The sequence below is a fragment of the Diadema setosum genome, chromosome 1 (genome assembly GCF_964275005.1).
Source record: "Diadema setosum chromosome 1, eeDiaSeto1, whole genome shotgun sequence".
In the NCBI taxonomy this organism is placed as follows: domain Eukaryota; kingdom Metazoa; phylum Echinodermata; class Echinoidea; order Diadematoida; family Diadematidae; genus Diadema; species Diadema setosum.
Genome location: NC_092685.1, coordinates 26,542,452 through 26,682,652, shown reverse-complemented (window position 1 = coordinate 26,682,652; position 140,201 = coordinate 26,542,452). Strand labels below are relative to the sequence as shown.

Below are 140,201 nucleotides of genomic sequence, written 5' to 3'. Positions count from 1 at the left end.
GCAATAATATTTTTCTTGTGTCAATGAAACTGTTGCATTACCATCCAAACTCCCTTTATTGATCGCATTTGCAATTTCTTCACATTGTGGTGTAGGGTGACCAGTGGAAAATGCGCTACCTCCCACTCAGACCGAAGGACCCAGTGCCCTCAGACATTGAGGTCTCCAGGGCCCAGAAGCCTAAGGAAGTCTCTGAGCTGGCCCAGGAACTGCAGCTCCTGCCCAGCGAAATTGACTTCTATGGCAAGACCAAGGCCAAGATATCTCTGACGGTCCTGGACCGATTGAAGGACAGGGTGCCCGGAAAGTACATTGTGGTTGGGGGGTGAGTAGACAGGATTATGCACAAATAAAAAAAAAAAAAATTCAAACAGCTCTGCTGACACTTTGTTTCGATCGAGTATAATGGAAATGGTCCGTACACCATGGAATGAATGGTATTTGGTAATAAACTTAACTGAATTGAATCATTGGAACATAGGATTTCTGGAGTAATTTTGTTGCAGAAATTATTGTTTCGTGGAATTGGCAACTCTGAATTTTACTGAGTATACTGTACTTGGACGAGATTGAAAGGAGCCATTATAAATCATTAAATCTGCAAAAATCATAAAGTAATTTGCAAAGATTTGTCATTTGGCAGAGAAATCATCTCAAATATGTCCTGAATCAAGTCATTTTTTTTTTAAAAGTCTGTGAAACACTCTGTTTCTGGTGAATTGTGCAGCATTGGTAGCCAATGTGCTTTTGGATCTACAGTCTAAATTCTAAAGAGCAAGGAGCAGCAGAATTAGGCGGTAGTGGCTGATCTGGATCTATGATATTTAATCAGTGTTAATGTTTGATCTTAGGATTACCCCAACCCCGCTGGGAGAAGGCAAGAGTACCACCACCATCGGCCTGACGCAAGCCCTGGGATCCCACCTCAGAAAGAATGTGTTTGCCTGCGTCCGTCAACCCTCGCAGGGACCGACGTTCGGTATCAAGGGCGGGGCAGCTGGGGGCGGATACGCACAAGTTATTCCCATGGAAGAGGTGAAGACGAGGAATCGTTGATTTATTGATCAGTGTGTGTCCATCAGAGATTGGGTTCCTTTTATATGAATTAAAACAAAAAATATGAATACAAAACTGTGGATATGTAAGAAACAAACTTTAAAATCACAAAGTGCTGATTTCAATCCCCTCAAGATAACAGGAAGAACACCAGTGACAAAAGTCAGTAAATGTGCGTTTAGAAAGCAACCTGCATCTTGAGGTACTGTAAAAGCAGTTGTTTGATATCAAATTTTTGTTGCTCCCTTACAGAATGCCAGGAGAGGCCTTTAAACCATAATTTTTGATGTGACTGATGTATTCAGATTAAGGTTGTCATTGATGACATATGAAAATCATGTTTTTTTAATCTTTTTTTTTTTTTTTTTTACCCATATTTCTCGTTTAGTTTAATCTTCATCTGACTGGGGACATTCATGCCATCACCGCAGCCAACAACCTCCTGGCTGCAGCCATTGATGCCAGGATCTTCCACGAATCCACCCAGACGGACTCTGCCCTGTATGGCAGACTTGTGCCAACCAAGAAGGGCCAGCGTGCATTTTCCGACATCCAGCTCGGCAGACTGAAGGTGTGATAATTATCATGAATATTCATGTCAGTAAATTGTAATTTCAATGGCTGGAACCTAACAGACTATTGACAAACTTAAATCCCAATGTATAATGATGATGAATGTGTTTCCCATGTAGCTAGGCAGCAAGTGTTCAACTTTCGGCTCATTGTCTTGAGTGCATTTAAGTTTTGTTTTAGACAAAGAGCATGTGTGTTTGTACACTGGGTTTCTGCAGTAATTGTATCGTCATGAAAAATGCTAAGTGTTTTGTGGGAAGGTGGAAAAAAGTTGTACTTACTGGAGTTCCTCTGAACTAACATACTTTTCTTCCCACCCCCCCCCCCCCCCAGCGTCTTGGCATCGACAAAACAAATCCCGATGACCTGACTGAGGAGGAGATTCACAGATTTGCCCGTCTGGACATCGACATTTCAACCATCACATGGCAGCGAGGTCAGTCCTTTGGTCTCTGTCAAATCGCTAAAGTTATTATATTTAATGTTGATGTATTCTACGTGAGAATTTAAAAGTGTAGCGTAGTTTCAGTTGACTTGGGAATTCAGGTTTAAATTTTTTATGAGATAATTAGAAACTTCTTATATGAAATATTAAAGAGCATACAATTCTGAGAGGAATTTAAAGTTTATTTGAGGAAAAGAAACAAAGAGGTCCTAATAAGAGGTGGGTCCAACCTTTTATTTTTTTCAATTTCTTTGTGCTATATTGTTTTTGCAGAAGCAAGGATAAGTGCATGACTTGATATCATTCTTATTGATAATGCTGCTTCCATGTTGCAGTGGTTGACACTAATGACCGCTACCTGCGCAAGATCACCATCGGACAGTCCCCAACCGAGAAGGGCTTCACTCGTGAGACCCAGTTCGACATCACGGTGGCCAGCGAGATCATGGCCATTCTCGCCCTGACTAACAACCTGGCCGACATGCGCCAGCGCCTGGGCAAGATCGTCGTCGCCAGCAACAAGCAGGGCGAGCCCGTGACGGCGGACGACCTCGGTCTGGGCGGGGCCCTCACAGTGCTCATGAAGGACGCCATCAAACCGAACCTCATGCAGACTCTGGAGGTAATGATGATTGAAAAGGGATGTTTGCAATGACACTGGTATATGACTTTGGGTATAGTAATGTCATTTTGATGTTGATGGTAATGGTGACGGTGATAATGTTGAAAATGATGATGGTGACTGTGGTGGTTTTGATAATGGTGATGATGATTATGATTGCAGTGGTTATGATTAATGTGTTTTTTTTTTTTTTATTTCTTGTAATAATAGAAGCATGATATGCGGAATTACCCACTTTTTGTAGAAAAGCAAAAAAATTGTGTTGTTGAATTAGTCTTTACAAATTTTCAAAATGCGTTGATATAAAATCTTTATTTGTACCCGACACCAATATAATGTACCAGTGCTGCATTTTTTTTTCAAAGCTTGTTTTTTTTGTTTGTTTTTTTTTGTAAATGAAAATGATTTGAAATGAACCTACCATCTGTGTATGAAAGGATTTCATATTTTTGTTCAAACATTTATGAATGAAATGAAAGGATGTCACAGAAGCGTAGACAGCCACGCAATTTTCAGAAAGCATGGGGATCTAAGTTTACATTAAAAAAAAAATGTGCATTAAAGTTACTCTCACTTTCATCAACCTGTACATTCATTGTGTCATATATCAAATATTAGATGTTTCATCAATGCTTACCTATTTCTTTCAGGGTAACCCAGTGTTTGTCCATGCTGGACCGTTTGCCAACATCGCCCATGGAAACTCGTCCATCTTGGCGGACAAAATAGCGCTCAAGTTGGTGGGAGAACATGGATTTGTTGGTGAGTCATCCTTGTAGTCATTATGCAGGAAGGTCACATGAGATTTAGCGGTGCTACCTGGTATTGCGGCACTTCCTCGTAAAATCTTTTGCAGTGTTTTACACACTGAGGCTGACTGTCAATTGTGATATGAAAGATTAAAGACCCATGATTGAAGATTTTCAGAATAACAGTCAAGAAAATTTCAGCAATGCCTAGCCACTTGAAAGTTTTGAAGAAAGTTTTGAAGCTGTCAAAGCATAGATAATACAAGCAAATCATTTGTGATACATTCGTTCAAAGTTCAGCAGTTAAATAATAAAAGAAACATGAAAATAATCTCTGTATATATAGGAGTATCTCACAAATGGGAAGTTAACATCGGTTTCGGTTGACTGTGCTGTGACCACAATATTTAATCTCCTATGTTTTATGCTTCTCTTCCAGTTACTGAAGCAGGCTTTGGATCTGACATTGGCATGGAGAAGTTCTTCGACATCAAGACCCGCTACTCGGGCCTGAAACCCAGCGCATGTGTGATTGTGGCCACAGTCAGAGCCCTGAAGATGCATGGAGGTGGACCTAATGTGAGTGGACACATAATTGTCACCTGTTTTCTGCCTCCCATTTAAATTTCTGAGCTTTCAAAATTCTGAATTTTAAAATTCTTAAATTGCTCAATGTAAATTTCTAAATTTCACGGAATACACTTCTTAATTATATCCCTATTAACAGTACCATTGGAATTCACTTTTCAAGACGATGGAAGCTGTATTTGCCATTTGTACAGTCATGTTTGTTGTCCTTTTTCCATTTTGTATAGACATGTGTTATTGTGGAGAGAAAAGTGTCTAGTAGGCTATTCATACACACAGATGTGACTGATTGAAAAAAAGTATTTAAGGACGTTCCTCAGTTAAAGTGAAGTCCATGTCATTTTAACAAACTTTCCATGGCGTAACTTTGACCCATCCGAAGCCCAAATATGTAGATAAAACCATAGGTTCATGTGCTTGTTTTTCTTCTACGGGACTTTGAAGAATATGACAAATCTGCCGTCCTGTACCAAAATGATAGCATTACAGGATCAAGACTATGATTGGCAACAAAATCTGCAATGACGAACTTGAATCCCCATAATTCTTTCAAAATCCACGTTATTTTCTCCAAATTTGCAAGAATTGCTGAAAAAGGTACCCAAAACGAGGAAAAGGTTTTAAAGTGAAGGTTAACACTCTCATTCTTGAGCAAGCAGCGCCCTCATGCGGTAGAAAACACCGAAATCTCTCAAATCCTTCTCATCAACGTTTTCTGTTAGGGATGAGCTAAAGGACAAGGTTCATAAAACTTATGCTGTACATTCAAAACCCATGTCATTTTCACGAAACTTGACCAAATTGTAGGAAAAGGCTTACTAATTCCAGAAAAACAATAAAAAGTGGGGGTTCATGTGGTAGTTTTTGTGCTAGCAGTGCTCCCATGCGACATATATCATCGTAAGTCCCCAAAATCTGGTCAGGAACCTATGCGGGGATGCCCTGACAGGGTGGGTTCATAAAACTTATGTTGTACATTCAAAACCCATGTCATATTCACGAAACTTGACCAAATTATAGAAGAAGGCTTACTAATTCCAGAAAAACAAAAAGTGGGGGTTCATGTGCTTGTTTTTGTGCTAGCAGCACCCCCATATGATAGAAATCATCCTAGGACCCCAAAATCTGGTCAGGAACCTATCGTGGGTGCCCTGATAAGATGGGGTTCATGAATGTGATGCTGTTCAATCAAAACCCATGTTATTTTTACGAAGCTTTATCAAATTGTAGAAGAAGGGTTACTTAATGCAGAACAATTGTAAAAATGGGGGGGTTCATGTGCTCGTTTTGGTGCTAGCAGAGCCTCCTTGCGACAGAAATCATCGTAAGACCCCCAAATCTGGCCAGGAACAAATGCATGGATATACCCTGCTAGGATGCATAAATCTCATGCGGCTCACTCAAAACCCCATTTTCTTTAAAAAAAAAAAAAAAAGTGTCATAGTTGCAGTCATATGGTGAAAATATATCCAGAAAGGAAGGTCCATGTGCGTTTTTGTTATTATTTCCCGTACTAAGCCATAATGATATTATGTGGACGCAAGCGTGAAAAACTCCACATTGACATGCTTGTTTGTTTGTTTTACCCACTTGCTGTAACCATGTGCAGAAAGTGATAATGGAGGAAGAAGAATAAATATAAGGAAAATGGGAGTTTTGGCATTAGTCTGACGGTCCTCCAAAGGAAAAACAAATCTTGATATAATGACGGTGATTGTAGATTGCATGTGTTGGTTGTTGCAGTGGTTGGTAACTGCGTGTTGTAAACTATGAGGATGTACCTTGAGTATCCCCCCCCCCCCCCCGAAAAAAAAATTCTTTGATTCTCTTTTTGTTACACCAGATTTGGTAATCAAAGATTAATATCTGAATGGTGAAAGTGATAAATACTTGTTTGATAATACTTACGTGCCCTTGTATTTTGTAACCAAAAATTAAAAAAACACACAATATTTTGTATTAGTAATGGCAAGTTTGGATCTAATTTAGATTTTAACAGAGATACTCGGATTGTTTTAGTTGTTAGACCTAAAGATGAATGTGTCATATGTTTGTGTTGTTGTTGTTGTTATTATTTTTAACACCTAGTCTAGTAGACTAGTAGTCCCCGACTAGGGCTTATAGGCCCTATACCTAGGTACCTTAGCGCTCGACTTGACCATGTTGATGAACAGATAATGAACTGAATGTCACAAAACTGATCTCTGGACTGAAAATGGAAATAGCTCAGTTCCACTTCCAAGCTTTCCGATTCCGTCGATCAGTGTTGTGCTACCATGACCATCCTAATGCAGCTCAGACCGCTAAACTTTGCGTAGTACGTACAGATTGTAACGCTACAGTGGGCACGCGAGCCGAGCGAGGCCACCCAGTGCGGCCGCGTTGGGGAGCTGTCGGGTATCCGTACGTACCACACTCTAGCTCGATCTACTAGCAGCTGCTCAGCTCAGCTAGCTCAGCTCATCACACTCGCGTGCGCTGCTACGCTCTTAATTACGTCACTGCCAACCTGCACAGCTAGGATGCGCACAAACTCAATTGAGGAACGTCCTTAAATGAATCCTTTTATTATTTTTTATAGGCATTTGCCCAACATAGTAATCTTTCACAGTTTTAAGTATGAAAAAGAAAACAAAAATGCTTAAAACCCAGCACGTACAGTAGAATGAGATTTATGACAATGTTAATGCATCCCCCTCCTTCCCCACACATGCACACACTTTAGTCTTTGATTAGGAAGCGACAGATGATTAATACTATGTATTCCATTTCTTAAATCCTACAGGTGACTGCTGGAAAGCCGCTTGCTCCAGAATACAGCCAGGAAAACCTGGAGCTGCTGGAGAAAGGTTTCTGCAACCTCCGGAAACAGATTGAAAACACCAAGTATTTTGGAGTCCCATGCGTAGTGGCCATCAACCAGTTTGCGTAAGAAACAACCGTGTGTTTTTAAAAAAACTTTTATTGAGATGTTTAGATGTGGATTAATGTAGTAGATGGTTTTAATGAGTAATGATCGTTAATTTCATGTTTTAATCTGCTTGAGTAAAGAAGGCATCAACAATGTACAAAAGGTGGAGTTTAAATGGATGATATACCATTTTTTAACAAAGTGTGAGTGCGACATTCTCTTGAAATAACATTTCCTACATTATATTAAAGACGTCGACTTTACCTGTCCAGTGAGAGTTAACAGAATGTAGTTTATACTGATCATGAAGTATTCGGTTTAATTGTTGGAATGATTTATGTAGAAAGTTAACTTCTTTGTTATATTATTGAAAAGTGTATCATAGAATGTTTAAAAATCAGTTGTAAATATTTCACAGTCCCAATTTTTTTTTAACTGTATGATCATATGTTTAATTACCATGTGTAAAGAATCAACTCGTTTAGAAAATTTTATTGATATAACACTTTACAATGTGTCAAGAAATGAATTTCCAGTGTGATTTTTTTTTTCCACATCCATTTGATACTTGTGCTTATGACTAAGAGGACTTAAAAGAACACAATACACACTAGGAGTTGACCTTTAGTGTTACAAATGTTTTGTAATCTAATATCTTTGTGTACCTCAGCTCAGACACACCAAATGAGTTGGCCCTTCTTCAGCATCTGTCCAAGGAGTGTGGAGCCTATGATGCTGTGGTGTCCAACCACTGGGCCCTCGGTGGAGCTGGGGCAGTGGAACTGGCCAAGGCTGTGGAGAGAGCGTGCTACCAGCCCAGTGAATTCAACTTCCTTTATGAGCTGGATGTAAGTCCTGTCTGTCTGCACTTTTGTTATATCATTTCATATTTCATTTCAATCTATTTTCATACTTCTCAATGACAAAATACATTAGATATAACAGAATAGAATGATGCATGGTATCCAGCTTGGATGTACAATAAAATATTACCAACATGTAGAACACGACTCTTGACCTGGGGGGGGGGGGGGGGGGGGGGAGGAGAGAAAAGAAAAAGAAAGTTGTATCTATTTGAATAACAGGTCTCTAAAAAACGAGTAGGTGGGGGCCTTTTGTTGCCACTGTTGTTTTTGTTTTGTTTTTGCTATCACTTTGTCAACTACATATTAACTGTTGTCAGCTATTTTGTGCACTGTCTAAACAAATTACACATCATTAATGTTGATGGAACACTGAAGAGCGTTTTGTGGCCAAGTTTACCAGTGTCCCTCACAAATTCACAGCAGAATTAACAACTCAAGAAACTTGTGGCTCCGGTAACAGAAATGCAATCTATGAGTATCATCTCCAGGGTGGGAATTTGCTTGATTCTTTTCTTTGAAAAAGGGATAGAATTAATTTTTCTTTGAAAAAGGGATAAAATTTATTTTATATTCCTTTTCTCTGGTTCTTAAAGAGATCCTTAAGCATGCATGCACACAATTGTCTGGCAAGTTCTGATTTCAAGAATATGCCTGTAAATACAGTTAAACTCGCCTAAGTCGACGTCGCATATGTCGAATAATCGCGTAAGTCGAAGATTTTAAAAAGTCCCGATTTTTCCCCATTGACTTACGTGTATTAATTCACTCACAAGTCGAATTTTTTAAGTCGAATACTCGCCTAAGTCGATGAAATTCCAAGAACACTTTCACGGAAAAACCATTGAATTCACCTTGCCTAAGTCGAATAAGATTTTATTGTGTAATAAATCATTGTCAAAATCATGAGACGCCAGTTTTTGTTTACATACAGTACCAAAAGAGACTTTGCGTTAAAAACATTAACGTTTCATTTACGCAAGCCGTTTCACCTGAATCGTTATTAACGCAAACTAACGATCGGGAAAATTAACGTTTGTAGTAACGATGAGTAACGATCCCAAGTGCAAATTAACGATGTTTCGTTGACATTAACGGTAGTAACGCAAGAACTCACGCGAGATTTTGGTTTCCGTTACCCAGACCTGGTGAAAGGACGACGTATCGCCTCTGCCGAGTGTAGCCGCTGCGATGTATATGCCTTATATACTTAGCGGAGTCTTTTCGCGAATCGTATCACGATTTCGCGAATGGTTAATATGCGACCGTGGTCACCAAAAACGCACGCCGTACCAATAACAACAACAAAAAAGCCCGATGTTTGCCTTCAGTTTTGGAAATGAACAGCGGTAACAATCGGCTCCATAAGATGCTAGAATAAATGTCAGATGTTTGCTCTTAATTTTGGAAATGAATAACGGTAATATTCAATGTGGATAAAGCGTCTTGCTGAAGGGCAAATATCGGGCACACCGCTCCAGCTCTCAGCTCCAAAGTAGACAACATACATGTACATTATACACGTGTATGCGTGGTGTAACTGTAAGTCGATTTTTTTCGACTTACGCACAAGTCGAAACTCGCCTAAGTCGATGTGTTTTGCTCAGTCCCGAGAAGATCGACTTATGCGAGTTTAACTGTATGGCATATATAGTGGTTAGTAAATGTAGTCAGAGAATCTAGTATTTTTGCCTCCTGATGTATGCAGAGAAGTAACTATGGATCAGTGCCGCCATTTTAGCACAGAAACCATATTCCACAAAAACATCTGTTCTTGAATCTCGTATTCCATGAAGTTTGATATCACCCGAATCATTGCAATACTCGTGCACAGAGACCCATCGAGGAGAAAATTGCCACGATCGCTAAGAAGATCTATGGTGCTGATGACATTGAGCTGTCCGAGGAGGCCCAGAAGAAGATTGACCGTTATCGCAGCCAGGGGTTCAACGACCTGCCCATCTGCATGGCCAAGACGCATCTGTCCCTGTCCCACGACCCCAGCCTGAAGGGCACCCCCATCGGCTTCAAGCTTCCGATCAGAGATGTGAGGGCCAGCGTGGGAGCAGGATTCCTCTACCCACTGGTTGGCACTGTAAGTCATTGTGCTTCACATGATATATATATGCTACCTACAGAGTGCTCCTGTTCTAATGCAATTTTGTTACAACAAAGTATAAATTTAGGTCCCCAAATTATTATTCATATATCTTTATATACTTGATTTTTTTGGTTATAACAAACTTTCGACATAACAAAAGAACACTGCTGGTCCTGAGGAGTTTGTTGTAACAGGAGTTACCTGTATAGGGTCATACCTGCAGTATTGGGATATTCAAACTGGGACATTGTATGGGTCCCGACTGAAAAGGGAATGCACAAACACCTCTTCTGATGTGTATATGTGTAAAATGTTCGCAAACATATCCAATGTTCTGTTATGCCCGGATGTGAATGGGATATAGACAAAATTATCTCAGTTTTAGAGTGAGTACACATGATTTTTCTCTTAGCTATCAGTCCATCCTCAACAGGTTAAAAGGCAGCGTAAACCGAGTACAGCTGCACTGCTGAGCACAGCTGTGGTATCTGTGCGCACTCTGTAACACACAGACTCATTGTCAACAGAATTCAAGATGTAGCAATGTACATACATGCTTGACTGATTGACTGATTTGAACTTACTTCCACCTCATGTTCACAAAAACAAAGAAACAAATTTCATGCATTACAATAATTATTACAATACAATGACATCTAGTTTTATGTGACGTAAACAATAGTCAAGATGTATAATTTAGGAACAAATGGTAATACAAAATAGAAATTAGAACAAAAGTGGGGGACCTAAATCAAAAGCATAGCCTGTATATCTTGGGCCCTTGATAATTGGATGCGTGTCAAAGCATGCACAGAAATAGTTTAGATGAAAAACTGAAAGGTAGTTTTGATGTGAGAAAGAGGAAAGAACAAAGAGTAAGAAATGGAGGAGTAGATAAGACATGTTGAGATTGGAGGGGAAAGAACAATTAGAGAGATGGGGGGGGGGGCAGAGGAGGAGGATTGGTAATTTCAAACAGAATATCATTTGTAGTTTGTTTACTGTTTGGAGGTCATGTCAGCATTGGATAGAAAGCATGTATGAGATATGACAGTGAGTGAAACATCTGTACTATATAAGTAGTTGCTATGGTATCACATTATCTGAAAGTGCGATCATGAGAGTTTTTTTAGTGTCTCGTTTGTCCTTGAAATCTTGCTGGCGGTCTCGTTTGTCCTTGAAATCTTGCTGGCAGTCACTTTTACTGTTCAAGCCAGCACAGTGAGTGACCAATTGGTTTAAACCATTGCAATATTGCCACACACTGGCAATGGTCAGTGTTGTTGGACACGACTGGTAAAAAGCTTGACACATTTACACTGTAGTTCTGAAAAGTTTGCACTCCTGCTAATTTGTCGAATTGATTTACAACCTCTTATTTTATGACTGATAGAAAAAAATAAGCAGAACAAAACGATCAATAGAAATGAGAATTCAAATGTAATTTCTGAATTGGGATGTCCATCCTTGTCCACTGACCCTAATACTCTTCTGAAGTCACTGTTACTCTTTGTTTTCCATTGGTATTACTATCAAACTTATTTTATCTTCTTCAATAGATGAGCACCATGCCCGGCCTTCCCACAAGACCATGCTTCTACGACATCGACATCGACTCAGAAACCGAGACAATTTATGGACTCTTCTAAGGATCCTGGAATTGTTGACTGAAATGTTTGGAGGTCACAACCACGGTACTTTTTTTTTTCCTTTCTCCCAGAAACGTGAATACACATTTCTATTCCTGGATGGATATTTTTGTATAAATTTGGGCATAAGTTTCCCATTATAATGTGTGTGCTTAAACCTGCCTATAGACAAAAGAAATGACATGAGGTTAACGTTTTGTGTTGCAAACAAGTACAATAGACTGGCATCAGAAACGTGGCTATATAAATCATCAGGATCGTTTGATCGATGAAAGAAAAAGAATTTGATCAACTCAAACATCAAAGTGTGTGATTAATCTGGGCCCTGCATTAGGGGGTGCCGCTGACATTATGTTTGTTTTGTGTAATGTTAGGCATTCTGTGACACATAAAAGTACATGGCCCACATTTGTACAAGGAATATTGAAAGCAGAGCATCAGAGGATTTTTCTGTCAAATTATTTCGTGCAAGCATCAGTCGCGCAATATGGTTTTAATTTGGCAAAGACACAGAAAGTGGACACTTTGATAGCATTCCATCATTTCTGTTTTTATTCTTCTTTTGTACTACTCAGGCAATGTTCTTGGTTTTACAAAAATCATTGTCCCTATTGAGAGAGTATTAGAGTATGAGTAAGAGAGTAACAGAGTTTCGAAGACATGATTTTGTAATTTGGAATAATGGAAATCCTTTCGGTACTACCAAAGTAGAATCTGGATAATAACTATTGGGCTATATCAAAGGTGTGTGTGTTATTTTTCCCTTTTTTTATTTTTTTTTTTTGACCATGGACAGTGTGTTGGCTAACGAATGCATAGTAATACATTCTCGGTTTTGATATTGCACATCAAAATTTTGTATTCAACATGTTGCTAGGTTATTTAGGTTGTTATAGTACATTCTCTGCAAAAATTGAAGGGAAACGTGAGGTTCATGAAATCATCAAAATACCTCGTCAAAATGCTGAAGAAATCCACGAGGGCTTGTTCAGACAAAGGCTGTTTCAGTCAAATACTGCTTTACTAAGTGGTAGGTCTTCAAAGCTGTGCCAAACAGTGCCAAGATGCTACACAAGCTATTGTTGCAAAGACATATACATTTTGTAGTATATTAGTGGAAGATAAGTCACTCAACATCAAAGTGGACATGTCATCATTAGAAGCATCATTATCAGTGTAAAATAAAGGGAAACCCCTTTATAACAAATTTGCTCACAAGGAGCTGTTTGAAATGCAGTAAAATCAGAGGTCCTGGCGACCATGGTGTTGTTTTGGTTTTTTTTTTTTTGTGTGTGTGTATTTGTATTAGATTATTCGCTTCCAGGGGTGCCTACACAGAATATCTTGGAAACTTGTATGGATCTTAAAGTCGCTTCAGGCCAGATAATAGTCATTGAATATAGTGAAGTCACGATAGATTTTGCCTTCAAGTCTAGCCATGTGACCTCGCCTGCATTTCCTTTTCCAATCTCATGGGCAGTTTACTGCAGCGAGGCCGAGTCTGTGAAATTAAAAACTTCAGGCCAAACACCCAGGGAGGCACGGTATGTTACAAAAAGGAACGCTACCCAAGGATCTGACCTGCTAACATTGTATTATACACACCTGGGAGATGGATTTCCCTTGATTTTACCATGATTTTACACACCAGCATTGCTTAGACTTCTATATTATCTTTGTAATGGCATTATTATGTTTTGTTCTCTGTATGCAGATCATATACCAAGTAAGGGCAAACTTTTAAAGCAGAATAATAAAAAAAAAAATAAACAAACAAGCAATGGTACTTGAAATTTGTAAACCCGGAGGGCAGTATAACTGCAAAGACACAAAGCAAACCCCTGCATGCTTATCTTTTCCACACGATGTCTTGATCCACTATGATGCATGGTGTCTACCTATAAATGTAGGAAAGCTGTTTGCTGACTGTGCCTGTCCATCGGATTTTCTGCCACAAGAGAGGCAGGAGTGTGACTGATTGGCTTAGCGAAGAATGAGAGGAACTGAAATTAAATTTACAGGGTGTACTGATTATTGAGAAAACACTTCCTGTGGGGGGAAAAAAAGGTGATTGATTGAAATTAAATGACATGATTATTTATCAGTAGTTGTATTATATTCTATTCACATGGAACATTGTTTAATTTGAAATAATTGCTTCTGTAAAATAATTGTCTATTCTACTTATCAGCACTTATGTATGGGAGGATTAACATTAAAAAAAGAATAATAATGTTGGTAATTTTCTTGTCATGGAAGTCAATGTGAACATTTCATGTGGTCAAATACAATTTGCACAAAGTAATGTGTAATGTTTTCTTTTTTGTGTGTTACGAATATCTACATGTACAATGTATTTGAAAATTATGTCAATGTATAGTTTATTATGTTTTGTGAATGAATACACTGCAGATGCATTGCATCAAGAAAGCTTATTTTGTTCATTGAAAATGCATTGCATCAAGAAAGCTATTTTGTTCATTGAAAATAAAGTCTATGAAGAAAATGTTGAAAGAAGAAAACTTACTGGAGCAAGTGTGTATTTGTTGTGTCTGCATTCATTACCTCCGCCAAGGGAGGAGGTTATGTTTTCGTTACCGTTGGTTTGTTCGTTCGTTCGTTTGTTTGTCCGTGTGCAAAATAACTCAAGTTGTGCACGGATTTAGATGAAACTTGCAGGAAAGGTTGAGAATGACACAAGAAACAATTAACTTTTGGTAGTGATCCGAGAATTTTTTTTGGAATTTATAAAGGAATTTTGATATTTTGGCAGGTAGGGTCAATGAACTTGGGAGTTCAGGCTGCGCGTATATTTGAGCTTTGCATGCGTGCACTAAAAGCGTGCTCCAGTTTCTGCTAGGGCGAGGCGCGCCGTGCAGCTGAGGGTTTATGACGTAACAAAGGCTTCTATATTGGGAAATCAGGCGACTTTCAGCACACAATGCTATCAAGTACGTATGGGCATTACATTTTCGAGTTATACAGTATGTGTGTCCCTCCTAGTTCTTGCAATTTTTAAAATGTACTGCGAGGTGATTACTTTGTTTATAGATAGATACACATACTGTATAGCACTCGTAAACATATGCATGTCGTGTCACAACAAATGTTTTTCATCCTGAATATTCCTACTGACTCTACAAGAGGACAACGTACTAGGTGTTACAAAAAACATTTCCAACTTTTGAGCCTTAATAGCTCAAAAACTATATATCAGATAACACTAACATTGATGTGCGCAATAGCTGAATAGTGTACAATTTTGTTGGAGGTAATTTGAAAATGAACACATAAATGAGTTTCATTAAATTCTAAGATTTATTTTCAAGTTAGGTTTCCGATTTTGCTCTATTTTGAACCCTTTGTACAAAACTTTAATTTTGCACAGGGATCAATTGGTGTGTATGGGAGTGTGTGGTTAACACCCAGACAATGGTCCTGAACAATGGCCAGGGTGTGAATTAATGCTCTTATTACATATTCATGAGAAATTCCACTATCACAGCTAGTCTTTATTCATCCTGATATTGTAGTGTATGCAAGCACATGAAAACATGTGCTTATCTTTTTCATGTGCATGCATTTTACTATATACCATGAATTCAGACTAGCAGTACCCAGGGCAATACATCATGAATTCTTAATAAAGCATTAATGTGCGTTGGAGCAAGAGTCCAGAAGCCTAATCAGCAGAGCTCTGAAAAGGTGGCACACTGTATTTTTGGTATTCATGACCCAGTTTACAGTGCGAGGCGGCTGAGCCCTCCTTCATTTCAGTGTAAACGCGCAAAAGGCCAAATGCGAGGCCAAAATTGGCCGCGCATTTGGCTACGCTCTGTAGGTGGTCTCGGCCGCGGCTCCTTCTTGGTGTAAACGCAAACTGGGCCAAATGCGCGGCCAATGTTAGTCTGGCTTCCAGACCCTCTGCCCGTACTATTTCGCTATACACGATATTAACCCCCTCAACGTCGAAAACTAGTATAGTTTAAGGTGGTTTTGTCCTGCAAAGGATTTTCCCTTCGGCAAAGGACTTTGCCCGAACGGCGACTTCGTCCAGTTGGCAAAGGGTCTGAAAACCAGACTATACCAAATTGCGTTTGTTTACAAGCAGAGCCCAGCAGTGTAAACGGACAAAATTGCGAGGCTCGGCCCGCACTGTAAACGGGGTCCATGTCTATTGTTCAAGGTCATTGTAAGCACACACTCACATACACATCATTGGTTCTTATGTTAAGTGCAATTTTGTACTGAGGGTTCAAAGTGGACCAAAATCTGGAAGGGGATGGCTAGTAACTGATGATCAGTGGGAATGCTGGGGGATGATTGTTCCAATCCTTGTGTGACTCATTTAAGAGTACATTATATATCTATTGTTGTGTGAAAATTGTTTGCTTCAGAATGGTCTCATATTCAAAATAATGTGCAGTTCAACGTTTCCAGGTTAGCATGCCTGTACAGTGACGGGGCATTTAACTACATGTACACATTAAACTATAAACTTTAAACTTTAAAATACATCATGGATTTAATGAAACTGATTCATACTCTCACATTCAAATCACCTCCAACCAAATTGTACACTATTCAGCTATTACATCAACGACAGTGTTATCTGGATGTATAGTTTTCGAACTATTTAGGATCAAAAGTGGGAAATATTTTTTGTGACACCTAAACTGTGCAGTCTTTAATGGGTTGCCATTTTGCATAGGAAACATCACTCAAAACAATTGATATATTTAATACATAGAACAATGTACGTATTGCCGGCCTCTTCACAAGCACCCAGTCACAATCACCACATATACATGCATGATAATGGTTAGATAGTCTATGCATAATGTATAATCTGTGCAATGGACAGATGCTTTACTATTCAGTAGTATCATTGATGCAATGGACCATATAGAATAGAAGCAGTAGGCCTATATGTATAGGCACTGATACATTCAACACAAAAAACGAAAAAAAGTTGCCCACAGAATCTTATGTTCGATAAATCCCATTAACACAATTTTTTTCCCCCCTTGGTTTTCACTTCACAGAAATCATAGCCATGACATGTGCTTCATTTGTGTTTAGAGAAAAAAGACAGACAAACAAAAAGTTTTTCTTATCCTGTACAATATTCTGTGGATTTTTTAGTACAAGTACTTCGCCTTGGTATGCCATTTTAGGTGCAGATGTGCTGGTAAGATTTTTTTGCATAATCCGTCAAAGATTGCTGAACAGTGGCTTTGAATGCCATATGTTTCAGCGTTAACTTTATCTGGATTGTCTCGTAGAAATATCTGATCCTAAGGGCATAATACAATATCTGGTTGAGGTGAGGATTTAGCTTTTAACATTTTGTGAGATATTCAGAAACCACTCTATGAGATGTCAAAGAGCATGCAATTCTATGGGGCATCAAAAGTTTATTTTATGAAAATCCGTTTTGAAATGGCTGAGATATCCAAAAACAAGGTAAAACAAAGAAATTCTAATAAAAGGCGTAGCCTGTAGTCTTTTATTATTATCACTTTAAGAGATCCTTATAAAAAGGGTGGCCTGTAGTCTTTTATCATCATTTTTTTTTTTGATATCTCAGCCATTTGAAAACCAAATTTCATCAAATAAACATTGAATCCTTCTTAAAATTACATGCTAATTGGACAATCCATTCAAAAATTTTGAATTTTCTTAGTTCCTGTTCTCGTTTGATGATGAGATTACTACACTTCATGACGCCATGGACAACAATACAAAGAAGATAAAAGAATTTATTTCAGATCGCCTAGTTACTCCATATGTGAAGGGTAATATCATTCCCCCTGTTTTCTGAAAGAGGCAAGTCAAGCACTCTTTCACTAAGCTAGAAAAGCGAAAATATGTTGGTTAGTTGGAATGCACACAGTGGCTAAAGCCAGTGAGGTCTCTGTAAAACTCCTTGCTACACTGAAAACTTTTTCTTAGTCACTTGAAGCTGGACTAATAAAATTTTAGTCAGAAAGCTAGTTAAACAGCAACCACTAACCTTTGTAAGTAATTACTAACTTTGTTACTTATGACTAACTGGTCTTGATTTACACAAATTAGTCATTAATTCATATTTCACTAAATGATAGTCTTGACTACCACTTTTTTAGGTTCCTGACTATAAGTCAAGGTGTAGTGGCCTCTGGAATGACCTTATGTTGTACGACTAACTTTTGGTTAGTCATGGGCCATGACTAACGACCTGGCTGATTAAAAAATTAGCCATAGGCCGGCCTTTTAGCTGGGATGTTCTACTTGGTTGTTGTTTCCCCACCGCCGATATCTGTTCTGTGATTGGCCAATTACAGGGGCGGATCCAGGAATTCTGGTACCACTTCCGAGTTTCATTTCATTTTTTTTTAATTTCTTTTGTTTTTAACAAAAAATAAAGGGTGGGCGTGCACCAGTTGCGCCCCCTCTGGATCCGCCACTGCAATTAGTTACTCTGCGCACAGAATGGTCAACACGTTTTGCGCACAGAGTAACTATAATTGGCCAATCGCAGACCAGATACCGCGTAAATGTCGTGTCGTGCTGTCCTACGTCTAGCTGCACGCACGGCAATGCAGTGTAGGCCTACGTGTGAATGATTCAGTGTACGATCTTTGGTATCGTACATGTACAACATGGGATGTGCAGTGGACATGTGACCGGCCGCGCGGATCGAGCTAGTTGGATCATGGAGCCTGCATGCACTGCAACTAACGTTAGACTAGACGGTCTAACTTCTGTATCATCATTCAACATTTTTCTACTCTGCTTTTGAAATGAAACTTGGAATATGGAATTTTCAGAAGAACCCAAAAGTTCCCATCGGTAAGCTAAGAACGTCTAACAGGTATGCTACACTACTTAGTAATTAACTTAATGACTATAAAACACTAACGTTACAGTATGGTTGAGGGGTCTAGATATCGTGCATGAAAGTTTGTAATGCTCTTATAATAGAATTATTCCACAATCGTACGTGAATTTCTCAATAAATATCACAAAAATGCAGAAAAATCACCTCCCAGAAGCTCCTGATGATACGATGACGGAATTTCTGCGTTCAATTTCTCGGGGTATATAAAGGTCGCGCAGCTGCCCTCTGTAGTTTCATGCGTGAAAGTGTTTGCCCCTCTGCGGCTGTAACGTGCTTCGGCTTTCGTAATATTTTTTCACTTGATATCAAATTTGTCCCTGTTAAGCAACAGCAGTTTTACCTAACTTGTGTATATTATTATTATTACTATCATTATTACTGTTATTATTATTATTATTATTATTATTATTACTATTATTATCATTATCATTATCACCACCATCAGCAATCATCATCATCATTATCATTATCATTATTATTATCACTTCCACCACCATCATCATTTTATCATTCCTATTATCATTATTTTTATCATTGATATTTTCATAATCGTTAATGATTTTCATTTATAAAGTTCTCTTGCAATATTTTTAATCACTTTAACCAATAATATAATATGAAATGGAAAAAAGTAAAATATAGAAATATATTTTGTGTGTGTGTGTGTGTGTGTGTTTGTGTGTGTTTACCTAAGAAAACTAAACCGAAATTAGAAACAATCAACAGAGGCATTAAACCTGAGTGTGTCAACTGGTTTTTTTTTTTCCTCCCGTTCACGTTCAATTCATTTAAAAAAAAAGCGTTTTCCCAACAATATTCATTTATTTCTCTCGTTACTATTTTCAGAACTCATTAACTATCAGACATAGAAAAGTGAAAGTGAAACATCATTTGAATATTCAAGTATACTTCAATTTTCTTTTATTATTTGTATTTTATAGATAATATAAAGTTTTGGTATTACCTCAAAAGTTTCCCTGAATTTCCTTGTCTTAGTTTGTGTTTCAGGTTAAAGTACCTTTCATATAACTAACACTGTGAGACTTACTCACCCCAAAGTGCTCTCATGTCTTAGTAATCATTCAATAATGGTTTCGTACCAGAGCCGCCGACGTACGGCGGCGGCGAGGTAGTACACGTATTGTGCGAGATAACTGCGACCAGCAGCGTGCAGCCCCATACGCATACTGTGTAGCTAACTGCGACCAGCAGCCCCATACGCATAGCTAAATGGGGCTTCGCATTGTAGCTTACAGGATCATGACAGATTTAGTATCGCGGGTAAATATCAACTTAAAATCCACAAATTTCTTCAATTGAAGACTTACCAGTTAAGTTGAAGTATTGAAAACAGGCTTTGGGCAACGTTTGGTTTTGCCAATAGTCCCTTTCTGTTCGAATTGATGACTGAATGTGACTCGGTCGAGAGGACCTTGGGAGAGCTACACTGAATTGACGGCCAGCACATGCGCACACAAACATCTTATCCGTTCATGGATTTGAAATTTGTTCGCAGGTGATGTGTGCGTATGCGCTGGTCGTAGTAATCAGTGTATGTAGCTCTCCCAAGGTCCTCTCGACAGAGTCACATTCAGTCATCAATTTGAACAGAAAGGGACTATTGGCAGAACCAAACGTTGCCCGAAGCCTGTTTTCAAGACTTCAACTTAATTGGTAAGTCTTCAAATTGAAGAATTTTGTGGATTTTAAGTTGATATTTACGCGCGATACCAAATCTGTCATGATCCTGAATGCTACAATGCGAAGCCCCATTACGCTATGCGTATGGGGCTGCTGGTCGCAGTTAATTGCATGATTACTAAGAAATGAGAGCACTTTGGGGCGAGTAAGTCTCACAGTGTTAGTTATATGATAGATACTTTAACCTGAAACACAGAGTTCAGGGAAACTTTTGAGGTACCAAAACTTTTTATTATCTTTAAGTCATCATCGTTCTCATAGATAAACACAGTCGTGGTTCAGGTGCAGTTAAAAATCATTTAATGACATGGGTAGTGGTAGACATCGTCAGTGCCGTACATCTTTGATGTCCCTGTACAATAACGTTGGTGCACCCAATGGCCACAACCAGCCCAGTCGCACTTGACCCACGGAAATATTTCCCGATTGTTTCGAGGATGGTGCGGCGGTGTGTTCCTGTGGCAGACACAGCAGGGGTTGTCGTCATTGTTATCATCCGAGTCAGGTTCATGAAAAAGTCTCCGACATTTGTTGGACTTTGTCCCTGATGATCCTGGCTTGCTGCTTTGACTTGGCGTCTTCCTTTTGTTAGACTTCTTTTCTGATGGTGTCTTCTTCTTGGTGGATGTTTTTTCTTTCCTTTCCTCCTCTGTCCGGATGATCTTCATAAAGATGCGGTTCTCTGTGATGCAAACACCGGACGCTCGATAGCTGTATTTGACGTTTCTCTTCTTTTCACGTGGTTGACGGGAAGGGGTTGGAGTTCTGGAGGCAGGAAGTGATCTGCTTCCTTCCGGGAGTCTTGCTGTTGCCCATCTCCCATTGGTCCTACTTAATGGCGGCTGTCTTTTGGCGGCGAAGCTTCAGGTGTTACAAGCGTGCTTGTGCTCGACACCTCGTCAATATGCAGCACCTGGGTCAAGCGGGAAAATCCCTGCCTTCCGGAATGCAGATTTGAGGTTCTTCTCTCTCAGTGCACGAAGGTAGGCTGTTGAGGAGAGTCGGGCTATGTCGTAGCGAGTGATCACCTCTCCGGGATTTTCCTGCATGTACCGTGCACACTCTGCGTGGTATGACACCTTCAGCGAGGAGAAACAGCTGACGTCCGCGGACTGAGTAACGTGGGATGTGTGAGCCGGCAGCACAAACAGTACAATCTTATGTTCATGGGCAAACTCGATCACTGGCTTGCAGATGTGTGATGTGTGACCGTCGTACATGAGCATGACAAACTCATTCTCGGCTCTAGGGGGCAGTGCTGGGATGAAGTGATTCTCCAGATAGTCACGGAAGACTGTGGAGTTGCTCCAACCACTGGAAGTCATGAACATTTTGGAACCCGGTAGAGCACCACTGAGGAGCTCCGGGATACGTTGCTTTCCCTTGAAGACATAGTAGGGGGGCAAAGATCTTCCGGCAGCATTGCCACAGGCAAGAAGGGATGTGGTGCCGATCCTGTGTGAAGTGATGGACTTGATCCTGATGTCTGCTCCAGTGGTTACCTTGGGAGGCTTGTGCTCAGCGTTCAGGTTGGTCTCATCCACGTTGTATATCCGATCGGGTTTGTCCTTGAGGTTGTACTCTTCCATGGTCCTTTCCAGCTCCTGAAAGTAGCTTGACAGAGCTTCTTTAGTTGTCCCTTTCGCTCGGTTCATTTCTAGCTTGCTTGGAGACTTGATACGCAGCTTGGGCCATCTCTTGAGGAAAAGACGGAACCACGTTTTCGTGAACAGCCTTCCTTTGACCTTTGCTGATCGTCTGCCTAGTTCATCTGCCATGTCTGTAGCCAGGTGAAGTACCTGCAGGTGAAAAGAAATAAAACAAGGCAAGTGCCAAATTGTGTCTTGCCCATTCGCGTACAAGAAATTAATATTTTTCTAACTCCCAGAAGTTCATTGACCTGCCTATGACCTTTGACCTTGTGGTGACCTTCAACTCCCCAAGGGACATTTACCATCCAAGTTTGGTCACAAAAAGACAAATGGATCAAAAGTTATGAGCCATAATCGAAACGTGCCAGAAAAACTTAATGGGCAATTCCGCGGTTAGTAACGTTACATTTGAACAAATTAAAATATTTGTTTTTACCACTAAATTACCATTTGTTCATTTCAAGTCAAAATTATGTCAAAAACATGTTCATCCTTCCCATGTTTATGATACAGAAAAGAATGAACACAATCCAAGAAATATTAGAAAAGCTATAGCAACTTAAAGGGCTGGTTAGTAACGTTACGAAAAAAGGACATGACAAAAAAATCAATGTCTTGTAACAAAAAGTGTGCAAAAATTCAAGTTACTTCAAACAAAGTGTTGCATTAATTTCAATTATTGCATCATGACGAATGTTCATGCAAATTTTTTTAGCAGTTCGACCGATAATTTTTTAGCTAGACCCCCAAAAGCATGGTTAGTAACGTTACGGTTAGTAACGTTACATTTGTCCGGAGTAATTCCGCAGGTCATTTCACCCTTTTGTAATTGACAAAATGTCACATGACTTCTGGAGTATTTAAATGTATTCATCTTTTACCCTTTAGCAAAACTTTGAGGAAAAAATTTCAAAGGAACCCACTGTAATTTGCATTTAAGTGAATTTCAGCGTCCCCAGTCCCACATGTACATTTTAAATGATGGTTTTAGATCTCGCAAAATCAATAAATACGAAAAATAAAATCTACTGAATTTGAAAGACCCTAATGATTGGTGAACATCCATGGCATTAGTTGATACCTAGATCAAAGGGTAAGATAAAGAGGCACATTTCTTTTATCCATGTCATGTCCACCTAACTGCGGAATTGCCCTAATGGGCCTTAAGAATTTGTTGACCCCTTTCTAAGACCTTTGACCTTGTGATGACCTTTAATTCCCCAAGGGACATCTACCATCCAAGTTTGGTCACAAACGGACATAGGGATCAAAAGTTATGAGCCATAATCAAAACACGCCATAAAAACTTAACATTGGGCCCTAAAAGTTTGTTGACACCTATATGTGACCTTTGACCTTGTGATGACCTTCACCTCCCCAAGGGACATCTACCATCCAAATTTGGTCACAAACAGACAAAGGGATCAAAAGTTATGAGCCATAATCAAAATGTGCCATAAAAACTTAAAGGGATGGTACAGTATTGGTGGAGATGAGAATTGGGCTTCTAATTTTTTGCAAGATACCAAGAAAACACTTATGATATAGTACAGAGCATACCATTTTAAGAGGAATTCAAAGTTTAGTTGATGAAAATCGGGTTTGGAATGACTGAAACATCCAAAAACAAAGTAAAACAAAGTGATCGTAATAAAGTGTGGGTCCCGCTCTTTTTTGGATATCACAGCCATTTCAAAACCAATTTTCATCAAATAAACGTTGAATTCCTCAAAGATTTACATGTTCTGTCAAATTTCATAAGAGGTTTCTCGTTATCTCACCAAAAAATGTTAGATACATGAAATTAATCTCAACCAAAACTGTACGATCCCTTTAACATTGGGCCCTAGAAGTTTGTTGACTCCTGTCTGTGACAGTCTTGCAAGTAAACTTAAACATATGACCTCAAATGACCTTTGACCTTATCATGTGACCTCTTACGGCACCACAACATGAAGGTACCCCCAGTGCATCCATAACCCAAGTTTGATTGCCATTGTCGCAACATGTGTCGAGTTACGTGTGATGAGAGTCTTGCAAGTAAACTTTAACGTATGACCTCAAATGACCTTTGACCTTATCCTGTGACCTCCAACGGCACCATAACATGAAGGTACCCCCAGTGCTTCTATGACCCAAGTTAGGTTGTAATCCAAGCAACTTATGTGAAGCTCTTTGTCAAAAGAGTGTCTTGCAGGTAAACTTTAACATAGAAAAGAGAGCCTTGCACATACTCTTTAATATATGACCTCAAATGACCTTTGACATCATCACATGACCTCCGACAACACCATAACATGAAGACACCCCTAGTGCTTCTATCACCCAAGTGTGGCTGCCATTGCTGTAACAGTTGCCAAGTTATGCATCTTAAGAGAGTCTTGCAGGTAAACTTTAACATTTGTGACGGACGACGGACGGACGCCATTTGGATCCCTTAGTCTTGCCTTCACCTCCGGTGGGCGAGACCAAAAAAGAAAGAAAGTAAAAGTAATTAGATTTTCAGTCATGTAATTTATATTTTGTAAACATTCAAAATTCACAGAATGATATATTTCATTCCAAAGCCAAACAAAATTAATGCAAATTTAGAAATCACCTGAGTTTTGGTCAGGCCGTAACCGTAAGATGCAAGCTTCTCGAGATGTTCGACCAGTGCCCTTTCATCATCAGGAGTTAACATTGTTCCCCTCCCGGGAACCATGCTGGATTTTGTCCGCCCATGATACCGATCCCGCAAAGTTGACTCGGGAATATCACATTTCAGGGCAGCTCTCCTCAATGACAGGCCTTGTGTCACAAGAGCAAGGGCTCGTTGGAAGTTGGCATGTCGTTTATTTCTTCGACACACACGTCGAGGCTGTGCCTAAAAGCAAGGTAAACGAAGCACACTGAAAGTGAATCTTAAATAACCTGTTCATGTAAATTATATGTAAATTATTTGGTAATATATTTCAGAGTAATTTCTAGAAGTCATATTGACATATAACAGTAGCTATCCCCCACATCATTACTTCTTTTTCAAAACACATCTATGTTTTACTTTATTATTATTATTCCCATCAAGCTAGAAGCATTCTAAATTCTAAACACTAAATTTTGTGGATCATTCGTCACCCTCTCATTTGTTTGTTATCCATTCCTCATCCTCTCATCTTTTGTCGTCCTTTCATCACCCTCTCATTCAATTTGTCTCATTTTATCACCCATTCATCAGCCTCTCATTTTTGTCTACATCGACACCCTGTTTTTGTCTCCCTTTTGTCACCCTCTCATTTTCGTCACCCATTCGTCACTCTCTCATTTTCGTCACCCTCTCATCTAATTTGTTTTCTTCAGTATAATTACGGCCCTCCCCTGTCACAAATATATCACAAGTTAGCATAAGAAATCACAAGCAAATTCAAATTGAAATCACACTTCAACTTTGATAGAGTGAATCATTTATTCTTTTCTAATATCATTTTGACATCAGGGTGACCTTTGACCCTGTAAATGGTGGAACAGTGAGGGCAGCATTATCAATAGGTGTAGGTGTATAGATTTGACTATGATACATTTACATACCAAATTTGAAAAAAAAAAGTAGGGGTTGAAATGCGTTAATTTATTTTTCATCCAAAAATCTCTTCGCATAATAGTTGCATATTATGCTCTTGAAAAGAAAGCCTACTCGGCAGGATCAGATTCGTGATTCTTTCTACACCTAGGCCCTATCTCTTCCTCTTGTAATGAACCGATCTGAAAGAATTATTTTTTTTCGTTTGTGAAATACAGTGTAAAATGACAATAAACAAAATCAGATTGTATAAAATGCGTTTGTTAAGTTTTTCCAAACACCAGCGCAAATAGAGTAACATACATGCGTTGTTTACCGTAACTTGCGAAGTATTTTACACTGTTGGTTCCCAGCGGGAATGCGATGATTTCATGAATCATTTCGGCTGTAATCCTATACAATGTATGATCGTTGCACCCCAAAGGGATTAAAAATGCGTTCTTTCTTTTCTTTCGGAAATCTCTCCGCATTTTGTACATCTGTTCTTTAAAAAAAAAAAAAAAAATGTGACAGGGTTCAATTTGGAAGGTTGTGATCCTTTTTACGCAAATTTGTACCTCATACACCATTTTGAAAGACAGAAAAATCTTCGCTGTGAAATCCAGTGTTAAATGATAATGAACAAACCCAGATCTATTCAAACTGTTAAATGCGTTTGTTTCTTTTTCTGAACACCGACTCAATTCAGTAGATTAACATGCGTTATTCAACTATACTTAAGCTACTCTCACCCGGCGGGGTCGCGATGATTTCATTAATTATATCGGCTTTAATCATGTATACTAATATTTACATTATCATTTATTAAAATGAACAAACCCAGATCTATTTAAACTGTTAAATGCGGGGGGGTTCTGAACACCGACTAAATTACGTAGATAAACATGCGTTATTCAACTATTTTACGCTACTTTCACCTGGCGGAACTGCGATGATTTCGTTAATTATTTCAGCTTTAATCATATACACTCATATTTACTAGCCAGCAAAACAACTGGAAGTTGGAACTAAAAATTGAAAGGATATAATAATGAGTTTCACATGCATTCCAATTTTCCATTTTTGGCCATGAGTGTCGCTACATGAAAAGTTTTGAATGCGTTTTTTTTTTTTTTGCAGTGTGGTCTGACCTACTACAATGTATCACCCACGCGTATCTTTCGATAAAGAAAAATTGAATGATTTCATTAAATAACTTAGTAGGAACATCGGAAGATATTTCTGTGTCTTATTGCATGGTTAAGAAGAAAACATGGAAGAAACGGTACCTTCCAAAATGAGAACGAGACATGGATAGCGTGAATTTAGTTTTCAATGTTTCGTTTGTTGCATGTTTGAAAGCGGCAAGTCAAGAAATGTTTTTCATTGCGATGTGGTCTGACCTACTATCACGCACGCGTATCTTTCGATAGAGAAAATCGAATGATTTTATTAAATAACTTAGTAGGAACATCGGATGATATTTCTGTGTCTTGTCGCATGGTTTAGAAGAACACATGGAAGGAACGGTACTTTCCAAAATGGGAAAGAGACATGGATAGCGTGAATTCGGTTTTCATTGTTTGGTTTGTCGCGAGTTTGAAAGCGGCAAGTCAAGAAATGGAACCTCGTTATATCCGATCAAATTGCTTATGTTTTTCTTTATCATGATTCACCGAAATTGTCCTCGTTATAACCGGAATCTCGTTATAACCGATTCGTTCTGCCATAGGTTTACACGCAAAGGAAAACGGGACCGACGCAATCACCTCGTTATAAGCGGTTCCTCGTTATAACCGAACTCGTTATACCGGGGTTTCACTGTATAGGCATCTTCATTTCACTATAATGCACCTTTTTTCCAAATTTGAAGAAAATCTGATAAGAAATGTGGCTGATAGAACACACACAAAAAACTAACCCTAGCATCCAAGTCGAACACTAAGGGCGCCATCACCACAAACTGTTGTGTCCTTCATGTAGAATGACAACCCATACATCTCCGTAGCAAGTCATTGAATAAAATTCATTGCGTAACAATCAAGTTATTGCATAAATATGCACTTCTGCAAATTTTGACATGATCAGGGTGACCTTTGACCCTGCAAAAGGTGGAACAGTGAGGGCAGCATTATCAATAGGTATAGGTGTATAGATTTGACTATGATACATTTACATACCAAATTTGGAAAAAATCGGTCGAGAAACAAGGCAAGCGTCGCATATACAAGCAGACCCTGTTGAATTTACCTTTTCATGTATAAAGACAGAACAAGCGAGGACGCCATCACCAAAAACAATAGGCTTCTTCCTCTTACCATAATACACCTTCATACCAAATTGGAAGATGATCGAAGAAGAACTGCAGCCAGTAGAGCGCTCACAAGAAAATCACTGCTATTTCAACAAAAATTCCTGTTGCCATGGCAACTATGTCTCCGCCCAAACCAAAATCAATAGGCGGCTTCGCTTTACCGTAAGGGACCTTCACGCCAAATTTGAAAATGATCGGAGAAGAAACGCATCTAGTAGAATGCTCACAAGGAAATCTCTGCGGCGGTGGCGGACACGGCGCGACAAGGCCAAATCCATAGTATCCTCCGAACTCTGTTCGGGGGATACAATGACTGCTTTTTCTGTGCGGAAATGCAAGTTGCTTTCTAAACACACATTTACTGACTTCTGCCACTGGTGTTCTTCCTGTAATCTTGAGGGGATTGAAATCAGCACTTTGTGATTTTAAAGCTCTTTTCTTGCATATCCACAGTTTCATACATCTTTTTTTAATTCATGTGAAAAGACCCCCATCTGTGATGGACACAAACTAATCAATAAATCGACAATTCCTCTCATCTTCACCTCTTCCATGGGAATGACTTGTGCGCATCCGCCCCCGGCTGCCCCGCCCTTGATACCGAAGGTCGGCCCCTGCGAGGGTTGATGGACGCAGGCAAACACATTCTTCCTGAGGTTTCACAGATTAAGAAAAAAAGACTTTTGTGGCTTTTGATTCAGAACATAGCCAAGAAGTCTTATTTCTCTCCTATTAAAAAACTGACAATTTTTCGTAAATTATTTCACAATTTTGCACAGATTTAATGATTTAAAACAGTTTCTTCTAATCTCCTGTAAATAAAGTATACTCAGTAATATCCAGAGCTGCCAATTGGAAAAAAAAAAAAACACAATAATTTCTTCAGCAAAATTTATCCAAGGAAATTACTCCAGAAACCCAATAACCAAATTCATTCCAGTTCAGTTTTATTTCTGTATCCCATATTTTATACAATGATGCAAAAATTAATGAAGTGTTGGGATAACTATTTGAATTACTTATGTGCATAATCCTGTCTACTCACCCCCCAACCACAATGTACTTTCCAGGGGCACTGTCCTTCAATGGGTCCAGGACCGTCAGGGATATCTTGGCCTTGGTCTTGCCGTAGGAGTCAATTTCGCTGGGCAGGAGCTGCAGTTCCTGGGCCAGCTCGGAGACTTCCTTGGGCTTCTGGGCCCCGGAGACCTCGATGTCTGAGGGCACGGGGTCCTTCGGTCTGAGTGGGAGGTAGCGCATTTTCCACTGGTCACCCTACATCACAATGTGAAAAAATTGTCAATGACACAGAAAATATTATTGCAAATCAATGAGTAGCAGGTCAAAGTGGAACATGATGTTCAGAGTACCAGCAAATACGGCAATTCCGCTGATGGCCAGACATTCTTTAGTCTCATACACTGAGTATCGTAGATTCAATACGTAAAACTTCATAGCAAATTACAACTTTCATATGCTTACATCATTGCAGTTTGTTGGTGAGGAAAGTTTGAAACACCACAAAAACTATGTGTAATGAATCATCTGCACATCTATTTTGGAACTCTGTGAGACAAGAAAAAACATTTTGCCAATTTATTCCGACAGGCAGTCAGGCAAAGAGCCAGAGTTGTATTGTGAATGAGCTAAGCGCCATTTTTAAGCATTTCAAAGTAAGTCCATCATCAGATAGAGCAAAATTAAACCTTTCCAGTAATACCTCACTTGTGACATAAAAAGGAGTATTCTGGAAGTTATGAATAAAAATATCCTGTATTTTCTTATTATTTTCTTTGTTTTTTAGCAGCTTTAATTACAAATATCTCAACTTAAAGGGATCGTATAGTTTTTGGTTGAGACCTAATTTCAGGGGTGGTATTCTGAGGTCGTAATTAAGTCTGTAATTAACTTCGTGATTAAGTCGTGAAGTTAATAGGCCCTTAATCATGGGCAAAATCGGTATTCTGAGGACGTAATTAAGGTATGATTAAGTCCCCTGTAATTATCTTAGGTCCCTCCCATCTAATTGTTATTCCATCCAATCAGACGCGTTGTTAGAAGCCAAAATGATGATTACACGCGCAAATATGCCCTCAATGCGCGCTCCTGCATGCCCCCTGTAATTACAACCCAAGAGCTCCGTGCGCACACTACGGTATTTGATTACAACCCCTCACCTACACACGCAAAGATCTCAACCTCTTTGCTCACATAAAATGACAAAATTCCTCGAAGATTGGCTATATTTCTTTTTTTCTCTGAATTCTACGGATACCATGATAACAAGATTCAACCGCTCCTCGGTTACCGAAGACGGTAAGCATCGTTGTGGCAGAGAAAATATGATGTAATGCGTGATATCGGAGTAGTTAATGACACTCTTTGGTATCATTAAGTTTCCATTAACTTTCATACTTAATTACACCCTCAGAATACCGATTCGTAATTAACTCTGTGATTAAGTCCTCTCAGAAGTGCACGCACGCAGAGGTCCTTCCCGCCAAAACGCTTGTTGCTATGGTAGTTAATATACCCCCTACTTAATCATGCTCTCAGAATACCAATTCGGTAATTAAGTGCTAATCAGACACTTAATTAGCTCTCAGAATACGGCCCCTGGTTTCTAACATTTTTTGGTGAGATAATGAGAAACCTCTTATGAAATATGAAAGAACAGGTAATTCCATGAGGAATTCAATGTTTATTTGATGAAAATTGGTTTTGAAATGGCTGAGATATCCAAAACAGAGCAATTCTCATAAAGTGTGGGATCCACCATTTATTACGGTCGCTTTGTTTTACTTTGTTTTTTGATGTTTCAGTCATTCCAAACCCGATTTTCATCAAATAAACTTTGAATTCCTCTTAAAATGGTATACTCTGTACTATCTCATAAGTGTTTTCTTGGCATCTCGCAAAAAGTTAAAAGCCCAATTCTCATCTCCACCAATACTGTACCATCCCTTTAACAAGAATGGAGTTGCCTCATTCTGTGAGAAAAATTTTTATATCTAAAACAGGACAGCCTCCATTCATTTTACTTGCCCAACTGTACACGGGCACGTGGGTTTTTGCAGCACCCCGATAACTCACCAGCGTCCCTTCCACCGTCCTCTTAGCACTCTCCACAGTGTTGCCCATCAGCATGGCCACGGTCATGGGCCCTACTCCTCCCGGAACCGGGGTGATGGCGCCCGCCACTTCCCTCACTCCATTGTAGTCCACGTCCCCCACCATCTTCCTGCCAGTCTTGGAGAATGGATCTATAGTAACACAGAGAGGGGTGCGGTTAAATGATGAGAGTCACAGGTAATGTCTCATGAAACTAGGACAATGGGAGCACTTTAACATTTGTGGTTTAATGAGAACATTAACAAATAAAAGATGAGAATACTAATGAAGGAAAAGTATATAATCTGTGGCTAAATAGTGAGAATATATTTGTATCTAATATATGACACGTAACATCTCATATCTGCTGTCTACACATGAACTGAGCTACACACAACAGGGTGAAAGGACAAGACGATGTAAAGACATGGCTTGTTTGTTTTTTTTTATTCGAGGGTCAAGAATTTGCTTTCTTAGTAGACCTGAAATCACGAAAAGGAGTGATTCTGTTATCCCTTGCTAAACACAGACAGTGCTATAACACTTAAGCATGTGGAGCTTCAGTTTTATCAATCATTTTCATTCATTGAGATGCAGAATCATTTTATTCAAAGCCCTTTGCTAATATCCACTTTCTTATAGAAGGCAGGTTTAGGATTTCTCCAGATGTTATGACTGCATGGTATATAATGTAGGCTTGAAAAAGACTGTTTTATGTATTGTTTCCAAAACAGAACCACATGCAACTGCTCTGATGACAGAGTTCTAATGATTTTTCATTTCAATCCTTTGCACTGACAATTTCAGCAATAACGTAGGAAGAACAGCAAAATTGACTGATATTTCTCTTCCTTTTACATTTGGCAAATCTCATATGACTCTGCGGTTTGTGGTTACATTTAGTAAATACAATATAACTTACAAAACCAGTTCTTTTCATAGGATACTTATAAGACAGAGACACTGTTGACTAGTAGGAATGAAGGCCTAATTTCTACCTGGGCAGGTATGTTAACATGGCATGAGAAAATGGCAAGTTGGAGCAAGCTGATCTGGAAAATGAAAACAATGGTTAACTTGCATAATGTGGTAGCACATTCATGCACACATGAACAAATACAGAAAAGTACTAGAAAGGAGTGAACATTATATATATTTTCAATGGCATACTACAAATGCCACCTTCATGTTTTAGCAGAATTTTTTAGCCACTAGTTTGCAATTGCTTATTATTTTTTTTTTTTTTTTGGGGGGGGGGGTTGTATAGTGCAGTCATTTTGTTTTTTGCACAACTTGCAGTCACAGAGAGAGAGAGAAAAAAAAACGCATAGGCTCTATGTGAGTTTAATATTTATTTAAACACTGATGTAAGCAATACAGCAAAGGTTTGAAATATATGTCTAATTGAAACTGTTGATTGATGCTTATTTTAATGGTTGTTGAAAGCAGTCAGCCATAAATATATGTACTGTATATCTACTCCCACTCATCACAGAAATTACGCAAAAGTTGTCAAGTCGCACATGATTCACATGATACAAACTGTACTTCTACTGAGCAGTGCCAACCCTGCACAATACACTGAATGCTTCCACATTTGTACATCTTTTACAAGTACACAAATTTCCACAGAACGGACTGCTGAATTGGAATGTGCAGGGGGGGGGGGGGGGCAGTACGAAATGTATCTTCATTTCAAGGTCAAAATTTTAGAATTCATTTATTGTGTTAAAGTTCCCTTTTCTAATTGCTGTTGCAACAAATGTTTCATAAGTCAAAGAAAAAGGAATTAAACCAAATCAAACCATAAAACTAATTTTGATTTTGCTGCTCAGGCATGACAAAGCACATGCAGACCAAGAGCATGCGTACATGTATGCTGTAATTTGCACAGAACACTTTATTGTACTATATGTCACACAGTCATGTAGGTACATACAGTAGTACATAATCTTATGGTGGAATGACAAGACACCTATAGTATAGCAAAGGTGAATGCATTTCAGATGTGGACAAAGAGTGTGGTGTCAATACTGTACGAGCTGAAATTTTCGCGGTGGTTTTATTTTCGCGAATTTCGCGAATCGCCTTTGAACCGCGAAAATAACAACACGCGAAAATAAAAACGCGCAAAATGAGGCAAAAATGTGGGTAAAGGAATAGACTTTGGTCTATTTCATAAACAGCATGAGAGTGAAGTTTTCATGATAATGAATTGACCCACAAGGAGGTCATACTCGACAAAGTAGAAACAAGCAACTATTTGATCATTGTACACAGCTACTTTTTCTGTCTTTTGCAATGCTCTTGAAAACAAAAGACATATATAAAATCCTCTCAAAATGTAGCCATTGACAGGATTTTAAGTCTGCCTTGGCACTTCAATTATACAGTACAGTTGACAACTAGAACTCTTCGAAGAATATAGTTATGGTTCTCACATATGAAGAAAAAGAAGATAAACTTTTCCCACCGGTCAGGTAGTACTACAAAACATTTTTTTTTTTTTCACTGTGACATTGTGCACATAGTATCTTGTGTATAAATCTACAGAAGAAATCACAATAAGTGATCGGACAACATTCAAGTCTTTATGCTGATATACCAATGAAAATTTACAAAATATTGGTTTGCTGCATACATGACAACACATTTGAAACAGCAGAACATGTGACCCTTCTATGATGCACAATTTCATAAAGCATTTCTTCTTTACCTTTCAACTCACATTTGCATGGGTCTTTGACAAAAATCAGCAAAATCATGTGACGATGGAACATGCGATTGGTAGTAAACAAACCATGCTTAATGTGGTGAATGTAATGAAAATGATATCAGGTAAACATGTATATAATCTGACAAATTTTGACGATATGATGAGCTCAGAGTCATTCTCACTGAGAATGCCTGTAAGACTACCTAACAGAACCTTTATAAGTGTGTGATATTGGATAAATATTCAGATAAGGCGTCGAAACGTTGACTCTCAGTCCTGCTGTGTGGACTTGCCGTCAAAGTTTGTATTAGTCATCCACTATTGACACCTGTTTCTTGCTGTATAGTACAGTATATTTGTGCATGGCCAATGAATGACCAACCATACACTTCGGGACAAACACAATACACACATTTCTGACAACTGATTAATGAGTGTGTATACCATGTGTTTTACTGCATGCAACACTTATGACTCAGTACACATACAACAGCACACCTGTAAGTAAAATTGTACTTTTTTTTTTCACATTCAAGTCCCCAAAGTACACAGGATAAGGGGTCCATGTGACGAATATTACAGGAAAAAAAAAGGGGGGGGGGGAAGACAGATTACTTTAGTTGAAGGGACAAGAAACCATTCTTACCATCTTCTTCTAACTCAGACCCTGTTGTGGCATCTGGATTTATGAATGTAATGATAAACAAACAATTTCCACATTATTGGAAGATTTTATCAAAACCGGTTCAATATTACTCATTTTTCAAAATTACTCAAGCGCTGCTACACACAAAGAAAGAAAGAAAAAAAAAAAAGGAACCCACTCCACGCTCCAGCATACGGTGTACCTTGTGTACAATTGACATTACACAAAATTCAGTGTGAATTTCTTATGAACCAAAAGTCTTTGAACACTGAAGTGCTTCGTTGGGGAAAATGCACAACCGACAAACAAACTTCAAAAATGATTTATACAGGCTCAAACTTTGTGCTGCAGTAACAATGGGGTTCCCGGCACCGACTTAATCAACAGCAAAGAAATTTCAATAGGTAGTTTTTCAAGCAAAATCTGCATAGCATGTGATGCATCGGAAAACAAAGGTCAAAAATTATTGTGGGACTTGTTTTAAATTAAATTCTTTCCTATCTTACTTTAAACTATTTCAAATGAAGCGGAGTGATGATAAAGTGTACAATTGACCGCACTTTTGTAAATGCCCCAAAATGGGACAAAATACTAATTGTTTCATGATCATTTAAGTCATGGTCAATCAAAATGACAACGGCAATATTAAGACGGGTATGGTATCAATGTGCATTAATGCAAGTGAGAGAAGATACACCAGCAGGAGTGAGTAGCTGAATGCAAACATTTAAATAAATGTGCCGAGTATACTGTGTGTAAGTTGCCATTACTATACTGCATGTATTTCATGTAAGCAAGGCATATAGTTGTTATCATCCCACATACGTTACGAGTACATATCATACCTCAAATTTTAAGTACACTGTAACTGACAATTAGCCATTATCAAGGAATATTCTGAAATAGCTCATGTACAAGCAGGACAACTGCTTAAAATCGAAGAAGTTGTTTTCCAACCATTAGTACTTTGCCTTTCCTACACAGAAGGTTCTGATTACAGCATTTGATACAGATTCCAGATATTTACTTTCTCAGGCAAAAAGCTGGACATTTTGTTTGTATAGTTTGCTGATTATGTAATAAAACATCATCTGATCAAAGACTGGCCATGGTTACTGATTAAATGGATATCATTCTGATTGATAAAATACTTTGTATCATTCCTATAATCAGTCATTGAGAGTTCATTTCTCACATTGTTTAATATTCATTACCACTTTTTGAGCAAACACCTTCATGTGCTACAAGTTCACTGAAAGTCTCACTGTTCATGTCTGTTCTCCCTGATCTTCAGACAACTTTGTCAAAACGTTCTGCCCATCAATTCATCACATATCACAATTGCCGGTATGCAAAATACATCAGTCTCACACCATTGCGTGATCACTTGTAACACAAAACAAGATTTCATACATTGCAAGTACACTCTTGTGAATGTTACTCTTTCTCTGATAATACTTTTTTTTCTCTCTCTCTCAATCTCTCTCTTCTATTTCAGTGTTCTTCCATACTGAATTCAGACAAATGAATAGGATACATACCATCAACGAAGTTAATCCCACAGTCGATCACCACAGCACCAGGCTTGATCCATTCCTTCTGTACGAAGCACGGCTGTTGGATACCAGCTACAATCACGTCAGACTCGCGGATCTGAGGTAAAATAGACAGTAGGTACTGAGCGGATGAGTAGGCAGTTCATTTACAGCTAACATTAAAACATTAGTCCATGTTTTATTTTTATTTTGTGAGTGTGTGTGTGTGTGTAGATGTGTGTATGTTAAACAGCCACAAAGAAGGTCGATAAGTAGGTCTCTGTACAAACTGAAGCAAAGCGATGAAGCAAGAACAACAGACCACAGAAGATTTTAAAAAAAGAATAAAATCACATAACTTTACTTAAAATTGCCACTGGCATTCAATGCATATAGTGTAGACAAGAACTTTCGTGTGGATCTTAATTTTGCGAATTTTGGCTCTCGCAAAATTAAAATGCACGCGAACATTCCTCGTTTTACAGTATCCCAACACATCTACAATACCTTCTACTAATATTCATATATTGTGGTTTTATCAATATTTTTGTAACTCTTCAAGAAACTGCTCTAGGAATGTCAACCATCTGTACAACTGCTAATTTCAAGAATATGATTGGAAGAAATGCTGCTCTTTTCATGTACTCTATCTTGTGACACTGTGTTGAATTGGAAATATAACACCCAGTCAGCATGCCTTGAAATACATAACTCTACCCTAAAATATCTACATAAAAAAGAGCACAGTATAATTTGCAACTATGTATAGAATATGTTTACTTTACAGATCTTTCAATTATTTTTTTATTTGCTCATATCACGTGTTTGCCTTCCCTCTTGGTACATCACTGTTTACCACTGAAGCATGTAAATAGATTTCTTTGCACTTTGGCAAAGTGGGACATCTCTTTCTTATCATTTCTACAATATGTTCAACTACTTGTGACTTGACATGAACCTTCCTCATTCATGACACCTAAATAAGATTATAAACTGCACCAAACATTATGAACATATCACAAAAGTTTTAGCATTACTATCCCATAGAAAAAAAAAAGAAACCTTTGCAACATATAACTGAACATCCAGTCAAGCAATTCCTTTTGACAAATTAAGCTTGATATTATTGAGTGGGCAAAACATCTTGATGTAGTCAAATCATATTGCTAAAGAGAAAAACTTTGTTAATTTAGCAATTTACAATACTACCTCTTCTTGAACTTATTTTCTAAATTTTTGGTGTAAAAGACGGGACAGAAATATGTTACCCTCTCATCTTACCATCGACTTGGTCTGCATTACTACACAAGGCCAGATATTATATTTGCCAAATTCAGGTAGATACCTACTGATTAATTGCACAAAAAGATTCAATGATATTCAACCTAATCTTGACTCCAAATTTTAACTAAGTCTTTTCCAAAGACTACACAGATAACTTACATCCAAGTGCATATTTTGAGTTTTGGTGTTGTTACGTGGGGTACAACTTTTTTGTACATTTAATGCTTTTATTTGATCCTTGACCCTTATCAGATTGTAGTGGGTATCAACAAGACATTAAAGGAGCCAATTATTGTCGCCTATATCACATGCCAACAATGTGTTCTTACCAATGCAGCATTGCAATTTGTAATCACATTGTTAATGCACCAAAGCAAGACAAACTCAAGCATGGTAGCAGGCTCAAACTTGTTTGGCAGTCATTGAGTGTCAAGAAAATAACCATCCTTGATGTTATTTGGGTTACAGCCACTCACGATTTCATCGATGTTCTTGGTGCGAGAATGGCACATGGTGACCGTGGCGTTGTGGGCCCGCAGGAGGTCCGACATTGGGGCACCGACAATCTTGCTCCGCCCCAACACCGCCACCCTTTTCCCCTCCACGTCCACACCTGCATCGATGAGAATGGTGGAAATGTGTGATACATTAATTACAGGCAAATTGTAATCAGAAGAAACCCCTTTACAGACGGTGAGGATTTTCATCACATTTCTTATCAGCACTCCCATACTCACGTTTCTTCTGATACTCAAGGCACTGGATGTCACAAGTTTCGTTTAGATCTTAACACAGGGTATTATTTGATGATTAAAATGCTAAGGTTCAAAGTTCTTACAATAGTAGCTCTAGTTGTCTGTCTCTTCATCTCTCTTTTTTTTCTCTCCATGTCTGTGTTCAAAAACATTTATCACAAGATACAAAGCCCATATAAACCAGCACGCTGACGGCTCAAATGGAATGCAGAAAGCAGCCAGCTGACAGACTATCAGTGAATCTTGAAGACTAGTAATTGAACTCTGTATTTTATCACTGTCTGCTAGACTGCCAAAACAAGAATGAAGATCCTACGTAATACTGTACATGCTGTATACTCTGCGAATCTATTTTTTTTTTTTTTTTTTCGTTGAATCAGGACTTCCGAACAATTTCATGAGGGTAGATTCACGATTGTGGAGTACAGTTATTAAAGGGATGGTACAGTATTGGTGGAGATGAGAATTGGGCTTTTAACTTTTTGCGAGATAACAAGAAAACGCTTATGATATAGTACAGATCATATCATTTTAGGAGGAATTCAAAGTTTATTTGATGAAAATCGGGTTTGGAATGACTGAAACATCCAAAAACAAAGTAAAACAAAGCGATCATAATAAAGTGTGGGTCCCACATTTTATTAGAATCGCTCTTTTTTGGATATCTCAGCCATTTCACACCAATTTTCATCAAATAAACATTGAATTCCTCATAGAATTACAAGCTCTTTCATGTTTCTTAAGAGGTTTCTCGTTATCTCACCAGAAAATGTTAGAAACCTGAAATTAGGTCTCAACCAATAATATACGACCCCTTTAATGGCAAAATGTTGCGCACATGTCACATTCAAGTTGAGATCAGAATAACTATTTTTGTGTGCTTTTAAATTTGCAAATGGCACCAGATTCACAAAATAAGCAAAAAAAAAAAAAAAAAAAAAAAAAAAAAATGAAACGGTAGCTTCTAACTTACCCGATCTCTTCAAGAGCTCCATACATCCACGTGGAGTACACGGCAAGAAACACTGTCCCAGTTCACCGCGGGCCAACTTCCCTGCATTATGGTCGGTCAGTCTGGCGAGAGTCATGCACAAAGTGGCACTTACAGCATACATTTAAACCAAAATTTCACTGTGTTCATATCTGCTCAGCTCAGGTGATAAATGCTAGTGCATCATAGTAACTATACATTCTTGCATAATGGTCACAGATGCAAGATCTCTAAATCTACCACTGTGCCATTACTATCACATTACTAAAGGCCGTGTCACACCTTTCCGGGCAAGCCTTGCGTGCGACTTACAAAGAACAATTTTTACTACCCGGAGGTCCCCGCAGATGAGCCACACATGACAGTACCTAGCACGTATCTCACACGTAGTCACCCGGAGGTGCACACGCAAATCTTTTTACCCGCAACTATGTTTAGGTCCTGTCACACCATTCCGGGCAAGCTACGTGGGCTTGTTGCGTGTAGGAATTTTCCAGCGCATACGCGACAATTTCTGAGGGTGGACAAGGAATTGCTGGACGCGTTCTACTTAAATTCTACTTGTGGGTATACTGTGTGACCTGTGTACCAGTCGCGTGGCGGCTGACAACTAAGTGAAGGAATTCCTCTGAAGGAATGGCAAATGTCTCACGGAATTTCATTATCTTGGCTGCATACCGGGACTGCGAAGTACCTGCGTGGGAGTTGACTGTAAAGTGCTGCCGCTAAGGGCCTCCTACTGGCGTTCTGCGTGGACCTCTCCGGGCATCCCCGCGACTCATCCAGAAAAAGATTTGGTCATGCTCAAAACTTGGTTGTGGTTAGATTGGACTTGCGTGCGCACCTGGCAACTACAGGCGAGATACGCGCTAGGTACTGTCAGGTGCGGACCAACTGCGGAGAGCTCCGGGTAGCAAATTTGTTTCCCTGCAAGTCAAGCTGCAAAACTTCCACAGATATGGTATGACAAGGCCTTGAGCATGCTCAAAATTTGTTACGAGTGAGTTGTTGGGGTTTGGTAACAGAGGTACACCGCAGAACACCAGTAGGAGACCCTTACCGGCAGCACATCGCAGGCAACTCCGAAGCAGGTACTTCTCAGTACCTTTAAGTCGCTCGTAACGGAAAACGGATCGGTTTCAAAGCTCTGACGCAGGTCACACGAAATACACGCAAGTAGAAGGTAAGTAGCACGCGTCTAGCAGGTAAGACACAAGTGCGAAACTCACAAACATTCTTGTCCCCCCAGAAAATTCTCCTTCGTGGTGGAAAATTTGCACTCGCAATAAGCCCGCAGAGCTTCCCCGCAAAGGTGTGACACGGTCTTTACAGATTCAAAAGAATGCCATTTTATTTAAATGCATTCAAATTTTATATGACAATAGCTAGTAAAGCAATAAAGAGAGGGCACACAATGTTCTACATTAATTCCGGATAAAACACTTTCGTTCCTTTTTTTTTTCTCTCTCAATTAGCAACATAAACATTCTATGTATGCTTTCGGGGCTGCAGATAATATGTAAGGGAAAGACAGATATTAAAGGTAACCACATGCTTCTGTTAAGCAGGAGTTACAGATAACCATCCCTTCCCAAGCAAGCAATGGCAGCTCACCCATCAACATCCTTTTCGGGAGACACAGCATTGAGCAGGGCATCCTGGTCCATTGGCTCGTCCGACTCGGTAGGCATCTGGACCAAGATGCCGTGGATTCGGGGGTCCTCGTTGAGGTCATTGATCTTGTGGACCACCTGTATCAAAGGATAATTCCAAGGTATGAAGGGACCTGCTTTTATTTCGTGGACAGGAGCATTTTGGACATGATGGCACAGAACACTTCAGCACTGCTGTCTAGCACAACACACACAAAAACATGAAACAAATTCATCTGAATTTCTTACTTGTCACAACTATGTGCAATTGCTCTTACAGGCAAAAAACGAATAACATTTCAGCAGATGATGATCATGAATGAAGTTTTTGGATGTGAGTGTAACCATTTCTGGCTGAAAGCTATATATAGTGAAGCATTTCATTGGAAGACATGTTTCACAGAGAAATCATTTGCTATGCAGGAGTAGCTTACCTCAGCCAGAGAGCTGGAGCTGGGAAGTTTGTAGTGCACGGCAACTATCCCAATCTGTGCAAGAGCAAAAACATAAAGCCAGTCAAATCTAGTTTCTCTATAATTTGTTCAGCAGAAAATAGCCAACAGTGATTGATTGCTTTCTTTGAAGTAAATTGGCTCAAGCTGAAACAACAGAACAACACTGTTTCCTTTTTATCTTCTTCTTCTTCTTTTTAGTTTTGCATGGGTATCAAAAAGATATTGCTTCTGATCATAAGGATGCGTATTTCTTGCCAATGCAATATTTTCCTGGATTATATGCATTTCTAATTAGCATCCTGGCAAGTGCTTCAAATCCTACAGTATGTGAATACAGGTGCAAAGTTTCATTTCTCCCGACCAACACATCAAAACTCCCCCAGACTGTGAAATCCATAATAGGAAACTGCTGCATTATGACAATCACAATGGAAACTCCCAAAGATCATGAAATTTGTAATCAGATTGATTTTTAAAGGGTAAAAAAATCTCGACCCTCTTACCTCTGCTGCTGCTGCCAGCTGGAACTTGATGTAGCGATTCGAATCGCATCTGTCACCAATCTAAATCATAGAATTAGTGATACAGTTGGTAATGAAGCATACATACAGTATACACACAAAATTAAAGAAGCTTCCCTTCTACTGAATGTCTTTTGGGGACGGAACATCACAGGTGGTTGTCAAAGACGATATCAAGTACCTGAAGACTAAAATCCTGAAAACGTCATAAGACTCAAGTTATGGCCATGACGAAACATTCAACCAGATATTCAACAGATGTGGTAACTGGTCAAACATAAACCATAAGCTCAATTCAACAAATTTGAATGAGAAATGAATCAACAAAGGTACTGAAGAGAAGTACATGCATGATAAACACTGCCAGTTTTCTAATTAATCATACAGGTGTGGGGGCATTGTCATCCAGATTTGGACAATATGCTGTACCAACAGAAGATGCCATCTGCACAACATAAATCTTAAAACTGAACACTTGAAGAGCAACACTATTCCTACCATCACTAGGTATTTTATGCACATTTGACTTTATTTGGTTTGTTTGCTTGTTAGTTGTTTTACGTACCTGGACAATGGCAAGTCCTGGCATGAAACCTGGATGTCTCTCCTTCAGCATAGCAACCTCCTCCTGGAGCTCCTGACGGATCTCCCTAAAGTGGAATGAAAAGAGAGCATGGAATGAGAGGGAAAGGATAGTTTGCATCTCACAAACACGCAAGATCATTTTGTAATAAATACATACGTACACATACTGATGTGATATCACAAAGGCAAATTATGCGCAGAATTCAAACACCTTAGTTCTCCTGGCACCACCCTCAAAACTTTTGAAGTTTCCTTTGGGCAGAAAGTGACACCTCATACATAAATGACATGTTTGCAAAACAATTACAGGTAGACATATCACACTTATTTTTTACTGTGTGCATGTGTGTAGGACTGCCTCTCTGTCTGTTTTGTGTATTCTAAAAACACACGCACACACACACACACACACACACTCTCTCTCTCTCCTTTTGCTGCGTATTTATTTCATTGATACGTTTTATGTTCTAAGGGAGTGGTTATACAAACTCCCCTAACAATTTGGAGCAAACACATAGAAGGCTACTGGCCACTGTTATGTAATGTTGTGCAGCACATGTCTTTACTTTTCTCCTCTTCATTACAGCAAATGATTTAAATGAAATGAAATGATATCAGTAATCATCATCATACATTTCTTCATAATAACAAAATATGATTCTAAAATCATGTTTTGCTAATCATCGCCCTCCCCCTTCAAAGTAGAGTAGATCTACAGTACTTTTCCCAGATGACCAACGTATCTGTTTTATGGTGCATTTTCTGGATTTTATTAACCTTACCAAGGACCTCCTTGACCTTACCCCCCCCCCCCCCCTCCCCAATCTGAAAAATGCTCTGCTGCCCCTGTATCATATTTCAAGTCAGGTGATCACTAATTACTGTAAAACATGATATATTCGCAGGGCTGCCAACTCTCACGCATTGAGCGTGAGACTTGCGCATTTTTGTCCTTTCTCACGCTAAAACTTGATTTCATTTGCGTGCATTTCTATTGATCTCACTCATTTTGACTCCTAAATTATAGCATTGGCCTATGGGAGTCTCACTCTCAACTAGTTTCCAGTGTTGGCAGCCCTGTATTCGCCGCATGAATTTTTCGCGAATTGGAGCGAACAGCCTTTTTTGCGGCATTAAATTTTCGCGAACTGCCACTGGCATTCAATGCATACAGTGTAAACAAGAACTTTCGCGCACATTTTCAATTTGCGAACATTCCTCGTTTTACAGTAACCTACATGCAGAGGGCATGTCCACTGTCCTTGGCGACATTTATTCTTTGACATAATGAAAAAAAAAAAATGGATCCACAAAAATCTTATAGATACTCCCTGATCCATCTGTTGCATAGAGTCACCATCCAGGGGCAAGGTACATACATTGTACATGTAGGCCCTGTACCAATATGTAGGCAGCCACCACATGTATATACACACACACACACACACGTACACGCCTTGCCTGCATAGGGTTGTTTGCGCCAGTAGCGGATGAATGAAGCAGAAAGATGTTAATATGAGCTGAGATTGATGTGGCGAGCTTCACATGCCATCATCGTATTTACAAAATAATTTTCACACTGTGCGATTTTTTTGTGATAATATCAGTTATCACATTTACGGCATGGACTGGAAGATTGCCAGATGGCATACGGTATGGCGCACATGGGACCCACTTTTTATTACGAGCAATCTGTTTTTACTTCGTTTTTGGATGTGTCAGCCATTTCAAATAAAGCCAATTTTCACCTAAATTTGAATAAACTTTGAATTCCTCTTTAAAAGAATGGTATATGGTAAGGCCTGTAGGGTAAGGGTACCAGTATTCGATCACTTATCACTTGTCACCAGCCAGTAAGTTCAACTGTCACAACACACGCAAATCACATCAATTCACATACTTGCACACTCATTCACAACAGGAAACTCCCTTAACCCCCTCCAAAAATCCATCCAAAATCCCAAATTTCACCGTCAAAAGTGCAGAATTGGCGCGACTTTTGCAAAGCGTGTGCGCGAATTAAGTCCAGTTTTAAGAATACGGGTCGCCGAAAAAGCGCTAAAAATCGAGAAATAGCCGTTCGCTAGCGGGATTTTTTGCTTATCGCAAGCTCGGAGTGTGATGGTATCCTCAAAAATGCAAAAGTAAAACAAAATTTCCGTACGTGCCGATGCAGTGACTCAATGTACAAGGGTTGAATGCAAGTGCCGATTCCCCAGTATTCGGTCACCTACGGGTGCCGCCACATCCCCGATGCAATATTGCGCCAACAAGGTAGTGCACGGCGCATTTTTCAGCTGCTGTGATCCCAGCGTGAACGTGCATTGACTTTGAACGCGCACATCGCGTGACCGAATACTGGTTGCGGTGACCGTATTCTGGGGGATTTTCAAGGTGAAATATTTTGGGATTTTGTGCAATTCTGTGAGATATTTAACAAAATAAAAGTTGAGATTAAAGAAATTTGATATATTTCACATAGGCCTACATATTGCTGTAGATATGATGTATGTATGTATTATTTTAGCCGTTGAGGACGAGTCCCGAGTATACTCGGGCAGATGTCTATGGGAAATGTGTGTTGTAGCAAAATCAAACCGTCCTCAACGGGTTAGTTTGAAAAATATTGCAAAAAAACTGAAGTGACAGAATACTGGGGATGTTAGTTACCCTACTATAATCATTTGTGGTTTCGTGATATCTCACAAAAAGTAAAAAGCCCAATTCTCATCTCCACCAATACCATACCATCCCTCTAACACTAAACAGTCACGTTAGCTCACAATTGTTTTGTACAGGACTAACCTGTCATTACATTGTGCTGTCATTACGATTCGGTGAAAATATTCATTCGAAATTTTTTCCTTGATTAAAACCATTAATGAACAGTGAATTATCGCGTTTTCCCACACCATCCTAATCTACATTCAAAGCCAATCCATTTTTATGTGCTTTGCGCGCAGAAAAGTGCGTACTAAGTGGTCAGTGCGCGAATTATACGCGGTCGGTTTCAATAAGGGTGGTCGATATGTAGTAAGGCTACTATTGACCGATTCGGGTTCGTTGAGGGCAGCAGACATTTTACGGCACAGGGCGCAGCCATAGTGGGTGTATCAGCCGACCCCCCCCCTGCTCTCCCCCACCCCCGGGCAACATGTTTACACGCACTTGTAACAAAGGTTCGCGCACTAAGCAAGCATTCGTGCACTCAGTACGAGACGCCAATTGGCTAAAGCAGTTTTTCATTCTGCGCGCGTGCTAGTGTAGGGAGAGGGGTGGGGGAGTGCGGAGGGGGGGTCGGCTGATACACCCACTATGGCTGCGCCCATGCCAAAAATACACATAGCGCGTCACAGAATCGGTCAATACAGTAACAGGAGGAACACAGTAACAGCGTCTGGTCGGGCTAGTCACGATACATACAGTCAGTGCCGGGATGCCCAGTGGGCTCCCGTTATAACGAAGTCCTCTTTTCCCAGTTTTCTTTCGTTATATCGGAATTTCGTTATAACCGAACAAATAAACAATAGAAATACATAGAGTGGATGACATTTCAGTCAGCAGTAGGAACCTAAACTAATATATTTAAAAGCAAATTTAGCAACTTACTTGGCGATTCGTTTCCCGTCAATAATTCTAGCCATATCTAGACGCGGTCAAAGTGGGTACGGCAAAACTTTCAGCCTCTGACTTTGTTAGCACTCAAGGCACATTTGGATACCTCTCTCCAGGGAGGTGATCACCTCCCTGCTCTCTAGGAGGTATTTGACACCCAGACCCAGCGCTTCACGTGTTCAAAGTGCAAATTTGTCGATGGCAAAGAGTATAGAAGCTGTTTAGTGGTGACTGTTAATGTTAGGCCTACTCTTTGGTCGATGGCTTCACGATCACGATAAGGTTCCGTACGTATCCGAAACTAGGCCGACAGCGGGCGCTGCTCCACTCGCTCGAATAGTACCGCACCGCTCATATTTTCAATGACATATCCCACAGAGTTCTGTGACATATCCTCACGGTATGGCTGTGCTCGCAGTGGCAGAAAGACAGATCAAAATTGCATAATGTGATAGTTAATACGTATGTCTTGGTATCGGTTTTGTCTTGCACCTCCCTGGTTGTACACTGTACTAGTATCGCGAGCGTAGGTGGTGAGGGAAAATATATATTTTATAAATGACACAGGAAAGGTATATGGATGAAAAGAGTCGGGTCGGGATGCAGTATTGATGCTCAGAAATGCTCCTGATCAATGTCTTGTTTGCAAATAGATATTCTCAACAAGGAAGATACCAATTCAGGTCACGCTTCATTATATGTTTGTCTCAGTGACACACATAATTTAATTATATGAAGGTCTTGACTGGTCTTGATATTGTTTGTAAATGAAAACAGAACTGAAACTGACACTGGATCAATAAAAAAAATATACACACACAAACATATTTATACAAAACAAATTAAGAAATCGCGCCTTGGATATGAATTATTCGCTCAATGGTCTTGGAATTTTTTTGGCTCAATTTTTTTTTTTTTTTTTTTTTTTTTTTTTTTTTTAACAGCCTATGATGTAATCTTTTCCTGTCAGGGATCTCCAGGTCTGATTTAGGCTTTATGTAGTGGTTTGAATTATGATGCTAAAGCTGTCTCGAGATGAGTTAAGAATGTGTAGTTTTGAGGGATGTTTAGATGAGTAAATTTTGATTGTGTAGGATAAGGTGTGACTTTTGTCGTTGAGTAAGAGGGTATGGTCCTCTTTCAGACCTGGGGACCCAACTGGGGGGGGGGGGGGGCCACTCTCCCTGGGTGTGCTATGAGACGGGGGTCTTTGAGGAAGCTTTGCCTTACTACTTATTGATGAATCATGGTGGTTCTCTTTTTGTATTACCTCTGAATTGCTCTTGTCACTTTTTTTTTTTTCTTCAGGCTTTTTTTCTTTTTCTCGTGTTTGCCGATTGATGATTATATGTTTGTAAATATTGTGATTTCATGTGATTTCGAAATAAAACATATAAATAAAAAAAAAGAACGATCGATTGAAATCTCGTAGGAAATACCAAAGATATTTTTTTTTCAGTGAATAACAATCCCTGACATTTAACTGCCTTCATATTTTTCAAAACGTGTTTGTTTTACAAACACTCTTCATCTTATCTTTAAACATCGCATCCATAAACTAGTCCTGTATTTTAAAAATGGCAATTTCAATACTATTCACCTAATTGCCTCCCTCTCTCCTCTCTCTCTCTCTCTTTCTATCATTATACTCCAATGCGATTTTCGTATAATTTCATCGGATCACACACACACACACACACACACACACGCATCATAAATGCAGTCATGTTGTTTACAAAAGGATAAGGTATTAAGGAATATAGGCCTATCGGTGATTCACCTATTCTATCCATCGAAGACCAATGCCGGAGACTTATTGCCTAGCTGTCAAAATTATCTCAGTATCAGTATACAGGAATGTGTGCATTTTTATTTTAATTGAAATTTCCTTTATATGATTGTATCTTCTTATACAATCATTCAAATTTCGTATGAGGTCAGGATGTAACTAGGGTGGTAGGGCGGATACATCTACACAACAACAACAACAGACATAAAGCTTAAAATTGTTTAAATCAAGAACATATCATTTTGGTCTCCATATCCAAACTTTGTATAATGTAAGAGCAGCTTGGAGCATGGAACATTGAAGCCAGAGAATAATATAGTAAAATACCAATATTCAATTGTCATTCCTTAGAACCTACGCATAATTTGCACAAATTGCGAAGAGATTCCACTCCTTCTCTGACACCTCCTTGATGAAACACTCTGTTTCTGGTGTATTTTAAAAAAGAAAATCAATCCAACAAAATGAATGAACTTCAAAAAAAATGAGAGAAAAATATTCACTTACAGAATGATACAAAAATGACAAAAATCGGATAAGAAAAAAAAGGAATTTATGATATTTTGAATTTTCACATTTTTTCGAAACATTTCTCAACCAGTCTTTTAATATTCAAATGAGCGAGTTGATTATGTCATACTCACACAATTTTTCATGTATGTTATGAAAATGCGGGATTTTTAAAACTTTTTTTTAGCTAATAAAAGTAAAATCATGTTCTCATACCAAATAAATCAGAGTTAACATTTGTTCTCTCTTATTCTGAGTGGTCTTAAGGCAAGTTTTATACTTCTACAGCTGAAATATGTGATTTTTGTCATTTGTAATTATGAAATGAATAAGAACTTGTGAGAGCAAGACATCGTCAACTGGTCAAGAAATGTTTTCGGAAAATAATGTGAAATTTCGAAATGTCATATTTTCCTTATTTCTTATCCAATGGGCCTACTTGTCATTTTCGTATTGGTCTGTATGGAATATTTTTCTCTTTCTTCTGACATTTATTTATTTGTGTGTGTGTGTGTGTGTGGATTTCCTCTTTAAGTATACTACTAGTTGGTTTATAATCCATCCTTCCACCCCATATGTCACTTATATCCCAACACTTTCTTCTTCTTCTTTTTGACGGTTAGGTGAGCTCACTGTATATATAAGCTAGCTGGCATGGCTATGTTCGACATTCCTGTTTAAAAATAAAAATCCATACAGTTTCTTAAAAGAAAATGACATCTGACATTGTTATCATAAGAAACAGCCCCGAATGCGTGTTGTGAGTGAGAGAAAACACTGTAAAAAGAAGCATGAAATATGATAAACTGCGCTGTAGATATGACTTGGGTCCAGCATAAGGGGGTCAAACCATGGATGATAAACATTTACGAAACATTTACCTGAAAAAAAGAATGTTTCACAGACCCCCAAATGATCGACTTCGATTCACACAATTCCAAACACGCACACACATACATTAAGTGTGGTGAATGTGTTATATTACATATCTTGTTACTTAGTATGTTATGATTGTTTTTCAGGAAACCACCTCAGCTTCTCCGTGTCATTGCCACATTGCACGCTTCCTGCAGAAGTTTTTCCCCCTTTGAATTTCTTACATCACAATTCTATCCGTGCAAAATACCACAATGCTCACTTTCCGCGCTTCATTCGCGGCTTGTTATGGTCGAATGGTTATGTAATCTTCGTTGTTGTGTACACGTGCGCTCCCACTTGGTACGTCTGGTGCTGAGACAGATACCCGATTTAGAGGGGAAATAACTTTACGCCGGGCGTGACTCGGAGAACACAAAGCTATACCAGTCTCCCTCAGTGCTTTCGTAACTCATCAAATTTCATAACACTAAAAAGCTCACCAGCGCTTCACAACTAGCAGCAAGTAGTGCACTTGCAAGTTCGATCGGCTCGACTAGGGACGTGAGAAGGACCAACGGGTGTAAGCTGACCACTGACCAGCGAAGAACGAGGGTGGTCGTGGCGCGTCCAACCGGAGAAATTACTAATAGGCTTATATGACATCTCTGCAGGTTACAAGACTAGGTAATGTTGAGAATATTTTTATTTTACTTCTTTCTGTTGTGTGACTGCTCGCTCAGCAGTGACTGAAGTATGAAAACTAGATGATAGCGAGTCTTTATAGGATCTGATTGTCTGTTTCTCTTTTTCTTAATTCTGTGATGTTTTACAGTTCGCTAGGATCGGGCAGTGTTGTACACTACCATATGTTCAGATTTAACAAAGAAAAACGTTGATGAAAATGTCCAAAAATGTCGTCAGGTCTGAAGGAAATATGTTGAAAAATAATTTCCACAAACATATTTGAAGTTCGTGAGGTGGAATTATGGGCGATATGTCTGTCTTACCACTAACCCGACCAGACGCCGCGCCGAATTGCTACATACCGTATTTATACAGGACTGGGCTGTGTATAGTTGGTCTTGGGGTTTGTATGGGAAAGTGTTTGGTGAAAAGGTGAAGGTAGTGTACATAAAGAAGCCAAGGTCATATTGTTTGTATACACTGGTACATACGCAGGCCCGACCAGACGCTACAACAAGGCTGTGTATTGATTATTCGACTTGAAGAATGGATCTGTAACCCAGGGCTGTTTCTTTACTTTCTTCCAACGGATCAAATTGCCTATATTTAAATGACTTTGTCATGTCTACTCTGACAGTAACTATGCAAGATATTGTTACTATTGTTATACAGTAATTGTAGTAATACTGTTGATTTGATATACAATTACTGTATAAGCTGTTATTTTCGCAAGGGTTTAATTTTCGCAAATTTAGCGAATCATAGTTGGATCGCGAATTTAACAACAGGCGAAAATGTCTCCATGCGCCCTGTTAGTAATGCATTAACGCAAGCGTCGGCGTCAATTCGCGAAAACAACATCTCGCGAAATGTCTATGGCCTTGTCATTGGCAAAAATATCTGTACGCGAAAATAACAGCGTACACGTACATGTATACAGTATAAGATTTCAGATGCAGACTCAAATATTATAGTACACTTAGGGTCCTAAACTCTTTAAATGCAGGCGGGGAGAGGGTAGGTCCTACCTAAATTCTCTCAATATTGACACAGCCTACAAAGTTAGCTAAGTAAGTTGAATTGAGTGCTTCCTTTACCAATTTGATATATTTATATTATAATGCAATTCAAAAAAAAAAAATAAACCCACACATTTGATTAATGGTACAGTGTAAAATTCTGACATGTTACAAATAGCAAAGCCTAATCAACAGGACTTCCCTTTTTAACTTTTGGGTCTCCCTTTTCCTCACCGTTTGCGTTCTTTTTATAGACACATAACGACAACCAAACAGACAATAGACATGTAGTATACTATAAAATGATCTCCTGATTATGTCTTAGGGGTGCTGTCGTATCCTTCCACACAAATTAACCCTTTTGAAGACGGGGAGAACAGTGTTTCCTTAACTTGTGTATGCAAGAAGTTGGGAAATGTGAACTTTTCAACAACAGAAAAGTTTAAATTGCATTTTCTGTACACACTTGGTGATTGTATCCTACAATGAAGAGTGCTCAATATGGGCAATTAGGCAAAAAATATTACCTTTCCTAAAAATCATAAATCTGCAATAATTTCAAAAAATATATGAGCTACAGGGACAAAGTTAGTATCAAATGCTAAAATTTGTTTAGTTCTTTCATTTAAGTGGTATTTTGGTACAATTTAAGTGCTTGTAGGCATTCTTTTCTTAGAAAAAATATCCATTTTTGGGCAAAATTTTTGATAATTTCTGAAAAAACACACAATCTTTGACTCTCATTATTCCATATATTCAGAAACACTTCAGCATTTTTTTCAAAGTAGTTTATGGTTAAGAATGAACCCCAAAACACTAATATTAGCCTTGTCTGAGATATGGACTGTCTTAAAGTATGAATATTTGGACTCAAAAAAGTGGACAAAGTTGTAATGTCCGTAACGCTAGAAATGTAATGTCCGTAATGCTACATTTGTGACCCTGTAGAGTTGAATGTGTTGCACACCATTACCAATCTACAACTTAAAAAGGACCAGAGCACTCATTTCAGAAGGAAATTCCTTTTACTTAATGCTCTGATTCAAAAATTTCTCAACATATCCACATGAAGATAAAGAATTGTGTCCAAAAAATGTAATGTCCGTAACGGCAAACGTTTTGTGTAATATCTACCAAATGATTTATAGCAACTGATCAAAACAAGGACTGTTGACATTTCAGGATGACTGGGTTATGATAAACCATGAATGGATTAAGAATGATTATGCTGAGTTGTTGAAATAAGCTCACAAAATCACCAAAATTTCTCTAAATGTAATGTCCGTAACGTTGGAATTGCCCATATCCTCAAAGGAAGAGCTTTACACAGAAGTAATGAAACAAGTTCACCGGTTGACCGCAGGTTCATCCGTATATTGCAACTCTGAGTTTCATGCGACCTCCATATAAGGTGCAATTATCGAGCAATTATTACTTCCCAGAAATAATACCATTGAACAATGCATAAATATGTATGTATGTGTACATATGTGTATATAATATATAATATATATATACACATAATATATATATATATATATATACATGTATCATATACACATATATACATGTATATATATATACATATGTGTGTGTGTGTGTATATATATGTATATATATATATATATATATATATATATATATATGTATGCATACAGTTCTGTGACATCAAGATTTTGTGTATCCTTCCAAACCGATGATGATAGTGTTATGCATCTATTTGACAAACTTTATCTATCATTCCTTTTGAACAGTTTGTCTGAAGTTCCTTAAATTTCATTCAAATACATCTTATTATTTCCCTGCTAAATAACTGAATCCATCTAGGCATATAAAATTCTGGGAAATTTCCCCTTACCCCTAAACTTCATTTTGTAAGCCAAGATTAGAGTGGATTCTGTGGGCACTTGTAACTGTGAAATGCCTATATCTCTTTCTGTATTCACAGTTTACTCAGCTCAAGAGATTGAGATAATCCAACATGTTGGCTAAAACTCTTCACACAACCCTTCACTGTGTGGCAGGCCTTGTGTCTGTGGCCCTCCTGAGGAATGCCTTCCAGTCATCATCGTCTGGCGTCGCCATGGCAGCACAGCCGATAAGATACCGGCACAACGATCACTACCATTACATTTATCCGGAGGAGAGGCCGGGATCTCGACAAGGTCCGTCGGAAGACACGCCCACATCATGGTTTGTCAGCATGAGCGAACAAGTCCTCACAGCCCAGTCGAATCCGACCCAGCTCAATTATGGCATCGCTGTGACTGATGTTGATAATGATGGTGAACTGGAGATTGTTGTTGCTGGGTAAGTAGTCATCTTCAATCCACATCTGTCCATAGCATATAGATAAATACTTCCAAACTTTCCATCATGCCCTGTCGCCCTTAAGAGCTCTTTTATCATTTAATTCATTCACTACCTGGCATAGCAGTGTCTTGGGATGATTTCATTACTATCCTAGAATGAAACTGAAGAATATTGAGAGGAATAAAGGAAAAACAAATGTGTTTTCAGTAATTTTAATTTTTTCTCAATGTCACTGTTCTGCAGGTTCAATGGACCGAACCTTGTGCTGAAGTACAACCATACCACCAGCCAGCTGGAGAATTTGGCCATTGATGATGCAGCATCTCCCTTCTATGGGCTACGAGATGAGGGGGGTCAGGCCATAGGAGTGTGCGCCTGTGACGTCGATGGCGATGGCAGGGAGGAGATCTACTTCCTAAACACGAACCAGGCCTACTGGGGGACCAAGTCCTACCCAGACAAGCTCTTCAAGTGGAGAAATGGCCATTATGAAGATATTCTCTCGGACTCTGCAAATTCTGATGTGACCAATGATTTTGCAGGTAAGAGTACTGAGTATATTTTGAGTGCATGTTGTTGTTTTATAGAAAGAAAGAAGAGTGCATCTTTATATCTTGAGTGCATCTTTATATCTACACTTTTTGGTTTTCTGGAATACCATGTGACAATATGTGACTGCCCAACTCAAAACCCACAAAAAGTCGCAGATAAGGATTTTTCTGTAATGAACCAAAATAGGTCATTTTAGTCGAGGGACTCAGTTTTCTCACATTTGTCGTATCTGGGAGAGTAATCTTGTATCTACCTACTGTTAAAATCTTGTGGCTTAATACAAAACCGGATCAATATATTTGCAGTTTTTCTTTCCCATATTTTTTGTTTTTTTTTTGTGTGTTTTTGGACAGGTGCTGCTTTCACTGTGAAATAGAACATAATTACATTAATACCCCTGCACAGCACACTTATGTGACCCTAATCTTAAGATCTCCACTTCTCCCTTTCTATGAATCTGCATCTCCTAACAATCTCTTTTTCAATCATTTTTTCAGTGGATTGTTGTGTTTTAACAAGTTATTTAGATAATCTTTTTTGATAATTCAAATATAAGTTTATCCTCCTTTTTGGTGTTTTAAGCTGGGTGGTCACATACTAATATGTGTCAGTATTACTTCAAATATTTTGTGTCTTTTTTTACATCTGATTTCCACTGTCTGAGTGCAAGACAATAAAAATTCCTGCTTAAAAAGGAAAAAAAAGTGATAGTTACTGGAGAAAGTTCAAACAACCTGGTAGTGTTATTGTCAGTCTTTGAAATCATCAGGAAGACTACAAGCTTTGATAGTGCAAGAGAGCAAAATGTTTCAGTGATACCACTTTTTCATGTATTTACTTGAGTAGCAATCTCATTGATATTCCAGGGCGCTCAGTGGCATGCATTGATCGCAAGGGAACTGGCCGCTACTCCATCTACTTGGCCAATTATGCAAATTACCAGCTGTCTCCCCCCGTTGGAGCCTGTGCCATGATCGAGATGAATGAAGCTGAGAGCAATGTGTCAGAAGGAACCATCAAGATTGAGAATGTGGCGAGTCAAGTTGGAGTCCGAAAATTTATAGGTAAGTCGACCAAATTTTTGTGTTTGTGTGCTGACTGCCTAGTCTTACAGGTCTTGTAAAAGCTAGGGGCATTGAGCTAGTTATTGGAAGTATTATGAATTATCAGTCAAAAAAAAAACAAAAACCAAACAACAACAACAACCCAACAACAACCTGAGACTGTGTTTATTGTCTTGCTTTGCATTATTTGTTTTCTTCTTTAAAGTGGCCCTCACTATGTGATGCATGGGAGATGTCCAATTTAGCACCAGGGGCTCATTGCCAGGAATTCTGCACTGAAATGCAATTTGTAAATCAGTAATGTCCATTTGAATCTTGAACGAATAGAAACTGTTGTAAGATTTTACGAGAGGAAAAATAGATTTGGATATACCCTGCTAGTGCGGGGCATCCCACTTTGAAGTATATCAGGGCTTGAAGGTGAAACATGGTCAGCTTTACGTTCATACATGTATTTATTTTTCTTAACTCGATAACTTTCAAGACAATACCACTACTGAAATATTCCCATGCTCTATTATGAAACACATATTGCACAATTCATGAAGAAAAACATATGATAAAGTCACACATTTGTATGACTGACATTGAGAGGTGTTTGTAATTTTTCTTTTTTCCAAACAGGAGGGAGAGGGGTTACAGTCGGACCCATTCTGAACGATGAGGGCAGGTCTGATATCTTTTGTGACAACGAGAGGGGCCCAAACTTCCTGTACAAGAACAATGGACAGGGAGTGTTCACTGAAGTAGCTCAAGAACATGGTGAGTGTACATAAGCTTGAAATTTGCATTGGTTAATTGACTTTCTTGTTCTTGGAAGCATCCATCTTTCAACAGTCAAACTTGAACAGTTACATTGTTTATGTGATAAGACATGAGAAATAAAAGAATGGATCCACACTGTCTTCTGTATGACATACATGTATGTACATAACGAGAGACCAGAAGAACCACATTTCATAAATTTGGGACAGACTTAACAGCATGTTCAAGAAAGGAATGCAAGCTGATCATGGAGTATAACAAATAACAGAAGTAGAATGGATTACTGTAATGTTGTATTTACTCAGTTCTTCATGTCACAGGTTGTGGAAAATGCTTGAGACAACAACAGTCAACTTTGTAATTTTTCAACTCTAAATTATTCAGGCCTATAAATGTTCCAGAGGATTGTGCATGATGATATCAAAGATAGTACAGTTTGTATTGTCTTATTTCTTCCACATTGTGCTCTACAGGTGTGGAAGACCCATACAACAATGGCCGAGGTGTTGCACTGGCTGACTTCAATGGAGACGGCAAGCTGGACATCGTTTATGGAAACTGGAATGGAGAGCATCGCCTCTATCTGCAGCAAGAGAGGCAAGGCAGGAGACGCTTCAAGGTTTGTTTCAATTCCAAGATGAAATGCAGATCAGCATATATCTTGGGCCCTAATCACATTAGCAGAAAAAAAAACCCTGTATGGCTGATGTAGAAAAGTAGTACAGCTGCAATCTCTGTATAACCCCACCACATCGAATATGTATTAACGTTAATGCCTGATTAAGTGCATTTCTATGTGGAGAGTCATGCTCTTAGTTTCCTTCAGTGCAAAAGGTATACATGTAAAGAACACCAAGGCAATAGTACATACATTCTATGATGTGATTGACAATGTTTTGGGTTTATCGTATATCCTATGGGTAGAGACAAATACTTTACTTTTGTTTGGTTTTTATAGTGTACATAATATCACCTGTCATAACATGAAGTGTGTATTTCAGTATGAAGTCCTGGAGGCATATGCTGACTTCAGCTATAAATGTATCTTGAAGACAATCATAACTGGATTTGATGTATTTATTTCTAAAGTAAATCTTTCTGTTGAAAATCTTCCCACCTGTAGGATGCAGCTACCCCAGAATTTGCCAGACCATCTCCTATCAGGACCGTCATCGCTGCCGACATGGACAACGATGGTGTGATGGAAGTCTTCTTTAACAACATCGCCTACCGTGGCTGGGCCCCGAATAGGCTCTTCAAGGTCAGCCCCTCCGAGAATGGGCAGGTGCAGATTGAGCAGCAGACTGAGCTTGGCAAAGCTGTGGAGGAGACTGGCCATGGCACAGGTATGTGTGGCTAGTGTGCTGTACTTGTAGGGGTTTTCTTAGTGGGCATTTTAAATAGAGTATCAATTTCTTCAAGAATGACTCTGTCATGTTCAGGGTAGGTCCATTGATCCCTCTATCATGTAACATACATGAAAGCTATTCAAACTCTTAGTGTTGTGACGTGTGATCTTCACAGAGTACTGTCGTAAGTGCCTGTTTTCTGAAGTTCACTGGTACATGAGAACTATCCATCACCGTTAACTATCAGTCACCAATGAAATGCATTTTGAAAGACTTCCCAATTTTAGAACTGATTTTGTAATCAGTTTATGTTCCAAACACACCACAACGAAACACTCTTACACATAGTATTGACTTCAATGTGTATGTATGTATCTACAATTCCTGTTGTGTGACCTAGCTGCATCTTCCCCTCAAATTATCTTCTCACCAGGTGGAGCAGTGACAGACTTTGATGGAGATGGACAGCTGGAACTCATCCTGGCTCACGGAGAGAGTGCCGAGGAGCCACTCACTGTCTACCGCCCTCGCCAGGGAGCAAACAACAACTGGCTGAGGGTCATGCCCCTGACCCAACAAGGCGCACCTGCCCGCGGGGCCCTGGTCAAGGTCACTTCAGGAGATGGCGTGTCCCAGCTCCGAGTGATCGATGGCGGGTCTGGCTATCTGTGCCAAATGGAACCTGTGGCCCACTTCGGCTTCGGAGTCCAAGAGCCGACATTGACCCTGGAGGTGAAGTGGCCAGACACGGCAACCTTCACCCGTCCACTGAGGGTGGAAGAGAGGAATACCATGATCAGAATCCCACATCCTGGTCAGACAGCAGAGGCCAGCCAACAGGATTCATCAAATGGAGATCAGCAGAGTCCATGACTAGTCATGGTCATGCTTCAGAGTGGACTCCTACTAATTTGGTCTCTGATTTAGTCATATCAAATCAGATACCTCTACGTCTAAATGCTATTTTCATTTCATTATGTTTATTCAAATCTTTGCATGTGAAAAGTGTGTGGTAGGATTTGTAGTATGGTGATTACGGCGATACAATGCAGGAAGTTTTGTTTCTCCTGGTGAATATTACTTGCTCAACAAAGCTGAGAATTCTTCCTATGACCTAGTAATGTTGTATGATCTGTCCAATTCTATCCACTAGACTGTGCTGAACAGTTACAATGTGACTGGAGCTGACAATTGTTATCCATTGATAATCAGGTTACACTTTTATTTTAATATGACAATTGAAACATCACACATACAGGACCCAAATATCACTATTTTGCATTTGGAATTGATCAAGCACTTGTTCACATGAGTATACATGCAGTTGCCAGGTAGTGTAGCTTTACTCATAATGAATGAATGAGATAAGATTGAGATGGAACAAACTTGGGTTCTTAAAATTGAAGAGTTCCAAGAGAGCGTGTTCAATAATTACTCTGAGACTAAGATATTGAGTTCAGTATTTATTCTTTGAACCAGAAGAGGTAATTGACGACACAGACAGCAAGTCCAAATGGCCAAACATTGTCAGTGTATTATTTAAGGGAATTGGTAACATTTTATATCAAAATAGACATTTCATATCAAAACAACAAAATATATGAGTGTGGTCTTTGAAACCCTGGTATAGTCCATCTATCAAAGTGCAGGACAATTCTGCTGTAAGGTGTGTGCTACCAACAATTCTTGCCCAGGTAATGTGAACGATTGAGCCTTTCATCTAGACATATGTATTTGTACTTTCACTGGAAGCACAGAGTAAACGGCTTAATCTGATGATATGACACAAAGACTTTTCAACCACATATATGCAGTAGAAAAGTGAATATTATGTACCATACAATCTCACTGCTGTAACTATTGCAGGGTAAAAATTGAGAAAGTTCAATGCTCTAACACGTATAAAATGCATGATTCATCATCTTTATGTTGTAGACCTGTTTGCAAGTGAATGGTCTCCACTGTGTCTGTATGTGGTAGGACATGTTTTCTTAGGCTCATGTAAGTGAGACTATTTTCTTGTGGTTCAAAGTGCAACTACAGTACACTCACATTGTAATGAAGTCCTCGGGACTTGCAGTTTTCTTACATTATACTGTATCAAAATGCCATGACAGCTGAACAGTAAAGTGTATAAAGATTGTACACTGTAGACAAGAATTTTGGGATCTGCATTTCAATTTCGTTGTACAATGTACATGTGTATTGAATATTTGTTACATCCATGTTTGTTATAACAGGAATGCACTGTAATATCACAGGTCTCACTCATGCACTCTCTAGATTAGCTACAGAACCTGTGTATTTAACTTGCTGCATTAGCATTTGTGCTACGTGGCAGCTACAAAAGCAAGCAACTTCAGGCCAGATGGCTCCTCTGAAGGACACAAGCACTGAGGATGAAGTGCCTGGCCTATCATAGACACAGCTGCAGCAGCCAGGGATGACCAGGGACCTCATGATTGACCATCCATGGTCTTATCCATCGAGTCATATGACACCAGCTGTTACATCTTCTTTTGTATTAAAGACAAAAAAAAAAAAATCTGACCAATCACCTTGGTTGTCCTGCAAAGTGACCTGAAGGGGCTAGTGTTGTATCAGAAGGATACAACAAATGCTGGTATGAATGACCTTTTTTTTTTTTTTAAATGAACATCCTGGGCTTGGACACATGGTGACCCAATGTGAATTCTTATATCTGCTGTATTTCCCTTTTCCTCACTCTTATCCTACAATACAGACAAGAATTGGTCTTATCCCGTTAGACTGCACAATATCCTGACAGGCAGACAAGCTTGAGATTTGATTGATTGGGGGGGGGGGGGGGATGGGGAGCCAGGTGTAATAGGATGTGAAGTTCTTAGTGTTTGTGTGTATTATACCAGCATATGCTTCAGTTCATGCATAAATTAAAAGCCAGCACTAAGTCTGATTTTGATATCAGTATAATAGAATGCGAAGTTGTTAGAGTTGTGTATTTTACCAGTGTGTGTTTCTGTGCATGCATAAAATTTAGACATCAGCACAAAGTCTGGTTTTGATATCGTTATAATAGAGTGCGAAGTTGTTAGTGTTATGTATTTATCAGTGTGTGTTTCTGTGCATGCATAAACATAGTTAGAAACCAGCATAAAGTCTGGTTTTGATATCTGAAATCTTCCACATTGATAAGTATCCAAGTTGTCATATGATGAAATCATAGCCGTATATTTATAAGTATTAAGTAAAGCAGGGTGACAATGAATTTGTACTTTTCTACTTTCTCTGTTCAAACTGTGCTATATTTGTACATTGTACGAGTTTTTAACTTCCATCTCTTAACATGTTACTTTTTCGTGAGTAATAAAGAATCTGTTTCTCTCTGAATATCTATGAGTGAGGATACTGGACTCTAATAATACCTGCTGCATTATGTGATCAAGAGTGACTGTGAACATACAAGCTTGTAAGCATGGACTGTTTTAACAGCTGTATTCAAGTGTATACATGAGCACTACATACCTCACCACATCCAGTTCATTGCACATTATTTCTCCCTGTACTTCACTCTCTCTCTCCTCATATACACTTGTAGTTTTCTCCCCTTTCTATCCATGATTTCATTCTCTCGTCATTATGCACGTACATACATTGCTTTTATGATTCTGACTTTCACTTTAAGGGGAATGATACCCAATTACATCAGTGGATTGAGTGCATGTAGTTTGAAGGAAACATCAGTGAAGTTTTAGGTAAACCGGACGATCTGTCAAAAAATTATGAATTTTCAAAGTTTCAGTGGTGCCATTACTAGATGGGAAGACTACAACAGTTCAGGACTGAATTCTTATTTTTCTGGCACAGTGGTAGAGCATTAATTTTCACCTCTTTAAGAAAGTAGGGGGTGCAGTAACACCCTTATCCTATATCAGCAACAAGTCCAAGGGAATGTGTAATTTCGATTTTAGAAAAATGAAATTTTGTGGAATTCTCTTTCTTTTTTTAATTAAATTGTCTTGCAGGGGGTCACAAACTTTTGCAGTCTTCCAATTTTTTTTTGTAAAATTGCCTTGCAGTGGAGTCACAAACTTTTGCCGTCTTCTTTCAGTTTTTAATATAAATGTTTTGCAGTGGAGTCAAAAACTTTTGCAGTCTTCTCATCTATCAATCATGGAACAAACGTGTTATGGATTGTCCAATGTTCTTCAAATTTTACTACTGTGTTCCATGCATCAGTATAGTGCTGCATTCACCCATTTCACAAATGTATTTGGGGCTCATTCCCCTTTTAATACCTTTGTCTTTGAGGGAGAATTCGGTTGAGGTGAAAAGTTCTACTAACCACACACATGTGTAAAGAGGCGAATATGACACTAGTTTGTACTGTCTCTCAATATATTTGCAAGTATTCATACAGGCAGACACACCTGGCAACAATTGACAGACCAAAATCTCCATCAAGAACATGACTTACAGCTAATCTTGACAGAAGTAGATTTGAGAACTATGTTTCATGAACACAATACCAGAATGGAAAAAAAACACCCCAAAACTCAATGTAGACAATAATACATTTCAAAATGCATTTTCCCAGCCTCAGATATGCCATGTGGACAATGGCTTCAATAATCCCTCAAAAAAAAAATCAAATATAAGTTACAGGTGAAGAAAACAAGGGCTAGTTGATTAACAATCTCCCTGTTAATATTCATCCTATCAAAAAGTCAGGCACATGTATGTGTACATGTATAGCTAACACCAAGTGCAAATTGGGTTACTATTCATTCACATATTGAGGTTTCTTCATTCTGATATTTCGCTCCTCAAACAGTTCTCAAATTACAAGACAGGCAAGAGCTCCATTGCAAACATTACATTAATTTACCTGTTTGTTTGTTTTTTGTTTTGTTTTTTTCTGTCTCTCCAGTTAAGTGGTGAACGTGCAATCCCAGTTTCAGCTGTTACTTTTCTTCATAAATACTTCATTGAAATCTACCAAATTAATGCCTTCCACAGATCAAATTCTGATGGCTTTTGCTGATGGGTTTCATTTATGCCTGATATTTTTTAATAAAAAATACAGCACAAGGTAGCCTTTTAGTGGTCTGCAAGATGGTTTCATTAAAAGTGAGTGGCTCACAAGGGCCCTATTTCATGAAAGGTTAGCCAGATAACTACTCTTGGTGGAATGGCAATTGTCATGGTAATGACAAGAATCCAGCTTCTGGATTGGCTGTTGCTATTGGAAGTTGCCATTCCAGCAAGAGTTGTCATCCTAACATCTATGGAATGGGGCCCAGATCCACTCCTTCCTCCTTGTCCATGTGTATGAATCATATCTTTGAAATGAATTGAATGGGGTTTACTCGTTATCAGATGTGGCAGCCCAATGGCTGAATTGCATCTGGTTTACAAGCAATGAAAAGTCTTATGGAAGAAGCAATATGGGTGGGGTAAAAATGCCTTTGTCATGACTTCCCCTCCTCCTTGATGGTAGTCGTGGGGGTATCCTTGGTTTCTTCCTTTGCCTGAAGACCAGTCACTTTGGCACTGATGTCCCATAACTTGGCCGCCATTTCGTCATTTTTGCCGACATCTGCGCACTCTATCTGCTTGCAGTCTCTAAAAGATGAATACAACACATGGATATATGAAATGATACTGCAGTCAAAGTGAAGCCAACACATGCAAAGTTCCACTCTCCATGACTAGTAGACAAGGACAAAAATAATACACTCTCTACACTGTTTCACCATCACATTGATCACTGGTGTTTCTACCCATTCGTCCACATACATAAGTAAGTTATTTCAGACATAAATTTCACCTTACCATAAAGTAAACTGTCATACAGCTTGGAGGAACACCTCTTCTGTCATGGACAGAGGGGAAATATGCATTGATGACTGACTCATGACTGCGCAAGCTGAACATTGGGACCACCGTATTCACCTCTTTAAAAATAGTACACTGTACCTCGTTGTAAGCAAGCAAGTTGTAATAGGGTTTCCCTGTACTTGAATTCAATTGCTCTTGAGCTAGGCCAATTTGGCTTTACTTTGCTTTTTAATTCAAAGTCATTTAAGTCCATGACATGTTGAATCAATAATAGGGACAATATCATTGATGCATCAACACTGATATCATCCACTATCCACTATGAACCGTTTTGACTCGCCAAATTGATTTATTGAAAGTTCCAAGTTATTTTGTGCTACCTTAAAAGGATCGTATAGTTTTGGTTGAGATCAAACTTCAGGTTTCTAGAATTTTTTTTTTTTTTTTGTGAGATGTGAGAAACCTCTTATAAAATATGAAAGAGTATGTGATTCCGAGAGAACTTAAACACTTATTTGATGGAAATTGGTTTTGAAATGGCCGAGATATCTAAAATGAAGTAATCATAATAAAAGGTGTCACCCACCTTTTATTACGATCCCTTTGTTTTACTATTTTTTTTTTTTATGTCTCAGCCAATCCAAAACCGATTTTCATCAAATAAACTTTGAATTCCTCTGAGAATGGTAGGCTCTGTACTAGTTTATAAGTGTTTTCTTGGTATCTTGCAAAAAGTCAAAAGCCCAATCCTCGTCTCCTCCAATACTACAACATCCCTTTAAAGCTTCATCCTTTGCTCTTGACATTTCATGATTACATTCATCTCAATATAGTGTGCTGTTTTAGTTTGTTTCATACTTTGTTTTCATAGTTTATTCCTGTTTCATACTGAGTGAAGAATCAAATTTTAGCCTATAACTTCAAACTCTCCAGAGCTGTATCTAAATATGAACCACTGGACAGACTCATCGTTATCTGTCATTGCCAGAAACTTTGGTCCAACAACTTGTACTATGTAGGTAAAAAAAAACAAACAAACAAACAAACAAACAAACTTGCTGATTCATTCTAAAACCACCCCCTTTTTCCTCTGTTTTTTTTTTTTTTTTTCTCAAAACGTTTGGCTTTTTCCTGTATTTTTTTTTTTTAATCATGACTCACTGGAAATACTGTCCTGAGACTGTCTCCAGTTCCTCCTCGATGGCACAGTAGATGGAGGTCTGGGCTCCCTGCTTTGGGGTCTTGACAAACAGCCAGAAGATGGGACCGAGAACCATCATGGAGAACCCGGACTGATGCATCCCAGTGTGACGGCCGATGTTGGTCTTCACCACCCCAGGATGCAACACATTGGCAGTGACACCAGTCCCTGCAGGAATTAAGGACAGATAAAGCATTCAGTGAAGATGTGTTTTCATTTCCTTTCTTCATCTGGTTTGCTCTTCCCTGCTGATTATTATTATTTTTTTACTTAGTCAGTGGTTAAGATAAGTGAAGGTCATCACAGTGTTAAAATGATGGCCCATGTACTTGTGACAAATTACTGAGATTGAAAGAAAGGGGAAGGCATCCCAATGCATTGCACATTGTACAATGTACTTGAATGCCCCGGCCTTCATGTGACTTTAAGTACTAAAACTGCTTCTGAGGTTTCAGTATACAAAGATGGACATGGAACTTACGACAAAGCATAATTATTGTATAGTACAGAAACTAATGACATCAATGAGACAGTTGCATTCACCTTGAAGCCTTTTACTGAGCTCCTTTGTAAACAGAACATTGGCTAGCTTGCTGTTGGCATACGCTTCTGCTGAATTGTACCTCTCCTCACTGTTCAGGTCTTCAAGGTGTATTTGTCCCACCTTGTGAGCTATGGATGATACATTGATGATTCTACTGGGAGCTGAAGCCTTCAGCTTGTCTAGCAGAAGGTTTGTCAAAAGGAAGTGACCTATAACATGGAAAAGAATGACGAAAAACACTCTTTGCTGAAAAAACAAAATCCACACGCAAAGATCACACCTTACTTGTAATGTCACCAACAACTGATTTTGGAACACAAATCATCTATAGATCTAATAGCCATCTTGACAAAGCAATATACTCATGCAAAGTAAATCACAATCATGCTTCAAATATCTTTCAATTGACCAATCTGATTGAGAACATCATTTAAAAGTATGTACAGAAGGAAGAAGCATTTGTCTTTGTTTTTAAGTTGAAGAAACCACACAAATAATATCTTTACAATCATCAATGAAATCAAATCATGTTTCAACTAAATGTTCGTAATTGTTCTACAAGTTTGTTTGTTTGTGTGGGTTTTTTTTTTTTTGGTGGTTTAACATCAATGTATAATCAATTCCTGGAAAATACACAGTGGCCTGAATTCACGAACATTTTGTCGACAAAATGACCGATTTCGTAACTAAATGGGCCATGCGACACTTGGCGTCCCATATAACAAATACAGTCTTTGTCCACGGTTTAAACCATGGTTTTAATTGTACCACCTTCCGTGAATTCGGGCCTATATGTCTCATTTCCATAAAAATTCAAACACATACAACATGCAGAAAAAAGCTCTTTCAACAGCAATATCTTTCATATATCTCAGCAGTGTTAGATCTATATCAGCCACTGCAAAAACTTAACTATGTCTATATTCATTAATATACATTATGTAGAAAATTTCATGATGTTTACAGTATTGAAAGCAAGAGGGGTAAAGGCTGAGGTGTGAATTTTCTACAATTTGTTTCAATCTTACAAATTTCATTTGTAAAGGGAGACACATTGAAGAAAATTCACACCTCAATGTTAAGTCTTGTTGGCAACAAATACTGAGTCACCAGCATGAAAGCTCTGATTAAACAAGAGAGAGAGCAAGAGAGACTCTCACCAATGTGATTGACACCCATCTGCATTTCAAGGCCATCCTCTGTCTTCCACTTTGGGCATCTCATCAAACCAGCATTGTTGATGAGAACATGAAGATTACTTTCATCTGCAGTATGTGTAAAAAAAAAGGCCATGCCCAACAAAACACTCTCTTGACTACAGTACTGCCTGATTATGAGAGATTTCTTTTTTCCCCCACAAACGTAATTTTCATGTATTGTAATACAGTAACTGTATACATCTAAAGTGAAGCGTACAGAATTGCTACAGATGGAATTATGATGAAAGGACAGAAAATATCCCAACAAAATCTTTTCTTACTTGGTTAATCCCACCTCCTCCTCATGCAATAAGATGCGGGCTGGTAATCAATGCGAAAATCAGCACATAGTTAAGTTTATCTCCATTATCTAGCATGAAGACATTTTGAGCAATTCTATTTATATGTATCTGCCACATTCATGTACAATAGCTGTAGCTGTGCTTAGTTGTTTCCCAATTAAATGTGTATCGCATTCAGTATCCTTTTGTATGAACTTCACTCTCTGTGTATTCAACAACAAAAAAAAATGTATTTAGGAACTTCAAATTTAGTTCCCTAAAATCAGACCAAAATGGAATCATAATCATGCCTAAACATAAAAATCAATATAACTTCCATTTTTATAGTGCAAATGAACAAAATAATAATAAAAAAAAATCACCTGATTTCACCTTCTCTGCAAACCTCCTTATGGAGCCAAAAGATGCCAAGTCCAACTCCATGGCCTTCACGTTGACATTGCCGCTACCCAGGATGATTTCTTTTCTTGCCTTTTCTGCCTTCTTCATATCTCTGCAGGCCAGAATGACTGTGCCTCCTAATTATAAAATGAGAAAATCAAACAAAAGATTAAACACATAAATACTAAATGACCCACAAACTTGCAATTAGTTGGAATAATCATATATCTCAAATAAGTATGCATTTCAAGTGAAGGCAGTGTTTATGTCATCAAATGTTCATTTTAACACAGCTCAAACATAGAATTGATGGAAAAACTTGAACAACATTGTTTTACAAGAAGGAAGTCAAATTAAAACCTAAAATCAAAATAAAAACTGTTATTGATCTTACCTCTCTTAGCCAGTTCCATAGCTGTTTCTTTGCCGATCCCCGAGTTAGCCCCTGTGATTATGAAAACTTTACCGTCTACCATAGCTTTGCTTTTACATTTTCCTCCTGCAAAGTAGTCCCTGGTGAAAAGATTTTGATGAAATGTTGAATCAAGATCAATACATCAAGACGAAATGCCAATACCCCATATTTTAAAAAATTTTCTTTTACTTTTATAGGGTAAACAAAACAGCTGACCATCTTCCTACTCTCTGGACAGTGGCGTATCCAGGCGGGCGAGCACAGGGCACACACCCTCCTTTTATTTTTATTAAAACAAAAGAAATACCCCTGGTAAAAAGAAGAAAAAGGGGGGTGGCGTGTGCATCCCCTTTAATTTTGTAAAGGCGCCCCCTTTTACGGAATTCCTGGATCCGCCCCTGCTGGATGTAGCTTCTCATAATAGACATCACATGGTGAACCCTCAAAAAACTAGAGTGATTTGGTCTATCAAGGTTACAAAAATACAAGTGTCACCAAGAGGAAAAGATATGCCTTGTTTTCTAAACCTCTTCCAGTCTTATGAGTAAGACCTGAGATCTCCTTGGTAGATTCTATTCCCAATTCTTTGTTGCAAAAAGGCAATTATGGCAAAATGTGAGATAGAAAACCCTTATCTGGGCTTCTTGGGTACGAGAAGTTGAGAATTTCAGCCAAGAAACTTGACCGAAAGATAAGTTTATATCTCGTTGTTGGGGATATGTTCCTCGGAGACTACCAGTAGGCCTATGTCTGTCTTCACGGAATCCCCTCAAAAAATGATAAAAACTCCTCCAGACAGATTTTTCTGTCTACCAAGAAATAGGCTCTCTCAACTTTTCTCAAAAAGTTGAAAACGTGAGAGGGCACATTCTCTGCTCTTGCCTTCTCACACAACTTCTAGTGGACCCAAGAAGTTGAGAAGATGTGATCTCAGATGACAACTTTTGATCTTGCCCTTGCCTTTTCGACCCCAATTGGTGTCGATCGGAATATGCAATGGCAATGGTAAATAAAGTTACGCCTTTTTTTTTTTTTTTTTTTTTTTTAGTTTACTGTAGTTTAGTGAATTTTATTGACTCTTTCGACCCCCTCTTGGGGTATGAGAGTAGGTACAGGAAGGAAAACAGAGCCAGAACCAGAAACAAATCAGTGAATACAATTCTTGTAGATTATCATTTTGGATCTGTGCAACTGCTGATGGATAAACCCATGTACATTGCCATTAAAAGAAGGAAACACACACGCAATCCTGAAGTCTAAACATTAAACAAGAAGCGTGAAAGAGTAGACATCTTATCTATAAACATAAACTCTATAAACAATGATAAACCAGCTTGCAGTTGACGTTTAGTGCCACCATGCATGCAGTATAAAGCAGGGAGCTTCCACCTCCCTGCAGCAGTAAGCAGTATAACATGTAGATCCTATGCTATAAGAAAAACAGTTTAACCTGATACAGTGATATTATAACCTATTAACCGTGCTTACTTGGCCAGTACAGTGCATCCGACTAGCGTTCCAAACGTAGAAAATGGAATCACTAGTCGTGGATGAAATATTCTATTCACAAACTCCATGACTTCAGAATGTTGGCTTGTCACTGCTCTCAAAGGAATTGCAAATTGTCAACGTTGTATTTGTTGATAGATCTCGCACTTCACTTGACCTCTCGCTTGCTTGTACATGCTGCGAGCTGCTCCCGCAGTGCATATAATGCAGTAGATCTAAGTAGTATAGTGAGGTGCCCGCACCTCGTCAGGGGCCCGAATACCGTCACCCCGCTTAAAATTGTTTTGAGCGCACTAAACAAAAATTTATGCCCGGGACTGTCTTCAGTACGCTTGAAACTTGGCAGGGCTACCACAACCAAGCAAATTGTGGTGAAAACCGAACAGTTTTTCGCGAAAATCTGAAATTTTAATTGGGCTATAGGAATACGTGTTATAAGTCACCCGCACGCATCCTTTACGTGTATGTCTATGGGAACATCACGGTCACCCGCACACGTCTTTCACGTGCTAAGTCTATGGGAGAGCGGGTGACGAGTTGCGGGCCCCTTCCTTAGCGCGCAACTTTTTTTGCATCGTTCGCGTTTGACGACGATAGCTGCAAATTTTCAATATCGATCAGTGAACTTGTGATTCCATTGGAATTTTCAGCATTTTTCCTGTATATGAGTTGGATTTCAAAGAATTTCAGTGGCGAAATGTGATTCAAATACGGGCAAACATTAACTATGACGAGGTGCGGGTCACCCAAGTATACTCGTAGTGGAAGGACATGAGAAATATTATGCAACAACCTCAGTTACAAAACAGATCGCGCGTAGCATGACCAATTAGATGAATATTCATATATTGATGTTGCCTATGCCGTTTCTAGTGTTGTGCGTAACTGCTCATCCTGCATATACAATGTACGTCACTCTACTTCTCTGCTCTCCACAAATATTATTTTGCACCGTACAGTAGAAGCATTATAGTCCAAAATGTCCGAGCTAAATGTTAACGTTGTTGTTGGAAACATCACTATGGTTGATCCGGAGGTGTATAGATACTGGTTAGATGGTTACTCAGGTAAGTGGTGTTGTGAGATATGATAAGAATTGTGGCAGAGACTCGAGTATGAACCTGAACATCAAGTGAGCGAGGATTTAATATCAGTTCGGGAAACCCACTCACAAGGGGGGCCCCTCCTTATAAGTAACCCGTCCCCCTTATAAGTAACCCCGTCCCCCTTATAAGTAACCCCCGGGGCACCCCTTATAAGGAGTCTCCGCGCTTTTTTGCAATGCAACGCGAAAATGAAAGGACTGCGGCAATTCGCTTGATTATGTCCATAAAGCTTCACAAGTTTCCTAGTTACTCACGAAATTTGAGCAAAATCGGTTTGAGGCATCATATCTAAAATCATGGATTTAAATGCGATGTCAAACGACCCATGCGAATGCTGAAATGCGAGCGATTGCTGGCGTGAGTGTCGCCAGGCGCGGCGGCGCGGCAATGCTCGAGTGCAGACGTGGCGACTGAGTACGGAGAATCAGTCGCCACGTCTGCACTCAAGCAGTGCCGCGCCGCCGCTCCTGGCGACACTCACGCCAGTAATCGCTCGCATTTCAGCATTCGCATGGGTCGTTTGACATCGCATTTAAATCCACGATTTTAGATATGATGCCTCAAACCGATTTTGCTCAAATTTCGTGAGTAACTAGAAAACTTGTGAAGCTTTATGGACATAATCAAGCGAATTGCCGCAGTCCTTTCATTTTCGCGTTACATTGCAAAAAAGCGTGGAGACTCCTTATAAGGAGTGCCCCGGGGGTTACTTATAAGGGGGACGGGGTTACTTATAAGGGGGACGGGTTACTTATAAGGAGGGGCCCCCCTTGTGAGTGGGTTTCCCGAACTGATATTAGTTCAGTCCCACATAATATCATTCCATGTAAGTTTGAGTTACAAACGTGAACAATGTCCGCCGTGCCGTGCGTGCATCATCATGCGTCATCATGCATCATGCATCTTCATATAAAGTAGTCTACGCTCAGGCGCTAGCCTACTACGCCTGATCTAGCAATCCAGGGATTTAGGGGCTGAAGGCGCCTAACGTTAGTCATGAGCACATCATCATGACATATTATTAGTGATGTAGCACCCTGCACATTTATCATGTTTATCTTCCCGTCTAAACCGAAAGATCGGTCTGTAAAATTTGAATTAAGTTTACTATCTGGTCGATGGTTGTCGGGGATATGTTCCGTGGACACTGTGTCTGGCTTCACGGATCCCCTTATACGGAGGAGAGCGATAATGTCCAAAAAAAAAAATAATAAATAAATAATAGTAATAATAATAAATGAATAAATAAAAGTCTCCTCCAGACAGATGGATCTTTCAGCTCAGTCTACTTCCCGTCTAACTTTACACAGCCCAGTCGCTGTACATGGTACGTCGCGACAGGGCTGTACGCGCGCGACCACCAACCACTAGGAGAGCGACGTAATCGTATCACGATAGCTTTGAATTTTGATACTTAACATCATTTTTGTCACTTCAAACTCATCGAGTATACTCTTCAATATTTACTCTACATCTGATGCTATCAGTATTCAAATGTACGCAATGAAACTTACCGAAATTGATCATCATATCCAGCATGTCCACACGGTACACAATCTTTCACGCCAGGCCTAACTATACACAGCCCAGTCGCTGTACATGTAACGTCGCGACGTAGTACAGCGACTGGGCTGTGTATAGTTAGGCCTGGCGTGAAAGATTGTGTACCGTGTGGACATGCTGGATATGATGATCAATTTCGGTAAGTTTCATTGCGTACATTTGAATACTGATAGCATCAGATGTAGAGTAAATATTGAAGAGTATACTCGATGAGTTTGAGGTGACAAAAATGATGTTAAGTATCAAAATTCAAAGCTATCGTGATACGATTACGTCGCTCTCCTAGTAATTGGTGGTCGCGCGCGTACAGCCCTGTCGCGACGTACCATGTACAGCGACTGGGCTGTGTATAGTTACTTCCCGTCATGGTCATGACAAACTGTGTATCACGAGTAGAGGTAAAGTACACTAGACTGTAATAGAATAGAATCATTAATTCTAGGCCTAAATTACTGAAATTCTAGAATCTACTTGTTTATTTACAGGTAGACCACCGGACAGCATGGTAATTTCGGACGTGCACATTCCTGCGTACTAACGACATTCAATACGCACGAGACTTCGTAGATTAGCCTCACACTCACAGAGCGTTGTTTGGACCGAAATTGCAAAAAACGCGAAGAAATTCACATTTTACCTCAGATTCAGAAGAAGTTGTCGAAATAATGGGTATGAATAGTGATTCTAGACTGGTGCAAAAGATGTCAATTACTCCTTTACGAAAATTGTGTCTGGAATTATAATGCTATTTGACACTTTTTGGAGAGGGGTATATTTAATCAAAGTGAATAATTTTCGTAATTTTGCTGGATTCATAATATTCAGGACTTTGTGAATATACTAGTGCTATTGTTGGCTGAAATTTCATCATCTGAGTATGGAATTTAAAGCCATGAAAAAAGTGTCGGGTGATACAATCCACTAGAACTTGTCTCAATTTATAATAAAGGTAAATTAAAAAGACATATAAAGTTATGCATGTGATGGTATCACTAGCCATATTACGATATGCCTATCCATATTGAATGCCTACCACAGAATCTCTTTCATTTGTCAGTGAGTCAAAATTGTTTTCCTATGTTATTGTCGTTGGATATCTGGTATTTACCATGAATGGTATTTACCATGAATATTCAACGATAGTGATGATGCCATGTTGATGAAATTATGATTATGAAAGGAAACTATAGTTACAGTTGTAACATCAATGTCATTTTTAAATGTTATTGTGTTGTATTGCAAATATAGTGGTAGTATTAGTATTAGTAACTGTAACATAAGTACAGCAATCGAATGGTACATGTTTAAAATTAATTGTGTCACTGCAGTCATTGTCATTATACCCTATTACCAATTGCCTCTATCTTGTTTGCCTTTATCTCTACTTCTATTACCTCAACTACTGCAACTACAAGAACTTCTATCGTGTGTGTCTGTTTTAATTTTGTGTGCATTTTTTTTTTTCTCCAGCATATGAAGCTACAAGGAGGAGACATCAAAAGGTCAACAGACATAAGCCCGGATACTCTTTTGATATCATCAAGAATGATACAGATGATAACTACCGTGCATTCATTGCCATGGAGAAGCACCTGCACAATCCACCAAGTCTTGCCAACCAGCCCCTGTTTCAAATTCCTAATGACATGAAGAGATTTCTTATTGAAAAGTAAGTCATGGTGATTATATATATCTTAAGGTTTCAGGAATAGCGATCTCATTGAAAATGCACTGTTAAATATCAAACAAAATGTTGTCAACGTAACTCTCAACTCTTGTGCAAAAGACGTCTTATGTTGAAGCAAAATACCCTGTGTAGCATGGTGCTGTGTGGTTAAACTCTTTCCCACCAGATTTTCACAGGCATCTATATGCAGGTAATGAAATGTGAGAAAAACTGTCACATTTCAGTAACTTGTGTAGAGCAGGGCGGTAGAAACCCATTTGCTTACTCGCACGGGACGACTAGAATTCACTGTCAGGCAGGTGATATGAATGGGCACATGCCTGTTAAAACTATGGGGTAATTTTCCCAATTTTCTGAATCTTACAGTGGGCAGAAATGTGTTTTGTAACAACCTGTGGTGTTTGGTAACCAACTGAATTTACCGCAATGGTATGCTACCTTGTCCTAGATAATCATGACATATATGCATAGGTGTAGATAAAATCAATTAGAATTAGATCCCAGCCCCCTCCTCTCCCCCTCCCGCAACCCGAAAAAGGAAAAGAAAAGAAAGAACGATATAAAGCAAAATGAATGGAATTCAGATTCTCTAAGGAAAACTCTACCTAGGACAAGATTGCAAACATGCTGATGGCTACTTCATTTCAGACATAATAACTGGCATATTTTACTAAACAGGTTGTCACATCATTTCAAATAGACATCCTGCCTCTGTTCTTGAAGTGCAGTAGACGTTATTTTAGCAACAGAATCATCCATACAGTGAACATGTTTCTTGTTATAGCACAAGTCTGGCCATCAGTCCTCATCAATGAAAATTAGCACATCTAAGATACAAGTTCCTTTTCATTTTCATTTCTTGACTAATAAACAATGCATATATTTCTCCTACAAACTTTTGAAGGTATTATGAACTGGACTCTTCAGTTGCCAGAGAAATTCTTGGAAAGAAGCTGTCCAGCAGACACAGAAAGGACCTCGATGAAATAGGAGAAAAGACGAATGTTGCACTTCGAAGCTGTAGGAGACAGGTTAGGAGTTCATACTCCATATTTCGTCGGGTTAGAATGATAAGGGCGTTAAGTTGCCACTAAACCCATAGTGTTTGAGGCAACTTAACGCCCTTCTCATTCTCAACCGATGATTTCTTGTTAAAATTGTTTGGTCTTGACATACTCTGTATATTCCTCTATCATGTAGTGGTGTCACAGACATAATGCTTTAAAATTTTCCTTTTGTTCTTCATTGTATTTGTCTGTCTGTCAGAGTGTCCTTCTACTTGTAGTTGCCAGGCTACCACTATACCAAGAACACAACATGTGGTACTGTAATGAATTTGAATTGGATAGTGACAGAGTAATTACATGATTTGAGTTTTAGCCATAAGGTCAGAAATCATAGGGCCATATCAAAGCAAAATTTGTCTCAATTTTAGCGATGATTCAATAACTGCTTTCATGATGTTGTTATTAGAGGAGTGGTTTACTTTACTTCATTACCTTACTTCAATCCAAAGATGATACAGATATACATGAATGTCAGACAATACTTGTTCATCAATCAGAGCTCATTGGTCTCTATGTTTTTTACATGTACATTTCCTTTGACTTTCAAGCTTAATGCATTTGTATCTGAAGATACATCATGTCTACTGGCCTGGACAGGAAGATGCCAAAAGCTATGTGACTGGGATATTTGTGTTTATGCTGTGATCTCTGAATTTTCTGATGTACAGCAAAGGCCATTATTGCTTATGTGTGTATGCATGTGTGAAATTAAGATACTATTGTTCACGTGTACCTTAGAAAGTTCTTCTGTGTTCCTTGTTTGTGTGTTGTTGTTTTGTTTTTTTGCATTGCAGTATGACAATTTCAAGAGAGTATTCAAAACAGTTGAGGACATGGAAGGCCCGATGGTGAAAAACATCCAGAAACATTTTCTGCTATCTGAAGAACTTGCAAAGTAAGAGTCTCAGATAATTGTCAGTTAAAATTACTCACTATGATATAGCATATACACAAATAACCTAGGAGAGACAACATACCTAGTTTGAACTATACTATATCATATTTCCAAACAATAGCAATTCTCCCCATAGTAAGAAACACAAAAAGTAAAACGATACTTATTCATTTATTTATTTGTCTATTCTTAATTAATGTTTGCTTGTCAATTCGATAAGTTTCTTTCATTTTATTTACCTATTTATTTAATTTACCTTGTTTATCTTTCTATTTATTGTCTTTGTTTATTTGTCCATTGAGGGACGTTCTATTGATAAATCTACCTGTCTGTCTTTACTAAGAACCACATAGTTCTTTTTCCTGAAAGGAAGCCAACCCAGAAATCTTATTCAGTGACTTTGATCCATGAAGAGCTGTTTTGGGTGTAATTGCTTCTTAGACCAAAGTCTTAATGAACTAGCATGAAGCATCACTATTAGTCATTCACTTCTATGCCAAAAGGAAATATGCAGCCATAGTGTTCTTCGCCAACAATCGGTTTGAGACGGGAAAGAAGCGGGTGCAGTACCTGACGTTCAACGACTTGGCGTACTGTGCAGACCAGATGATCATCAGCTGGACAGCAGGGTCCATTGGTATGTCCAGTAAACAAGGCTCCAAACAGACAGGGGTGTGAAGGGAAATGGAAGCATGAAGGAGAATGAATATCTGTGTATTATTTTGATAGTTCTGGTTGAAATTCAGTCTTTGTACACTGCATTCTATAAGGTAACACTGTTTTTAGCTGTTAGTTCTATTACGTGGTTTAATTTTTTTTTTTTTTTTTGAAGTGCAGCTCCACACCGCGTTCACATTTACTTGAATGAGTTGAGTAAAATCAAACAACAGAATGATAAAAGTTTCATGATAGTCATACATAAAACAAGAGAGTTTAAGAATTCTAAAGTCTAAAGTTTTCACAGAAAAGCAATAATCAATAATAAACAACAATCATATCTTATACAAATCAGAAGTTGGGATGATGTCATCACCTCATAAGTCTCCTATTGACCTATACGTGAAAGAAAAAATGAAGTAGGTTGTATTCTTTTCATGTACAGTATTTATATTGTAAATAGCTTAGCAATGCTAAGCTATTTTTCTTCAACAACAACAACAACAACAACAACAACAACAACAACAACAACAGCAACAGCAACATGAACAACAACAATAATTTTGCATATGAACTACTAGGAGAATTGTAAGGTGATGATATCATCAACCCTTGTGGTTGCAAAACAGAATCACTAACCGTATTCAATGAAAACAATTGACACTTTGAAATTTTTTATCTTTCTTATCTTCAGTCTGATTTAAACTATACTTCTGCTGCTCTGTTTGTCTGTTGATTATAGTCAGTTTGAACATGGTGTTAAACTGTTCTTTGAATCAAGCATCAGCTGCATGATTATTCCCTTGTCATGTATGTTAGGGAAAATTGCATCTCTTTCAGCAATCAGCAAACCGCTAGTACAGGTTACTAGCTTGAACTTGACTGTAGTTTGAGTGCATATCAACAGACAGTTGTTTTCTCATTTGCCGCTCAGACTCCAGGAAGGAAGATCTGGATGCAGACTTTGACCGAGAGTTTCTGCAGATGCTGCGAGAACTCAAATTTCTTGCCTATGACAAAGACGCCAGCGATCAGCACAGAATGTGAGCATTGCATGTTGTCATATGAATGGACAGTGCTGTGTTTGTTTGTATTTTCAGTAGGAAGTGATGTGTGAAGTTATGAATAATCACGAGAGTTAATATTTGCTTTGAAAATAATAAAAAATCCCAAGGAATAGTAATAGTCTGACTACTTGAGGGGAAATGATTTTCATTTATTTACGTTCAACTTCATTTCATTTTTGTCAAGCCCACCGGAGGTGCGGGGAGACTAAGGGATCGCCTGCTGCCTCTGTTCGTCCGTCGTCCGTCCGTCCGTCTGTCCGTCGTCTGTCCGTAACGCTACAAAAACTTGAATAACTCTCTACTGAGGACTTCAATTTCAATCAAACTTGGAGGGAAGAGTAGTTATGTAAAGTTACACATTTTACCAACCATAAAGTACACCTCAAGGTCAAAGGTCACAGGCAGGGTTCAATGAACTTTAGGGCCCAATGTTAAGTTTTTACGGCGCGTTTCGATTATGGCTCATAACTTTTGATGTATATGTCTGTTTGTGACCAAACTTGGATGGTAGATGTCCCTTGGGTAGTTGAAGGTCACCATAAGGTCAAAGGTCACTGGCAGGGGTCAAACTTTTAGGGCCCAATGTTTAGTTTTTACGGCGCGTTTCGATTATGGCTCATAACTTTTGATCCCTTTGTCTGTTTGTGAACTTTGCTGGTAACTGTCCCTAGGGGAGTTGAAGGTCACCACAAGGTCAAAGGTCATGGGCGGGGTCAATGAACTTCAGAGAGTTAGAAAATATTAATTTCTTCTACGCGAATGGGTGAGACACATTTTGGCACTTGCCTTGTTGAGTTGTTTTATTATCAGAATATTGGTATAAAGAAAGGGTTCAGAGATACATTAATGTGTTAGGAGAACAATGCAAAGAGTGAAAAACAAAGTCTTTACAAATCTTTGTTTCATTCTGTCAGAGTTGTCATATTCAGCCAAGATGCCAATATCCAGTAAAAAGCAGTGCTTGCAACACATAGATACCTTAAAGGAAAAGAAGATAGAAAGTTAAAGTTATTGCACTACTGCATGATTTGCAGCAGCACATGAAGTGGTGTTATACAAATGATGCACAGGATAGAGTGCGTTAGTGTAGGCGTAGCGCACTCGAGAGTATTTACAATTGTGAAACATGCACGAGGCGAAGCCGAGTGCATGTTGCACTACATTGTAAATACCCGAGAGTGAGCTGCGTCTCCACTAACGCCACGAAATAATCCTGTGCATCATTTGTTTTATGAAATGGGTCGAAAACTAAAAACATTTTTCACGTACCTTTGTGGATCAAGATGTCCGAAGATGTTCGTTCCAAACACGTCGCACTCGGAAATCCCGCACATATAAGTACTGTACATATAAGAGTATACGTACGCCACACATGTTATGCGCACAAGAAAGGCCGGCCGGCAGCGCGAACTAGAAGTTGTTTACAGGATTGACAGCCGCGCGTATAGTAGCGCGCGACGCACTTGTAACAACTGATTGAGTGCGCACTGCTAGTGCAAACATTGTGACGTCGGCCATGGATCCGGATGTTAGTGAGAAATTAATACAAGCACACGTGACTCATTTCAGCGCTTCCAATTGGCTACATTCTTGAACCCATTTTATAAAAATCATTATTGAACATACAACATGCTTTAATGTCATATAGTAGAACTGAGTGGTTTATGGAAGATATTGACCACATTACTCCAGTTCTCCAATCCCTCCACTGGCTTCCGACCCTTACACCAACATATCACCTTTAAAGTCCTTCTCATTGTTTATAAGATATGTAATAATCTTGCCTTATCTTATCTCAAAGACTTGATTTCTCTGGGCTCCTCCACTTCAACAAGTTCTCTCCATTCTCCCTCCACTCTGCAACTTTCACATGGTCCATGCACCTGTACCCATTATGGTGACAGGGCTTTTTTTTTGTTATTTCTCCATCTCTTTGGAACAAACTCCCTCTTTATATCTGAACTGCTGAAAGTATTGATAAGTTTAAATTGAAAACTTATCTATTTACTCAATCCTAATTTTTGTTTTTGTTGTTACATTTACATAATGCTGTATTTTGATTTAATATTTTTTTCTGTGTTAATGCGTTTAGAAACATCAGTATTAAGCTTTATACAAGCGGTATTTTATTATTTTCATTGTTATTGACATTGTTTCATGTGTTGTTTTTGTGATGCAGGTTCCTGGGCAATGCAGTAAAAGGGAAGGTCACAGAGCGAGTCCAATCTGACATAGAAAGTGACTTCAAGGTAACATCAGCATATTACTATGTGATATCATTGATTGCTTTTGTTCCTTTTCCCTTTATTGGGAATTCCAGTGCAGTTAAAGATTAGTCTGAAAAGAAGGAGTAGAATTTTCTAAGCACAACAATGACAATTTGATCAAAATCGGATGAAAACTAAGGAAGTTATGACATTTTGAAGTTTCCCAAATTTTTCATGAAATGGTTGTTGAACAGTCAATATGAATATGCAAATAGTGAAGTGGTGATGTCATCTGCTCACAACTTGCCATATAGTTTGTGCATATAATCTAATACATTTCCAGTTTTTCATTCAAATGCAATTATGCCCCAGTATTAAATCCTTGCGTGTATATATCTAACTGATATTATTCTGAAGTTAGTCAGTCAGGAATAGCATAATGTTTTAACAGAAACAGTGAATTTTTGTCATTTTTTTCACGATCGATGGAAAATATCATAAGGTGATAACATCATCAGCTCACTCATTTGCATATTCATATCAGCTGCATGAGAACTGTTCTGCAGAAATCAGAGAAACTTCACAATTTCATAACTTCCCTAATTTTTATCAGCTTTTGATAAAACTTTCACTGGTGTACTTAAAAGATTTTGCTTTATCTTATCAGATTAACTTATAACTGAACTGGAATTCCTCTTTAGTACTGTAATCAGAGATTGAGCCCCTAGTGATTTAACAACACAATTTTTAACTGATTCTTTTTCTGTCATGTGCAGAAGATGCTTCTCTGTGAATTTCTCATTCCGTATTTTGATGCAAGTAGATCTTGGTCTGGTTTACATGAATACACAATGTTCATTCCAAAATAGCAATATCATATCAAACACACCCCTCTCCTAATGTAGATATGTTTAGGGAATAGAGATAGGAGTATTTGTCGATAGATTCATACTGTGAAATTCTGTCTCTGAAAGATACCCCAAATATATTTGGCTGCCAACCTTTCTCAAGCTCTATTTTGCTATAAATTTCAGAGTTTGTCTCGCGCAATCATCAGCATCGCCTGCGGCATGGTACATTCCAAGGAGCTCAGAGACTTCTTTTGTGACGTGGTTGAGAAGGTACATGGAATACATTATAGAGTTGACCTTTACAGTGTATTTTCAGCTCAGATTTAATCTCTTTGATTATCAATATCGCCTTGGGCATGATTCATTGTTGGTAGCTGTGAGACAGCAGTAACATAGAAATCCTGTGCATGAACATACGTGATAAACTTAGCATGTTTTAGTTTCTTTTCATTTTATCATGAAATATAAGCCCACAATCAGCCAAGAAGTCTATTTTCCTTTCTTTTTCTTTCTTTTTTTTTTTCAAAGAGAGGTTGTAGATGTAATAAAAGAATTACAATTGCATTAATCAAAATGCTTTTGAATAGATATGGGGCTTCTACAGATGACAGGTTTGACAGGAGGCCAAGGCAAATGTTGGTTATGATTGACATCCTACATGGACAGATTAACCCTATTTCTGATACTAGAGCTTGTCATTAAGCACATCAAAATTTTTATGTGAGATCAGAAAGTGAAGACTTACTGAAGTATGTGCAGTATGTACAGTGCATTTCTGACCATAAAGTCAAATTTGAACACTTTTTTGTTGTTACGCAGATGAAGATAGCATCTTTTGATTCTTGTAGAACTACCCGCACATTGTACCAGGTAATGACAAACAGGAAGAGAAGTTCAATTTCAATCCCACACTAAATAAAACATCAAATTCATAGAGTTCAGTCATCAGTATACCCTAATTTTGAGATGAATAATACTTTAGTATTAGATCGATGCACCAGGAATTTTTCGAAATGTGGAAAATTTCAAGCTGCGAATAATCTTCGTCATTCTGACTATCGTGCAGTAAAACAACATTTTGTCCAAGTTACACAGACATTTTGTCATGTATGGCAATTCTCACAGAATGCCCTTTGGGAATCAGAGGGGGTACATATGCAATATCTAAACATGAAACATTACGCAGCGACCGTGGGTAATAACTATGAGGCCTAGGGTGATGATTATAAAGCATTATCAGTGGCGGATCCAGAGGGGGCGCGGCCGGCGCACGCCCCCCCCTTTATTTTTCGTTAAAAACAAAAGAAATAAAAAGAAAAAAAAAGAAATGAAACCCGAATGTGGCACCAGAAATATCAGTTGCGCCCCCCCTTTACAGAATTCCTGGATCCGCCCCTGATTATGCATATCATACGATGAGGCAGTGTGACATTGCTCCATCCAAAAGCGTGTAATGTTTATGAGCATTGTGGTTTTCATCTTGCTCAGATCATTGAGCCATGCAAGCAGTCTGGATGGACAGCGGATGACGTGGGCAAGTTTCTGACCATCTACACCAGCAGTAGTCTCCAGGTCGAGGCCATGGGAAGGTCAGTATATTGTTCTGGAATCATAAATCACATGAAGTGCTGTAAAAGTGGAGATTTTCTCAGATCAGGGGTGTATCCAGGATTTTTTCTGGGGGGGTCGTAATCAAAATTTTTGGACCTTTACCTTTGCGAGGGAGCGGAGCAACGGAGCGGGGGGAGGGTGTGGGAGGGGAGTGTCCCCCCTCCCACAGTAGGGAGTTTTTGAATTTTATATCTTAAAATGGGGCCATTTGGTGCATACAAAAGTGACTATTTCAGCATACTTAACCCGTTGAGGACGAGTCCCGAGTATACTCGGGCAGGTGTCTATGGGAATTGCGTGTTGTAGCAAAATCAAACCGTCCTCAACGGGTTAAAAAAAACCCATTTATCATGTTAAAATTGGTGATAAAACCTGTGTTGGTCACTTGTAAGTTCGATAATCGGTAAGTTGAAAACTGCATAAGTGCATTTAAAAAAAGTTGCTAACTAGCTAACCATACACCTTCCTAAAGTACATAGACCCCAGGGTAAAAAGCCCTCGAAAAACAGAAATTGTCTTTTACAAAAAGTGGACCTTTTGAAAATTTGGGGGGGGTCGTATGACCCTCCCGACCCCCCCCCCCCCCCCCCCCCCCCTTGCATACACCCATGCAGATGTTGTGTCAATGGAAATTGACACAAAAATAGAAGTGCACAAATGTTTTGCTTGGTATATGTAATATTTTGTTATATGTTTCATGTTAATGGACTTGTATTGTAGGGGTATAATTGCTGTTATTTGTAGTTTCTTCATCTTTGCTAGTCCTGTAGTGTGAATGAATTTGCTGTTACACTGTGGATCAGATGTCTCGTACTGTAGTATGTCCTGCGAAACCCATCAGCCGCTTGTGGCAGCTGTTAGCTGTTCAAAGTGCTGGCTCATTTGTGATTGTGCGCAAAATTAGAAAGATTTGAAGTGCACCTTACCTGGCCGAGTGCAAAAAAATCATTCCTGCAAAATCTCCTCTTTTACAGTAGAACATGTTTTTGCGAAATATTGTGAGAGAGGTTTTCTTTGTTGTTGCTGTTTTGTGTGGTTGAGTTATTGATCAAGGAGACTTTAATTTGCACAATAATTAGTAAGGTCCAGTGAATACATGAAGAAATCACTCATTATTGCTTATTCTATGCATTGACTTCTATGTTTATATATTTAGCGAAATGATTAATGTTGGGTAAATACTGACTTTTTTTGAAATCCATACACACATCATGAACATGAAATATGAAATAATCATGTTGTATTTGATCATTGATTGGCATGACTGTTGAAAATCAATAACACTGCTCTGCTGTTTTAGATTGTACAATTGTGTTAATTTGAGACTTTTGCTTTTTGTCACTTATCGCTCATTTTCTTTTGAAATGTGAAAAAAAAAATCATTAGTTGAATGTATTTGATTAATTGTAAATTTGAGTCTGTCCTTTGACTTTTTTTTTTCTCTTTAGGAATCCCAGACTCCACTCAGTCCTTGAGCGCTACATGTCAACTCTGCGGAAGTGCATCCTCACCATGTATCACAGCTGATAGTGACCATTAGGAGATGGACAAGTTTCCCCCATCAAAGAATTAGAGACCAAACAAACTTCAACAGTGACAATGGAGTCAATAGCTGACACGTGTTGGTGACCATGTCATCGCACCCAGCGACGATGGATCTGTTGCGAAATAAAAACGTATCGTCTCACTTAGATACTTCAAGATATAAGTGCAATGGTAGAAATGTTGAACTCTTCTGGAGAAATGCGAATTCATCACCCCTGGAGTAATTACTCATAAGAGATGCCTTCCATTGTGCAGATGGGAAGATAACACACAGAGGCGTAGTGTGTTGCAGCTGATGTCCTCCTTGGTGTTGAATATTCATAGCATCGGGAATGAGAGAGAAAACTTCCCCTGCCTGAAATATGTGTTTATCAAGAGTGTTCTGAATGGCTGTGAATGCACATCAAGGCATGGTGCTGATTTTTTTTTTTCTTTTGAAGACACAACAACAACAAAAAAAGAGTTGAGTGTGTCAAGTTAAAAGCCAAATTGAGACATTCTAAACTTGTCTTAAATGATTGAATATGAAAGAGTCAACATATCTAGGTACATATGAACAATCTACTTTTCAACTGAAAATAAAAAAAATCTTGTCTCATTAAAGGGTAAATATATGGCAAACACATGTGCATGGCGCAAGATCCCAACACTTGGGATCAAGATTGCTCTTGATCGTATATAAAAAAAAAGAATACTTGTATTCAAGAGAGGATTGCCAAAACTTTGTCTTGACATAGATGTAGTATAAACCCTTCCTGCATGCATGTTATTCTACGTTTCCTTTCACATGATTGTGAAATATGAGAGATTTCGATTTATCATTTTAGGGATGGTCTGTCGAAAACATGACATCCAGGCCTATCTATGAAGGACTGGTCATAGACTTGATATTTCCTGACTTACCAATGGGGCCATGAATTCATACTGTTGATGAAAAATTATGGCATTTCAGGGAAAGTCGTGAGACAACTGCATCCAAATCCATCCAAACATCACTAGAAAAAATCACATGGCATAATTCAAATTTGCTTGAAGTCTTCTGGGACAATTAGCAATGAGAACCCCCACTGTGGCAGTATCCGTAATGTGACTTCCACTTGTACACTGCGCAACCACACTCCACATGAAGCTTGTCAGGCTTCCATCATTGTCAAAGTTGCATGCAGCAAACTTTCAAACCAATTAGACTTGTGTAGTTTGTGGCAAAAACGTGAAATATTTTCCAAGTGCGGCCATTTTCTAAGTATCAATGCCATTAAAAAAAAAAAAAGTGTGTAACTTCGAAAGCCACAATTTTGCCATTTTTTAAGCTTCATTTTAATGAAAGTTCTACCATTTTTTTTCTCCTCCTGTGAGTAGAATCAACTTTAAAAATCCATAATTTTCCTAGTTTCAGCTCCATTTTGATGAGTGTTCTGCTGTTGTGTTCATCTGTCCCCCCTCCCCCCCCCCCCCATTCAATAGGGCCAACTTCCACATAGACTCGCAATTTTAACCTGTTGAGGACAGGCTGATTTTGCTATAACAAAAAAGGCACACCTTAAACACGAGTCTTTACGGTACTTTAAATAAATGCATCTCCTACCCAACCTATTCTCCTGATTGCCCTTCTGTGAAACATCAGCTGATCTGTCTATGTCATAGACACGGCATTATGCTTGTTTCAGGTACACTGTGCTTGTGCCATTTATGCATTACGTTTGATACCAGACCCAACTAGGAAAGATACTGATACAGGAAAATCAGATAGAATGACACACGATTACTGTATACGCCATACATTTAGCGAGTCTGAATTTTCGCAAAATGGGACTTTCCGACAATTTCATGAGTGGTTAAATTCATAATTCTGGAGTACTGAACGGAGAAATGTATACATGTATGTCACATTTATATCGGGATCAGTATCAATATTTTCATGCGATAATTTTGCGAATAGCACCCGACTTGCAAAATTCACGAAAATAAAAATCTCGCTAAATATTTGGCATATACAGTATGTCCCAAAAAAAATTACAACGGGGTCCTCCACAATGATATCTTTAAAAATAGTGAATCAATCTAAATACAAATTCAGGGTATGAAACTATAACTCATTGCCCACATCTTACAGAAAACCCCATTCGACTTGCTTCAGTGGTCAAAGAGAAATGAATAATTTTGTAGAGGATGTCAGGAATCTCTTTTGTCCAAATTCTGTCTATTATTTACACACAAGAGCATTGAATAGCTAAAATTGGAAGAATCAGACTCATGACATGCTTTACAACAATCCACATTTCTCTGTGACCGCTTAACCAAATTGAATGGGGTTTTCTGCAAAATAGAGCTAAGATGTTATATTTTAAGACCCTGAAGTAGCACTTAGACAGGTTGATCTTATTTGGTATTATCAATTCGAAAAAAATCTGATTGTAATTTTGGGGTGACTTACTGCAGAGGTCCCAAAAAAAATTACAATCAGATTTTCGCATTGATAACGCCCAATATGATTATTTTTTAAAATGCTACTTCAGGGTCTTAAAGTATAACATTTTAGCTCTATTTTGCAGAAATCCCCATTCGAATTGGTTAAGCGGTCACAGAGAAATGTGGATTGTTGTAAAGCATGTCATGAATCGGAGTTTAGCATTTTGATGATCTTGTGTGTGAGTAATAGACAGAACTTGGACAGAAGAGATTCCCCGACATCCTCTACAAAATCCCTCATTTCTCTTTGACCACTGAAGCAAATCGAATGGGGTTTTCTGTAAGATGTGGGCAATGAGTTATAGTTTCATACCCTGAATTTCTATGTAGATTGATTCACTATTTTTAAAGATATCATTGCGGAAAGCCCCGTTGTAATTTTTTTTGGGACATACTGTACAGTACACAGAACTTGAGGAAAATATATGATCTCTGTTTAACAGCCTGAAACGTATGGAAGGTATATAAATTTTGATATGGCTGTATTAATTTGTAGATATCAAAGAAGTAATGCAGCATCTGTAAATGGTATGTTTTGTGTATCAGAATACCCAAATATATGTACGAGATAAAGGGATTTTGCTGAATATGCAATGTTGCCAAACTACAATATTATTCAAGTCTGTGGACGAAATCATCCGTTTTGACTTGTGTGATCTTTCTTTCACGTGTACAAACACGTTGCCTTTGTTTTCCATTATTTGTTGCCATGACAAACACATAAAGGAATAGTTATGCACACTTTTCACATGGCAGACAGTGTCCTTTTGCCGCTGATACAGTGGACCCTTGTTCAGAACAAATTCCTCAGTTCCAGTGAATCACTGTACTGTGTTGAAATTTTATATCAGGGCCTAGAAAATACAAAGAGAGTGTAAACTTTGAAGAAGAAAAAATTGCCATGAGAGGAGTTTGCTAAATCAGAATCTACTACATACTGTAAAACATGATATATTCGCGGCACGAAATTTTCGCGAATTGGAGCCGTCGGCCTTTTTCGTGGCATGAAACTTTCGCGAATTGCCACTGGCGTTCAATTCATATAGTGTAGACAAGAAATTTTGCGTGCATTTTAATTTCGTGAATCTTGGTGCTCGCGAAATTCGAAAAATTAAAATGCACGCGAACATTCCTCGTTTTAAAGTAATTTTTCATCAAAAGTTTAAAGACAAGCACATAATTCTTACAGATTGACAATCATTAAGGAAAAGCCGACTTGAACTTGTAAAGAAAATTTAGAACATTTTAATCAACATTGAATAATGTTAACTTTTGCTGCAAATCATTACAAAGGCAGTAGTCCTTTATTGACAAGACAAATACACCACTGTAACGCACATCCACAGACACAATCCAATGCACTGCCAGTTGAATGAATCATTTGTTTATTTCATTCTTTGGCATGCGTCCACTGAATTACATACTGATTACAGGAAAGAGGCATCAACTGCTTTTAGCACAAATATGTAAATGTCACCCCCTGCTGGAAGTTTACAGGAAGATGAGGAATTCCTTACAGCCTACACAACAGCAAAAATCCAGTGTACTTCTCTTGTTTTAGCCTACACAATAGCAAAACTCCAGTCTACTTCTCCTCTTTTTATTTTTGGGAGTACAGCTGTATGTTTCTTTACCCTGTCTATGGTATGAGAGGAAGTTACACACATCTTGATTCATGCCTGCACCTGTCATGACCACTTGGCTCTATACGAAGACAATGTACTTTCCTCCTACAGACAGAAAAAACATAACAAAACAAACAAACAAACAAACAACAACACAAAAAATTAGCATGTTGAACCAGCTGTGTATCATAATTACCAGTACTATTCACATTTCTCAGTTTACGTATGTATGTGTCCTGCACAGAAATCGACTCCAACAGAATTGAACATTGTTCTTTATCTAATCATTATACATCAATTTCCACAGTTGATTTCTGTTACTGTTCATTTTTCTCTGTATTTATTCATTTATTCATTTACTTACATTTTCCTTTTTTCTGATGTTGTGTGCTGATCAATCACCATCAGGGTCAATGCCATCTTCTCATAAATTAGCATCCAACAGCTTGTGTATTCTTCTTATTGCAAATATCAATTAAAAGATACATTCCCTTCCTCAAATAAATTAAAAATGAAATATGCAAAGATCAGAAGTCTCTCATGCAGACATAAACATGTATAAAACATCTGCACAATTCATCAATAAGCCATGACTTTTGATATCAAACTTGTTAACTTTTACAGGAAAACATGTACATTCTGTATCTTACTCGCGTACCTGCGCTGGCAAATTTGACAAAGCAATTTTTCCCACTTCTAACAAAGTCTTATCTACTTTGATAGGTCATTTGGCATTTGCCATAGTCCAAATCAGTCATACAATGTTTATAAGTTTATGAGAGGTGTGTAGCAAAACCCCTACCTCAAGATTACAGTCTTCACTTCTGATTCACTCTTCAGAGAGCACTGCAATTAATAGTGCATATGATATCTGAACATTTGGTACAAAGGCATGCTTCTCCTTGAGCTTGAACACATGCACCTGGATGCTAAGTAAACCTTGATATAACAAATACTAATATATCAGGAATGACATGTCATAAAATTTGAAGAAATTTCGGCAGTCTTGATATTTCTTCTATACAAATCAACCTATTACACTACTCTTTAATATGACTGGCTGTAAACTAAATGCTCAAACCAGCTAAATCTCATTAGCCTCCAAACAAAGACAAACAGATAATTGAGACCATTGTGAGAAAAAAAATCCCATTGCCTACATGACCATTACAAAGTCAAAGCGCCTACATGCTAAGCACATTCCCCTTGCCAACATTGCCTGTTGTGCTGTGTACAACACAATGCTCATGCTTAATACCTATGAATGATGTATATTGAAAGAAAAAACAAACAGTGATTCGAGTCTCTACCACATAAGGCAAATCTCTCGTTTGAAGAAGCTACACCCCTGTAGACAATGCCAGTGTATATCTTGGCAATCAAGGACTAAAACCAAAGATATGAAACACCCGTTTCTTGACCCTGGCCTAATCTAAGCATCAGTCACCGCCACAAGGGGGGGGGGGGGGGGGGGAGAACCCGCGAGAGGAGGAGATTGTTTTGGTTTTGGCATGGGCTATGTAGCTCCATGGTATACATGCAGGTGGTCGATCTGTGTACGCATGCATTGTCAGCATCGGCAAACTTCTACAATGCTCTCCTTCTTATTCCTGTATTTTCGTTATTTATGGGTCAAAATTTTTTTGTTCGAAATTTAAAACGGATGACCACAGAATTTCTCATTAGAATACAAAATTAAAAACTTTAGAAAGAATAGAGAAAATTGAGTTCACTTTGAATGGTCTGCCACAGGCAGATATCCTTATCATGCTCTTACGTAATATGACAGCTGTTGTAGTCATTAAACCCTGGCTTGGCCTCCAGGTTTGCCACGCCCGAGTAGAAAGTTATTTTGCAAAGGGCAAATACATATCCTCCCACTTCTCAAACGAGGACTCGTTAAGGGGGTATAGCACCCCATCAGCTTCGTTTGCCAATGGGGTCTCGTCTCAAACGGGGGTTTGACGGCATGCACAAACACACACACACGCACACACACATCTGCAGGATTATGCTCTCGTAGGTGTGTTAGTCATTACTAACATACCACATGCAAGCGCATACATCCGTATGCAAGCATTACCTAGTAATGTACACACTGAACTTTCGAAATGACAATAGGTTTCCTACAATTGCCTCCATGAGGAACATGGCACTTTTTGAAAAGTCCTACATGCAGGAAAAAACAAGACAGACTTGGGAGAAACACAACTTCATTGGTGAAAAAAATAAATCTGAAAGGCGACCAATGCTCTAAAACAATTGTGCAGTTTCAGCACCGGTACACATTATATACGATACCACAAATACATGTTAGCATAATATGTTTTAATATGCACAGTGCAAGCCGTTTTCGGATGTACCAGTGACACGACATTTCCTCCTGCAACAATTGCTCTGTTCTTATTTTCTCCAATGACTTAGGGTGAGGGTTAGGGTTTTGCTAGAGTTTTAGGTTTAGTTTGATGCGAGGATTATGATTTGGGTTAGGATAATGTTTGAGGATAGAATTTATGTTTGGCTTAGCTTGCAGATACTCCATGGGGGCAATTGTCACAGGAGCAAATGTCATGGATAGGTATGTACCAAAGATAGTAGAGATAATAAGATACGAAGGCGCGCGATAACAATGGACACAAAATGGCTACCCTACATGACGATACAAAAGAGAGCTAAGTACAAACTCAGTACACCTAGGAACATCATTCATTTCCAAAGGTAGTGGTATCTTTATTATCTTAAAAAGATTTAAAAATTATAGTCGTAGCTTTTTTTTGATTAAGGGGATTATTTTGAAGAACGAGATTTTAGAGTAATAAGGATTATTTCGTGGAGGTAAAAATTTGGCAACAACATGATCTCACAATCAAAACGCTTGATAAACAACAACAACATCTTCAAAGACAGCGCGTCTCAGGCAAAGACACACATCACCTGAGACGCGCTGTCCCTGAAGCCGTTGCTGTTGTTTATCAAGCGTCAAGGCAGCGCGTCTCAGGTGATATGCGTATACGCTTGAAGACCGCGCGCTGTCCATTTGTTTTGTACAGGATTAGCGCGCACTTTCGTGTCTTATTAGTTAAGCGTCTTTGGTATGTACCATACACTGACATATTGGTTATAACAGACAAACAGCTGGTTTTCAACCTCCCCTTTAAATCGCGTTTCCACTCCATGACTCACATGTATCTCTTTTTCTGGATTGTCAAAACAATGAAATCTTCAAGAAATCGTCATCTTAACACCCACATGACTTTAATGAAACCGGTATATTTATATTTTTTCCTTGTTGTGATACTAAACACTCCACATACTGTAAAACACAATATTTTTGCGGAAGGAATTTTCGCAAATTGGAGCCAACAGCCTTTTTCGCGGCATGAAATTTTCACGAGTTGCCTCTAACATTCAATGCATGAAGTGTAGACAAGAACTTTCATGTGCATTTTAATTTCAGGAATCTTGGTGAAATTTGCGAAATCAAAATGCACATGAACATTCCTCCTTTTACAGTACACTAAATGACACATTCGTATGAACTACTGGCCTGTCTCATTTCTCCTCTGGACCACATCAGATCTAGAGCAGCAAAATCTGATTCCATCTAAATGCCTACAAGCATGCCAGCAGCTGGCAAACAACTTTTAGAGTTTACATAAAATTTCTGCGTCATCGGGGCGATCCCAGACAATTTACAGTATATAATTTAGAAGCTTGGCAGGTTGACAGATATCATTGTGGTCTGGTGACTGTTAACACCGCCGAGGGAACAAGACCTGTGAATAGCAAACAGAGAAAGAACGAGAGAGATATGGGATAATTATGGGAGTTAATTCAAAGACTACAATTTTTTTTTTCAGGGTGAATCTTGCTTAATGCACTATTAAACAGCAATGCTAAAAGAAAGGAAGTTTAGTACTAATACCACATATTCCCACATGGCCTGACACTGAAAAGACTCTGCAGGTTTTAGTTGTGTTTCAGGGTTAGCTATCACACACACATATGCACACACACCTCACCCTGACCACCAGACACACACGGAAAAGCTATCCTTCAATTTCTATTCTACTTCTCTAGATATTAACGACGCTCTCTTGCTATGTATGAAGCACGATGTATGATGTAGCAGTCAATTCACTTGCCATGACTGCAAATTTACATACACACTATCAGCCATTTTGTACACCCTTTCCGTTAGGCACAGAGCACCTACCTTGTAAGTAATATAATGACTACAATGTAGTTCACACACATAATTCCATTGCAAAACAATGTAAAAGTGGTATACCACCATTATTGTGTAAGAAATGATACAAACTCACCTTAACCCATTGAGGACAGGCTGATTTTGCTACAACACACATTTCCCATAGGCACTTGCCCGAGTATATTCGGGACTCGTCCTCAATGGGTTGAAAGGAGAAAAACTTGATTTTTACCTAATTCTTTGAGGGGCTTTTCCATGTCCTCTGAGGTGAAGATCTTCCTGGGGAAGGGGGTCATGAGGGAGAATGGCCCTGACTGGCCGTCTGTCCTGTTAAGCTCCACATAGACCCGAACAGCGGCTAGGGGCTCCATGGCCCCAAAGGACTGGGTCAGCGCGCTTCCATTACTCAGTCGGATCTGGCAGCAAAATAGGGGGACAAAAAATGCAATGACATAATCTATACAATGTTATCTTTTGGTTAGTTTGTTTGTTGTTGTTTAATGACAAATCATCTTAAAGTATTCATCTCTAACCTGTGATCCTGACCTAAGATCTTAATTCATTACTAGTTAGGGCTTACAACCTGATCAACTTTGAATATATTTCAAGAACTACCATTCCAGGTTTGACTGAACTGCATCAAAACACGTTTTTGTAACAGCGCTATGATACTTGAGTAATAAATGAAAGATACACAATGTATTCACTTTGACCTCCATCATAACTTGCCCTAATTTAAACCAGGGAATTGCTTTGACAGAATTCACAACTGCACTCTTTGGGATAATATTCTTTTCAAATATTTCCCTGATAATAGCAAAATGGGAAACTTTCAGAATTTGATCTTGTACTGTGAAATTAAGTTCATCTTAAAATGCATTAGTGAAATGCCTTACAAGAATTTATTTTTGTACCTATTAAAACTTGGAAGTGAAATGCATAAAAGGGTTATTCCTTCACTTTGACTTAATGAGGACATTTTTTTTGTCCCCTCTGGCTTTGACCTTTGCCCACTTTGAACCAAAATGTAACCAAGTTGTATTTTTGGTCTAAAATACTGAAAAACTTGTCCCTGTATACATTTATATATGGTAAATGCATTTGATAGTGGTAGAAATTGAAAACATAACTTCACAACCCCTTTCAAATCTCTAAGTAAGAGAAAATTCAGCTGACAACTGCAATATCCATTGATATCCAAAGCATGCCAAAAAGAAAAGTGCATACATCTCCCTCCAGCAAAAGAGAGAGAAAAAGAATACACATACCTGTAACCTGGAGGTGTCATATTCCTTCTTTGGGGCAGAGCTTGCTGTGGGTGTGGCAGTGGGCGTGGCAGTAGCAGCTGCAGCTGCAGCTGGCACTGATCCTTGCAGTTGTCCCTCTCCGCTTTTCCTTTTGGCCTCCTTGGCTGCCCTCTCTGCTCTGTCGCGGGCTATCTGCTCCTTGACTCTTTGCCTGTAGGATTGTGGGAGATCCACAAATATAATTCAGTGCACTCTCACTATAATGAACACGGCTATAACGAAATTCTTGATACAATGCGAGTAAAAACCTAGGTCCCAAAATTATCCTCTATATATCTTTATATACTTTACTCAGGGCTTGACACTAACACTTTTTAATCTGGTGGCATGAGAAAGATATGTAGTGGTCTGAAATAGAAGCAAAAATAACAGTCTATTTCAACCTTAACTGCCTCAAAATATAAATTTGGTGGCCCAACAATAATTGTTAATGACCCTGGGCTGCCAGGCTGCCGGGCCACCGCTTATGTAGGCCCCTACATTACTGTTTGGCTATAACAAAATTTCGATATAACGAAAGAAAACTACTGGTACCCGAGGTCTTCATTATAAAAGGAGTCACCTCTTTAGATTCTTTTGAATATTGCTCACTGATACTTTTCATTTCTTGAAAGTCTCAACATCTGTCAGCAATCAGAAAGATTCAGTTTCTTTTATAGGAGAGAAAACAAAATTGAAATTTGCCCATGATATTTCAAAGAGTGATGGGGAACCTACCTGGCCAATTTGTCCTCCATCTTCTCCCTTTTCTTTAGGTCAGCCAAACGCTTTGCCTCCTCCAGTTCCATCCTTAATAGGCAGGGGAAAGAAATTTACATATCATATCATAAAAAGATAGCGAATATACATGCCTTCTCAGCAATCCAAGAATTCAGAACCCTTATCGTATGTACATTTCTCATGAAAAAAATGAACTACTGGGTACGGATATCTTTAATAGCTTCTGAAAGCTTTCATATTCAAATAGACTTAGGCATCTGCATTGATCCTCTTAAATACTTTCTCACAATGAGGTTGATTTGAATGTGTCCATTCACATATTTATGTATGTCAAAAACAATCTGTTTGTTGTTGTTGTTGTTCTTGTAAATGCATTCACATGTTCCAGGGACAAGATGTCACTTGTGCATACATCATGAATACAAAAGTATCAAAATGGAAGGTATGGGTAGTCCATATTACATCTACAGACACTCACTGTTGCTTGGCCTGCCCAATCTCCTTGCCCTGTTTTCTCCTCATCTTCTCTCTCTCCAGGGCTTCCTTCTTCTCCTGCTCCTTCTTTTCCTCCTTCCTCTGTTTCAGTCTCTCTTGCAACCTGGTCACAAAGGATAGAGTGATAGACAAATATCCATTTAAGTCCATACAATCGCTTCTTCTTCTCCTTTTTTTTTGTTTTTGGAGGGGACTTCAGAAAGTCCAATGAATTGACACTTTCCCGACACTTGGCTATTCACAGGAAATTACAAGATGTCTTTGTTTTTCTCAAATTCCTCCACATCATTTAAAAAAATCATTACTGGACATTGCACTTGGCGAAGTCAGACAGCTAACATCTCTGAGATCAATCTACACTCAGCAAAAAAAGAAAGTAAACACTTTTTCCAGCACATATTTTTCATACATATGACACATATATACAATGACACAATAGTTTTGATCAAATTCTTCTATGAAATATATGTGCTGTAAAAAGTGTTTACTTTTTTTTTTTTTTTTTTTGCTGAGTGTATAATCAAATTTGGCAATAACTACCAACATTTACCAAATCACATTCCTAATTGAGATTTTATTTCTAAACCTTGTAGGTTAGGTCATCTTCACAGGATTGACTCATCCTTTTCAAACAGCGTACGGAAAAAACAACAACAAATAACACGACACTCTCAAGCCATTACACACATGCAAAAATTTTTTAGTAGCTTAGATTGCTGGCTTATGATCCCTTTCCACAGAGATTTTGTCTCATCGTTCACTCGTTGGAAGCAAAGTTTTTTGCTTCCGGCCACCCACTGAACAGTATCAGATCACAGTCTGATGAATCTGACTATGTTGGTCGACCATCAGGTCCTCATCAGATCACGGCCGACATATCTGACACTGACCCGACAGTCGACCAACACAGTCAGATTTATCAGACTGTGGTCCGATACCCCATCAGTGGGTGGCTGGAAGCAAACACTTTTGCTTCCAATGAGTGACCAATGAGAAAAATCTCTGTGGAATGAGGGTATTACACAACTGGCAGGGAAGTAGACTCACATTACCTTGGCACAGATGGATGGAGGCAAATGTTACAAAATTCTAAGGACACATCTAATAAAGACATAGAATTTCACCCATTCCCCTCAAAAATTCTTCAATCCACTGTAGACTTTGTACAGGTAATGGGTTAATCATATTTTGAAATTTTGAGTGCCTCAATTCTAGGATCTTACCAGGTGGAGATCCGTATGTGTCATGAAAGTTAATTGTAACATCACTATCACTTTTACCAGTTTGAGGAGCCAATATGCACTTAAACTACACGCACATACATATCAAATTTATTACTTTGCCATTTGTTCTCTCTTTTCATCCTCCGTGAGTGGTTTGATCTCCTCTGTGGATTCTGAGAAGCTCTGGTGCCCAGTCCTGGCTGCATGGAGCTTTGGTTGAAATATGGATTGAAAGAGAAATAAGATGAACTGGAAAAACAAGAAATTTCTTTAAAAAAAAAAAATGTCTGAGAATCATGCAAGATAACATACAGAAATAACAGTCATCAAAAAAGAAGAATAATCTAATACATGAAGCATAATGTTGCCTCATTTCTCAACGACATATTATCATTATTAATGCTTTTCTGAAAGACACATGTTTGTTTAACCCTAACTAGGCCGGGGGGGGGCCTCCGAGGCCCCCCCCCTCGACGTTCCGCGCGACGTTCCGCGCGATGTATCGCTAACGTGAAAAGCTATCACCGCGACGTTTCATGACTTTTTTCTGTCGAGTCTCCCGCATCTTTTGACACCAAATTTGCGATGCCCGGGCGCGCGGTTCCGAAGTTTCGCATAAATATGTACATGCATGTCAGACCAAAAATTGCTCAAAAACGTGAATTCGTGTACAATTTCAATGGAAACTGTGCTTACAGTCAAATTTCATAAAAGCATGATTATTTTGGGGTTTTATTGATTAAAATCAACTAATAACACATTTTCTCGTTCGGAACAATGTCGCGGACAAGTTTCATCGAAAAAACAATGAAAAACATAAAGTCGAAAAAACAAAGAAATACATAAGAAATTCAAAAAACAATAAAATACTTAAGAAATTTTTTTGGATGGCTCAATTTTTTTCTCTTATATTTGCTTAGGACACTAAAAAGAATATTTACACCAAAAAATGTGCCCATTTCAGGCTTTATTTAGTGATTTATACCAAATTGTCTGATTTCATGCATCATTATGCATAAATTAGCATAATTTAGCATAAATGACAATTTTTCAAAAATCTAACTTCGTAGTACTTTAGATTACATCATAGGCAATGTGCGTGCCAATTTTCGTCGTGATTGCGCGGTCGACGGCCGAGATCTGGAGGGGGGGCCTGGGAGGCCCCCCCCCCGGCTCTATGATCTACCTAAATAGCCCGGCCTAGTTAGGGTTAATCATACCTCCCCTTGAATTTATGTGAACAACAGCATGATTTTATTGGTACAGAGTACCAATGTAAAGATAAACATTGCAATCATGCTTGCGAGGGTGTGGGATTCAATGCAGCAACATGTTTGTGATGTCAAGTTCAGCAACCTAAATATATTCAGACTAGAATTCTGATGTCATTATCAATATTCACTCCAATGTGTTACTGGAAGTGTTTTTTAAGGCATTCTCTTACCTGAACGTCATCTTCTGTTCGAAGTTTCTTCCCACAACTGAAATACAAAACATAAGAGTATAAAGCATTTGTACTGTGCAATCAAAGGAATAAATCAGGTAATTTTTGCATGTGTTTCAAGACTTAGTTTAACTTCGGAGGGAAAGAAAACCTTTTTTAATGGCACTTCAACGACCATACTGATTATGAGTCATCTCATCTGACCATACATCATTTTGCATAATTGGTTAATTCTTGTATCTATGCGAAGAAAACAAAAAACATATCTAATATCCGGTGGTTTTGACATTGACAATATTTCATGCATGATCTTTTTCCTAACATGACACACAATTATCCAATTTGACAGGCTTCTAAAGGTGTCACAACTCTTCTCCAACTCTGACAATTTCAACCATTCAAAGGTATATGATAATTACACTGTCATCATTAAGAGCAAGGGTCAAACTTAATCCTATCACTGCTGGAAAGATGTCTACTGATAGGAAATAAATTAATTCTAATTTTCATTTCTGTTTGAAAGTATACTTTTCTTCCTATTGCCTTGACAATGAAAAATGCATCTAGCATATTATATGGCATAATACATTTGAACTAACTAGAAAAGCACTCAGAGCGCACAGACCTCCGCCAAGCAGCTCATTTCCACCTGTACACGCATGCTGAAAATTGCCCAATATCCCAATGATAAAGAAGCCTTGTGTTCACCTCATCAGCTTCCTGCTGCGCGGCACCTCGGGCAGAGCACGCGCATTAGTGTGCGTGTATGCAAACCTCAAATTCGCGCAGCTTGAACTCCCAAGTTCATTGACCCTATTTGCCAAGAGATGAAAAATCCTTCATAAAAATTCCAGGATCAGTACCACAATCTAATCACCTGTTACTTGTGTCATTGTCAACTTTTCCTGTAAGTTTAATCCAAATCTGTTAGCAAGTTTTTGAGTTAATTTGCAAACAGACAAGCTAACAGCAAAAAAACATAACCTCCTTGGGGAACATAACAAACTACATATAAACCTAAAGAGTTATTACCAACTGAAGCTTAAATATGAATACAGTAGTTCCATTTGTAGAAAAAAATCTTCCTTCTCCCCTCCCTACTCATCCCTCCTTTAAATTTCTACTAAAGCTGGTATCTCACTGAGCGCCGAACGTCTGCGAACGTAGTGACTTTGAGCTTCGCCAACTTTTCTGACGAATGTTTGCGAAAAATCAAGGTTCGCTTCTGCCATTAGCGACAGTTAGCGACTTTTAGCGATGTTTAGCGACAATTAGCAACACTTCAGCGAATGTTTGCGAAGTGTTTGCGAAACACAGGTGGCGACTACTCGCGACTGTTAACAAATGTTAGCGACAGTTTTGCAAATATTAGCAACTGTTTGCAAATCCCTTGCGACAATTTGCGAATGTTTTGGGACCTGGAAAAGTACCATGCGATTGCGTATAATCAGACCCCAAAAACGAACGTACAACCTTCCACTGCATGCATTCAGATCTCTTGTGACCACCGTTCAAGATGGATTTCCAGAATATGGAAATGATTTTCTGCCAAGAAGAGGCTTAACGTGCTGCTATCCTTGAAGAGCAGCTTTGCCTGGCTGCTGCTACAGCTATCGTGCAGCGAAGAAAAACAAGAAAGGAAGAAGAAAAGAAAGACTGCTTGGATCAGAGAGTGGTTGTTGCAGAGGACAGACTTTGGTCAATATAAAAAGCTTTTGCAGCAATTACATGATGGAGATGTCAAGAGCTTCAAGAACTTCTTAGAGTGGAACCTTACCTGTTTCAGGAGCTTTTGTATAGGAACCATATGGTTACTTCTTCGCTAGAAGTGGCGAATCAAATAAAAATGTTAGTGACACCGTATCACGACCGTTTGCAAATTCTTACGAGTGTTCTGCAAATGTTTGCAACTGTCAGCGAAAATACAAATTCACAAAGAAATTTTGAACATGTTCAAAATTTCTGTGCGACAAGAAATACTGCTTGCGACAAGAAAAACCGTTTGCAAACTTTCTTGCAACTGTTAACGAACCTTTTGCAACCCTTTACAAACCCTGGCGAAATCCAAAATTCGCTACGTTCGCAAATGTTCGCCGCTCAGTGAGATACCCCCTTTAACACTTTTCACTGATATACATGACTCATTTAATTCTGTAAACCTTCTAAACCTAAAAAAACTGCTGAATCTTAACACCATTAAAGACTGATATCCATGCCACACCTATATGTCTCAAATAACAATGATAATGTGATATTATAGGTACATCTGCATTTGAAAAGAGAATATGCCAGTGACTTTGGCTGGTCAATGTCAACTAATTCACCATAGGTGTTATGTTTTGTTTGTTTGTTTGAAATCATGTCAGTAGTATGAACTGAACAGTCTTTCATTTCTCATTTCTATCAATGTACACAGTTTTGTTTCTCTCCAAGAAAAAAAAAAAGAGAAAAAAAAAGAAAAAGAATGTTTGGATTTTTCTGCAACCATAAACAAACATGAGACAACAAACACTGCTCTGACCCCTCACTAATACACATAAATTGCAAAGCTTCCTTGAAAAGGACTAAGCAGCACTCACTCGTCACACTTGAGTGACTTGACTTGCGCTGGTTCAGAACTTGTCTCCTTTGTCGTCTGCTCTGTTGTCTGCTCTGTCGTCTGCTCCCCACTGGTAGTGCCTGAAAATGCAAGTCCAACGACTGACTGTCATCACACTTTGAGTGGTGATGCACACAAATGGTATGCAAATGTCATCAAAACCTGACAGATTTTTTTTTTTTCTTCTCCATGAATCAAAGATTTATTTCATGTAAATATATCATTGCACAGAGAATAGCCCAAATTTGGTATGACTATGTTAGAATATTCTCACCTCATCATAACACTTCTACAGACATGCTTCCAAGTATGTACTTGTAATTGTCCAACGATTCAGTGAGAAAACGCAAATCAGAATTGGAGGAAACCGTTACCAGGTAAAAAGATAGCAGATCTGCCATCAAGACAAACTTGGACAAAATCTGTGAAGAATTAAATCTTACATCTCTGAATAATCCATTCATATTGCAGAATGAGTAAGTTTTTAATGAGCTGCAGCTGCAGCTACAGAATACAGAAATTCTTTTCATCATGGATCTCATGATATGCATTTTGGAAAGGGGCAGCACTTGCCTTCTGTGTTGGAATCTCCTGTTGCAGCGGATTCTCCACCGAGGGTTACCCCTTTTGGCACCTCAAACGGTTCGTCAATGTCTGGATCGTCACCGTGGGCAAACAGCCTGTATACAAAAAATTTGCCAAATTTGTCTTGTCAATCACAATGGTTACCTTTCAACCATATCAATCATTATCATCATCATCATTCATTATCATCATCATCATTCATTATCATCATCATTCATCATCATCATCATTATCGTCATCATCACCATCACTATCATCATCATCATTATTCATCATCATCATTCATCATCATCATTTACCATCATCATTCATCATCAGCATCATTATCATCATCATTATTCATCATCATCATTCATTATCATCATCATCATTATAAATAAATTCTGTCAAACTCACCAGTCCATTGCAAGCTGGACTCCCTTATAGCCTGTCTTGGCAAGAGCCTTTTGCCTGTGAAATAGAAAATTCATTCAGAGAATACTGTTACGATAAAATGGAGATCATACGATAAAGGAAATGTCAGAAAACATTATACTGAAACAAATATCACCTCATAAATTTTATTTCTGAAAAAAAATTTCATGGTAGATGCCGTCCAAAAATTTACAATTTAAAGATTCGAAATGACAATCTAACATGGATATTTCAGTTGCAAACTCCATTTCGATTATGACTTCCTAATGCCCATCTATTGTATTCTGAATATCATGAGGTACTGGTACTGAGTTTTGTTAATTGAAAGTGTTTTAACATTACAGATAAAGAGGGGAGAATACTGCATCTAACAGTTCTCCCTTCTCTCTCTCTTTTTTTTTCTTCAAAGACATAATACTGTATAAGCTGTTATTTTCACGAGGGTTTCATTTTTGCGAATTTCGCGAATCACAGTTGGACCGTGAATTTAACAACACGCGAAAATGTCACCATATGCTTATGTAGTAGTGCGCTTATGAAGGCCTCTGTGTCAATTCACGAAAACAACATTTCACGAAAATGTCTGTGATGTCCTCATTTGCGAAAATATCTGTACACGAAAATAACAGCGTATACAGTACACTAAAATCAACACCAGCCAAAGGGTGAGTAAAGAGTACCATATTATGCAAATATTGAAAAAAAAAATGTGCAATGCTTCACAATGACTTAACTGAAATGGACTTTTGAATCGCAAACAAGAATCGACAATTCTTATAATACATTGAAAACCTCCTTATAACGAGGTCAGATAAAGCGCACTACACGATATATAACAAGGCAATTTTGCAGGTCCCATTCCTTTTATAATTCTTCAATTTCTATCCTAGTATCCCTGATATAACATGAAGGAAATTCAGTGTTCCCAAGCAGCTCATTATAGCACAGTTCCTCTGTACAAAAACTTTGAACAACACACAGTTTAACATCAGGCAGTGGTGATCATTCACTTAAACTTTTGATCACTATCCTCTTTTGGGAAATTCTTCACGGAATATCACCTCCTTGAGTCCATTTCATGAAAGTCTTATGATCCTTTTTGCTCATTAGACAACTTTGTACTATGATAGACTTCATGAAATTGATTTTACTTCTCTTTGAAAGTCTCTAATAGGTATATATGAGCAACTATGATCATTCTGAGATTTTAGACTTTTATGTGATGACTTCATGAAATGGACCCCTGTACCTCCCATCACATGGATATGGCCCCACTTACTATCATGAACAAAACTTATAAATCATCGATATTGTAAGGCTTGGATCTTGGTTTCATGGGTGATGCTAACAGCACTGTCCAAGAGCCTGTCATTATGTTAACATGCTCCTTCCAGGAACTGGGTACAAAGAGGGTCCCATAGGATCAACTCATAGACAGGAACTAGGTATACCTGGTTTCCAAAATGTATACAAGAATGTCCACATTCGTGGCCTAAATTCATGTTTATTTTCATTATACTGAGTAGAAACTTGACTTAGAGCAGAAGAATACAGTTTCTGCTATCAATATGGTCTTTTATCAATCACAGAATTGCATGTATTTTTGCATAATTTACCTTTTCCAACATAGTAGTGTGCTTGTCTTGCTGCATAAGTTGTATGAAAACAGACACAGCAATCAAAGCTGAGCTCACTCAATTTTCACTGTCGCTGACCCTATTCAGGTGCCCTTATAGCGTAAAACAGAAGAATTTTCCACCCTGCTCTATTCACATCTCACGTCCAATCGATATTTTGCATTGTTCAGTGGCACATGCAGATTACCATGGAAGGGAAATAGATGTATTGATTGACTGCTTTCGTACAGGCATTCGCACAGGTAGATTGCCAACCTGTCCATTCTTTGTCGATGGGAAAAAAAAAAAAATCTCATTTGGGAGCACTGAAGGTTCCTGAAGAATTGCAAAAGGAACAGGTTGATAATAGCATTATTTATGTAGCTCCTTACAGTAGAGTGGTTTCTTTATTGGCAAATTGGATTTTTCAAGGTCTAATAATGCTTTTGTGCTTCAAGATGGACATGACATAAACTACATGATTGGGTACACCACATGTCGCCACCCTAACATTCAACCAGTGATTGTGATATCAAAACTGACTGGAAAATTGGCTAGAAATGTGCTCATATTGTGGAGAAAACTCTACAGATTCCCACACTGTCTTCAAAATTAAAATTTGAGGTCGCCTTACAAGAATATAGCCATGAATCACAGGCGGTGTCAATTTTCTCTTGCTCATTTTGGTACGCCGCGCCAGATATTGCCAACCCTAAACTTTTACCGGGATTTTGATGTGAAAAAACAATCAAATTTACCTGATTTTCGCCTCACAAACGTTGAAAATACCGTAGGTTCAGACCCTGATCTTGCACACTCATTTTGGATTCCACCTACGGAGATATCGTTGTCTAATTGCAGTGACGCATTCCATGGCATAGAAATTAGAATAGGTGAAAATTTAAGAAAACTGGCTAAATGCCAAATTGAAAACTTCAGAAAATCACAATTCTGAGCAATTTGATGCCTGTTTCCACCTTGTTTCTCAATGACAAATCAAACCAATGCATGTTCTCTGCTTATTGCACCCACCTTACCGCGCACTTTTGCCTTGCTTTGAACGCAAGCAGTGAATTTATATGCGCTATGGCGATATGGTAACAATGGTCACCATGGTAACGAGTAGCCCGACCAGACGCTGTTAATACGCTGTGCGAATACAGCGTCTGACCAGCAAGCGGGCACCTTCAAAGTGGGGAACCACAACACAACTACAAAACTTATGAAAATTTATACGTTCTTTATAAACAATGTACACGTTACCAAACGTTACTCACCTTAAGTGCATGCTTGTATTACAGAAGGTTCGTAAGTCCATTGAGAGCCTTTGTGATAAGTCCATGGAACAAAAAAATGACACTTTCTGGCGGATTCCCTGACACCGTCGGGGTTCATCGTTGCAGAATTCAAAATGGCGCCTTGATCTCTCTCTGCGGAGATATCTTTTGCGTGCGTGCGACGCGCTGCTCGAGTGTTGGTGTAGCAGCACGGTCGACAGCGCGGGGCACGACCTTTTGAAAGGGCATTCAGATCATGTTACCTACCTCCCAATATATTCGGAATGGCCTGGCGTGAAAGACGACGTACCGTTCGCTAACCATTCACACATGCTGCATATAACCATCATTTTAGGTAAGTTTTTAAATTCAAATTTCAATATTGATAGCATAGATATGAAGTCTCATTATTATTTTGTTTGTCAGATGAGTTTGAGGTGACAAAAAATGATCTAAAGTATCAAAATTCAAAGCGATCGCATGCGATCGTTAAACTCTCTTTGTGTTTGGAGGTCCACTGGTACAGCCCTGTCGCGCTACGTACGTACAGCGACTGGGCTGTGTATAGTTAGGTGGCGAGATGTGGCTTACCTACCATACTCACCTGAGAAATAACAGTACTGGTATTTTAAATGTTTCTTATATCATTTCAATATCCACAAACATAAAAAAAAGAGAGAAAAAGACACACAAACAAAAGCATCATTATTTGAGTTTAACTATACACTATTGAATCAATGTCATGAGTGATTCTAAATTTGACTGCATCAAGCATGGCATCCACATGCAGCACGAACACAAGGCATCATGTTCTAATGGAGAAACGTCTGCTATTCAGGCTTTAGATAAAGTGATGGATTCAGACAAACTTTTAAACATACAACATGATTATTCAGTTGAGCTTGCACTGTGCACTGCTAGTTGGGTGTGACTGTAATCGTGACCTGTGACGTAAAGCCCATTTAACTTACAGAGTTTTAGTAACACACAAATATATTTGTCATTCTGCCCTAACACACCAAACGAAGACTACTGGAAATACTGCATAACTGTGTTAGAATCATGTATCGAGTACATTAGAACCTGGACATTACAAAACAAAATGATGTTAAATGATAAGAAAACAGAATTGTTAGTTATTGGCACTCCACGGCAAGTCTCTAAATTCGAATCAAATGGTATGTCACTCACTGATACTGTTATAAAACCATCCAATAATGTGAGAAACTTGGGGGTGCTTTTTGATACCCATTTGAATATGGAATCTCAGGTTACTAGTGTATAATCTCCCAAGATTTGCTCATGTTACACCACTTTTAAAGGAATTGCACTGGCTGCCCATTCGCCAAAGAATTGATTTCAAGATATTGATGCTGGTTTATAAAGCTCTGAACGGTCAGGCCCCTAGTCATATCAGTGAATTATTGAACTTTAAATCTCAGACTCATAGCCATAATCTCCGCAGTACAAATCATGATAGATTGATATTGCAGATACCCCAAATCAAAACAAAAGTTACCTTAGGTGACCGATCATTTTCTTGTGCAGCCCCTAGGTTGTGGAATAGATTACCATTGGCATTAGACATTCGGAAATGTCAGACTTTAGACAGTTTTAAATCAAAAGTGAAAACTTTTTTGTTTTAGCATGGGCCTATTTCTTTTTGTACTTCCCATGCAGCATTGTGCAACATAGGAATTTAAGAGCTCTTGAAGCGCACTAGAATATATAGACATAGTTTCTGCGCTTAATAAATGATTCATTATTATTATTATTATTATTATTATTATAATAACCGAGAATTCGAGAATTCAGAGCAGATAGGGAAACGATGACCAAGATAAGACAGAATATTTTTAAATGTGTAGTTAAAGTTCACTGTGAACGTACGTTTTATGAGAAAATGTTACATAATAAGAATGAAATGGTCTTCAAAATTGCAGATCCAAGAACAGTAACAGCATAAGATGTTGACAAAAACAGGATCGGGAAAGTGAGAGCTGTGAACAAACACGACATAATTACGTGGTCCCACATGCGTCAGATCGTGTAGGTTTTGAATTCTGCGTTCTCATTGTGAATGTGGCCGGCCTGTGCTGTGCTACGTGCTGTGCCTGTGTGTGGCCATGTGCATGCATGATCAGTGCTACTGTTAGTAGCTACTCACGCTCTATTTTGCGGAAATCCCATTTCCATCAGTGTTTCTACGTCGGTAGGCATCTTGGATGTCACTATCACTCACGCCAATTGTATGTATATGATACAGGAGAGGAATGCGTTGTGTTCTATTGAGTCCTGATAAATAACACTCATGCGGTCGATCCGCCCCTGTTGGACGCGAGTGCGGGATCCTTGCTTGGCACTCACGGGAAATTCCCGTCGATGCCTGGTGGCGTCCTCGCACGTTTTCGCACTGAGTATGAGGATGGCTGCTATCGATGGGCTGCTGCTACTACTGTACCACCTTCTGCCTTCTTGCTTGAAGTATCATCATTCATTGTACCACAGGGCCGGCGGAACTTGGGGGGGGGGGGGGGGGGGGGGGGGCTCGGCTCCCACTTCTTTTTTTTTTTTTTGCACCATACAAAGGAATACGTAAGGTGTCAATTTGTTCTGTGATATCATTTCACAATAGCATACTATTTGAAAAACGTTGTCATAAAAATGACGTTCTTTTCCAAATTATATATCAAGTGTCAAACAACAATACCAACATTCTAAAATAGTTTAGATTATATTTCGGATTAAAAGTTAATCCTCTAATGCAGTGATTGGTTGAAAGGGCTTCACGTGATAAAATATTTTCAATTATTTCAAAATGCTGGCCTGTTTGAATTTCCGTGGTAGGCCTATACCGTAGTACCACTTGAAAAATGACATCAGTGTTTATGACAACATTTTTCTAAATGCACTTTTGTTAAATTATGTCACAAAGTAATTGTGACATCACAAAGCAATTCCGATATTGCGCACTTCTTCGTAAAGCCATCATGCCACTTTGTGAAAGATATGTTGCAACAAAGCAATTGTGACATCACAAAGCAAATCTGACATATCGCGCTCTGCTTCGTACGGTGGGCCCCGTTTCATTAAAAAAAAAAGATGTTAGGGAATGGCAACTTCCAATAGCAACAGCCAATACAGATCACTGTATAATAAATAATAATAATAATAATAATACAGGGTACTTATAATGCGCCAGTTCCACATAGTTATTGTGCTCAAGGCGCAGTAGAAGTAAGTCATGAAATACAAAAATCCTTACACAAACATGCACATGAAAATGAATGACACAATAGTGATAATGAAAAAATATACATCATAATATACAATTCTACTGGAAAATGGTCATGAACAAATGAGTCTTGAGGGCAACTTTAAAGGAGTCAACATTCGAAATGTGACGGATAACTTGAGGCAACTGATTCCACAGGAGCCCCACAGGTAAGGTCCAGCATGTGCAAACGACCGATCCCCCCATGATTTCTTCGTTTTTGGAACAACAAGCAATCTACAATCAGATGACCTTAAACATCTGGAAGGATTATAAAATGTCAGTAAATTAACATTGTACTCTGGGGCAGATCCATGTATGCAATGAAAAACAAATAGTAATAGTTTAAATACAATGCGAGATTCAACAGGTAACCAATGCAATGAGGACAAAACAGGGGTAATGTAAGTATTTCTCCTGGTAAGGGTAACAATGCGGGCTGCTGAATTTTGCAATTTTTGTAACCGTGAAAGTTGAGATTGTGGTAGCTGAAATAGGAGTGCATTACCAAAGTCAAGTCGGGATGATATAAGAGCATGAACTATTTTTTCTGTGGCTGAAAGAGTTAAATACTTGCGAATAATGCCCAAATTGCGTAACTGATATCTCACGGATTTACAGACAGCAGAGATCTGAACAGACATGGACATTGTAGAATCAAATAATACTCCAAGATTTCTACATGATTTAGATGGAGCAATAACCACATCATTGTCAACCGTTAAAGAAGGAAGACTAACCTTGTCAAGTAGTACCTTGGAACCAATAAATAACAACTCTGACTTTTCCTGATTTAACTTCAATGAATGCGAGCTCATCCACTTTTTGATATCATGGATGCAAGCCTCAAGTTTCTGAATGATGTCAACGACATTGGTTTGGGTAGGTAGAAATGATGTATGTATCTGGATATCATCAGCATAACAATGATAGTATATATGATCCTGTGACCGCCACAACATAACATCTAACACACGACTCCTCCCGCCATATCTCCTTCTTTTGTTGAAATTTGTAATCTCATCTATAAAACAAATACACTTGCCTAAAGTCGAGTTTGTGGTGAAAACTACGGGTCTTGGTGCCTCCAAAAGCACTTTATCTTCGGGCTTCGAGCCTCAGTGATGGAGTCACCTCTGTCCATAGTTTTAACCAGAAACTCACAAGGCAAAGTATGCGTTTTATTTTGTGTAAAACATAGGGGTAGCCCACTGATCACGTGAAGCCTTTCAACCAATCAACCTTTCAACCACGCTTTCACCAACCTTTCAACCAATCGCTCTGTCGTTTCGCTTCCTCGGCATGCTCGGGCGCCGCTGACGCGCCGCAAAATCTCACGATGATCGTTCACAATACCATGGTCTACTCCCACTTCGTCCAGTAGCCATTTAGTCTCAATCTCGTTTAATTTCGTCAACAATAAGTTCGTCTAATAACCATTTAGTACAATTGCACCTCGTCTCATTACCAGATGGCCTACTGCTTCCAGATGGGCTATGCCCATTTCGTCTAATACCCACAGTTCATTATAAACCAAAATGGGAAAAAAATCCTAGGGAGACAAAATTGCGATTAGACCATCTGGTTAAATTATTAGACGAAACGACAATTAGCCAAACTAAGCATTAGACCAAGTGAGGATTAGACCAAACAGGCATTAGACGACATTGACAGTAGACCAAATGAGTTTAGCTGTAGCCCCCCCCCCCCCCGTGAGCCTCTCCACACACTCTCCGACGTTCCGCGTCAACTACCCGAAGAGTAGTCGAGGTGTAGGATCATCGAACAATTTTCTTTTCATAATAAACAATTAATTATTCCTTTCTGTTCACAATGAATTATTCATTTCCGTACGTCCCTGGACGTCAATCAGCTCGAGATCATGGACATCCCTGCATGATAGTCTGTTTGTCATGGCAATACATCTGAGAACGTTTAATATGTTAGACGTTAATGTTAATATTTAGTGTGTGTGTATTGTGGCTATGTGTGTGTATTTGTCTGCGTGATTAGGCGAATGTCTACATGCAAGGGCGCCGGAAGCGGGGGGGGGGGGGGGGGGGGGGGGGGCAGGGGTGGCACTTGCCCCCCCCCCCAAACAAAATGTTGGGGGGGGGAGTTTTTGCCCCCCCCCCCCCAAAGTGCCCCCTGTAGCAAATAATTAATCACTGATTTAAAAACCAAAATGAACAATAAAGGCATATTTCTTGTCTAAATGTTGTAATTTCATAACTGAAAATGCAAAAATGTTCGCCCCTAACGGGGCGAAAATCATAATACGCTAACAACATACATTATTGTATCTATACACTAATAGTAACTTATGAGTAAATTAAGTGTATAGATGGTAGCCTCGTGTCCTCGAGTGTGCCCGCTGAAACATACCTTTAGTAAACCTTACACATTTCATTTTCTTCTTTGCTTTCTAGGAGTAAAAGAATATTTTTTATTGTTCGAACGATGCGATCACGTTTAAGTTTTTAATGAGTACATTTCAGATAAATTGCAAAGTAAGAGTGGCTCGCTCGTTCTGCCCGTACTTATAGTAAAATAAAAAGTTTTCATAAGTTATTATCATAGTCCTTCGCAGTGATTTCTTGTACTATGTTTAATTCCTCAGAAATTTAATCTAAAATGCTCTATAAAAGCGACTTTTATACTCTGTTTTTACAAAAAGTCCCTACCGTGGGAGGGGGTATCCCCTTCTCACACCCTCCCCCGCTCGGTTGCTTCGCTCCCTCGACGAGGATCTCACACCATCACATAATATACCCCCGTATGTTATGATCATAGCGCTTCCAACTGATTTTTTTCAATATGTTAATTCCCTAGAAATTTGCTTTTAAATGTTCTATAAACGCGACTTTTATACTCTGTTTTTACAAAAAGTCCCTACCGTGGGAGGGGGTATCCCCCCTTCCACACCCTCCCCCCGCTCGGTCGCTTCGCTCCCTCGCCAAAGATCTCGCACCATCACATTATTAATGCACTCCCGTATGTTATAATCGTAGTCCTTCCAACTGATTTTTTCAATATGTTAATTCCTTAGAAATTTGCTTTAAATTCTCTATAAACGCGACTTTTATACTCTGTTTTACAAAAAGTCCCTACCGTGGGAGGGGGGGGGGACTTTTTGTAAAACAGAGTATAAAAGTCGCGTTTATAGAGAATTTAAAGCAAATTTCTAAGGAATTAACATATTGAAAAAATCAGTTGGAAGGACTACGATTATAACATACGGGAGTGCATTAATAATGTGATGTGTAAAAACCAGGGGGTATCCCCCCTCCCACACCCTCCCCCCGCTCGGTCGCTTCGTTCCCTCGCCGAGGATCTCACACAATCACATTATTATGTACTCCCGTATGTAATAATCATAGTCATTCGCACTGATTATTATTCACTATGTTTAATTCCTTAGAAATTTGCTTTTAAATGGGTTATAAACGCAACTTTTGTACCCTGTTTTACAAAAGCTCCCTACAGTGGAGGGGGGGGGGTATCCCCCTTTCCATCCCCCCCCCCCCCCGCTCACTCGCTTCGCTCCCGCGCCGAGGATCTCACATCGTCACATTGAATGTGCCCCCGTTGAGATTTTGCCCCCCAAAAACCAGAAGTGTTCCGGCGCGCTTGTACAGACCGAGAGTGTAAGACTATACGTGTGTGCATTTCTGTCCGTCTGTCGATCAGTACATTTATGCATTACAATGGACGGTCAAACCTGTCTATAGCGGCCACCCAAGGGAGACGAAAAAGTGGCCGTTATAGACAGGTGGCCGCTATAGACAGGTTATCCAACTTTGTGTGCATAGCCTACATGTACATGTACATTGCACATGTATGTGTGTATGCACACGTGTGTTTCATGCATTGAACAATGCCGGTGATTATGAAATTGTTGCACAGTAGCATGTGTACAATTCTGAAGAAAGCTCAACACTAGTGCATTGAAACTGACTGATAGTGGCGATCACTGAGGAATAACTGGCACGGCTACAAAGCAGGAAAACACGCTGAATTATCTGCTCGGCTACGGCTCCATCTGGTCTTTGGCCGCTATAGACAGGTTAAAATCTACCACGGGAAACAAAATTTATGGCCGCTGGCCGCTATAGACAAGTGGCCGCTATACACGGGGTCTTTAAGAGGGCTTTTTCTCTCGGGGGGGGGGATTTTTCAGTGGCCGCTATAGACAGGTGGCCGCTAAGGCAGGTTTGACTGTATTATCATGCTCTTGCGTGTGTTCGTATGTATATGTTCTTCTGATTGTGTGTTTGGTTGTGTAATATATTTGGGTGCGTGGCTTAAATAAATGCATATATACTTTTTTGTTTGTTTCAATTTCAGATAAAAGTAAAATGCCTTCAAGTCGATTAGTTGAGGAGAATCAGATTTATTGCTCATTTCCATTACTGTTATCATCAGTTACTATCATTATCATCACCATCATCGTTACTCGTAATTATCAAGATGCATCTGTTTTAGTATCTGTTTTTAGAATCTGTTTTAGTTGTCTCGTTGGCATGGAGACTATCATGCAAGGTGGCGGGCTGGTGGCGACTCGAGTCTCGCTGGTTGACGTCTCTGCGACGTCCCCTGGACAGGATGTTGGAGACAGCCGGGTCTCCGGGGAGTCGCAGGAGAATCGAACGTGTGCGATTTTTTCTTTTCGGAGACTTTTTCCATTCTCCAGCTACAGTCTTGGAGAAGTCTACACGACGTCTTTGCGACGTCTTCTGAGCTGCGGCCGCGTCGCGGAGACTAGTTTTTCCGAAACGATATTCCGTTACCCACTGAAACCTACCGACGAAGATATGGTGATGTCGCGGAGACGTCTGTGCAACTGAGAAGACATCTCGATGAAGTCCCCACGAATGACGGAAACGTTGTGGCGACGTCTCCGCGACTTAAATTAATAGATTGTAACCTTGTTTGGAGACGTCTCGGACGTCGCCCTAGAGTTGCCGTCTTGGTGAGAGCGCAAGCAATCATTTTAGTCTTTCGTGTCGCACGAATCGCGGCAGTCGCGGCAACATCTCTTCCAGTGAGATACAGGCCCTAAGTTCCGGCCATTAAGATTCTCCTTTTCATTTCGTCACGCCATCAACACAGTCATAATGGCATGCACCTTGTCATGACCGAGTGCTCCAGCTCGCAGTGGCTATTAGGCAGATTTTATTTTCATATAGTACAATATCATATCTTTTCTTGCCATACTTTCAGTCCATGCAGGTACATTTTCCACAATGCGATGATAATAATCAAAATATCATTACATGCATATCCAAGAGATGACACCTCAGAAGCGTAAATCTGTGAGACCAGTGAGACCAATCTTACTGTTGTGTTTGAGCTTGATTATAATAATCAAGTTGAAGCGCAAACATTAGGTATTCTGATGCTTATTTCAGCTGACTTTACTGCTGATAATATCACGAGAAGCAATGACGCTGTATTTCATACTGGCAGAACTTAGTGGGTACAGAATAAATATGAATAAAATGACGAGTAATGAATGGCACATCTCATTTTGATCAAGCAGTTCCAGATTTTGTAACTTGTGTAAGATCTGTTCACAACAGCCAGAAGTCAACATGATTGTAAGGACGGGTCAATAACCGACACTGAAATGTGATCCCTAACATCTGCATCCTCGGGACTCGTGTAGAATATGATTGTACACTTCCCAGGGGATATCGTGATAGTGGAACCTTATAGGAGAACAACCCTTCAGAAATTTTGAAAAAAAAACACACAACTTGATCGTAAGAAGAAGAGGAAAAGGAGGAGGAAGAAGAAGAAGAAGGAGAAGAAGAAAAAGAAGAAGAAGAAAAAGAAGAAGAAGAAGGAGAAGAAGAAGTCACACGGAGTGACAGACAATCTCCACAGATTCTTGTGCAATTAGTCACGAGCCTTGCCCTTTCATTTTCGTGTGGCTTGCTCATCACCGATTTGCCGCGTTTCCCTACTGGCGCCCCAAACACGTAAGTGAAAATTGTGAGCGCTGTTGATGGCGGGCCTAGAAAAATTCACGCCCTGCTTTCCAGCGGTGTTCGATGTCCGCTCAAGGGGCTCTGACATGATCATTTTCCTCTTACGAATGCAGGGCTGAAGAAGACAAGAAAGAGAGAAGAAAGACCGACAAAACAACAAACAAAAGAGTCATTAATTTTTCATGAGGTGCACGTGTCGAAAAGTGTTTTTGAATTTTCATGGCGCTATTTGCATGCAGTGACAGCAGGTGAAAGATGCTATGCGCATCTGTTCTTAATTCCTGCTGATTCCACGCTTTGTAATCCCATTTAATGATCATGTCAACGTATATCAGCTGTGGTCCAAACTCATGAATCTTTGTCATCAACAGTGACAATCAAGACGAATGTATAATCATTTTCGGCCAGGGCTGTCAAAAATACCATTTGGAGCAATTGTATTATTTTCCTCACTTTACAAGACCTATATGTACATCAAACTGTTGCGTCATAATCATCTTCCTTTATTGTAGTTATTGTTCTCATTTCAATAACACACATATCTGTAGGATATTTGCCATTATTTTTTTTTTATTCAACAGACTAGTTTGATTACAAAACATGTTATATAGCACATTTTTATTTGTATTTCCTATCTTGGCTCAGCCAGAAATAATATCTTTTACATCCAAGCTCTTTCAGCTTTCCAGCAAATCTATAACGTGCTTTGTTTAAAACATACACACCTACACTTTCTCTTTGTTTGCGCTGCTTCACTTATATGGATTTCCGTATGTAATATTGTGCTCTATAATCATATATATATATATATATATTAATTTGTTTACATAATATTGACGAATGAAAATGAAATCGATCAGCCAATCAATCAATCTAAACAAATTAACAGTCTAGATATGTTTCATAATCTGTTTAAGACTATGTTTACCTATCTATATTTGTATCTGTGTGTGTACGTGTGTGTGTGTGTGTGTGGTACTTTATATAATGTAGGCCTATGTCCATGGTGAGAGCAGGGAGATGTTAGAGGAAAAGAAGCAAGTATCTATCTTTTGTACCCATGTTCCGTGCCGCCAAGAACTTATGCGCTCTATCGCAGGTGTTAAATAATAATTACGTCGACAAAATAATTGTGCATTTCTATTGAATTATATGCATCATTCCTCTTTACAGCAGACCGAGCGATTCGCAGTTCGCTGTCCCGTTCAATATTTTTGGCAGAAGTTATTACTATGTAGAGAGCAGGACACAAGAACAAATACTCAAGTATCAGTTATAAAAAAACAACAACAACAAACTGGCAAACAAAATTATGCACAAAATTTTGATGTAATCAATATGGTTAAATGCTAACTTTTCATGCGTTACTGATGTTTCCTTTTTCAGTCCTGGTGTATTGGTAACAAGAAGATTTGAAAAAAAAAAAAAAAACTCAAAGGATTTGTCCCGTAACATATATGTATGACCAAAAAGTTCCACATAGGGTTTCAACATTTCCTCTGAAATACAGCTCAAAATGGTTAAAATCAAGAACCTCTTATTGGTCTCCGTATCAGAATTCCATGCAAGAGCGGTTTGGAGAATGGAACGCCAAAGCCAGTGGAATGCTAAGCATTCAACTGTCATGCTATAGACAGATAGAACCTACGCATAATTTTGCTCAAATTAGACAGAGATTCCACTCCTCCTCTAACACCTCCCTGTTGAGAGTTACCTCAAAATGCGTGTGGGCCTACATTTTCAATGATGGATACACTCAGCGAACGATGTTGTGCTTTTTGGTTCGATTGCGCCATTGATTTCGTCAGGTAACGTTATCCGTGGCGTCTCTCAAATGAGATTCTTGGTCTCGTGCTCAGATGGCGGAATTAAAATGTGATTGATGATCCACTCAGGTGTCTTGGTCCCGAAGAAGTGATCGCACCACGAAGGACTTTGTAGTTAGAACGTAAAAGGGTCAGTATTCCCCATCAAGATTCTTTGAGGCATCGTACCAGGTTGTGAAATGGTTCCAGAGAGCGTTCATCTTTTTGTTTTCAAACAGTCAGTCGATACCAATCAGCCGTTTACCGATTTGCCTTTTTTCGTGTGAATTTAACTCTCCCATCAAGCTACTTTGAGTAGGATTCTAAATGACGACTCACTCACAAGCCCTGCATCCACGCAGGAGATGGATGGAGCAAGGAGGTTCAAGAGAATGGAGTCACAACTGTCGTATTTCCTTTGAAGTCACGTTCGATGCCGCCACTCGAAAGTATTTGAAGCATGTGGCAAACTGGACCTGCCGCGCAGATAGGAAGACAATTGACTCATGCCTCATTGCATAATCATCAGCCACTTTCTAACGAAAATATGTCTTTGTGATGGTAATTACTTTTCGCCATCCCTACTTATAAAAGATAGGTGGTATATAATGGTAAAGACACGGGGATGCGCGAATAGAAATTGCGCAAAAAAATGATGAAATGAAAATGAAAATTACTCGACTGGCCGTGCCCGGCCACTAATCTGATATATCTATTAATATAGAATTATACTCGAAGATTATTCCATATCAGTTTCATTTGGAGGAATTAAGTGGAAAAGTGATAAAACCGGCTTTCCGGGAGGGTACAGTTTTAAACACTTTCACATGATACAGCTCTGATTTACACTTTTGCACATATTTCTTGAAGGGATTGACCTTTGTTTAATGAGCTTTATCATTAAGTGAGATTTCGTTTCATTTAATAGATAAACAAGCAAAATATAGCCAACATTAAGTTAACGTTCAAAATGAATCTTCAGATTGCTCAGCAAGACGGCGGCATCAAACCCCGCCATCAAAGGCACAGATGCACCTGTGGAATTTTTTGTACATCAATAGAAAAGTGACAACTGTTTGAATAATTTCAGCCAGTTGGAACTCCATCTCTTAAACCTCCTTGGATGGAGCGAGGACAAAGAGAGCAAGGGGGGGGGGGAGATGGGGGTAGGGGTTGAGGGAGGAGAAGGCGGGGGGGGGGGGGGGAGAGAAAAGGGAGGGGGACGGAGGGGAGCTCGTAGTTTGACTGTTGTCATACAACAAACTATCTGTTACATCCTGTCTGCAATTAAAATCAAAATCTATGTTATTGAGCTGACGATCGTTTTCAAGAATATAGGTCATTAATGTGATCAAGTATAACATGAACGAATTTAAATGTATAATGAACATCTGTATGACTGTATAAAATGTAGAATATCTATATACGATATGTCATATATAATGTGTGTGTGTGTGTGTGTGTGTGTGTGTGTGTGTGTGTGTGCGTGTGTGTCTGTGTGTGTCTGTGTCTGTGTCTGGGTGATTAGAGAAATCATATTTCAGTCAGAACTTTGGACACAGTAGAAAATATAAACAGCATTATAGTGTTAAATAAGAAATTGCTGTGGTGTGCTGTATTCGAAATCATTATCATACACTTCTCACATATGCGAATTTTACAAACAGGCACGTTCATACTCCTTAACCTTGAACCTTAATTGAGCTATATCTCCTGTAAAACATGCATGTTCCATTTCACGTGATCTACGACATATATACATATGTCACGTGATCTACAAACTAGCAAACAACCTTTGCCCCACAATATTATAGCTATTATACTACGAAGGAACTGTATTTGTTTCGAAAGGGCCATAGCAACAAGTGCGCTCGACAATAAAGAATTTTTCGAGAACTGTGATGACTGGTGATCATGATAAGGATAGTACACATGTGATCCTTACGCAGACACAAGATTAAAACATTTCTTCGCTTTGTTTTGTATTCTCCGCCTATGTCTACCTACAATGGATAAGAGATCCGTCCTCTTTCTTCTGTCAATATTGATTGCTTCTTTATTCTGTGGCGCCATTGCACAAGGTAATTATGACTTTGCTTTCATGAATATATACATTCAATTGAGTAGTATCACTGAAATGTGTTGTTCAAAAGACAGACCTGCACATAAAATTACGTATGTAATATAGTCACCATATATTTATTTGAGGTAGAATGCCTGTCAGCTCATTTCTGTAATAATTGTAATTTCATATTTTCACATATTTTGTTCCTGATGCCAGATGCTTGTATCTGTAAAATTACGGATGTCTTCCCTTGATTCAATGCAAAGGTCATCCTGCTACTCACAGTTGGCTGTGGGTGATTTTGTTGTTTATTTTGTTTGTATATTATGCATTACATCGGTGCATTAGCAGAGAATTCAGCGGTAAACATCTATAAATGCTTAGACAGGATCTTCAAATGATTATGAGAGTGATAGTTGATAGAACGTCAGGCCAGTGATGTTTTGGTCAGAAAAACAAAACAAAACAAAAAACTACTGTGCGTCATGCTCTGTGTTCCGTCTTGTTTGCATTATATGTCTTGTTTGCATTATATATATATATGTCTTGTTTGCATTATATATATATATATATATATATATATATATATATATATATATATATATATATATATATATATATAGTGTGATGATGCTGATATTCCTACCGTACGCCTCTGTCATCTTAAATGAAATTATTATAGTTGAGACAATGTAGATAACAGAAGATGTCGCATGAAACCGGCAGAGTTGTGAAGCTTTCGACCGTGGTCTTCCTCAGCTTTAATATCTGTTTGTGAGACGAATTATATGTTTTTGAGAATACTACCCCACTCCTGCCTGACATGCACCACCGCACACAAACCTTCCCCCAACATTACATGATCACTCACATCCCGCCACAAGACAGCCACAAGACATCCAGGCAACCCAAACGTCTGCTTAGCAGGTAATTATTTTATTTAGTTTATTTATGATATATGTTTGATAATTTTTATTGTATGATATGTTTGTATGCTACATACACTCACTATATACTTATTTACAGTTACACATTGTTGAATGTGTTGCAAAGTGCCAAAAAATATTGCCAAGTATGCCATGTAACTATCAACTCATGCTCAACTTATATTTGATATATTGTGTTTATGACTCCAGATTTGTTATTCTCAAAAACATATAATTCGTCTCACAAACAGATATTAAAGCTGAGGAAGACCACGGTCGAAAGCTTCACAACTCTGCCGGTTTCATGCGACATCTTCTGTTATCTACATTGTCTCAACTATATATATATATATATATATATATATATATATATATATATATATATATGACCGTGCTCAATTTCGGCTCAATCTTATAATCCCTTCATTGTTGCTGCTCGGGTGGTTTACATCCTGTGTTTTGTCCCTTTCATTGCACAGGCTAGCACGGCACGGTAAAGATTAAACGCTTGAATAGACCCTGTACTTCAGAGCCTCTTTTCTCAGTTCACACTTTTCCAGCGTGTGTGCTTCTTTCCAACATTTAGATAGGTTAGGGGAGTCCATTTGAATTGAGTCATACATCATTTTAAAGCTTAGAGTCTGCTCTTTCAGAAACTGCCCTTAACTAAAAATCCATGTCTGGTGACTTTTTGTTGGGTTTATGTTGCCGGATCACATATACGGATAAAGAAATATTAGATCTAAGATCCGCTCTATACAACTCTGTCCAATTATTGCACGTACTGTAAATGCCATTAAATAAAAAAAAAATGGGCTTACACAATAACCATGGAAAAAAAAACTAATGCATGAATGAAGGAGCGCCTCAAGCTAAACGCAATTCGCTTTCATAATATATCAAACATATTTTTCAAGATATTAAGCTTTTGGTCTAAATCCTACTCCAAGAATCAGCTGCTGCAAATATGAGAGATTGAGGCTCTGTATATCGTACTAAGGTGCCTTTCTGCCCAAATTTGGGAAAGAAAAAAAAAACCATAAACGTGACTTGCTCTGGAAAGTGAATAGAGTAAAAATGAATAGAAGTGATAAAAGTGAAGAGTTTTATCGCAAAACGAGTTAAATCCATTGTTGTTAAGATGATATATTTGTGATTAATGCTGCTAAAACATAGAAAATAATAAGAACATACAGAATATCTTTAATTATAACTTCCAGAACATTTCTTGTTATATTACAAGTGAGGTAATATTGGAAAGGTTGAATTTTGCTCTATCTGAAGATGGAATGACTTTGAAATGTTTTTTAAAAAAAATGGTACTTACTAGATGACCAAAAAAAAAAAATGATAGTGATAAAACACTCACTATGGTGTTTGCCTTGCTTTATAGGGAATCCGATCATGGAAAAGTCCACGCCTTGTATTTTGTAATTTCCCTTTACTTTGATGAAAATATAATTGGAGACATGCTAGATTCATATTCTCTGGACATTTTCCATGTTCAAAATTGCAGTATGATCTATGCAGACGTGATGCACGAGGGATGGACTTGCATTGTTTATTCCCCATAACATGAAATGTAAAGCAAAGAGATGCCTTTGAATATTAACTTGGTCGGAAATATTACCAGAAAATACAATAGGAAAAATCGCAAAAGTAGGGATATTTCTCACACTCAGAAACAACAATGGAGATATGTTTATATTTCTTTGATATTTATGTAGAGTGACACAAATAAAATCTTGAGGAATACGATAATTTGTTATCAAATGCAGACTAGATAGTCAAGTCAATATTTTGATTTGATATAAGGGGTAACCCACCACTAATTGTAACAGTAGGAATTCCACAGCAGTGCAAGTCGTTATGGCCCCCTTGACGCCAGACTTAAAGTCCCCCAAACAGGTAGGGTAAGATAGCAATATTTGCATTATATACAACCCCTCTCATGAGAGAAAGATAATAAATATCGACTTACAATATTAGCATGCGATTTCAACAATTTAAATGTTCAAAGTTGTATTTTCTGCGTCACTAAACACGATGGATGTCTTTTCGAATTGGTCACACAAATACAATTTGAATACAATGCAAATTAGTTGTAACTTAAGAAGAAGAATATCCAAATTATAAGTTGCTTTACATGTAGCACAACAGAATATTGCCTTTCATCATTCTTGAAACTGCAGAAAAATAAATGATGATGATGTTCTCAAACTTAAAAGAAGATCACGTACAAAGTCATCGAATGAAGATTTGAAAAAAAATATGCAAATGTGTATGCTATATAATGACTGTAGGTGAGAGGTTAAAGCACTAGGGGGTTCAGATTTTATGAGGTCCAATATTAATCTGCATAATCTGGACGACTTAGTTTGTGATCGACAATATATATATATATATATATATATATATATATATATATATACACACACATATATAAATATGTGACCGTGCATCACAAAACCAACAAAAAGTCGCACCCCTTGATTTTACGTGAGGACTCAAAAGAGGGGAAAAGGGCCAACCAAGTCAATTTTGATTTTTTTAAAAATATTTTCTGAAAGAGCTATTCATCTTCAACATTATACCCGAGTTGGGGGTCATAAAATGAATGGACTATTCTTCTGCAACTTTTTTTTTTTTTTTTGTAGAATAGTGAGATTAGGTATGTCTTTGACGCCCCTTTCCATTTCTTTGCACTAAGTAAAGGAAATCTTTGCATTGCACTTACTGACCTTGTAAACATAGGTTTCAAAACTTTCTGTGTTCCAATCTGAAACATTTAACGTTAAAGAACAGTTTGGCTAGAAACGCTGTATTTCTTTCATGGTGAGAACTAATTTGCGTATTATACAAATTCAACTATTTTGCCCCATTTGATTTCTTGGGACTCTTAGTATGGTGTTTAGGAGACCATAACGAGTTGCACTGCACTGGAAATCCTACAGTTGCGATTGGTGGTGGGTCAAATCTTATTTTTGACTCGACTAAAATGTAGAATGTAACGTAACTGTGCTTAATTCCAAGTTCGTCATTTTGCAACCTCTCCATGATGACGTGTGAGGGGATCGAGGCATTTGCTAATCATGCTACGTGTACTCGAATTTTCTTCGTTGTAATTTCAGTGATAGACACTGTCTCCAGCGTTCAAGGATGGAAAGGGGAAGACATCCGACTGCCATGTCACTTCCAAGGGGAGCCTGCAAGTGTTTCCTGGGTCAAGGAGAGCGTCTTACATCAGCGGGTGCCCAAGGCTCAATTCATCGATGGGCACTTTGAGAGCTTGGAGAATGGGTTCGACATGGACATGAACTTTAGCCTCGTCATCTCTGACTTGAAGGTGGCAGATGAGGGTCTCTACCTTTGTCAAGTGGTGTTGAAGAATTTACACAATTTCGAGAATTCCGTCCATTTGACGGTTAGCTGTAAGTTATCTTTTGCTATATCATAACAAGGAGGAGGGGATTTGATTGTAAAAGTCGTCACTATCACATTCAGATATTAATGCATCATATGTTGGAGATGTTGTCACATTATAATCTTTAATTATGTGTCTGCACAAGATTGATGTAGACCATAAGATACGATATCAAATACACAAAAATCGGAGCCATAAAGAGTGTGAACCTTCTATGACTAGTATCACAAGGCACATAAGCCATCATGACGTTAAACTTCATAATTATGACCCTTTGAATAAGATGGGAGTGGCAGATATGGAATTTTGCAAAATTCCGAAGAGACATTAAGAAGCTGTATCAATCATGACACGAGATATGTTGTAAACATTTGCCAGGTTTTCATCTTCTTAGCGTTGTTCATGTTCAATAGCAAACCATACCGGAAATATATAACACATTCTTTCTTTCTTTTTCACGAGAGATATGAAATCTGTTAAAATTGTCTTAGTTATATGCTGACTAAAAATAATAACAACAAACTCAAGTTTTGATTATTATATGCGTGACATCCCATGAATTTCCTGTTTCACTAGCAATGGCATCAAAACATACAATCGAGAAATGCGTCGATGAGAGTAAGTCCCGTCAAAGCAGGTGTACGTACAGACCTCCCCCTAACACTCCTTTCATTGCACTTACGTGTGTCGTGAGTGGATTCAAGCCCGACGTTTCTATGATGTGGACCACTGAGTCTGGAAGGAGACTAAAATCTATGGCTTCGCGACAGACAACACTATCTGACGGCACATATGAGAGGTTCGAGAAAATCGAGGTTTCAGCTGAACATGGGACAGAGCGAACCGTGGTGTGCATAGCTACCGGTGATTCGGTGAATAGAACGTCGACCAAGAAAATCACTCTTCTACCTATATCAGGTTTTGTGGAAATTTTTGAAGTTTCTTTTTGATTTCAATAATAGCGTGTCTTATTGAAATTTCTACCGCCACTTCAACTACGAAAAAAGAAAGTATGCACGACCAAAATGTAAACAATTAATACTTGGATTTTTTTTTGAAAGTTTTCATTCTGATTTGTCACAGGGTAGTTTTAAGAAAACGTAACTGATTGACAACAAAAACGAATGTGAGTTTACCTTGCTATCAAAAACACTTGCATCAAAATAAAAAGAGATAACTAATATAATGCTAAAGGCCTTTTATAACGTAAGTTTCTGTACAGCTGTTGTCATCGTAAAGTCAACCTTAATACACGTCTGTGGCGCTACGGATATGCCAGATATCACCGACTTAGTGAAATATTATCGAGGTACTCATAGACATGTTTTATGACTTTAACTCAAGTATTTAGTGAATGACGTGTTTTTAACGTATCTATATCACATTTCAGGAGAACGGGATATTGTCGGTCTCATATTCGGACTAGTCATTGGTATACCAGCTGCCGTAACCATCCTGGTTCTCCTTGTTGCAAGATTTTGGCAAAAATGCGATCAGAACTTCGTGTCGCAAAGAGGTGTAGTTACATGTTTCTCTTTATTCATTCGTTTGTTTGTTTGTTTGCTTGCTTGTTTTCTTCATTAAACAAGTGAAAAGGCATGAACAATATGTCTGTATCATTCTCTACCTTTCGAATTGTCGCATTTATACAATTGATATTGTTTTAATCAACATTTCTGCCATGACTGCGTAATAATTTTGTGACAAACTCAGCAATAGATTTTTTAAAAATACGAACAACTCGTGCTTTAATAATCTTTTTTTTTTAATTTCAATCACTGCTCACCTTGTCCAGTTTCGGAGGAATCATCACCTACCATAGAGACAACCATGGACTTTGAAGATGAGAGCAGAAAGTGGTACTCCATTAAATGGGCGGACTTCAAACTTTGTTGTAAACGACTGAGGGACGTGTCCACACAACACGTGAGTATGAGGCAGGGATGACGTGTGTAATTTTACTTTACAAGGAATCAAGAAGTTAATCAGCTAAATCTTACTACGAGCGTCATCATTTTGTCACAATGAAACTGAAAGCGGTACCAAAAATGTCATGCAAACACTGGTAGAATAATTAGGTGAATCGTGCATAATCACTTTTTACCTCCTGATTGTGTACATTCTTTCCCTTTTTTTTTTCCTGTTTTGAAACTTGCGTCACTTATGTCTCATGTCTCAAGGATCTTGTATCTGAATTGCCTTTTTGTCCCCGCCGAACGAGTTCGAGCAGGGGACTATGAAACGGGCTCCGTACGTGTGTGTGTCCGTGTGTCCGTCCGTCTGTCTGTGCGTCCGTGTGTGATCAAAATGTTCAATTTGCTACTTCTCTGTCATTTATGAGCCAATTTTGATTCTGTTTGCTTTATATGATAGCACTACATGGGAGCTTTGAAACTTCTACACAGAATTTCAGTTGTGACCTTTGACCTTGACCTTTGACCTATATTGTACATTTTGCTTCAAAATGCTACTCCTTCGCCATTTCTAACCCGATTTCGATTCCGTTTGCTTTATGTGATGGCACTAGGTGAGGGCTTCAAAACTTCTACACAGAATTTTGACCTTTGACTTCTTTGACCTTTGACCTTGATTTTTGACCTATATTGTACATTGGCTACAAAATGCTACTCCTTCGCCATTTCTAACCCGATTTCGATTCCGTTTGCTTTATGTGATGGCACTAGGTGAGGGCTTCAAAACTTCTACACAGAATTTTGACCTTTGACTTCTTTGACCTTTGACCTTGATTTTTGACCTACATTGTACATTTTGCTACAAAATGCTACTCCTTCGCCATTTCTAACCCGATTTCGATTCCGTGTGCTTTATGTGATGTTACTAGGTGAGGGCTTCAAAACTTCTTCACAGAATTTTGACCTTTGACTTCTTTGACCTTTGACCTTGATTTTTGACCTGCCTTGTACATTTTGCTACAAAATGCTACTCCTTTGCCATTTCTAACCCAATTTCATTTCCGTTTGCTTTATGTGATAGCACTACAGTCTGTAGGTGAGGGCTTCAAAACTTCTACACAGAATTTTGACCCTGGACTTCTTTGACCTTTGACCTCGATTTTTGACCTATATTGTACATTGGCTACAAAATGCTCCTCCTTTGCCATTTCTAACCCGATTTCGATTCCGTTTTCTTTATGTGATGGCACTAGGTGAGGGCTTCAAAACTTCTACACAGAATTTTGGCCTTTGACTTCTTTGACCTTTGACCTTGATTTTTGACCTATATTGTAAATTGGCTACAAAATGCTACTCCTTCGCCATTTCTATCAAAACCCGATTTCGATTCCGTTTGCTTTTTGTGATGGCACTAGGTGAGGGCTTCAAAACTTCTACACAGAATTATTGACCTTTGACTTCTTTGACCTTTGACCTTGATTTTTTTACCGATATTGTACATTTTGCTACTAAATGCTACTTCCGGCGGGGACATATTTTACGCACCGCGTAATTGCTACTTTTCCTTGTTTAAATTGAACTAAATTGCTGAAACAGCACTGGTCTTACACTCGAGATGCATTCAACACTTCCAGTACGTTTATTTTCATACTTCACTTGACGCCTATACATAAATACTAAGAAAAAAAAATACAAACAAGCCAGGTATAAAATACGATATAAAACGGGTCATGACTAGCAAATGTGTCACCATACACATGTACATAAAAGACAATTCTCTATGACATGTGAAATATTAAGGAACTGCAAAAGCAAAGCTTGTAACCACGGGTTACCACAATAAAATGTCAATGAAAATTTGTTTTGCAATGGAGATAGGACACAAAGTACTAAGGTCGAAACTATATGAAAGCTAAAATAGCAAGGTACAGAGGGCGGAAGAAGTAAAAGAAAAGAGAAAGAAAAGGGAAAGAGAAAAACAAAAGAAAAATGAATAAGAACTGAGTGAGAGAATAAGCATATGTAAATACAAAAATATACGAGCATATATCTAGAGCCAAGCTCATGAGGAGTTCAAAGTATGAGTATATACTAGTGTAGAGATTATTATGGATTATGTGGGAGCATAAACACTGGAAATAGAGGTAAAGCAACCGTACAGTGCCGATTGATCCGCCATGCTTTGGAAGAAGATAGTGTAAAGTAACATTTTAAAATGATTCTAATCCGGCAAGTTATACTCATTAAGTAGCATTAATTCGAGTTTTTGTTTAAAAACTTAACAGAGAAGAACATTCGATTTTTCTGCAGGAAGATCATTCCAGAATTTGGGTCCGGTGAAAGCATTTTTTTTTTTTTCAGCAAAGAGTGTGCGAGTACGTGGAAGGTAAAATGAATCGTTTTGTCTTGTGGGGAAAGCATGAACTGCACAGTTTGTTTGATTTTGTTTTTTGTTTTTTAAACATATGCGTTGATGATAATGTCACGCAAAAAAAAAAGAAAAAGAAATCAGCAACCTTAAAGAAGAGATAATTCGTGTGACAATAAAAACTCACTCATTTTGGTCCTTTCTCACTCTAAAACTTTATTTCATTTGCATGTATTTCTATTGATCTCACTCATTTTGACTCCTAAATTATAGCATTGGCCTATGGGAGTCTCACTCTCAACTAGTTTCCAATGTTGGCAGTCCTGCATAAACAATCATTATCTATTTTTATATCGCATGGCAAATGAGTGACATTAAGAGGCAACTTGTTTGCTTTAATCCACATTTGAACTGACTTAAATTATATGTTCACTACATCTAAAAGTGTTGCTGGGTTTCGATGTGAAAAGAAGATATTAAAATCATCGGTAAAAAGAAGGAAGGACAAAATAGATACATTTTTAAAAATCATTTATATAAAAAAAAATAAACAACAGCGGCCCCAAGACAGATTCTTGAGGGACCCCGCAAAATATTGTTTTTAGACTGGAACTATTTAAAAGCCAAACTTTATACTGACAAACTATTTCCTGTTGGTTGCATAGCTCCTGAACGAGTCCAAGGCTATTCCACGTATCCCATAGAGCGAGAGTTTATATAACAAAATATTGTGACCGATAGTTTCAAAGGCTTTGGACAGGTCCAAGAATATGCAAACTGTAGTTGATGAATCGTCGATAGCATGTGCTACTTAATCGATAAAAGCAAGTAGAGCGTAAGTAGTAGAGTGGCTTTTTAAAAAAAATCTAGATTGAGAATCACAAAAAGTATTACATTCATTTAAAAACTTGATTACACGAGAATATATCAGATGTTCGAGAATCTTGGCAATTGTGGTCAAAAGAGAAATTGGACGATAATTGCTTACATCTTCTTTATTACGTTTTTAATAAACTGGAACATCTTTAGCAATTTTTATTTGACTAGGCACTGTCTGAATGTGCCAGTAACAAGGAACAAATTCAATTTATAGAGGAGACAAAATTGACATATTAACATATTTCTGCAAGATATTCGTAAAGCTATCATGTCCAGCACTCTCTTATTTTATTTTATTTTTTTTTTGCTTTTAACTTGGGGACTACGTGATCACTCAAACGTCAGAATGACGTTAATAATTCTTAAAAATCTCGTTATTGTCTATATCTCCATTACATACCATCATGTTCAGTGAAACTGGTAGATATGCATTTTTACAGGTATTTTATGTGATGATCTGTGTAAAATGAAAATATTGTCCCGCTACTGATGTGCACGTCCAAATATCACAATGCTCCCGATGATATGCGTATTATTTTGCATATGTTTCGTACATTTTAAAATTTTGCACCCATATGCACATGCGTAAAGCAAGAATGATTTTATTTTATTTTTTTCATGAGTAGAGACTTTTACCCATTTCCAATAATGTTGTCCGGGCCTTATCTATGCGGATTGATTTGAACAGTTTGTTTGAAATTGCCGTTGATATCGTCAAAAACTGTGTCAAAGTTTTTGTTTTTCTCTTTCAGCCACGAATACCATTCTGGTTGTACGCCTTCTATCGGATTGCACTCGCCGCCTATTTCTTCGTATTTTTTATAACGTACGTTGTACTTGGAGTGAAGGCAATGGGCGCGAAGTTCTTCATTTACCTCCCGGTCTGGGCGTATACTGCCGCCGTGTGTTATGTGTCCCTTGCCTTCTTTAACGTTGCGATGGACTTCGTGAAGAACAGGGGAAATGCAGCGTTTGAAGGTATTCATATGGTGGGAGTTGAAGGTGGGGGAGGAAGCTAACATGAAAGGCAGCGAGAATTTCATCTTCCCTTAGTTAGAACTGTACACACTCAAAATACATTTGTTTATACCGGACCCAGATTTTGGAATAGCTTAGATAATGATCTAAAAGAATCTGTGAAGTTAATTACATTTAAGTATAAACTCAAAAAATATTTGTTTTCTAAATATACCAGTTAATTCTGTTCAATGGAAAAACCCGTCATGTTTCACTTTTCCTTGAGATTTTGTTGTGTGTCCACAGACCTTTCCCATCCCTCTCCTTTTCCTTCTCTATTCTTCCCTGCTACTTTTTCCTCGTTCTTCGTTGTCCAGTATCTGTCTGAGTGCATTTCCTCAAATTTTGTTATTTCTGTGTATTGTGTTATTGTTGTTGTCGTCGTTCTGTTTTTTTTTTTTTGTGGCCGATTGCATATCTTTTTCCATTCAATTTTCCTGGCACACATGGCCCCATAGTGTCTGTGCCGCAAATGTGATATGTTATATAGTTTATACGATTGCATCCTAAAATCCTAGTAAGTATTGTTCATAGTATCAACATCATTATATCAATTAGTAAAATGTACAATAGTATATAGAAGAATTTAAATGAATATGTCTATTTGGTATAACAAATTGGTGCTGTTGTTGTTTTGTTCCAGTGTTCCACGTTTAACAAGCGTGGCTTTTTTAGTGGAACACTGTTTTCCATCATTGTGATTATTTACTATTTTTGTTGCCATGACAAAGTGCATTGTTTCTTTTTTACGACACCATTCGTGTATAATATACTTTATATTGTATTGAAAAAAATCCTTTATCGGACGAGTGTAAGAGAAATGAAAAAAAAAATTGTATCACTTTGGATTATGTTAACTTTTTCTTTTCTTTCTTTGTGATGATGGAAAAAAAATAAACTATTGAAACTATTGAAACTATTGAGGTTCTGTTATATAGGCCAAGTTATTTGCAGGGCCGAAAGTTAGCGCAACTAGAACTGATGTTTGGCCACCAGATTTCCAAAAAGATTTAGTTGCCCAATACGGCAACTAAAGGATTGCATGTCTGCTTTTATTTCCTTTTGGGGGCCACCCAAATTTCAGATGTGCAGATTTTAGTGGTCCGAACTAGCCACCAGAGGTAGAAGTTAGTGTCGAGCCTTGCATAGTATATGTGAGCCGCATCACAAAACCAACAAAAAGTCGCCCTACACGAAATTTTAGTCAAAGCAGATTCTAAAAGAGTACACTTTACGCTTTAAAATGATGTATAACTCAATTCTAATGGATTTTCTTAACCTATCTAAATATTGGAAAGACAGCAAACACCTTGGAAACGTGTGTACTGAGAAAAGAGGCTGTGAATTATTGTCATAGGGTCTATAATTGAAGTGCTTAATCTGACCGTGAGCCGTGCTGAGTACAATAAAAGGGACAAAAATCGGAATGTAAAACTTCATATTATCAGAATAAGTTGAAAAATGATCATGTTCTATTAACACATTCCAACCAGACTAATACCAACTTTCAAAGCAGTAGCACCCTTCTTTCGAAGATTATTAGACTTGAAAGCTGAGTTTGTAAAGGGTTTTCAAGAAATGAAAAGGGACTCTAAGGCACACCTAATCAAACTACTCTACACAACTACAAAAAGTGTTCTAGAAAAACTAAAAAAAAAACAATTTCCCATTTGTTTATGATCTCAAACTTTAGCATAATGTAGAAGAAGACTTGCTCTTTTAGAACACATGAAAAACTCCAGATTGACTAGGTTGACCCATTTCACCTATTTTGAGTCCTCACAAACAAACAAACAAACAAACAAACAAACAAACAAAACAAATTAGTGTGTGCGACTTTCTTTTTGGTTGCTTTTGTATTGCACTGTCACATATTATACACCCAACTGGTTTTTCGCAAAGGTTATCCATGACAGTCTCGATACTTTAATGTGGTTGACAAAGTCTTAATTAAACACGCCGTTTTAAAGGTCCTTTTTACCTTTGGGAACAGTAATTCATTTAATTTTTTCAAGATATGACATTAAAGCATATGTATAGGTCTGTTGTACCACAAAGCATCCTGTCATATGAAATTTTCGCAATAAAGCCTAAACTATAAGGAGATATTTGTATTTTTCTCAATAAACCTAACTGTAGACGGTTTAGTCTGGAAACATTTTTATTGTAACTATTGTTCACATTTTGTATATTTAACAATACTTAACATCGATTTTACCGATTCAAATTTTTACAGTGGTTGTTTCTATCCCTAACTCACATTTAAGAACTACTTTAAAGCACTAGTGCTGGGTTTTTGTTTCATCTGCAAATGGTAAATTGTGCATTTAACATTGTGGTTAATTGATATAAGGAATTGTGAAACTCTGCCGTTTGAGCAGTAGAATACATGATTTTCAAGTACTTTAAAACACACACGCACACACACAAACACACACTGACACGAGCACTAGCCAATTATACAAGATTTTGATGTTAATTAACAAAATTAGTTACGTTTCTAAACCGTTTCTGGTCGTGGTCTATTTTCTCGAAATGAGTAGCATAGGGTAGATTCGGTTACTCACATGCCGAGTTTCGTTTCCTTTTGACAATGTTTAAATCATACTGAATATTAAGCAGTGCTAAATAAGCAATAGTTTTCCGCTTTTTTTTTTTTTAATATTAAGCGTCAATTTACAAAATATCAACCGCTCTGTTAAAAACACGCACTCAGCATAAAAAAACAAAGCATTCTCCAGCAACGCTGTAACATTTTTGCTAAATTTATAGTGGGACCATCGTTTCGCCCTTTAATGATATGCCTTTATATGCTGCTCAATCTTCAATAACATTTCTCTCTAACACACAATTTCATTTATCTGAGCTTTACATGACAGAAAATAAGGGCAAAAGCAACTATACTCAAGTTTCTTGCCATGCTTATAGCAAAGTCTTAAGCTTATATATAATATATGGTGTCCTTGATCATGTTTCGTTTGAGTCTTTCTTCTTAACAATTTCTGTTGATTACCGTTAAAGGGCCATTCCAGGCGATTTTCCTAATTTCACATCATGTAGTAGATAAATCAACAGCTCCATGTGTACATTCGTGGAAATTATTGTTGTACTTGAGCAGAGAAAATAATAATAATAATAATAATAATAATAATAATAATAATAATAATAATGATAATAATAATAATAATAATAATAATAATAATAATAATAATAATAATAATAATAATAATAATAATTTATAAAGCGCAAAACCTATAGACATGATATTCTTCTGCGCTGCAAAAGCTTCTGATGTGCATGATGATAATGAACAGTTAAATGAAAAGATGTGTTTTGAGTCGTGATTTAAAGACTGCTACAGTTGGGGATTTCCTGACTTCTAATGGTAAATCATTTCAGAGTTTGGGAGCTGCACAGGCAAATGCTCTGTCTCCCAATGTTACTTTTGTTTTACATGTTGGACTTTGTAAGAGAAGAGTGTCCTTAAACTGCGCAGATTATGAGTATGTCTATAATGAGATTTAAATACTAATAATTCGGATATGTAACTAGGGGCTTGACCGATGAAACCAATAAACTGAAAATCTTACACAAATTACACTGCTGAACAGTGTCGATGACATCAGAGCCTCACATATTTCAGAAATGTAGCACATTACAATACCGCATCTTTAACAAGTTCACCTGTGAAGAATTTATGCATGCCGTCTTCTTTTGTTCTGCTTCCTTGAGCCCCAACTCGTGCATTCTTATGGTGAGGCTGCATGTCATCATCCTTGTTCATTGCAATTTGTTAAAAAATTTGAAAACATTCTTATTGTTCATCCTAATCATAAATCCTGAAACTATTTAACAGTCTAATTTACAGCTGTTGAAATGTGAAACTCTGAAAATCATCCGGATGTCTCTTTTAATAATCTATCTTTCTCGATCCCATTTCTCTTGATACTTTCAGACAAAGTTCGGTACCAGATTCAGTGGTGTCTCTTTAACATCGCCATCGCTTCCTGCCCCCTCGTAACCGGAGGTCTTTGGTATGGCGTATACTATGTCATTTCTGTAAAGCTACCGATTTTTATTATAGTCTATATTAGCGTAGATATCCTCCCTACCATCGTCTGTATCATCGAAATCTTTCTCACCCTGATCGTCGTCCGCTTCGTGCACGCAATTTACCCAGGCTTCTACCTCATCATCTACTTGCTCTTCACTGTCATCTACTGGGCTGCTGGGGGAACGGACCCTTTTGGAAACCCCTACATTTCCCCTATTCTCGACTACGAAAACTATCCCGGCATCGCGGCCGCAAGCGTGGTTGGTGCAACCTCGGCAGTGATCTTGGCTCTGGCCGTTTCCAAGGGATTGTGCGCCCTCCGTGTCAGATGTATGGGTAGGAGAAGAACAGAAGCCATTTCTGCTACCGAAGAGTCATCAACTGTTGAGCTCGAAGCATTTACAACGTATTTCTGATGGCAGCATCCTCACCACTGACAAAGTGTTCTTGACTAACAATGAATACGTAAATGCGTGTATATAGCTAAACTCGACCATGCTATTTATCATGCAGTGTCTTCCAACATCTTGTCAAATCTTCATACATGTATATATATAGTATAAATAGTGTCACAAAAACAATCGCTGATCCGGTATATATCTTAAAACATTATGCAATATCAATAACTTTCCCAAAGTTTTGTGTAAGAAAGAATTATTATACAATCTACACCATTTAGGGTATGATTATGATTGTGCAGATAATGTATCACGAAAATATATTGTCTTGATTTCATGAAAATAGAGAGTCATGAGTACGAAAAATATAGAATCGCATGACACTGTAGCTTGAATGGGCAGCAAAGATAGATAAAGCAATTGGTTTGTGTGGTCATGGTTAGCAAATTAAGGAAATAAACTGAACTCATCACTTGTAAAAAAAAAAAAAAAAAAACTTGATATTTGGAGGTAACCTGTGTCAAGCACTCTTTAAAATTTACGAGCAGCCACTGCCGATCAACTCTTTTTACATAATCCATTGTCTCTCTCATCTCCATGACAGTACAATTCTACGATTATGATATATAATGTGGTTATAGCAGATTATCACCACAAGCATTAACGCATGCATAGGCTTGGAAAGAGTATTAGATGCCTTCTTTTGAGGCTGAAGCGCTAGGTAGAGGGTGTGAAATATTTCTCCTCTAACACTGTCTAAGTATATAATTTTGTACACAGAGTATGTAGGTTGTGTATTACAGGTGTCTTTTACTTGACTTGACTTGAATTTACTTTGCTTTAACTGTAACTGTAAAATGAATTTCATGATTTGTCAATGTTTGTTGACGATGTTCTTGGACCGAATCGACGTTATCCGCGGTTGGTTTTTGCTTCAATTTGACTGATTATGTGGAAGCATAGAAGTACTGGGACATTGCTTGAAGCGGGCGCTCGTCACGAGTTCGACAACCACGAGCCATACAGCTCACGAGTCATACAGTCCAAGAGCAATAAGCCTACAGTCCATGAGTCATACAGTCAATGAGGTATACAGCACCCGAGCTAGACACTAAGTAAGTAGGTCTACGAGCTCGACATCAAGTCCAAATAGGACCAGGAGCTACGCGGTCCACTAGCTGACTACTCGACACAATTTGAGCAAATAAGATCCATAATATGACAGTTTCGGACTCTTGGACCTTGTTTGCCTAGTTTCGGACTCATGAACCTTAATTGCATATTTGTCGAGCTCATGTTCCATTTTTGACTTGTGTCGAGCTGTTGGACCTTTCTTTTTTCTTTTCTTCTCTCTTTTTTTTTTTTTTTTTTTTTTTTTTGATGATCTCAGTGCCGATCTCATGGGATGTATGATTCATGGGCAGATGACTCAATTACAAACATATCGAGCTCCTCGGCCTTATGACTTGTGGAATCGGGCTCGTGAGATTACCCCATTTTTGAACCAGCTAGTGGCATTGTTATAAAATATCTGATTGCACGAAAAATTTCGAAGTCGACATCTGGCCAGAATATCTTCTGCTGCACGAAATGCAATGCAGTTTCAAATAATCATCATAAATGTATGTAACACCAAATCGATATAAATTATTCTGCGTGTTATCTCGTTGATATTATACTTGCCCATGTCATCATTTTTATCTTCAGATTTATTATCATTTTCTGATATATTAGAAGTAAAATCAATTCCGGTAAAATTCGTTCATTCATCCAAGGCTCTCCTTTTCTATTGCGACATCTTTCAAACGAACTTTACGTATAAAGTCTAATAGAGAACTTATGATTGCAATAATAATAACAATAATGACATTAGCAAGAAATACTTAACGCCGTCTTTCACCTTCAAACTTCCATTACTAAGAAGAAAGGAATTTGTGGTGCTTTTCCAAAATCTCAATTCCAAACCCTCTTTTTCTTTCCAAAAGCTATATTTTAATTTTGCGCACACAGTCTATATTACGAAGAAAGTCGACATGACAACTGACTTTAAAACGTGTCGTCCTGTTTGAATACTACAGGATTTTTTTCTCCAAATATTCGTGATGCATACAAATTTACATTGTGCTGAATCAAATCGAAGTTTCCATTAATATAATTCTCGTAGTACGGCCTTTCCCACAACTAGGCATCATTTTAAGACTATATAATTCCAGCGTATATCATGCTTTGTGATCTGTGTAAAAAGATTATAGGCACAATGTTTATAATAAAAAACATATTTGTCGACGATTCTGCCCGTTATGACAGTAACCCATGCTCTAAGACAAATCCGATGTCGATTGTGGGTATGGTCTATTCATTACAGTTTGTCTTTTTGCTGGTATTGGCCAGAAACATTTCAGCATAAAGGCTGTTGAGACATTAATAATAGTGACAATTCACATAAATAGGCCCCTAGATAAATGCATGCATGGAAGAAAGCATTTGTACAAATTAGACGCTGGTCACATTCATTTTGTAGGATATCTTTATCTAAAGTCAGTTCAATATGGGGGAGGGGACAAAGACAGAGATATAAAAGGGATGGGGAGATTTATAATACTTGCCAGTCACAGTTTGCGTTTTTACTTGTCTACACGCTTGTTTACTTCAAACATGAGTTATACTCTATGGTTTACTCTTGTGTGTGTGTGTGTGTGTGTGTGTGTGTGTGTGTGTGTGTGTGTGTTGTGAAAGTCACGTCAATTTCTCATTATTCCTGTGTAGAAGGCATTTGCATGAAACGTGCCATGTCTGTCGCCTGTACATCGACGCGTCCACTACTACACTTTCAAAACACTTTAAATGATCGTGCTTAAAGCACGACGATCATTATGCGCCAATTATGGCAAGCCCGATGGTAATGACGCATTAAAATTGCACAAGACCTCGCGTGACAATGTTAAATGCTGATTGCCATCAACGCCGCTATAAGAGTCAACAGAGCCGGCCCTGCACATAAGCGCAACTGCAGACGCAGATGGCTGCAGGAGGCGAAATGCTTTTAGGACATCAAATATGGCGACGAGATGCAGCGAACGAGTCAACACAAACATTCTTCATGGGCTGAAAAAAGAAAAGAAAAAAAAAACACCAACAGTTGCACGATTATACCAAAACGGCAAGCGCATGACCTGAAACGCGCCACGAACAGCGTAAAATGGGCACTTTACATGGCACTCTGGTAGTACAGACTGTATACATGGTATAAAAAAAAATGCATTGTATCGAGAATCCCAATTCTTATGCATTGTTCACTGATAAAGGACTTTGATCTGTATACCAATATATTTTGTGGCAGATTCCCAGTGCAACAATCAACTAACACACAAAAATCTCAATTAAAAATGTTCACAAAATCAAACAATAAGACCTTACGGTGTGATTTTTGAGTGTCACTTGTGTCACATCATATCATAATGTATGTATATATCATACAAAATATGTATGTATATGTATTCTTATATATATATATATATATATATATATATATATATATATATATATATATACATATATATATATACATATACATATATATATATATATATATATATACATATATTTATATATATATAGTGCAAAAGATAATTCCCTTTCCTCAGTCCAATTTCTTTCAGTATATATATATATATATATATATATATACATATATATATGTGTGTGTGTGTGTGTTTGTGTGTTTATGTATGTAAATTATTACATAAAACACAAATACGTCCATTGTATATCATGATAGCGTGCGCTTGTGGGTTTGTGTGTGTGTGTGTGGGTGTGTGTGTGTGTGTATGTGTATCTACATATCCATATTTAGAAAACGTACGTTTCTCCTGTACTTCCTCCTAGGAATCTATTTTTTTTCTTCCAAGTATTGCCACCACAGCACAAATATGAGAACACAGATCACGAGTCAAATATTGATATTTCTTCGGTGTTCAGACATGGACAATAATGACGATGAACTTGCGTCGAATTCTCTATCGAAAGAATTTCTCACTCTTTTTTCCCGAATACGGACGATTGCAAATGGAGTCAAGATTGCAATTATTGATTATAATAATTGTCACCTTTAGAAATAAAAAAGGCTGAACATATTAAGCGTGAATTGTTAATCAGATTGCGTCACTCTTGATCTCTGTATAGCAAATAATACCGTATGCCCCCCCCCCCAAAAAAAAAAGAAGAATTACAACGGGATCTTCCGCAACGATATCTTTAAAGATAGTGAATCAATCTAAATACAAATTCAGGATATATATGAAACTATAACTCACTGCCCACATCTAAAAGAAAACCCCATGCGATTTGCCTCAGTGGTCAAAGAGAAATAAAGAATTTTGTAGAGGATGTCAGGAATCTCTTCCCTCCAAGTTCTACCTATTGTATTCATACACATGTGCTAAACTTGGAAGAATGCTTTATAACAATCCTCATATCTCTGTGACCGCTTAACCAAATCGAATGGGGTCTTCTGCAAAATATAACTAAAATGATATATTTTAAAATGTTATATTTTAAGACCCTGAAGTAGCATGTAGACAATTTAATCATATTGGGTGTTATCAATGCGAAAATCTAATTGTAATTTTTTTGGGACATACTGTACATTCTCATTCATTGACCACCATGTTCTATTCTGTTTGCAATATTCTATAGTGCATCCTAGCTGGATATCATGTGTCATTTTATTTTGTTGTATATTTTGATGTATTTTTTCTTCATTGAGAAATATAAAAACGAAATTGAAATTGAAATTGAAATTGAACAAATTGCATTCTCAGCGTTTTTTCTCTTTGTCTGTGCATTAGTGTGTGTATGTGTGTGTGTATCTTTCTCCCTATCATGTTTTGTCATTTTAAGTTATGTTATGTTATTTTAAGTCTGTATATGTTTGTACTTTAAAAAAGTACTATTTACGATGTGCTTTTATATCATTGGAATAATGTAGGCCCTATACCAATTATCAAATGCTTTAGTAGGCTACTGACTAATCTTGCATACATAATTATGTTCATGTTTGTTGTTGTTTTTTTTTTTGAGTGATCAACGTCTTATAAGCTTCACTTTTCAGTAGATTCAGTAGATTCAGTAGTGCATGTAGTTATTAAAATCCGTACATGGATTTTGCATTATACTTTATGACTCTAACTCATTTCAAGTTGTTCAACAACATTAATTGACAACTGTATACTTTGTATCATGTATTATCTTTTTTCGATGGGAATAAAGTATAAATGAATTGAATTGAATTGAATGTCAGTGTCCCTGTCTCTTTTATTAAATTTGCATTTATAGGATGTGTTTTATCTCTTCCTGTGATCACGGTGATATACCGCTTTGATTACAACAGGAGAACTGACGGACAGAGAGATAGATAGATAGATATATCGATATATATATATATAATATATATATATATATATATATATATATATATATATATATATATATATGTACAGAGAGAGAGAGAGAGAGAGAGAGAGAGAGAGAGAGAGAGAGATATGGGGGAGAGGAGAAAGAGAAGGAGAGTAAAAAATAATGAACCCAAGGAAACAGAGACAAAGTCTCAGAAAATTTCAACAACCAGGACGTCAACTGAAACGGCTCCTCACAAGTTAAGGTCATTTCGAATACTCCCTCCGGTCTGGCTTCACTTGTAAACAGCTCCCCGTCCCCCCCCCCTTGTTTTTACCATACTTTTCATTACATGAGATGTCCATATAGGTGTACACTTAATTTCTAAAAGAAGGACATTTCCAGCCACCCTCTCACTTTTAGAGATTAAATTTTATTCTACCACATCTTAATTCTTTCCGGTAAATTCAAGAAAATCAAAAGAAAAAAATTATAATGTCACGATGATAGTGATGATAATATTGATAAAGATGATGATAGTAAAAACATAGACGATAATGATGATAATACCAATGATAATAGTGATGTTAATACTGTTATCAGCATTGATCATCATTCAGTCTTTCGTAATCACATCTTATTGACATTCGCAGTATTATCGTTGATCGTCAGTCACAGAAAACTTCCCTCCAGCATATACTTTTACCTTCTGAGAGAAAACTCCTCTAATATGTATTTTTATACCAGTGTCAGTTAATTTCCTTTCTTCTCAGCATTAAATTATGCACGAGCCGATGGCCGTTAAAAAGCATACTATTTGCTGTCTCCGGTATACTTATTATGTCGATTATACGCTGATGGCGGATCTGCGTATCGAACGGTAATAAGTGTAGCAATCGACATCGTTCATAATTAACAGAGGTCGCCGTAAAATTTTGACCCGATCTGTTTACCTGTTTCCTCCGGGCATTTAGTGAGCTCTCTATCCGTCAGACGACAAGAGATTTTGGCGGGAGATAGCGAGACGATGTTTGAGCTCGTCGTCGCACGGGTCCGCCGTCCCCTGCTTCTTTCGTGTCTCTGATTAATCCACTTCGTCGCTTGAGTTGCGATAGAAGTGGTGTGCATAATGTTGGCGATCGATTTCGATCTTTCAGCCTCTCTCCTCTCGCTCCCACTTTCTGCCCCCTTATATTTCTCTCCTTCCGTCCAACTCTCTCTTTCTGCATCATTCTCCCTGCATCTCAATTTTTCTTTCTCTCTTTCTCTCCTTCATCAGCTCCCTCCATCTCCCCCTCTCTCTTCTCCATTTTCTCCCTCCCTCTCTTGCTTTTCGAGATATTTGCTTCCTTCATCGTTGTGAGAGAGGGAGAGGTATATCCGTAACCTCAGAGCGTTTTGTTCGAATAAACAGAGAGGCCTTTACTGCTTTCTTGAGGTAACGAACGATCTGAAATATCAACCCGCACGATAACAATCATTACCGATACAGAAGGTATCTTTTCACTTATATCATGATTGACCTATTTTCGAAACTGGACCAGCTTCTTGAGCAGTAACCAACTGTTTGAATTTCAAATTTGATAGTACTCAACCCTGGTGTTAATGACCACAGTCAACTTTGGCTCTGAAGATAAGATCAGGACTTTCCCAAATCCTAATCCTCGTTGATAGGGGAAGTTCCCCCCCCCCCCCCCAACATGGATTGAACGAATCTGGACATGGATTTTGCGAAAGCAAGTAAAACATGCAGTCAGTGAAAATTTGATCAAATCATACTAATAAATCGATTTAATGTTACCGTCGCAGCTTGGGAACTGTACAACAATCGTGATTGAAGTAAAACTTTGGTTCCTATTATACTTCTTCGTTTTTTTCATTCTAGTTACTCGGTTCCCCAACTTACTTCCGTCGTCTCTCTGTGGAATAATAAATAACTTACTTTAGATCTAGTTTGAGCTATTCGACGCACGCGCCCGCGAGCCTAAGGTCACATTTCAGATATTCGAGTGACTACTAAGTATATCATGGTATAGCATTGCACAGGAATGATGGTGTCACTTTATTATCTTGTGTGGTTTGTCTGTGTGATGGTGTTTGCTTACATAGATTCAATTGTACAGAAAACAGAAGGAATCATATAAACTGAGAACATTTTTGCTTTGTACACGCAAACCTAGATATTTTTGTCTGCGTATATCTGTGTGTCGTGTGTGTTTCGTGTTTTCTTCTTTTCTTCACCATATATGATTCTGGGCCTCAGCGTGCATCATCTAACTGCCTGATAATGAGATTGCGTCAAATCCCATGTGCGTGCATGTGCATGTGCATTACGTGTTTGCGTGTATTTTCATGTATTTCCTCTTTTTTTTTTCTCATTAGAAATCATCATTTTCAAAGTAAAAATAGAATTACTAGTACGTCCTTGATACGCTGAAATCGTGATGTTCACAGAAACAGCTGCGCACCTGCAGAACGGCATTAAGGGGCCTAATTAGAAGAGCGAGCATGAACCTGAAGAAGGTAATCATGTAATGGGAAAGAGCTTATCACATTACCAAGTTCCTCAAGGGACTGATGGGGTATCATGGTATGCACGCGAAGATCAGTCCTTTTCTTCAATACGCTATTGCATCTTTTGATATTTATGTTATCCATGATCTAAGATCTTTCCAGTGCTATCGGTAGGCCTACAATGTACTTGGTAGATGATTTGACTCTGTTTTGATTTAATTTGACTTGATTCTGTTTACTTCATCACGATATCATACATCTGTGACTATAGGCCCACTGCATATATTAGAGTGGTATCTTGCACATTTTTCTTTAATTAGTCACATTGACATTTACTAATGTCAACATTATAATTCTTCCTAATTCTTATTGTTTAAAAATATATGCGAGTACGTTTATCTGAATGCATTTATATCAAAGTCGAAAGATCGGCTGTCTATGGGAATTTGGATGACAACCCAAATCGACTCGTTTTCCAAGTACATGTTACACTTTGCAATGACGCATAAGTCAAAAGCACACGTTTTCATTCCTGCTATCAGAGTGAGGTATAACTGTAGGCTGCACTTCAACAATAAGTAAATAAATAAGTAAATGAATAAATCGTCGTCAAATAGAATTTGACGACGATTAATTATTATCAAAAGATAACGCAAAACAGAGTATCAGTATAATATGAGAGTATTTGCTGATGCTTCAACCACACGCACACCAGTCCCTTGATGATTTTTAGTTTCGTGGTCGTTGTTGTCGGTTTTATTATTTTTTTTGTAAGCTCAGCTTCGAGCGTTTCGTTGAGCAGACGTACGTGTGATTTTGTTTCTCTCTCCCGATAATAAATCTAGGCCAATGGTGCTATAGAATATCACAGATGCTTCCAAAGCTAGAGTTGGCGTGCCGAAATCCGAGTCTGACACTGATCTTGAAAACTTGTCAATCATTCTGGGGGCCGCATACGAATATTATTCGTCCACGGGGTCTGGTTTTATATTCAAATTTGCCTGATTTTAGTGAACATGTCATTTTTTGTCATGTTGTATTTTTTCCTATCATTTTTAATAGTAATATACAGTGAAGTGCCCATTTGCTCTCATATTATTGCATATGATTGTATATATTTTTTTTTTTTGAAGTTATATACTTTCCAATTGTAAGCTGATGTTTTTGATTAAGGTTTTGTCCAGTAATATAGTATTTGGTTTTGTAGTGAAATATGAAAGATGAATTAGATTTCAATTCTATTCAGATGGAGAAACTAATGCCTGTTAACGTTTTAGCTCAAATTTAAGATTCAGAACCTTCGGCGTCATAGTCTAATGCAACAACAACTAGAGGAGCACTCCCAGAGAGCAGACCTCCGCCAAGCACCACTTTTTAGGCAGTATCTTCAACACAAACATAGAGGTATAGGGATATCTATATAATACATTTGGTAAAAATCTGATCATCCATTATTGAGTTGTTGGCAGACTGAGATTTTTAGTGTCCTATATGACCCCCATGACCTTTGACCATAATTGTCCTCATGACCCCAAATTTAACTCATTCTTTTTTAGTTCATTATGAACGCGACCTGCAGGTTTGTTGCATATCCGATCATCCGTTCTCAAGTTATTGGTGGCTTAAATTTTGATATCCTATATTCCTTATGACCCCTATGACCTTTGAACTCATAATCCCAAATCTACTGTAATCGTTTCTTTTTTAACTCATTATGAATACACCCTGCAAATTTTGTGAAATTCGTCCATCCGTTCTAGAGTCCTTTTTTTTTTTCTCTTTCGCCCATACAGGCATTAATTTCAAGATTTTCCCCCAAAAGAATAACGTATGACGTGTTACAGTCTTTCTTTCAAAACATGATTATTGTCTATACATGTCTATAGCGGTCAATAACATGAAAATTTTACGCTTTCTTTTTTCCACATTTTCAAGCATTTTATCATTATTCAAACGACGTTTGATTTCTCGCAAAAAAAAAAACTATAAAGTACTTGTTCCTTTTATCCTCCCCTGTTTCATTCCTTAAAATCAGCAATATACTCCAGAAAGACAAATTTACCAAATTATTAGGTGATCCGAGTATCCTCTCGGATCACCTTCTGTATCTGTACTGATTCTTTATTCTTCTTTCTTTGTTTCTTTCTTTATT

The 140,201-nt window shown here is 38.3% G+C and overlaps 6 protein-coding genes and 1 pseudogene across 7 annotated transcripts in view; 4 read left to right on the top strand and 3 right to left on the bottom strand.

Annotated features, from left to right (window-relative positions):
• LOC140235193 (C-1-tetrahydrofolate synthase, cytoplasmic-like) overlaps positions 1-14,073 on the top strand; it is a 36,054-nt gene extending 21,981 nt beyond the window's left edge. Inside the window, 11 exon segments of the mRNA XM_072315230.1 lie at positions 96-325; positions 852-1,035; positions 1,445-1,627; positions 1,963-2,065; positions 2,410-2,696; positions 3,347-3,458; positions 3,885-4,024; positions 6,819-6,961; positions 7,615-7,792; positions 9,642-9,902; positions 11,468-14,073. Coding sequence (XP_072171331.1) covers positions 96-325; positions 852-1,035; positions 1,445-1,627; positions 1,963-2,065; positions 2,410-2,696; positions 3,347-3,458; positions 3,885-4,024; positions 6,819-6,961; positions 7,615-7,792; positions 9,642-9,902; positions 11,468-11,557 — 1,911 coding nt within the window. The 3' untranslated portion in view covers positions 11,558-14,073.
• A 6,345-nt stretch (positions 14,074-20,418) lies between these two features.
• LOC140229051 (uncharacterized) lies at positions 20,419-41,349 on the bottom strand (annotated as a pseudogene).
• A 7,903-nt stretch (positions 41,350-49,252) lies between these two features.
• Positions 49,253-59,220, top strand: LOC140229040 (cartilage acidic protein 1-like). Its single transcript, XM_072309304.1, has 8 exons — positions 49,253-49,352; positions 52,320-52,681; positions 52,928-53,226; positions 54,103-54,300; positions 54,925-55,062; positions 55,539-55,684; positions 56,189-56,411; positions 56,848-59,220. Exons 2-8 carry the CDS (start codon positions 52,353-52,355, stop codon positions 57,285-57,287), a joined length of 1,773 nt encoding a protein of 590 aa, XP_072165405.1. The 5' UTR covers positions 49,253-49,352; positions 52,320-52,352; the 3' UTR covers positions 57,288-59,220.
• A 1,559-nt stretch (positions 59,221-60,779) lies between these two features.
• Positions 60,780-68,335, bottom strand: LOC140229029 (retinol dehydrogenase 13-like). Its single transcript, XM_072309294.1, has 7 exons — positions 67,765-68,335; positions 66,256-66,374; positions 65,843-65,998; positions 65,140-65,244; positions 63,979-64,188; positions 63,396-63,603; positions 60,780-62,018 (listed from the first exon to the last, which is right to left on the bottom strand). The coding sequence occupies exons 1-7, from the start codon at positions 67,851-67,853 to the stop codon at positions 61,865-61,867; spliced, it is 1,041 nt and encodes a 346-aa protein (XP_072165395.1). The 5' UTR covers positions 67,854-68,335; the 3' UTR covers positions 60,780-61,864.
• Positions 68,336-68,742: 407 nt separating this feature from the next.
• On the top strand, positions 68,743-84,083 carry LOC140229017 (acidic fibroblast growth factor intracellular-binding protein B-like). Its single transcript, XM_072309284.1, has 10 exons — positions 68,743-68,852; positions 71,925-72,123; positions 73,046-73,172; positions 74,003-74,103; positions 74,607-74,740; positions 75,695-75,803; positions 78,007-78,076; positions 79,069-79,155; positions 80,374-80,474; positions 81,945-84,083. The coding sequence occupies exons 1-10, from the start codon at positions 68,765-68,767 to the stop codon at positions 82,021-82,023; spliced, it is 1,095 nt and encodes a 364-aa protein (XP_072165385.1). The 5' UTR covers positions 68,743-68,764; the 3' UTR covers positions 82,024-84,083.
• A 5,149-nt stretch (positions 84,084-89,232) lies between these two features.
• Positions 89,233-104,346, bottom strand: LOC140229000 (UBX domain-containing protein 1-like). 2 transcript variants are annotated; one of them, XM_072309266.1, is made up of 11 exons: positions 104,193-104,346; positions 99,115-99,168; positions 98,707-98,813; positions 98,114-98,213; positions 95,535-95,571; positions 94,206-94,300; positions 92,851-92,970; positions 92,370-92,441; positions 91,614-91,803; positions 90,578-90,761; positions 89,233-89,911 (listed from the first exon to the last, which is right to left on the bottom strand). In XM_072309266.1, exons 1-11 carry the CDS (start codon positions 104,243-104,245, stop codon positions 89,868-89,870), a joined length of 1,056 nt encoding a protein of 351 aa, XP_072165367.1. In that variant the 5' UTR covers positions 104,246-104,346; the 3' UTR covers positions 89,233-89,867. The 2 variants fall into 2 exon arrangements, with proteins under 2 accessions (XP_072165367.1, XP_072165375.1); XM_072309274.1 differs by lacking the exon at positions 104,193-104,346 and adding an exon at positions 100,749-101,067.
• Positions 104,347-120,090: 15,744 nt separating this feature from the next.
• Positions 120,091-130,159, top strand: LOC140228263 (uncharacterized). Its single transcript, XM_072308524.1, has 5 exons — positions 120,091-120,430; positions 120,903-121,028; positions 121,308-121,438; positions 125,425-125,650; positions 129,645-130,159. Exons 1-5 carry the CDS (start codon positions 120,091-120,093, stop codon positions 130,157-130,159), a joined length of 1,338 nt encoding a protein of 445 aa, XP_072164625.1.
• Positions 130,160-140,201: the final 10,042 nt, after the last annotated feature.

Coding starts and splice junctions, on each gene's coding strand:
- LOC140228263 (XM_072308524.1), top strand. CDS start 120,091: ATGGCATCAAAACATACAATCGAGAAATGCGTCGATGAGAGTAAGTCC. Junction 121,439..125,424: donor GGGACGTGTCCACACAACAC/GTGAGTATGAGG, acceptor TTTCTCTTTCAG/CCACGAATACCATTCTGGTT. Junction 125,651..129,644: donor GGGAAATGCAGCGTTTGAAG/GTATTCATATGG, acceptor TGATACTTTCAG/ACAAAGTTCGGTACCAGATT.
- LOC140229017 (XM_072309284.1), top strand. CDS start 68,765: ATGTCCGAGCTAAATGTTAACGTTGTTGTTGGAAACATCACTATGGTT. Junction 74,104..74,606: donor CTATCTGAAGAACTTGCAAA/GTAAGAGTCTCA, acceptor CTATGCCAAAAG/GAAATATGCAGCCATAGTGT. Junction 80,475..81,944: donor CAGGTCGAGGCCATGGGAAG/GTCAGTATATTG, acceptor TTTTCTCTTTAG/GAATCCCAGACTCCACTCAG.
- LOC140229000 (XM_072309266.1), bottom strand. CDS start 104,245: ATGCCTACCGACGTAGAAACACTGATGGAAATGGGATTTCCGCAAAAT. Junction 98,814..99,114: donor GTCCAGCTTGCAATGGACTG/GTGAGTTTGACA, acceptor TTTTGTATACAG/GCTGTTTGCCCACGGTGACG. Junction 94,301..95,534: donor GAACAGAAGATGACGTTCAG/GTAAGAGAATGC, acceptor TTTCAACCAAAG/CTCCATGCAGCCAGGACTGG.
- LOC140229029 (XM_072309294.1), bottom strand. CDS start 67,853: ATGGAGTTTGTGAATAGAATATTTCATCCACGACTAGTGATTCCATTT. Junction 66,375..67,764: donor GGATGCACTGTACTGGCCAA/GTAAGCACGGTT, acceptor TCTTTTCACCAG/GGACTACTTTGCAGGAGGAA. Junction 62,019..63,395: donor GTCTCAGGACAGTATTTCCA/GTGAGTCATGAT, acceptor TTCATCTTTTAG/AGACTGCAAGCAGATAGAGT.
- LOC140229040 (XM_072309304.1), top strand. CDS start 52,353: ATGTTGGCTAAAACTCTTCACACAACCCTTCACTGTGTGGCAGGCCTT. Junction 52,682..52,927: donor CTGGAGATTGTTGTTGCTGG/GTAAGTAGTCAT, acceptor ACTGTTCTGCAG/GTTCAATGGACCGAACCTTG. Junction 53,227..54,102: donor TGTGACCAATGATTTTGCAG/GTAAGAGTACTG, acceptor TTGATATTCCAG/GGCGCTCAGTGGCATGCATT.